We start from the raw sequence: 144179 nt of genomic DNA, 5'->3' as shown, positions 1-144179 counted from the left end.
AAACCAAGTTTGAAGATAACTGTGGGCCGCTTGAGGGCGAGAGCTGTGCCATAGTCCTCTCTCGTGCCCAGGGCCAGCCAGGGCCAGAAATGTTAGCTCAAGCCCACCTCTGCACAGGAAGGGGTGGAAGGCACCCCGCCTCCATCCAGCTGCAAGGGTGCCTCAGCCAGCCTCCCCACCCCCCACCACATCTGACGCCACCCTGACCCCTTTGTGGCCGTGGACTGCCCTAGCCACTTGAGCCTGAAAGGTTGGTTGCTGGCCACCCAGAAAAAGCTGTAGGGCTGGCTGCCCGCGTCATGACTGGCTACCATTAGTGACCTGCCTGACAGTGGGCAGGAGGGGGCAGGGGAGCCCGCATGGCTCCCAGCCACAAATACAGCCCAGTCATGACCTTGCCGGGCAGTGGGAGGACCCAGGCAAGCCTGGGCAAACACCCAGAGTGTTTGGGACCCGTAGTTTGTGCCAGTTCCCGCACAACTGAGCCTCAGTGCCCTTTTGTGTTTTGTCCGCAGCTCGGTCCGGGGGTGGGGGTGGGGGGCAGGTGGGCAGGCCTGTGTGCCACCTGGGGGGCCCCAGCCTGCCACCCCCACTCCAGCTGTAATTTGATCCCCTCCCTCCTCCCTCCTCCCTCCTCCCTCCTCCCTCCTCCCTCCTCCCTCCTCCTTCCTCCCTCCTCCAGATCTGTAAATAGAACAACCCAGGAGCCAGGGCCCAGCCAGGATTAGTCACTCACTCTCTTACCTTTGGGCCACATGGACAGGCAGCAGGGGCTGCGCTGGACCCCTGGGGCCTCTAGGCCTGCTGCCACCTGACCTCCCTTGGCTGGCCTTCACGCCAGCAGCAGACTTTGTGCTGGGCACCGGAAGGGCAGAGTGCTGAGAGGCGACCACGGCCCATGAAGCACCTCCGAGAACAGTCCATACACATGCCCACGTGCACACACACACACGCGAGCACACGCATCGGCCAGAAAAGCTGACTCCGAGGGGCACCTGGGTGGCTCAGTTGGTTAAGGGTTTGACTTCGCCTCAGGTCACGACCTCAGGGGTTCGGGCGTTCAAGTCCTGCCTCGGGGGTCTGTGCTGTCAGCAGCCCCTCTCTCTGCCCCTCCCTCTCTCTCAAAAATTAATAAACACTGTAAAGAAGAGGAGAAAAGAAAAGCTGGCTCCCAGCCCTCGCACGTATTAACTCATCTTCACAGCATCCCTTGGAGAAAAGTACAGTTAGCACCCCCATTTAAAGGAGGGGGCCTGAGGCCCAAAGGCACTCTGCTAGGAAATGATGCAGGGTCCTGATGTGACCCCAGCACCATCAGAACTGTAGAGGAAGGAGCTGTCCCGGGATGAGAGGCTTCACAAGGCGGGGTGACAACCCCGCATTTTCCTGTCCCTGGGGACTGAATCTTGGTGGCAAGAAGCACTCAGGGGTGCCGTGTTTGGTTTCTATTCGGCCTATGACTGAAAGCAGGCCCCTTAGGACATGAAGTCTGAGGCCTTTAATAGGCCAAGATGTAGGCTGCGGGGCTGGGCGCGGCAGCTCGGTTAGAGAAGCCAACCTGAGAGGCTCCGTGACGCTCCGATGTCCCACGGCCAGTTCCGGGCACATCTGGGACCACCCCGAGTCTCCCTGCCCGGGCTTCCCTCCTGCTGCTGCTGGCCTCCCGGAAAGGAAGCAAATACCAAGTCAGGTTCTGGGCTGTGAGCCTCGAGCGCCAGCCCCAAATAAGCCCTTCCCACCCGAGGATGCTAAATCTGGGGTTCAGTGTGGACAGGATTCAAAGACTAGGTGTCGCCGATTCTCCCCCGTTTGGGTTGGTTCCGTGTGCCGCGAGGCCGTAGAAACCATGTGGGGCTCCTCGGGGGCCAGCAGATGCCCTCCCTGGCTTCCATCTGGAAGTGGTGTCTGTTCCCGGGCTCCATCCGCTGGTCCTCTGTGTCCAGGCAGGCGTGGACACATCTCATGTGTCCCCTACCACACACATGCACACGCACACGATTGTAAACAGTCTGAGAGCGGGGGACCGCGTCTTTCTCATCGTTTCTTCTCTGAAGGGTGTTCAGCACCTGGTAGTTATTCCAGCGATGGGAGGGAGGCGGGGAAAGAGCAAAGGGGACTCTTCTGTCCAGGAAGGACCCACCTGGGACCCTCCAAATTGCTAGCAGATGATCTGGAGGCTTCAGAATGGTTACCCACCCCCTCCCCATAAGGGCCAACCCCCCCCCCCCCCCCCCCCCCGCCCCAGGGCTGGTGTCCCCAGGTGGCTGGTGCAGTGACTGGGGAAGGTCCCCGTGTATCTGACTGACACAGGGAACACGGGCGTCCCCGTGGAGCGGCTTACATTCACCTCCCCCATGCTGGCCCTGGAGCCTGAGCCGCCGGGTTGTCCCGATTCTCCCCCTTTGCCCAGGGCTGCAGAGGTGTTGGCAGGGTCTTCTCAATCCTTCCTTTGCCTCGCCCCTGCTGCTGGTGCAGTGCTGGCACTGGAATTTGCTTATGACTACTGACCGACACCCACCGAGTGCCAGCTGTTCTAAGTGCCTTATGTATATTGACTTACTTATTCCCACAACCTCCCCTTAAGGCAGGTGCTGTGATTCTCTCCCTTGTGCAGCTGGGGAGACCGAGGCACTCACAGGCCCAAGGCCACAGCTAGCGAGTGACAGAATTAGAACCAGGCAGAGTTGGGTGCCGAAGGTGGCCTTCAGCAGACATGCAACTCCGGGCCTGCTCTCCGGGGAGCATCAGGAGCCCCACTTGCATCTACAAAGGGTAGCACATCGCTGTTTGGAAAAATATCCTTGTTCCCAGAACCAGGCAGAAAACTCTCTCCGATTTTGCAGGGAGGGACCGTGCCCATCAGAGTGTGCAAATGAGTCCCACGTGAGCTGCAACGCATGTCCCCTTCGACCCCACCCCCTCTTCTCAGCCACAGCGTCCCAGCTCTGCCGCTCACTGGGGTAGCTCTGGGTGGGCCCTCTGTCTGGGCAGTAAGACTCTTGGGGAAGCTTAGCTGCAGAGGCCGACAGACCTGTGCTCCCTTCTACTTTCCCCGTTACCCTCTGTGCCGCCTGGAGCACGTTCCTCGACCTCTCTGAGCCTCAGTTCCCTCCTCTTCCAGTTGGGAATTCTAACCGCACCTACTTCCTGGGGTTCCGTGAGGCCTAGGTGACTGTCACCGTGGAAAGCCTTAGAGAAGTGTCCAGCACGTGGTAGGTACCCCATAAATAGGAGTTGCTGCCGCCGCCTTATCAAATGTCCTGGTCACAGTTTTCAAAGCCTTTTAAGATTGCATTATTTGCCATCTCAGAGCAGAGAGGGTGACCTGCATTTACAAAGGTCGAAGCTGGGGCCCAGAGAGGCACAAGGGCTTGTCCGAGGACACACAGCTAGTCCACGGTAGAGCCGAGGCACAGCCCCCTGGTCCCCCTGCCTCCCCCTTGCATGAGACCTTGAACCCACCATACACACACACACATGCCTCACCCAGGACACTGCTGTGGAAAATGGGAAGACGGGGTTAAAAGCCATCCCCACTGCTCCACTGGTTTGGCAGTGGCTCTTAGCCCTTGGCCCGAGGATTCGCATGGAACCACAGGCCGGCGAAGCCTCTGAACTTCTGCTTAGAATCATGCTCTTACATACACAAAATAACATAGGGTTACAAAGGAGACCAATTATAGTGAAACCCAGCTCCCAAAATATGTGTTTAAATGTGCAAAAGTACTATGCATGCTTCTTTATGAGTACACTAAATAACAACCTCTGGTGGCAGGTCTGATATTATGATGCTATTTTTTTCTCCCACCCCTATTGAGGTATGATGGACAAAACTGTATATATTCAAGGTGTACAATGTGATGTTTTGCTATCCATAGATGCTGATGTGATTACCACAGTCAAGGTCATTAACATAGCCACCATTTTATATAATTAGCATTGTTTTGTGTGCATTGGGAACACTGGAGGGCCCCCTCAGCAAATTTCAAGTATATAATACCGCATATATACAGTATATACGTATATACAGTTATAGGACTATGGTATATGATCACATACAGTATATACATATATACAGTTATACGACTATACGTTAGTCACCATGTTAGACATTAGATCCCTCAAATTTGTTCATTTGATAACTGAGAATGAATGCCGTTTGACCCACAACTCCCCACTTCCCCACCTCCCAGCCTTTGGTGACCATTCTACTTTCTGCTGCTAAGTTTGGCCTTTTTGGATTCTACATATAAATGAGATCTTGCAGCATTTGTCCTTCTGTGTTGACTTACTTCAGGTAGCGTTAATGCCCTCCAGGCTCATCCATGTTGACACAAATGTCAGGGTTTCCTTCTTTGTTGAGGTTGAATAATATTCCATTGTGTATCTATACCATATTTCCTTTATCCATTCATCATCAGTGGACTCTTAGGTTGTTTCCGTATCTTGTCTACTGTTAATAGTGATGCCATAAACATGGGGTGCAGATATCTCTTTGAGATAGTGATTCTGTTTCCTTTGGATAAATACCCAGAAGATGGATTGCTGGATCATATAGTATTTCTATTTCTAATATTTTGAGGAGCCTCTATGCTGTTGTCTATAATAACTGCACCAATTTACGTTCCCACCAACAGTGCACAAGGGTTCCCTTCTCTGCACATCCTCATAAACATTGATTATCTTTTGACTTTTTGATAAGAGTCATTGTAACAGGTTTGAGGAGATATGTCATTGTGGTTTAGATTTACATTCCCTGATGATTAGTGATGTTGAACATCTTTTCCTATAGTCAGCCATCTTTAGAAAAATGTCTATTCAGGTTCTTTGCCCATTTTTTAATTGAATTATTTGTCGGGGAGGTTGTCTTGTTTTGTTTACTATTTTTTTTAAATGATTATTTTTGAGAAAGAGAGAGAGAGTGCAAGCAGAGGAGGGACGAGAGGGGGAGACACAGAATCCCAAGCAGGCTTCGGGCTCTAAGCAGTCAGCACAGAGCCCAATGGGGGGCTCGAACCGTGAGGTCATGTCCTGAGCCGAAGTCAGATGCTTAACCAACTGGGGCACCCAGGAGCCCCTGTTTTGTTTACTACTGAGTCGTATGAGTTCTTACATATTTTGGAAATTACTCCTATGTTGGATAGATGGTTTAGAAATATTTTATCCTATTCCATAGGTTGCCTTTTCATTTTGTTTCCTTTGCTGTGCAAAGGCTTTTTAGTTTGATGTCATCCCACTTATTTGTCTTTTGTTGCCTGTGCCTTTGGTATTAAGTCAAAAACCAAAACAAAATAAAATCATTGCCAAGACATATGTCAAGGAGCCTTTTCCCCATGTTTCCTTCTAGAAGTTATACAGTTCAGGTTTTACATCCTTTTTGAGTAAGTCCTTAATCCATTTTAGGTTGGTTTCTGTGTATGGTGTGAGGTAAGGGTCTAGTTTCATTCTTTTGCATGCGTATATCCAGTTTTCCTAGCACCATTTATTGAAGAGACTGTCCTTTCCCCATTGAGTATTCTTGGCACCTCAGTTGAAGATTAGTTGACCTTATATGCATGGGTTTATTTCTGGACTCTATTTCATTCCATTGATCTATGTGTCTTTTTATGCCAGTATTACACTGTTTTGATTGCTATAGCTTTGTAATGTAATTTGAAGTCAAGAAGTGTGATGCCTCCAGCTTTGTCCTTCTTGCTCAAGATTGCTTTAGCTATTGGGGTCTTCTGCAGTTCCATACAAATCTTAGGATTGTTTTTCCTATATCTGTGAAAAATGCCATTGGAATTTTGATAGTGATTGCTTTAAGTCTATGGATCACTTTGGGTACTATGGACATTTTAACAACATTAATTCTTTCAATCCATGAACATAGGCTATCTTTCTGTTTATTTGTGTCTTGAATTTCTTTCGTCCTTGTTTCATAGTTTTCTATATACAGATCTTTCACCTTTTGATAAAATTTATTCCTAAGTATTTTATTCTTTTCGATGGTATTGTAAATGGAATTGTTTCCCTAATTTCTTTTTCAGCTAGCTCATTGTTAGCACTTAGAAACATAACTTGGGTGCCTGGTGGCTCAGTCGGTTAAGTGCCTGACTCAATTTCAGCCCAGGTCATGATCTCACCATTGGTGAGATCGAGCTGTGCTTCCAGCTTTGTGCTGACAGCATGGAGTCTGCTTAGGATTCTCTCTCCCTCTCTCTCTGGCCCTCCCCACTTGTCTCCCTCTCAAAATAAATAAATAAACTAATAAAAGAAACACAACTGATTTTTGTAAGTTGATTTTGTATCCAGCAGCTTTACAGATTTAGTTTCTTAGTTTTAACAGGATTTTTTTATGGAGTCTTTAGAGTTTTCTATATGTAGGATCATGTGATCTGCAAACAGAGACAAATTTTACTTCTTCCTTTCCAAAATGGATGCCTTTTCTGTCTTTTTCTTGCCTAACTTCTCTGGGTAAGATATCTCGTACTATGTTAAATAGAAGTGGCAAGAGGGGCATCCTTCCTGTTCCTGATCTTAGAGGAAAAGCCTTCAGCTTCTCACTATTGAGTATGATGTTGTGTATGGGGTTGTCATATATAATTTTTATTATGTGGAGGTATACTCCTTCAATACCAATATTTTTGAGAGTTTTTATCATAAAAGGATGTTTACTTTTGTCAAATGCTTTTTTTTCGCATCTATTGTTATGACCACATGATTTTTATCCTTCATTCTGTTAATGGGTATCACATTTTATTTATTGGTTTGTGCATGTTGAACCATCTTTGCATCCCAGGAATGAATCTCATTTGATGGTGCTATAGGATCATCTTTTTTTTTTTTTTTTTTTTAATGTTTATTTATTTTTGAGACAGAGAGAGACAGAGCATGAACGGGGGAGGATCAGAGAGAGGGAGACACAGAATCTGAAACAGGCTCCAGGCTCTGAGCCATCAGCACAGAGCCCGACGCGGGGCTCGAACTCACAGATCGCGAGATCATGACCTGAGCCGAAGTCGGACGCTTAACCGACGGAGCCACCCAGGCGTCCCAAGTATGGGATCATCTTAATGTGCTGTTAAATTTAGTTGGGTAGTAGTTTGTCGAGGATTTTTTCGTCTGTGTTCATCAAGGATATCAGCCTGTAATTTTCTTTTCTTATAGTGTGCTTACCTGGCTTTGGTACCAGGGTAACACAAGCCTCATAAAATGAACCTAGAATAGTTGGAGAAGGGTAAGCATTAAATCTTGAAATACTTGGTGGAATTCACCAGGGAAGCTAGCCAGTCCTGGGCTTTTCTTTATTGGGTGATTTTTTTGTTTTGTTTTGTTTTTTTTTTCCACTGATTCAGTCACCTTACTCATTATTGGCTTGTTCAGACTTTCTATTTCTTCATGATTCAGTCTTAGTGAATTGTAAGTTTTTAGGAATGTATTCATTTCCTTTGGGTTGTCCGATTTGTTGTCATATAATTGTTCATAATATGGTCTCTTATGATCTTTGGTATTTCTGTGGTATCAGTTGCAATGTACCTTTCATTTTTTTATTTGGAGTCTTCTTTTTTTTTTTTTTTCTTTTTCTTTATTTTTATTTTTATTTTTATTTTTTGAGAGAGAGACAGAGTGCAAGTGGGAGAGGGGCAGAGAGAGAAGGAGACACAGGATCCGAAGCAGGCTCCAGGCTCTGAGCCGTCAGCACAGAGCCCGACACGGGTCTCGAACTCGGGAACCTCAAGATCACCCATGACCTGAGCCGAAGTCGGACACTCACCCGACTGAGCCACCCAGGCGCCCCTCTTATTTTTTCTTAGTGTAGCTAAAATTTGGTCAATTTTGTTTGTCTTTTGAAAAAAAAAAAAAAACCAGGTCTTAGTTTTGTTGATCTTTTCTATTCTTTTTCTAGCCTCTATTTTATTTGTTTCTACTCTGAATTTTATTATTTATTTCTCCCTGCTAGAACTTTGGACTTTCTTACTCTTTTTCCAGTTCCTTGAGGTGTAAAGGTAGGTTGTTTGAGAACTTTCTTTTTTCATAAGGTGGCATCAAGCTACAAACATCCCTCTTAGAGCTGCTTTCGCTGCATCCCATAAGTTGGGTGTGCTGAGCTTCCATTTTAATTTGTTTCAAGATTTTTTGGATTTCCCTTTTGATTTCTTCTCATCGGTTGTTCAGGAGTGCATTGCTTCGTTTCCACTTTCTTGTGAATCTTCCAGTTTTCCAGTTACAGGCCATTGTGGGCAGAAAAGAAACAGGGGCGCCCAGGTGACTCCGTCGGTGGAGCGTCCGCCTTCGGCTCAGGTCACGATCTCACGGTTCACGGGTTCGAGCCCCGCGTCCAGCTCTGTGCTGACAGCTCGGAGCCTGGAGCCTGCTTGGGATTCCGTGTCTTTCTCTCTCTCTCTCTCTCTGCCCCTCCCTGCTCTCTCTCTCTCTCTCTCTCTCTCTCAAAAATAAGTAAACATTAAAAAAATACAGAAAAGATGCTTTATATGATTTAAATCTTCTTAAATTTGTAGGACTTGTTTTATGACTTAACATGATCCATCCTGGAGGATATTCTGTGGATATGTGAAGAAAACTTGTATTCTGTTGCTGTTGGATGGGACGCTCTGTGTGTGTGTGTTGGGTTTATTTGGTCTGAAGTATAGTTCAAGTCCAGTTTCTGTACTGATTTTCTGTCTGCATCCATTGATGAAAGCGGGATAGCGCAGTCCCCTATCGTTATTGTATTGCCGTCTATTTCTCCCTTCACATCTGTTAATATTTGCTTTATATGTTTAGGAGCTCATAGGTACTATGATTTTAAGTTAGTGAAAAGCTTAAATAGTATTTGAAGAACTCTTTCACAATTAAACTTGGGATATGACACCGGCCAGTACTGGTGACAACCTCACAGGTCCTGCTAATACTATTGTGTTTTGCTACGAACATTCATACTTGAGGGAAATTGCAAATTTCAGTTAGAAGTCGGTGACAGGGGAAGCTAGGTGGCCCAGTCAGGTAAGCATCCGACTCTTAATTTTGGCTCGGGTCACCATCTCACGGTTCTTGGGATCGAGCCCCGCGTTGGGCTCCACGCTGACACCACGGAGCCCGCTTGGAATTCTCTCTCCTGTCTCTCTCTCTGCCCCTCCCCTGCTCGCACACTCATGCTTTCTCTCACAATAAATAAACTTAAAAAAAAAAAAAGTTGGTGACAATGACAGCAGAATGTTCCCTTATCCAAGTTTACTAGAAAGCTTCTGGCCCAAGTCCGGGTTTTCCCCCATGTTCTCTCATATGTCAGGCTCAGTAAAGGAGATCTCAGGGCCCCACTCACTGTCATGTCTCACTCCCGTTCTACCCCCTGAGAGTAGGATTTCAGTGTTCACTCATTCATTCAGCAAACATTGAGCACCATCTCTGTACCAGGCCGTGTGACCAATGGGGAGACCCAAAGTCAAATAAGATGAGGTCCCCCTGCCTTCAAGCTGCTCATCCTCTCCTCAAGGAAGAGCACAGAGGTGCCTTCCCAGAATGCAAAATGTAAACAAGCGCAAGAACACATCGCCCTTCCTGGTAATCAGAGAACACCCAGCGGTGGTGAGATGGGGGTCCCTTCTGGGCGGTAATCGTCACACCCTCCTTTGAAAAGAAGGATGGCACTGTGTGGCACCCCTCATGGAAATTCTATACGCTTCTCTCGCAGCACGCTTGCAGATTTGTCCCAAGGAAACAGTTCAGGATGAAGGCCAAAGGGTGGAGGGCAGAGGTCTTCCCCTTTCTTCCTGAGTTTGGGCCCTCCCTGGGAAGGCGCTAGGTCTCACCCAGCTTGTCCCTCTGTGCTGGCACATGTTAACACTCCTGAAGGGCTGTTGGGGATTCTTTTCCCACCATGTGGTTACAGTGGACAAGAAAGAGGAAGGTGCTATGAAAGACGGTCATCGGAGCTCTCCGCTGATCAAGTTCTGTTTTTCTTTCCAGCCACCAAGATGTCAGGAGAGATGGACAAGCCGCTGATCAGCCGCCACCTGCTGGACAGTGATGGGAGCCTTGCTGAGGTCCCCAGTGAGGCCCCCAAGGTGGGGATCCTGGGCAGCGGAGACTTCGCCCGCTCCCTGGCCGCACGCCTGGTGAGCTCTGGCTTCAGTGTGGTGGTGGGAAGCCGCAACCCCAAACGCACGGCCGGGCTGTTCCCCTCGGCCGCACAAGTGACTTTCCAGGCGGATGCAGTGGAGTCCCCTGATGTCATCTTTGTGGCCATGTTCCGGGAGCACTACTCCTCACTGTGCGGTCTCAGTGACCAGCTGGCTGGCAAGATCCTCGTGGATGTGAGCAACCCCACAGAGCAGGAGCACCTTCGGCACCACGAGTCCAATGCTGAGTACCTGGCTTCCCTCTTCCCCACCTGCACGGTGGTGAAGGCCTTCAACGTTATCTCTGCCTGGACCCTGCAGTCCGGCCCGAGGGATGGGAACAGGCAGGTAGGTGCCAGGGGAATACCTACCATCATCACAGTAAATATAAGTGGCTAACATTTGTCGAGGGCCCTCGGTATGCCAGGCTCTTTACGCGCATTATCTCAGCCCGCCTCCCGTCGCTGCAAAGTTCCATTTTACAGAGCGGGAAACTGAGGCTCATGAATGTCAATTAACTTACTTACACCAAGTCCCACAGCTGGAGAGCTGGGTGTGAACCGAGTTCATATGGATCTGAAATCCATGTTCGTTCTTCTGTGACAATTTGATTTCCCAGTGGGCCAAGAGGAAGAGGTTGATGGCTTTCTTTTGACTACTTGGAGTCGAGGAGAGGAGAGACTTTGCTCTGAGAGTGGACTTAGGAAAGTAACACATTTATGTGCCAGGTTCTGAGGAAGCAGGCAAGTCCCAAACTTCAGCTCTTTGATTCCAAGAGCTTCCAAGAACTGAGTCGGTTTCTCAGAATTGTCAATAGTAGGTTTTGTCTAGAGGTGGAAAATGGCTCCAGGAAATGGCCAAAGCTGCATACAGTTCTTGGCAGGAGGGGCTTTTGTGAAGATGAGGTGGTTTTAAACGCCAAGAGGCCACCTCCATTTTCCTGGAGGAAGGATGTCTGGCTCTAGTGTGAGAACCTCTACCAATTTGTCCGGCTCAGATGCCTTCTCTGCCCAGCTCTGTGCCAGCCTGTGGGAGAGCCCACAGGTGTCTCTCTACCCCCGACTGAAGCACCCTACCTACAGCCTGCGTCATGGGACTCCCACGTGTGGCTAGGCAAGGGACAGCGGGTGAGGGCTGGGTGGCAGGGCCTGCAGGGAACAGAACTGGGGTAGACTTCAAGGTCAGCTTTGGCTCGGTCCCGCTTCATGTTGTCAGGTTCAGGGAGCAGGGAGGACATTCCAGGCTGAGGGGACAACCTGCAAAGGTACAGAGGTGAGAAATGATGCTTCTGGACCGTAGTTTCCTCATCTGAAAGATGGGGACGTGCTAACCTACAGGCTTGAGGGCTGCCTGTGTAAAGCCTGGCCCATAGTAGGGGCTGAGGCAGTGTTGGTGGACCAGACCGACCATAATAGTGTCAGCAAGGCCACGGTGTTCAGAGATCTGAGGACGCTCATTAGCGCACATTTGCCCACGGGGAGCTCATGGTGGGAAGCCGTGGGCGACGAGGCTGGGGCTGGCTCGTGGGCTGGCTGAGGGCCACAGGGGGCCGAGGGACACCATCGAAGGGGACACTGTGGACCGAGGGATGCAGCTGCAACCACAGCTGCATGCTCTGGGCCACATGCAAAGCCCAAGTAGTGGGCGACCCCCAGAGCAGACCACCGTTCTCAAAGCACCCGTTCCAGGGACCCCTGGAGGGCTGCCTAGGGGGGCACGGTGCTTGCAGTTGCTGATGGCAATGAACCGGACGAAATGCTCACTGTCAGGTGAGCCCTGGGTTCTCTCTTTACGTAGGGGGCGTGCTGGAGCGGGGGAGCTGGGAGGCTATAGGGGGCCGAGGAAAGACCCTGGCCCGGGAGTCAGAGACACCTTCTGTGGTTCCCTGGCCTCGGTTCCCTCAGCCGCTTAGTGAGGAGTTTGGCTGAGACGCTCTCGGAGGCCCCGGCCGCCCCCGGGGCCCGTGACCCGATCTGATCCCCCGCCCCCCGCCCCCGCCTCCCCACAGGTGCCCATGTGCAGCGACCAGCCGGAAGCCAAGCGTGCTGTCTCGGAGGTGGTACGGGCCATGGGCTTCATGCCCGTGGACATGGGGTCCCTGGCCTCGGCCCGGGAGGTGGAGGCCATGCCCCTGCGCCTCCTCCCGGGCTGGAAGGTGCCCGCCCTCCTGGCCCTGGGCCTCTTCACCTTCTTCTACGTCTACAACTTCATCCGCGACGTCCTGCAGCCCTACGTGCGGGATGGCAAGAGCAAGTTCTACAAGCTCCCCGTGTCCGTGGTCAACACGACGCTGCCATGCGTGGCCTACGTGCTGCTGTCGCTGGTGTACCTGCCCGGCGTGCTGGCGGCCGCCCTGCAGCTGCGCCGGGGCACCAAGTACCGCCGCTTCCCCGACTGGCTGGACCACTGGCTGCAGCACCGCAAGCAGCTGGGCCTCCTCAGCTTCCTCTGCGCCGCCCTGCACGCTCTCTACAGCTTCTGCCTGCCCCTGGGCCGCGTTAACCGCTACGAGGTGGTCAACCTCGCCATCAAACAGGTACGGCGCCCGCCAGCCGCCCTCGGCCGGTTCTGGCCCCGCTGCGCGATGCCGAGGGTCGGGGAGAGTCCCAAAGCCGGCGGCCACGGCGCCAGGCAGGGGAGGCTGAGGAGAAAAGCCGGGCAGGGAGTAGAGTGGAGCACAGCTTTAAAAAGGTGGGCAGGGGAGGCCTTGCCGAGAGGGGGGCGACAGGCGAGCAGAGACGAAAGGAGGGGGGAGTGGCCAGTGGCGGCCGGCCCAGGGGGTAGCGAGCACAGAGGCCCTCCCGTGGGCGAGCTTCCTGGCGCATTTGGGGAACCTGGGGGAAGCCCAGCGCAGCGGGGGGTGGGCCAGGCCTGAGATGTTGAAGCCAGACCAGGGAGGCCCCGAAGGCCAAGGAGGGGCTTTGGCCTTAGACTCTGGGTGAAACCGGGAGCCGACGAGGGGTTCTGGGTAGGGGAGGTGATCTGCCTGACGTTTTACCGGTCTCACTCACGGCCTGTTGTCCATGCGGCACGGAGAACAACTTTCATAGAGGGGGTCAAAGGCAGGTGCTGAGAGACCCGTCGGGAAGCTGCACGGGAACCCAGACGGGAGTCCGTAGGGGCTTGGAGTGGGGTGGGAGCAGCCGGGGGCACGAAAGTACTGAGAGCATATTTTGAAGCCAGAGTACACAGAGTTTGGAAGCCTGTCGGTTTCAGGGTATGTGGGGTGGTCAGGGATGACTCCGAGGTTTTAGCCGGAGCATCTGGACTGATGCAGTTGCCAGTCAGCGGAGGTGAGGAAGGCTGCAGGAGCAAGGTGTTTTGGGGGGAGGGAGGGGCGTGCTCAATTTCATTCATTTAGGAAACCCACGTGGTGCTTTTTTGCCAGAAGGATTCCCCTGGGAATGGAGGGGCCCTCAGGCCAAGCCGGGTAGCAACACAGGCAGGGTCAGCTGGCACCTGTACCCACAGAAAAGGGCCCCCTGCTGCTCCCTCCTGGTTTACAAGCTCACAGGGCCTGGTTCTGAGTTCCAAGCTCAGGTCTATAAAGCAATACCGCTTTTCTTTATTTTCCCCCATCTGCTTGATTCGACCTCCAGTCCCCCGCCCCCAGCCAGGGACACGGGTTCCTTCCCACCGTAGGCCACTCGTCACTCAACGGAGTTTGGCCCAAGTGCCGGGGAGATACTTTTCATCCACCTTTCCTTCAGCCCAGGTAGCCCCTGAAGTTTCTGTTGCTGCTTGGGATGCAGGGATCTTACCAGGGCCGGGCCCTTCCCTGCCATGCGGCCACCTCCCCAGAGCAGGAGCTGGAGGCAAGGCTGGGCCGCTTCCAGAGAACCACAGATCCCAGCTTTTATTCCTCTGGGGGCCCCTGCTTCCCTGCTGGCAGCTTCTCAGATGCCATGGTTCTTCCCCACCCACAGACACCTGGCATCATTGTGCCTGTGGGCTTAGGCTTTCCTAAGGGAAAGGAAGAACCCCAGATTTCAGGCAGAGAAGCAATACACCCACTAGAAATGAGAAAAAGGGAAAAAAACAATAGTCACAAACCCTTAAGAAGAGCGTGCTATGTTCCAGGTACCATTCTAAGCGCTTTACATACCGTGAATTCATTTAACCCTTATTCCTGTAAGGCAGGGGCTACATACTACCCTTATTTTATGGATGAGAAAAGTGAGGCACAGAGAGGTTATGTAGCTTGACAGAGTCACACAGCCTGGGATTCAGATCCGGCCATTCTGCGGACCCATGCTCATACCCTTCCTGCTTCCTGTGGGGAAAATAAATCCGAATTCACAGTTGAGCAAATGATTTCAGAACTCAGGTCATTCATTCATTCCCTGAGCACCAGCTCTACCAGGCCCTGGGGCCCCAGGAGGGAGTAAGACAGTCTGGTCCCTTGCCATAGCTGACATGGGGTGGCGTGGAGGCCTGAAGGCCAGAGTCCTAAACTCTTTGGCCCCCAGCATCACTCTTTAGCACAAAGACTTTGACCTTCAGCAAGTCACAGTCCCTCTTTTGTCCTCAAGGCCCTGATGTCGTGAGGCCCCTCCCAGTGCTAATGTTTTTGATGCTCTTTGATGAGATTTTCTTCTAAAATGAGCCAGCCTGCTCGGCAGGATGCTCTGCACGGCTCCTCGGGGACTGGCACCGTGTTTGCTGCCCGCAACGGGTGGCAGGTGCTTCAAGCAGTGGGTGGAGAAGAAGGTGATGCCTCCTCCCTCCTAGAGCCCCGGGTAAACCCCTGCGCCCGCTGTACCCCCGTCCACCCTCTGATTGCCACTCTAAATTCTCTGCCCCGCCAAGGCTCCGCTTGATATTACGTTAACCCAGTTTTGCCACCATGCAAATACCAGAGTGCAGAGGGGCACGTGCAAGGTAATTTTCCCGAGGTCCACAGCCCTGTAGGGCTGCAGGTCCCCGACAGAGGTTGCCAGGCAACCATCACTCCCATAGGACACGATCACTTGGAGACGGTGAAGGCCTGTCATGCAAAGGGGCTTTACATTGTCCTACAGAGTTCTGGAGGGCAAAGCCAGGGCTGGCAGAGTATGTTGGGGAGGGGGGGGGGGGTTAGATGGAGGTGAGGGGTTGACACAGAGCAGCCCGGAAGTGGTGGGTCTCCTGAACCTGGGGTTGTTGGAGTAGAGGCTGGATAGTCTGTGGGTCAGCCACGCCCCCCGGCTCTGAGATGGAGGGCTGAGGGCTGAGGCTGTTCTGCCTCTTGCCTGTTCTTGCCAGGCTCTTGCCTGATCTGTGGCTTTTCCAGCCTGTCCTCAGGGGCCATCCTCTCGGGGCCTCCAGGCAGGCAGGCGGTCACCACCTCGGCTGCCCTACTGGGCCTCTGGAGAAAGGGACCACATTAGCCGGGACACGGGAGACTCTGCAGGGGTCCCTTCCATCCCCGGAGTCTGCAGATTTGGAAGCAGAGCTACATCCCAGCTGTAGAGAAAGCCCCCGAGACCGTGTTTGTGGAAAGTAGTATCACCTAATAATTAATATTTGCATAGCGCTTTCTGATTTGCTTGTGTGGTTCCCTAGAAGTGCGTTTCAAGATCAAAATCGATATCAGAGGAAATGTTTAACCCACACAACTGTTTTCTTCTTCCCCTCGCCCCAAACCTAGTCCAGGCTGTTAGAGAGTCTAAAATTTGCGTCTTAGCCGTGTCCCTGCTGAAAAGCGCTCAATGGTCCTGCACTGTCCTCGGGATAATGATAGACTCCTCACAGCACAGCTGTGCTCTCTCCCCGCTGCTCCTGTGACACTCAGGTCCCATGTTGTCCTCCGAGTGGGCAGAGCTCATTCCTCCTAGCCCAGACTCCCCACCCTGGGACACCTCGACAGTCTGACGAACTTTTATTCCTTTATTTATTTATTTTTTTAATGTTTCTCTGTTTTTTGAGAGAGAGAGAGAGAGAGAGAGAGAGAGACAGAGCATGAGCTGGGGAGGGGCAGAGAGCGAGGGAGACACAGAATCCGAGGCAGGCTCCAGGCTCCAAGCTGTCAGTACAGAGCCCGACAAGGGGCTCAAACTCACAAACTGTGAGATCATCACCTGAGCCGAAGTCAGACAGACACTCAACCGACTGAGCCACCCAGGCGCTCCTTTTATTCTTCCTTTATTTTTTTTTAAATGTTTTTATTTATTTTTGAGAGAGAGAGAGAGACAGAGCATGAGCAGGGGAGGGACAGAGAGAGAGGGAGACACAGAATCCGAGGCAGGCTCCAGGCTCCAAGCTGTCAGTACAGAGCCCGACGCGGGCCTCGAACTCACAGACTGCGAGATCATGACCTGAGCTGAAGTCGGACACCCAACCGACTGAGCCACCCAGGCGCCCCCCTTTTATTCTTCCTTTAACACCCAACCTCTGTTAAGCTCCCCCTGCCTGCCTGTCTCACCCACACCCACCTTTGTAATCTGTTGTATTTCGTCCACACTTCTAGGGTTATTATCATGCACTCCTTTGTAATCACTCATTTACAGGTCTGTCTTCTGCCCCCACTCAGTTCCACGACTGGGTCTTCCACCCCTTGAGGTCCACGGTTCCTAACACAGATTCCCGGTGCATGTCTGTGCCACTATGAAGCCAATACTAGGCATCTCTTAGGAGGAGGACACATTGAGTGTAGGTAGGTCAAGAAGTAATGTAACTGCCTCGCTGCCATTAAAAGCAACAGCACAGCCATTTATTTTACTAATCACCTACTGTGCGTCAGTCACAGGCTACTCATTTCACAAACATCATCCTTTTTTCCCCTGCAATAAACAAAGTGAGAGACAGCGGTGTGATTAGCCAGGAAGAGACTGCCGAGGGTCTCATGACTGCCCCCTAGTGGCAGCATCGGCAGGAATGCCAGCCTTGAGATCGAAGCCATTCTCCCACTGCCAAAGGCTGCCTTTCACACCCTGCCTCCCCCTTCTCTGAGTTTGGCTGGTGGTCAGCACCACCCTCTTCCCACCCACCGCCCACCCTTGGGACGTGGAGAGGGACTTCAGCCACAGCCTCACTGGTCCTCCTGCCCCTGGGTCCTTCAGGATCTAGCCTTCAACGCGCAGGGAAAGGAATCCCCACGTGTGAACGCCACCATTCCATCCCTTGCTGGCAGGCACTACCTTGGTCATTCTCAAGGTGGCCAACTGGGTTAGCAGTAAACGTGGGAGAACTACCAGGGGAATGAGGAGCTGTCGAATCTATATTCCAGGCAGTCGTGTGTGACACTGGTCACTGGGGAGCCCACCAGATACAGCACAGTGGCCCAGGAGGTTGGTTAAGAATCCCACAGGCTAGGGGGCGCCCGGGTGGCTCAGTCGGTTAAGCGTCTGGCTTCGGCTCAGGTCGTGATCTCGTGGTTCGCAAGTTCGAGCCCCGCGTCGGGCTCTTCTGTGCTGACAGCTCAGAGGCTGGAGCTGGCTTCGGATTCTGTGTCTCCCCCTCTCTCTCTGCCCCTCCCCTGCTCGTGCTCTATCTCTCAAACATTAAAAAAATTAAAAAAAAAATCCCACAGGCTATAGAAGGCAGCCGGGATACAGGTCCTCATGCAGGTTCCTCGCCATCCATTGCTCCCCTGCCCACCTCACCCCTCCGCTTCGCAGAGTCACTGCAGAGTGGAAATATCAGAGGAAAAACACAAGACATTTTGCAAGCAAGTGTGGTATGTGTGTGTAATCATCCAGACTCTGACTTATGACATTAACTGCCTGATTTTACCGAAACGCAGAAAGGAATGACTAATGAGGTGTATCTGAAGAACAAACAACTTACAGGGAGATGACTTTACTCGGTGGCAGTTGTCAACACTGCGAAGGTGTGAGTAAGACTCGGAGCCCATGACGCGGGGGGACCTCTCCGCCCTCTGCAGGGTAGTAGCGGTCAGACCCTTCTGGCAAATGCTGACACGTGCTCAGTACACAAGCACAGTCGTGGGATTTCAGACGTGGCCTCTTCTAGCCCTCAGCGGAGAAACAGAGGCCCAGAGCTGGGACTGGCCAGTCACATACAACTAGTGGTCAGGACGAGAACCTGGGTCCCGGACTCCTGGTCCCTTAGTGGCTTAAAGACACCAGTGTGAGCCAACCGGCCCTAAAATAGAACAGAGGCAATCATGTTTCTCAACTGCAGGAAAAGCACCGGGGGAGGCAGGGGGGAGGATGGCATTTTCTAGGTTTCTTTAAACTTTGTCCTATCAGGTTTTCAGCCATTTTGCTCAGCTCACCAGATTTTTTTTATTTTATTTTTTTTAATGTTTATTCAGTTTTGAGAGACAGAGAGCAAGGAGGGGTGGGGCAGAGAGAGAGAGAGAGGGAGACACAGAATCCGATGCGGGCTCCGAGCTGTCAGCACAGAGCCCGATGCGGGGCTCAAACCCACGAACTGTGAGATCATGACCTGAGCTGAAGTCAGACGCTCAATCCGCTGAGCCACCCAGGCACCCCTCACCAGATTCATTTTTAATATTGTCTCTGGTAACTGGACTTGGGTCATTTTTTTCTTTCCTGCTGAAATAGTGTCTCAAAAACCTGTATGAGTCATTCTGTTTTGCACAGCAGAGACCTGCCGGCTGAGGCAGAGTCACATTTCCTGACAGAAAATACTGTTCCTCGGTCTGCAGCTGTAGCACGAAAGCAGTGGCATTTCGTGGTGCTTCTCAGAGAACACCTTGACTTCCAGGAACTCTGCTACCTGGTCTAGATGGAAAATGACGGTTCTGCTGCGAGGACCTTAATGGAAGCTTCCTCGTGTGTGCTATTCATGGCGTGGCAGGCACGCGGGCACTCCACGTGGGGAGTTGGGGGGGAGAAGTCTCTGGGCCCTGCAGGCCTCCCTGATGCGTGTGTCCTTTGAGCTCCGCGGGGGATCCCAGAGCTCCGTGAGGGCAGGTACCCTTGCTCCCGGCAGCCCAGGGCACAGCACACAGCAGGTGCTTCATACGTGCTCATTGCTTGGCGATGGATGTCCATCCCTGTTGCCTGGCACAATGGTTGAGCCAAAGCTGTATTCCTTGGGCAGAAATGGGGGACAGAGTGGAAGATGGTAGCTGGTGGCTTTGAGTCGGGAAGCGCTGAGGGCTTTAGTGTCTCTGCATGTCTTTGTGTGCGTGCCCTCAGCGGAAGCCAGTGGCCGGGGCAGCTTGGGGGAACAGGAAGGTAAAGGGTCGAGGGTAAGACAGTCTGGAAGGGGAGCCAGGCAGCGGAGGCATGAACCCATCTGGCTGAAGGGATTCCAAGCTAGCAGAGCTCTTCCTTCCTTTGGGGGATCTGGTTGCCGGAAAACCACGTGATATGGTCATGTTTGAAGGGTCTGTATGTCTTACTGACTTCTCGGACCCCTTGCTGTTAGCTCACGTGACTGTGCTGCTTCATGGGCCCCGGGAAGCTTTGTGAAAGCCGAGACCCAGACTGCCCGGGTCCTAATCCCAGCCCCGCCGTCCACTACCGTGTGTCACCTTGGCAAAGTTACGTGATCCTTGTGCCTCATTTTCCCTCATCTATAAAGTGGGGATCACAGCGACCCCTACCTTGTGGCGTTGTAAATTGGGGGAGCTGATGCCTAAGAAGCACTTCGAACAGGACCAGGCGCACGTTGAGTGTGGCGGGCACGTTAGCTAGCATGGTGTGTCTCCAGTCCTAAAACCCCAGCTCGCCCACGCCCCAGGCCACCGACCTCTGCCACTGTGCTCACGGTTTTTCTTCCATCTCCATTAGGTCTTGGCCAACAAGAGCCACCTGTGGATTGAGGAGGAAGTCTGGAGGATGGAGATATACCTCTCCCTGGGAGTGCTGGCCCTCGGCACACTGTCCCTGCTGGCCGTCACCTCACTGCCATCCATTGCAAACTCGCTTAACTGGAGGGAGTTCAGCTTCGTTCAGGTAAGGTAGTTCTGCCTGCGCTAGTGAGCCCTAGCTCACTTCCTCAGCTTACGTTGGCCCCGACCCTCGTGTGCAAGCACCTTCCCTTCTGGGAACCGCCTCGGCTTTCACAATGTGTGCAACAGGACAGTTCAGTCAGATGCCAGGGCCTCCCGGGGCCTTGAGGGCTCAGCCTAGTCTCTTGATAAAGGGGGTGCAGACGAAGCTCCGTCCTCATGACATCTGGGGAAGCCGGGTGTAGGCGCGTGACAAAATCAGACAACAGGGACGCCGGGGTGGCTCAGTCGGTTAAGGGTCTTGATTTCGGCTCAGCTCACGATCTCACAGTTGGTGAGATACAGCGCACAGTCTGCTTGGGAGTCTCTCTCCCTCTCTGTTTGCCCCTCCCCTGCCCCCCATCCCTCTCAAAAGTAAATAATTTTTTTTTTTTTTTAAAAAAGAAGAAAAATTTAGACGACAGAACACTGAACCCTGGGCTAAAACATTCTCAGTTTCCACAATCCTTGAGCGTCTCGCCCGTCTAGCTGGGATCAGTGAGCCAGTGAGTGAGCCTAGCCGGCCACCCAGCAACATCATCTCAACCTGGCCCTGCTGTCCCCTTTAGGCCCTTGATTCACACAGGGCAAAGAGGAGGTGAACATGAGGTTCACCAGGGTATAGGGGGTAAAACACAGCATTTCCCAAAGGACCACCGTTCCTCTGAAAACTCCAGAGGAAAGGAGGTCTCTTGTCAAATAAATTTGAGAAAAGATTTGCCTTCCCCTAAGAGCCTCACAGTGCACTTTGACCCAGCAGAGATTCCGGTAACGTCTACAAGACACCCACCTTGACTTATTTCACCATTAGCCCCTTCCCTCCCCCGTTTTTTGTTTTTTTCTTTTTCTTTTTTTGTTTTGTCTTGTTTTTTTGTTGTGATTTTTCAGATAACGGTTACTTACGCTGCAGCAAACACAGTTGAGGAGATGCCGCTGACGGCACAGGGTCTTTGCACCTGTATTAGTTCAGCAAATACTTATTGAGCGCCTACTGCATGCCAGGCGTCGTGTTAGGTCTGTGATGTGACAGGGAACAAGACAGGCATAGCCGCGTTGCAACTGAAAGGACAACTGAGACGGGGACATTTTTTTTTTTTATCTTTCTTTGGCATCTCCCACTGTTCTCTGCACAAAGTACGCGGTCAGCCCCCATGTGTTGGTGGATTAACTCATCCCCTCCGTGGATAGGTGCTGACTAATGCTGGGTTCTGCCATCGATACTGTATCAGGGCAGAGAACAGCTATCCTATCCACCCCCATTATCAACAAAAAATCTGTCACACATCCTGTCTGTGTGGCGAGGACATGGTACAGGATAAGCAGAGGGATCATAAGAGCAGTGCTCTTACGTAATCCAAATTAATTGTTCCTGACTGGGGACGCTTACATACCCTAGAACAAAACAAAGTTGTGGTGGTTTTGTTTTGTTTTGTTTTTTAAGTGGATGTTTCTGAATCTCCCTGGCTCTGCTCATCTCCAGAGGTCCCCAGAGGAGTACTCGGGGCTGACGCAGGCCAGCATCGGAGGGGGGAGAAAGGAATTTTATTTATCTGCCACTAATCCTCATGTGGCGCACACCCAAATCTAGGATTTTTCCGTTCCTGCCCGGAGTATCCTGGGGTGCGGGGTTCATCCACAATTAAAACAGATGGCGGGTTGCCCCCCTCACCAGCAAGTTGCTCCGTTAAGCAGCTGTAGATTACAGGCCCCGGCTCTGGCTGCCGGAGAAAGCCAGAGGATTTGATTTTGTTAGCAAAAGGTGCCCGGAACCTTGGCAGCCGCGCTCGACTTTACATATTTAAGAGTTGAAATCTAAATATGGAAGCCCCTCTGTCACTGCAAGAGCAGGGGGGTTGCGAGGCCAGGAGATGGGTAGGTAACAATGGCAGGGTTTTACTTGTGGAAGTCAAACGCCCGCGTTCCGTCCAGAAAATCAAACGCTCTGTCTCCCAAGAGTGCAAACCGTCAGCGCGCGGAGCCCGGGGTCTAGCTCTGCCTCCCCCTGTCCCAGCTCGAGCTGGGGGCCGATGACCCGCGCCCTCCCCCAAGCCTCGCTTTACACTCTTAGAAGATGGGGTTAATGCCTACAGAGGTGTCCTGAGCCACCGTGGGGGTGATATGTGGAAGAAAACAAAAAGCATTTTGCTATTATGCTTGGGGCGTGTGGCCACATCTCCACTCTCCCTGACGAAGCTACCAACCACCCATTTCTGAGTTCACGAGATGCCGAGACACTCCAGCCCTGGGGGTCCGAATGGTCCAGGGCAGTGTTGGCAAACTGGGGTCGATTCTCACCGGTGGGTCACGAAATCAATTTGGTGGATCGCAACCAGCTTTTTACAAACGAAATAGGATGTTACAGAATGTCAGAGTGCCTTGCATGTTCCCCGGATAGATATTTTTTCCAATAGTCATGTTTGCATACGTGGTTGTGTACTGAGCAGTAATGAAAAATGTGATGGTTCCCGTAAGCCTCCATCACAAAGTTTGGAGTCCCAGAACTCCCTTGGAGAAATAGATACCCAGACCACCCCTGACCTAGACTGTGGCTGCCCCGTGAGATAGTTTCTTAGCCTGTCAGAGCATCAGTGTCCCCATTTATGTCTGCCCCCCTCCTGTGGTCCTCGGGAAGGTGTGAGCTGAGGACACGTCAAATGCACGATACATGTATTTAGTAGCGGCTGAATGAGTTTTGAGATAAGTTGCAACCTTCCCCATAAGATTAGCACTCCCATCTCCTTCCGCTGCCACACATAACCACCGCAGGGTACTAAGGCTTAGAAACTGGCTGTTGGAGGGGCGCCTGGGTGGCTCGGCCAGTTGAGTGTCTGACTCAGGTCCGATCAGGTCATGATCTCACAGTTCGTGAGTTCGAGCCCCACATCGGGCTGGCTGCTGTCAGCACGGAGCCTGCTTCAGATCCTCTGTCCCTCCACTCTGCCCCTCCCCAGCTTGCATTGTCTCTCTCTCTCTCTCAAAAATAATAAATGTTAAAAAAAAAAAAGAAAGAAAGAAAAGAGAGAGAGAGGAAGGAAGGAAAGAAAGAAAGAAACTGACCATGGAGAGCCATGGTTCTCAATGGGCTTGGCCTGCCTCCTGGGTCTATGGTTTATTTAGCTAAGAGTCACCAAAACGGTGTGTTGACTCCAGAGCAGTGACCTGTGTTTATCCTTTTGGTCCTAGGACTGTTTTCAAAGTTTTGAATTTTGTTTGCTGTTGTTATTGCTTTGGTTTGGTCTCAGCTGTGCTAACTGCTCTTACTAAGCCAGGTAGACGTTAGGTGGCAAAATACCCGGATCAATGCAGCCCACCTGGACAGAGAAATCGGGGTTCTGCTCTTAGAAGCCCAGGTCGGCCCCAAAGGTAGGGGAGCTTCCTGTGACCTTGCCCACTCCGGCCACCAGCCTGAAATAATGACAGAGACCAGCTCTGACCCCGGCTTTGTGAGCAGTTGGCCAAAGCCCCTCTGTGCCACAGTAACTGAGCACCAGCAGAAACCACTGACAATCTGGCTGTTTCTTTTTTGCTAATGAGCTTACGTATAATATAAATGGCTTTAGCTTGGGGAATACAGGCGTTGTTGGGATAGGGGCAGTGTGTGGGATCTTCAGACTGTTCCCAAGGACAGAGAGTTTTAGGAGAACAGACTCGCTGGAATCATCCAGGCGTCCCATTGGGACTGGAAAGTCAAGAGGCCCTTTGTTACTGGCTGGTCTTTGACTTTCAGCCCTCCCTGTAAACCATTAGCCCGAGGCTGGGGCTTGCTGCCATCTGTCAGCATGGAATTTTGGATGGCAAAAGGATGAGGACGTATGAGCAGGAGCAGCATCTCTGGGCCCTCCCAGTGCATGTACACATGCCCAGCACAATCCATTACTCCAAACTAGGAGCTGGGGGTGGTGGCCCACGTGGGTAGGGAGCTTCGGGGCATGTCACTGAGGGAGACCTGAGGCCTCACTGGGGCTACAGGGGCTAGGTTCCTGGGCCTGGGTGGGTTCTCATTGCTGCAGCATCTGGGGCAACCCCACAGTGCAGAGTGGGGGCCCATCAAGGCCTCAGTGGATCTTTGTGGAAGGCAGGTGTAGGGCCAGGTTGACCCTAATCAAATAGCCTGGGCAGAGGGCACACAGGGACTTCTCGACCTGACGCTAGAAAGGCTTGGGTGATGAGAGTCTCCTAAATTAGTTGTTCTTAGTCCCCCCCGCACAGGAGCATCATCACTGAATTTCTAAAAGCTAAAGATGCCTCAGCCCCACCCCAAACCAATCTAGTCTGCATTTCCGGGCCAGGCGTGGGCATTCATATTATTCCCCAGCCCCCCAGGCGATCTTACCATGTAACCAGATCTGAAAACCACAGTCCCAGACTCAGGGGTAAAAGGCACTTCCCAGGCATCTGAGCAAAGCCCAGTAAATCCACCTGAGTTAGGCAAGCAACAGTTTGGGGCTGGGGAGCTGGTTGAGGGACCCCAGCATGGCGTCTGGCTTGTTCAAGATTTTTTCCTGATGGTCTGTGTTGGGGGCTTTTCCTTCCCCCTCAATTTTTTTTTTTTAAATTGTAGTGAAATAACACAAAATTTACTCTCTTAACCAGTTTTAAATGTTCAGTTCAGTGATATTAAGTACATCCACGCTGCGGTGCAACCCTCCCCACCATCCATCTCCACGGGTCTTTTCATCTTGCAACACTGACCCCATGTCCCCATTAATCACTAACTCCCCACTGCCCACACCCCCAGCCCCTGGCAATCACCACTCCACCGTCTCTGACTTTTACTGCCTCACAGAAGTGCCCTGATGTAGTATTTGTCTTTTTGTGACGGGCTCATTTCACTTAGCATCATGTCCTCGGGGTTCGTCCATGGCAGAGCAGGTGTCAAAACTACCTTCCTTTTCATTTTTAAAAAAAAAAAATTTTTTTTAACGTTTTATTTATTTTTGAGACAGGGAGAGACAGAGCATGAACAGGGGAGGGTCAGAGAGAGGGAGACACAGAATCTGAAACAGGCTTCAGGCTCCGAGCTGTCAGCGCAGAGCCCGATGCGGGGCTCAAACTCACAGACCGCGAGATCATGACCTGAGACAAAGTCGGCCGCTTAACCAACTGAGCCACCCAGGCGCCCCCCTTTTCACTTTTTTTAATGTTCATTTATTTATTTATTTTGAGAGAGAGAGAGCACAAACGGGGGAGAGAGAGGGAGAGAATCCCAAGCAGGCTCAGCGCTGGCAGCGAGGAGCCTGAAGCGGGAGCTCGATCTCACAGACCATGAGATTGTGACCTGAGCCGAAATCAAGAGTCAGGCGCTTGACCAACTTGAGCCACCCAGGTGCCCCAAAACTGCCTTCCTTTTTAAAGGCTGAATAATATTCCACTGTTTAGAGTGATGACACTTTGCCTATCGATTCATCTGTTGGTGGACGCTCGGGCTGCTCTTGCATTTTGGCTATCGGGCACAGTGCTGGTACCAGCATGGGGTATATACCAATCTCTTCAGGACCCTGCTCGTAGTCCTTTGGGGGTGTATACCAGAAGTGAGAGTGCTGGAGCCCATGGTAATTGTATTTTTAATTTATTGAGGAACCTCCCTCCTGTCTTCCATAGCAGCTGCAGCCTTTCATATTCCCACCCACGGTGCACGAGGTCTCACATTTCTCCATATACTTTCAACACTTGTTTTCTGGTTTTTTGATGGTAGCCATTCTAACAGGCACGAGGCAACATACTGTGGTTGGATTTGCATTTCTCTAATGATCAGTGATGCAGAACATCTCTTCCATTGCTTATTGCCCATTCAGAGATCTTCTTTGGAGAAACTTCTGTTCAAGTACTTTGCCTATTTTTGAATCGGGTTGTTTGGTTTTCTTTTTCTTTTTAAAGTTTATTTGAGCGTGAACGGGGTAAGGAGAGAGAGAGGGAATCCCAAGCAGGCTGTGCACCGTCAGCACAGAGCCTGACGCAGGGCTCGAACTCACGACCCGTAAGAGCATCACTTGAGCCGAAATCAAGAGTCGGACGCTTAATCAACTGAACCGCCCAGGTGCCCCTGTGTCATTTGGTATTCCGTTGTTGAGTTTAGGAGTTCTCTATGTATTGCGGATATGAATTCCAAATATTTTCTCAGTGCTGGAGACCTTTGTAACCCCAGTCTTCAATATCAGTAGATCAGAACTAAGAAAAAGTTGGTGTGGTTCAGAAGTTGCTAAGAGATTTGGCGTTCTTGATAGATACATCTGGAAGTGACGAGGATTTGGCTGTGACTCGCAGGCGGGGAGCCTTCCACTTTGGGGACTGACCATTTTAATTTGACCTGACTGTGGGGAGTAGCACAGATCCAACGATGGCTTTTCCCAACAGGCTGTGTTGAGCCAGGAAATTGTTAAAGATGGGATAAAGACATCCTTGAAGTGGTTAAAAGCTAAGGAAAACCAGAGATGCCTAGGAGGAGAGAAACTGGGGGTCTTCCGGCAACTAGTATTTTTCAGGGCTCAAGAATGCTGTGCTTGGGAACCTCTCTATGAACATATAGTGGCTGGTCATTAGAAAATGTTTGTTTCTTCAGAGAAGTACTGTAAGCAGTTCTCCCAAACAATGTTCTTTCGCATACTGAGGTGTCACATCTTTGGTGTCCGTACTGGAGTGGATATCAGCAAGGCGTCCCCCCGCGCTAGGGAGGAGCGAGAATGAGGCACGGTAGCAGAATTGGACCCACTTCGAGCTGTGCCTGAGGGGTGTGCGGACAAGACCGTCTCTCAACCAAACCCCTGGATCGATGCTGACAAGCTGGGCTGGAAGGAAATCCAGGAGGCCCAATTGTAGCTTCCCCGTGGAAAGCTCAAAAGCAACCCATAAAGAGTACCCTGAGGGACCGTCATACTGCCGCATTTCAATTAAACCCTTACAGGCTCTCCTTGGAGAAAATGCAAATGTGTGCACTGCTTGATAGGTCCCTGCTATTTTCATCCCTTATGCAATGAACACAGGGCTCTCCTGCCCCAAATCTCTCGGTGGTTCCTCAGTACCGCCCAGTGCCTCTCCCCCCCACCTGCCATGAAGCCCTAACCCTTGGTGCCCTGTGCTGTCCGTCACCCCGGCCTCATCTGGGGGGCTGCAGAACGCCGATCCATACAGCGCTTCCTCCACATCTCCAGCTCCAGCTTTGGGAAGCACGGACTTCCCACTGAGGCTGATTTAGTGGCTTGCCCGGGGTCACAGTGTCATGCGAGACTATACCACCAACAGTAGACTCTGGAACACCTCATTTGTCGTCCACAAGAACTTGACCTGCCACAGAGTCCGAGGCTAGAGCTACAGATCAGCACTTCCCAGCTATTTACGGGCCGCAGCTTCTGTTTAGGTTCGTGACAGTCTCCATCTCTGCGCATCCCCTTCCAGGCAGGAGAGTGCCCTAGTGGGGTTTCCCGCTGAGGTGTTCGTGAGTCGGGGCGTGGACTGGAGGGGAGGGACCGGTACCCATCAAGCCTAGGGCTTCACAAATAGCGTCAGGTGACCCGGCCCGCAGGCCTCTTGAGCCACTCTCACGACTGGTGCCAAAGCCACCTGCCAAGTACGCTTGTCACTTTGTGTTTAAATCAACCTAAAACCAGTTCACCTTTTTATCTCCCCTCATCTTAGGCCAATTATTATTTGTGAAACTATGGCTTTGGTATGCTGGGAGACACCTGGTACTCTAAGATACGTTGAAATATGAGCAAAACTAGTACAATGTTTTTAAACGTCTTTGAACTGCATTCCATCGAAGTCCTCTGGTGGCTGCCAGAATAACACAGTTTGGGGAAGAAACCGCCTCACTTTATCAGATGCTCATGATTCAGTCAGTCCCTACACACCTGCAGGCTGGAGGCATGATTGTCATTTTTCCGTTGGGGAAACTGAGGCTCAGAGAGTTCAGGGAGTAGTAGTAAGATCATGCAGAGAGGGGGTCATGGGGCTGGGACTGGAACCCAGAGTCTTGACTACCAAGGCAACCCCTGCCTTCCTTCCCCTCTGCCAGGCAAGCCAGTGAGCCTTTGTCTGTCTGTGTCTGTCATCCCCCTGGCCCTAACTCCATCCTTCCTTTCTTCCGCAGTCCACCCTGGGCTTCGTGGCCCTCGTGCTGAGCACCCTCCACACGCTCACCTACGGCTGGACCCGTGCCTTCGAAGACAGCCATTACAAGTTCTACCTGCCTCCCACCTTCACGCTCACGCTGCTGGTGCCCTGTGTCGTTATCCTGGCCAAAGCTCTGTTCCTGCTGCCCTGCTTCAGCCGCAGACTCTCCAGAATCCGGAGGGGCTGGGAGAAGGACGGTGCCGCCAAGTTTATGCTGCCGATGGACCACGCCCTGGCCCAGAAGACGAGCCACGTGTGAGGTGCCTGCCTCTGGCCCCAGAAACCAGACACAGGCAGGACAGTGCCCTGGGCCTGCCGGGGCTGCTTTTCTCGATCGAGCAGGATGGTGAAATGGTGCACACATTGGTGGTGTGAGGTCTGAATTCCTGGGACACCAGTGTAGGTGGCAACATTCAGAATGGCACACACACACGTGTGTGTGATATATATGTTCATGTATATTTCATATATATATATACACATATATATATATAACAGGATTTGCATTTATACTTAAAGAGTTGAGCCCCTGAGATTTCAACTTGTAGATTTAAAAGCAAGGGCCAGATGTTAGAACAGCAGCTCACAGTGTTGTGATCTCTGCAGAAATAGACACACACTCTTTGCACAGAAAAGGCAGTAAGAGGCTCGTACCTTGGTGGATTCCATCCATTTGTGTCCCACTCCCTTTTTGCTGCTTTCCCAAGGCTTTTGTCGAGTTGGAGCCCAAAGGGGGCAGATAAGAGCTCTGCCTGGAGCCTCATGGGATCACAGGGTGGAAGGGTCGCCAGCGAGCAGGGGGTGGGCTCCTCCCTCATTCACCTTCGGCGGCAGCAGGAGGTCAGGCGGTTGCTAGGACCCTGGGGGGTGAGCCTGGTGTCTGTGCCCTGGGAGCAAATTAAAGATGAGTCCTTTGCGGGGTCGGGGCCGAAGCTGTCCCCTCTAATCCTCCTTGAGCTGGGGAGATTTTTTTTTTTTTTTTCCTGAAAGTCAGAAGTCACCACAGCGGCTACACATTGATCCTCCTGCGGGAGTGTGAAGTCACCTCCGCGTAGGAGCCACTAATGAACCGTCTTGAGAACAAGGGTAATTTTTTTCCCCTCCTTTAAGTTGGTGATGACTGTTCTTCAAACCACTGTGCCTTCTCACCTTTCAGATCATTAGTTTGGATATCTCTTAGGAAGGCCCAGAGCAGGCCCTCTGGAAATCAGTTCGAGGGGGAGGGGGAAACATAGCAGACAGCCCTCAGCATCACAGCTGAGGCTTTTCTCAGACCTGCCCAGGGCACCGAAGGACTGTCCCCGCTGAACTGGTCCTGTGGAAAAACCTTGGGACCTCATCAGATGCCCTCTGCTGCTGCCAGGCAGAGAACCTGCCAGAAAACCTCACTGGCTCCAAGTTCCACACTGCTCCAGGGAAAACAGGGAGCACATGGGCGATGGTGACCCCAAGGATCACCAACCCCAGTCAGTTACACTCAGAATAGTTGGGAGGGTCTTTTCTACCAAAGCTGCAAACTCGTCAGACTGCTGCCCCAAAGCACAAGAGGCTGGACCCCAACCAGGGCTGCAGGACACGTGTCCTCGAAGCCCATGCCAACCCTTGCTGGTTCCTACTGAAACTGCTGTGATTTCCCCTGTGGATAAATAGCTGTTCTTGGCTGAGCCCCCCCGACCCCAGAACCAGGATGATCTGTCCTCTCCACCAAAAAAAAAAAAAAAAAAAAAAAAAAAGGACTTGTAGCCACAGAGGGGACAGGGTCCCAACGGAAGACATGAGTGAGACAAACACTGACCTCTGCTCCAAATGGGGAGTGTGGGTCTTCTGGGCCACAGGTATCTTAGGAGCACGGTCGAGCCAGCAAAGGCTGGCAAGACAGCGCTACGAGAAGAGGGTGCCCCTGCCTCCCCCAGAGAGGCTTCATGAGCTCATGTCTGCAGAACGCATTAGGGTCCTTTAGTGAAAAGGGGGTGGGAAAAAAAAAAAAAAGCCAAGTGCAAGAGTATCTCATTAGGCCGGTGACTGATGGAGGGAAGGTGGCGCAGGCGAAGTTGTCTGCTTCCTGCAGATGTTTTCCTTCTGCTCCTGCAAGGCTGAGCTGCAGAAGTTTGCCTTCCACATGGGCCCCCACGAAGCGGCGCCGTGATCCTCGGAGATGCTCGCTGAAAAGGAGGCAGGCGAAGCACAGATTCCAGCATTTGCTTAACACAATGAGGGCCCTTCAGTGTCCTGCTGATTGGAAGCAAGGAGAACATGGGCGACTGGGATCCACCAGGATCTCCAACCCCAGGCAGTACTGGTGGCCTTCCTTCTCTGACCCTCCTCCCTGGGCCCAGGGAATTTCCTTATACCAAAGATGCTGACACACGGCAAAATCCAGCATGCTCCCTCCCCTTCCCCGTCCACCTCCTGCTGCAGGTGCTCCTAAGAGAAGAAAATGGTTCCAAGGTGGGGGTGGCAGGAGGGAACAGGTGCAGCAGGGGACCTGGCCACCCACCAACTGGACAGTCGACTCATGAAAGGCGGGGGGGGCTGTGTGTTGGGCCTTGATCTGGTGTCTGCTGCTCTTCCCTACCTCACCAGGCAGCTGGCAACAGCACCCCCCATGAGAGTGGGTCATTCCCTTTCAGCCTGGTAAATTCTATGTGCCTCTGGGTACAAAAGTGCCTGAACCAATGTGCTCCAGAAGTCCTAAATGCCATGGTCTGAGGTTTAAAATCAATGCCATTGAAACAGTCTGTGTATTTTGTGTTTGAAACCTTGTAGGGCTTGTCTAAGAAGCAACAGAAATAAACCCCTAACCTTCTGTGAACTTCAGGCTTTCATTTCTGTCCCGCCGATCACCTGCCCACTCATTCGCTCATTGGCTCAGTGAGCCTTCTGACTGGTGCTTGCTCTGAGGCAATATGCAAGGTGAGTACAGAATGATCTGGGCTAGAGCTCACCTCTGAGGAAGGGTAGACATGAAGATCTTCAGCAACAGGCAAGGAAGGACATGGAGGAGATCCAGGTGACAACGTGGTGGCGGTGGCAGGATGCAGAGGAGGGGGGATGCGAAAGGGGCATCCGAAGCCCCTTCCTGGAAGGCTTCCTGGAGGGGGCGGCATCTGTGCTGCTGTCAGAAGGCTGCAGCCTTGAATGCAGGTGAGAGCTGCAGTGCTTCTCAAACTAGAATGTGCACAGGAGCGCATGTGGATCTTGTTCAAACGCAGCTCTGAGTCACGGATCTGGGATGAAGCCGAACCTGTGCATTTCTAATAAGCTCCCAGGTGCCCTGGATGGTGTTGATCCTCAGGGATCAGGGCTGAGATGGCTTCCTTTGGCCCCTTGTGCTGCGTCTCTGCCCTGTTACCAACTTCCCCAGGACGTTGGTCCCATGGCTGCCCTGGAGAGCTGTGCCCCTGCACACTGCAGATGTGGCTGCGACCCCTGTTCTCTGAAAGGCAGAAGGAGCAAACGCACAACCCACCAGAGCCACAGGCTTGCGCTCTGTGTGTTCCGTGTGGGATGTCCCCTGGGTGGTCCCACAAGTCGGTCCTGGGTCCATCAAGAAAACAAGAACTCTTCAGAGAACAGCCACTATCATGCAGTCAACCTTTTCTACTGAAGCAGAACTGGCTTACTGTATAGGGAAGAAAAAACCCATACGCACAAAGCAGTCTAGTGGCTAAAAACCATTTCCTGGGAACAATGACTGAAAGATGGCCTTGAGCCCCTGATAAGAGTTTTCCAAAGAAAGAACCATGGTCAGAAAACAACTTCACTACAATAGTTTTCAACAACAAAACAAATCACATGCTTAGAGTTTTGCTTTTCTGCTCTGTGTCCTTCCACACATCACGGTGAGAGAGTTAAGCTTTAAAAGTGATAGAATGTCCATTATTAAGTTCTTGTGTGGTTTCACACAAGAACTAAGGAACGACCAGAATAACTCATGTAAGTTTAAGAGAAGATCACTCAGCTACTTGATAAGCTGAATCTTTTCCGAAAGCAATGACGTGGGCCCTTGGAAGTACAGAAGCTTGCTTCTACTGGGTCACTGCCCTGGTGTCTTTACAAAGAGGAAGCTAGAACCATTAGAGCAGAAATTCTCAATCTTACCAGACCAGCACCAACTTGTTCTAATGAATACTTGAAAATCTATTTTTACTAACCTAAAATGAAATTCAGAAATAGAACCTACCTATGCATATATTTTTTAAATCAATATAATAAGTTCTTAATTAAAACGAAATAGAGAGGCACCTGGGTGCCTCAGTTGGTTAAGTGTCTGACTTCAGCTCATGTCATGATCTCACGGGTTGTGACTTCGAGCCCCGCGTCAGGCTCTGTGCTGATAGCTCAGAGTCTGGAGCTTGCTTTGGACTCTGTGTCTCCCTCTCTCTCTGCTCTCCCCAGCTTGCACTCTGTCTCTCTCTCTCAAAAATAAATAAAAAACGTTAAAAAAATTAAAAAATACATTTATATAAAATGAAAATAATTTACACTAATATATACAATACTGATAATAGTAATTATTATGAGTAATAATCATACAGTAATTGGTTTCAGGAGACATACAATAATACTCAACATTGTTGACCTTTATAACTGACATTTTATTTTTTTAAGTTTATTTATTATGAGAGAGCAAATCCCAAGCAGGCTCTGCAGTGTCAGTGCAGAACCCGACATGGGGCCTGAACCCACAAACCAGGAGATCATGACCCAAGCCGAAATCAAGAGTCCAATGCTCAACTGACTGAGCCAACCAAGTGTCCCTTTGACATTTTAAAGTAAGGGCTAAAGAGGGGCACCTGGCTGGCTCAGTTGCTTAAGTGTCCACTCTTGATATCAGCTCAGGTCGTGATCTTGGGGTCATGGGATCGAGCCCCATGTTAGGGTCTCCCTGACAGCATGGAGCCTGCTTGGGATGCCCTCTCTCCTCCCTCTGGCCCTTCCCTGCTTGCATCTCTCAAAATAAATAAAAGAAATAAGGGATAAAGGAAGTGTAAGTGTGTGCGTGTGTGTGTGTGCGTGCATGCACACGCGTGCACTGAGTGTCTGAAACAGTATTGAATGCTGTGGAGAAGCAACATGCAGAGCAGTAAGTGTCCACTGAATTTGAAAATAGGGAAACTTTACGGTGAGAATGTCGATGCGGTGTTGGAGGACTGGGGAGGAATGGAGACGCTAAGGAAATGGAGACTAGTTCTGGACAACTCATCCAAGAGTTGGTTATAAAGCGGGAGAGAGAGAGGATTGGTAACTGGGGAGAAATAGAAGGACAGAAAGAGAGCTCGTTTTTTTTTTTTTTTTCCCATGGTTTTAATCTGAACGTGTTTTGGGTGTTCCTGGAAAAGAACAAGATAAACCGGAGTGGCTGAAGACAAGAGAGACAGAGACAGAATGGGAATCCCAAGTCCTAGAGGATATGGAAAGAGCACAGGTGGCTTCAGTGAGAAGGAGGAGTGGCCTGTCTTTTAAAACTAGGTTACAAATAATTGTTGGATAAAGTGAAAAAGGAGCTGTCCAGGGAAGCTTAATAGGGGGTTAACCAAATGAAACGACTGGTTTATAACATTTTTTTGTCTAAGGTGAAAGATACTAATTTTGTTTCCTGGAAAGTGTGCCAAGTGGAGGTTTTGCCCAGTTAAATTCTGTTTTCCCCCACCACTTTCTGTAGTAACTCCAGGTCCTTTATCTGAGTTCAGGTTGACCTCTGATAGTTATGCAAAATTCTTTGGCTTCATGTTTGTGTCCTCTGTCGAGAAATGGGCAGTCACAAATGGAACCTTTGATACACTTCACAACCAAAAGCCTCAATGTCAATCCTCCCGTAAAGTGAATTATCAACCCCTTGTTTATTGAGTGTTGATTTCATTTACCAGACCAGAAGCCTAGCTTATTTCTATAATCTCTATCATAGGCAGAGCTTACTTTTAAAGGTCTAATCTAGGGGCACCCGGGTGGCTCAGTTGGTTGGGCGACCGACTTCAGCTCGGGTCATGATCTCACAGTCTGTGAGTTCGAGCCCCGTGTCGGGCTCTGTGCTGACAGCTCGGAGCCTGGAGCCTACTTCAGATTCTGTGTCTCCTACCCCTCCCCTGCTCACGCTCTGTGTCTGTCTCTCAATAATAAATAAACGCTAAAAAAAATTTTTGTTAAATGAAAATAAGAACAGTTTTAACTTACTAGAGAATTCATTAATGCTTTCACTTCGTGAGGAGTCTTCCTGCTACACAGCAACTAGTTCCTGAACAAAAGACATACTTTTTAAAAAATTTTTTTAATGTTTATTTATTTTTGACAGACAGAGCATGAGTGGGGGAGGGGCAGAGAGAGGGAGACACAGAATCCAAAGCAGGCTCCAGGCTCCAAGCTGTCAGCACAGAGCCCGACGCGGGGCTTGAACTCACAGACTGCGAGATCATGACCTGAACCGAAGTCGGACACTCAACCGACTGAGCCACCCAGGCGCCCCAAAAGACATACTTTTAAATGTACTGCTAAACTCTCAGGAGGTAAGAGAAACCACCATGGCAGAAAATAAATGAGAGCATGCATGCACATACAAATAAGACAATGCTGTCCTTGGCTCCTGGCAAAAGCAAATTTAAGTCCTTTCTGGAGAAGAGCAACCTCAGTTCAGACCAACCAATGAAAGCTCCATATCTAAGATCAACAAACCACAGGTGAGAATCAGCAGAGACACAACTCCCAAGGACTTCAAAGAATAGAACTATCAAATAGAGAATAATGATAAACTAAAGGATTAAAAAATAGAATCACAAAAATAAGTAAGAAATAAGGCACAATGAAAGGACTTGATAGGATGAAAAACGAAAATTCAGGAATGAAAGATTGTTGGAAACAAGCCTAATTTGATGGATTTAACTGCAGGTTGAAGAAAATTAGTGAATTCTAAATTGGAGCTGAAGAAATTACCCAGAATGAAAAAAAAAAGAGAGAGACAAATAGATAAAAAATACAAAAGAGAGGTTAAAATGAAAAAGTCTAACATACAAATAAATGGAGCCCCAGGATGAAAGAATGGTAGAGAGGCAAATTTTAAAGAGATAAGGGCTGAGGATTTTCCAAAAGCAATGAAAGACGGAAATCTAAAAAAAGCAGAAAGTGTAATGCATGCCATCGAGCAGGAAAACAAATTTGGAAAATGAAACCACACCCAGACACACTAAGAAGCTCAAAAAGCAGCTGGAGAAAAGTGACAGATTATTTGCAGTTATGAAATTATAACAAACTTAACCAATGGAAATCAGAAAATAGTGATCTAATATCTTGAAAGTACAGAGAAGAAATAACTGTCAACTTAGAGCAAAACTAATCTTTAAGAAAGAAGGCAAAATAAGGACATTTCAGATATAGAAAAATTAGAGAGTTTACCAATAGTTCTGATCTCAAGAACTACTAAAAAGTACACTTCAGATAGAAGGAAAACGATCCCAAACGGGGAACAAAAAAAACAAGGAATGATAAGCAAAGAAATAGTGACCATACAGGTACATCTAAACAAGCCATGTCTATATGAAATAATAATCATGTCCACTTACATGGGTGCTCTTTTAAAAGGCACACTAAAAGACTAGACAACAATGACATGTAAGGTGACTGAGTAAATGATTGAGTTAAAATGTTCTGAGACTCCTGTATCTGTTTGAGAGTGGGAGAAATCATGGACTAATTCAGATTTTGTTAACTAAGCTTGGAAAAATGCCAAAGATAACCACTAAAAACCTTAAAATATAACATCCAAATCCTTAGGGGAGGAAAAAATGAAATAAGAAAACAAACAAAAATTTCAATTCTTAAAAAAGCAAGAAAAGAAAAATAGCATAGAAAAAGCAGCAGATATCAAAAACAAAAAGCAGATGTTAGAAACAAATCCACCTATATCAATAATCACAATAAATACAAATGCATTAAACTCTTGAGTTAAAAGATAGAGACTGCTAGATCGGATTTTTCAATATAGTTATATGCTATCTACAAGTGGCATACCTAAAAACTAAAGATAAAGCTATAGTAAAAAATGTGTTAGGCAAAAACAAACCAAATGAAAGTTGAGGTGGCTAGATTATTATACAAAGTACACTTTATGTCAAAGAACATTATTAGGGATAGAGATAGTCACTGTATAATGATAAAGATTTAAATATTTTAGAATTGTATGTATTTAATAATGCAGCTTCAAAATACATAAAGAAAAAAAGGGAGGAAATATAGGGAAATTTATCATTACTGGGAGATTGCAACAAACAAAAAGTTGTCTGTGTGGGTTTAATTTTTTTTTTTAATCTCTCAGCAAAATAAGAATAGAAGGGAATTTCCTTAATCCGACAAAGGTAATCTATTAAAACTTTACAGCAAATATTATTCTTAATGGTGAAATTTAGCAGCAGTTCACTTACAATCAAGAACAAAAATGCTCACAGTCACCACTCCTACTTAAGATTGTACCAGAGGAAGGGCCGACTGGGTGGCTCAGTCGGTTGAGCATCCGACTTCAGCTCAGGTCATGATCTCATGGTTCGTGGGCTCAAGTCCCATGTTGGGCTCTGTGCTGACAGCTCAGAGCCTGGAGCCTGCTTAGGATTCTGTGTCTCCCTCTCTCTCTGCCCCTCCCCCACTTGTGCTCTGTCTCTCAAAAATAAATAAAACATTAAAAAAAAAAAAAAAAGGATTGTGCCAGAGGTACTAGCCAATGCGAAAGAAGAAAATAGTACATGAAACAAATGGTGTATACAGAATAAGAGAAAAAGACACAAAACTCATTATTTACAAGTAATAATAATTTCCTATACTGGAAACCCGAAAGAATCTACAAATCTTTATAGGTAATAAGAGTGTTTAGCTATTCTTCTTCTTCTTCTTCTTTTTTTTTTTTTTTTTTTTTTTTTTTTTGAGAGAGAAAGAGCAAGTGGGGGGGGGGGGGGCAGGGGCAGAGGGAGAGGGAGAATGTTAAGCAGGCTCCATGCCCAGCTTGGAGCTGACTGGGAGCAGGGAGAGGGTGGGGGAGGGCGCCTTGATTTTAGACCATGGTGAGATGATTTGAGCTGAAATCAAGAGTCAGATGCTTAACCGACTGAGCCACTCAGGTGCCCTGAGAGGTTAGCTATTCTTTTTATTTAAAGATTTTTTTTTTAATATTTTTTTTTACTGATTTTGAGAGAGATGGAGGGAAGGGCAGAGAGAGGGAGAGAGAGAATCCCAAGCAGGCTCCATGCTGTCAACACAGAGCCTGACACAAGGCTCGACCCCACAAACCTCGAGATCACGACCCAAGGTGAAATCAAGAGTCAGACACTTAACCAACTGAGCCACCCAGGTACCCTGAGCTATTCTTAAATACGTTTGAATAACTAAAGGAAATCATGTCTAAATAACTATGGGGAAGCATAAGAATGATCCCTCACCAAACAGTATCAACAAAGAGACAGGAACTGACCATGTTGGACCTTGAATCCTGGACTTTCCAGGGTCCAGAACTGTGAGGAAATTAATTTGTTGTTTATGCCACGAGTCTATGGTATTTGTTATGGAAGCCTGAGGGAGGCCAGAAGGCAGAAAGATAACATATTTAAACTGCTGAAAGACAAAGAGAGTCAACCAAGAATTCTAAATTCAGCAAAACTATACTTGCCATATGAGGGACAAGTAGATTCACTTCAACATGACAGTGTGAGGAGCTCCACTGACCACTCCCTAATGAAACTGGTGAAAATTAGTTTTTAAACCAAGCATTTAAGGCGTCTGGAAATGGTCTTTAGCAAATCACAAATGACAAAACATAGAAGAAAATCTACCCCCCAAAATTGGTAAGAAAGGCAAGAGTGTGTGGTGTCTGAACCAAGACCTCTCCCTCTCTCCCTCTTCCAGCTCGGTAAGGTGAAGACTCCAGAATGCTGCAGCCAAGAACCTCAGACCACCAGCTGAAGCAGGTAAAGAGCTCTCTTCCCAGGAGAAGCAGAACTTCAGGGCTTCCCATTGTATCCCCAGCTTCCTATTGCTGAGGCTAATTCCAAGCAAGTACTGTTGAGAGGTGCAGCCTCCTTTCTTCTGCTCAGCCCCCACTCGTAGAACAGAGGCCCCTACCTTGGGTGTGGCATGCTGAGAATACTGGGCCCCCAGTTACCCTTGTTCCAGCTCATGAGGTAGTGGCTCCATGCCAGGAGAGGCAAACCAAAGGGACTTCAGGCTGCTGCCACCACCCTACAGTCATCACTCAGCTCCTAGAGCTGGACTCAGAAGCTTGCCATTGTTCCCACCCATAGCTCTAGAGCCCTGGCTCAGCGATTTGTCTAAGCCAGAGAAGCAGGCTATAAAATGGGAGAGCTCCTAATCTTTTCCCAAAGGAACTGACTTCATTTTCAACAGAGCATGGAGAAGTTCAAACCCAAGGGCGCTGTCAAGAACACTGGAGGTTTTGAAAAAAGGCAACGGGGAGATTTCATGGATTTTTAAGAAAATACAGCCTAGCTGTCAGCTGGCTAGTTTACAAGAGAACCATGGAGAGAGATGGCGGGAAGGAACCCTCCTGGGGTCAGAACAAATATCAAACACAGAGCTTAGAAGCTACTCCTTCTAAGAAGCCACACTTTGATTGGATTAGTCTGTAGAACAATTTGTGCCCCAGGGCATTACTGGAAACAATAGAGCAATCATCTAGCAGTTAGTGGAGTTTAACAGCTAGACTGTGGTCTGTGAAAGAAGGAGAACCCTACCAACACCACTGTCATCCCAAGGGAACTGTGGGTATTTCCAAGTTGGAAATACACTGTACAGCAGGGAGGAAATAGATGTCATTAAAATAATCCACTCACTAAAAAACAAACAAGCAAATAAAAATAAAATAAAAAGAAAAAGAAAAAGCCCTGTGTGTGTGTGTGTGTGTGTGTGTGTGTGTGTGTGTGTGTGGTGGGGGAGGGGAGGAGTTATACACTACATTATCTAAAATGTCTAAATTTCCAACAGAAAATTAGGAGGCATGCAAGAAACAGGAAAATATAACCATACATTGTGAAAAAATAATTATAAGGCAACAAAAACTGCCTGTGAAAATGACCAGATACCAGATTTCACAGAAAAAAACTTCCAAATACCCATTAGAAATATGTTCAAATATGAAAGAGAAATGAACATATTCACAGGTAAACAAAAACTAATATTATTAGTATATATATAATTTATATAATAAATATAATTAAGATAATATAATATAATATAATATAATATAATATAATATAATAAGAGATAATTCATCACTAGCATATCTGCTATTACAAGACATACGAAAGGGAGTCCTTCAGGCCAAATTAATAGGACACTAGGTAATAATTCAAATCCACATGAAGAAATAAAGAACACTGGTAAAGGTAACTACAGAGATAAATACACAAATACACCTTTTTTATTTGTAACTCTTTCTCCCATCTTGTCACCGAGACCCCAAGACCTGGCCTGCGTACCTGCTTGTACCCACTGACCTTTGACCCACCTTTTTCCTCAAGCTCTTCTTTCTAGCTTATCTCTGAATTCAGGCAAAAGACCCTACAGGTGTAACATCCCAGTGATGGAAACCAAAACTATCCCTCAAGCAATAATGACTGATTTGCTGCAAATAAAGTTTCATTTTGTTCAACAATTCACCTGGTGTAGTTTCTGTGATTCACCAAGGAGTGAATACATATTAGTTTGTTTGCAATCTGAAAGACAACACAAAGCAATAATTACATATCTGTGTTGATGGGCACACGGTGTATAATGATGTAATTTGTAAAACAGCACAAAGGAGGGAGGACAGAATAAACAGGAGCAACGTTACTGAGATGAAGTTACTATTGAAACCAAGTTGGTTACAAGTTGGTTATTAGCCCAAACTAAATGGTTATCAGGCAATATATCAATTATAAGTCCCAACACAACCAATAAGAAAATAAGTTAAAATATATAGTAAAAGAAATGACAAGGGAATTGAAATTGCACACTAGAAAATGTCTATTTAACACAAGAGAAAGAAAGAATGGAGAAACCGAGGAATAAAAAAGAAGACAGAAAACAAATAGCAAGATGGCAGTCATTAATCCTACCTTATCAGTAATTACATTAAATGTAAAAAGATTTAAAATTCCAATTAAAAGGCAGAGATTGGCAGAACGAATTTGGTTTTATATGAGCCAACTATCTGTTGGCTGCAGAGGCACACAGTAGACTCAAAGTCACAAATACGTGGAAGTAAAAGGATGGAAAAAGATACACTGGGCAAACAGTACAAAAAAACAGAACTACATCATGAAAGACTATACAATAAAAGACTACTAGACTTTAAGACAACATTTGTTACTGGAGACAACACTTCATAGTAATAAGCGTCAACCTATCAAGAATTTATAACAGTTATAAGCATATATGCACCTAACAATAAAAATGCATGAAGTAAAAACTGTCAGAATTGAAGAGAGAAACAGACCACTCAACAATAATAGTTGGAGACTTCAAGAGCCCATTTTCAGTGACGGGTAGAAAATCTTGATAAAAGATCAATAAAGAAATCAAAGAATTGAACAATATTATAAACCAACAAAACTTAACACACATCTATAGAACACTCCATCCAACAACAGCAGAATATACGTTCTCAAGTACACATGGAACATTTTCCAGGACAGACTATGCAGTAGGTTATAAAACCAGTCTCAATACATTTTAAAAGACTGAAATACAAAGTATGTTTTCCAACCACAGTGGAATAAAACTGGAAAACAACAGAAAAACACTTTGGGAATTCACAAATATGTGGAAATTAAGCAACATACCAGCTGGGCAAAGAACAAATAACAAGTAGAAATTAGAAAATAATTTGAGATGAATGAAAACAAAACCACAATATACCAAAGCTTATAGGATACAGCTAAAGCAGTGCTTAGAGAAAAATTATAGGTATAAATACTTATATTTAAAAAGAAGAAATAGGGGTATCTGGGTGGCTCTGCCGGTTAAGTGTCCGATTCTTGATTTTGGTTCAGGTCATGATCACACAGTAATGAGATCAAGCCCCACATTGGGCTCTACACTGCCAACAGCACGAAGCCTGCTTGGGATACTCTCTCTCCCTGTCTCTCTGCCCTGCTCACTTTCTCTCTCACTCACACATTCTCTCTCAAATTAAACTTAAATACATACATACATACATACATACATACATACATACATACATCTCAAATCAGTAACCTAAGAAACTAAAAAAGCAAAAGCAAAGGAAACCCATAAAAAGTAGAAGAAAGGAAAATAAGACAAGAGAGTGGAAATAAGGAAAACAGAAAAGAGAAAACAATAGAGAAAAACAATTCACAAAACAAAAAATCGATTCTTTAAAAAGATCAGCAAAATGGACAAACCTAGACTGAGCAAGAAAAACAGAAAGAAACCTTAAATTACTAAAATCAGAAATGAAAGTGGATACATTACTACCAACCTTCCAGAAATAAAATAGATTATAAGAGAATACTATGAGAAATTGTCTCCCAACAAATTAGATAGATTTCTAGGACAAATTCCTAGTAAGTCACAAACTACTGACACCAAGTCAAGAAGAAAATTTGAACAACCTATATATAACAGGTAAAAAGATTGATGGGGCACCTGGGTGGCTCAGTCGGTTGAGCGTCCGACTTCGGCCCAGGTCATGATCTCGCGGTCCGTGGGTTCGAGCCCTGCATCGGGCTCTGTGCTGACAACTCGGAGCCCGGAGCCTGTTTCAGATTCTGTGTCTCCCTCTCTTTCTGACCCTCCCCTGTTCATGCTCTGTCTCTGTCTCAAAAATAAATAAACATTAAAAAAAAAAAATTAAAAAAAAAAAAGATTGAATTAGTGATCAAAAAAACTTCCTACAAAGAAAAGACCTAGAGAAGGAGGCTCCACCAGTAAATTCTAACTAATTTTAAAGAAAAATTAATCATAATCCTTCACAAATACTTTCAAGACATAGAAAGTATGAGACATTTCCTGTTACGGGTTGAACTGTGTTCCCCCCAAATTCACATGTTGAATTTCTAATCCCCAGTACCTCGGAATGTGACCTCATGTGAAGATGGGGTCTTTATGTTTTCTTTTTAATATTTACTTATTTTTAAGAGAGACCAAGTGCAAGCAGGGTAGGGACAGAAAGAGAGGGAGACAGAGAATCCGAAGCAGGCTCCAGGCTCTGAGCTGTCGGCACAGAGCCCGATGCGGGCCTCAAACTCACGAACCGCAAGATCATGACCTGAGCCAAAGTTGGAAGCTCAACCAACTGAGCAACCGAGGCACCGGAGATGGGATCTTTACAGAGGAAGTAAGTTAAAGTAAGGTCATTAGGGTGGGCCCTAATCTGACTTATGTCCTTATAAAAAGGGGAAATCTGGATAGATGTACACATAGAAGGAAGATGATATGAAGGCTCACAGGAAGAAGATGGCCATCGACAAGCCAAGGAGACAGGCCTGAATAGATCCTTCCCTGGCCATCTCAGAAGGATACAATCCTGCTGTCACCTTGATTTTAGATTTCTAGACCTAGGAGAACTATGAGACTATATGAGTCAAGAACTATAAGACAATGAATTTTTATTGGTTAAGCCGCCCAGGTTGTAGTACTTTGTTACTACAGCAGCCCATCTAATACACTAATACACTTACTTCCCAGCTCCATCTATGTAGCCATTATCACCCTGACAATGAAACCAGACAAAGGCATCACAAGAAAACTACAGATCAATACCCTTTATAGATACAGACACTCAAAACAAATCCTTAATAAAATACTAGAAAACTGAACCCAGTAACATATTAAAAAATGTTACAAATCATGGCCAAGTAGGAAAATCAATGCCATATGCCATATTAATGGAACTAAGAACAAAAATCACATAACCATCTCACTAGATGTGTAACAAAGCATGTGAAAAACCCAACACTTTTTCATGGTAAAGATACAGGATAAATTAAGGATAGAAGGAAACTTCTTCAGCCTGATAAAGGGCTTCTATGAAATATCCTTACCTAACATCATAATTGATGGCGAAAGACTGGATGCCTTTTTCCTAAGATGAAGAGGAAGACAAGGATGACCTTGGCTTGTCTTACAAGTCTCACCAAATTGTACTGGAGCCCTAGCCTGGACAACTGGGTAAGAAAAGACATAAAAGGCATCCAGATTGGAAAGGAAGAAGTAACTTATCTCTATTTACAGGTGACATGATCTGTATATAGAAAATTCTAAGGAATCTACTAAAAGATTAGAGCTAATAAATGAATTCAGCAAGGCTTCAGGATAGAAGATCAATACATAAAAATTAGTTGTGCTTCTTATCTGAGCAATGAACAATACAAAAATGCAATTAAGTAAACAATTCCAGTAATAATATCATCAAAAATACTAGAATACTTAAGAATAAATTTAACTCAAGAAATAAAAAAAATCTCAAATTAGCAATCTAACATTACACCTAGAGGAACTAGAAGAAGAACAAAGATAGCCCAAAATGATCAGAACAGAAGCAAAAGAAATACATAGAGGCCAAACAAACAAAAAATAGGAAAAAAAAAAGTGTAAAAAAAATCAGTGAAACCAGGAAACCAGGATTTGGTTATTTTAAAAGATAAATACAATTGATCAGTCCTTAGCTAGACTCATCAAGAAAAAAAAGAGAAAGGACCCAAATAAATAAAATCAGAAATGAAAGAGAAGTAACAATTAACATACAAGGGACTGTAAGAAAATACTACAAAAAAATTATCTGCTGACAAATGGGACAACCTAGAAGAAATGGATATATGCCTAGAAACATACAGTCTTTCAAACTGAATTAGGAAGAAACAAAATCTGATTCATTACTGATTACTGCTGATGAAATTAAATTGGTAATCAAAAGCTACCAAAAAATAAAGTCCAGGGCCATATGGACTCACAAGTGAATTCTACCAAACATTTAAAGAAGAATTAATACCTTTTCTCCTCAAACTATTCCCATAAAGAGGAAGGAAAGCTTTGAAATGCATTCTATGAGACCAGATTACCCTGATACCAAAACCAAACAAAGACACCACAAAAACAAAAAGAAAGCTACAGGCCAATATCCCTAGTGAACACAGATGCAAATGAGCCTCAACAAAATATTAGCAAGCTGCATTCAACAATACATTCATCACAATCAAGTGGGATTTATTCCAGCATGGCAAAGATGATTCAATATTTGCAGGTCAATCAATGTAATACATCACATCAACAAAATGAAGGATAAAAATCATACGATCATCCCAATAGATACAGAAAAAGCACTTGACAAAATCCAACATCCATTCCTGACAAAAACTCTAAACAAAGTGGGTTTAGAGGGACCATACCCCAACATAATAAAGGCCATATATGAGAAACTCACAGCTAACATCATATTAAAAAAAATATGATATTAAAAATGGTTAAAAAAGTGAGAGGTTTTCCTCTAAGGTCAGGAACAAGACCAGAATGCCCACTCTCACCACTTTTATTCAACTAGTACTAGGAGTCCTAGCCATGGCAATCAGACAAGAAAAAGGAATTAAAAGCATCAAAATTGGTAAGGAAGAAGTGAAACTGTCACTATTTGGAGATGGCATAACACTATAAATAGAAAATCCTAAAGACTCCACAAAAAAAAACTACCAGAAGTAACAAACGAGTTCAATAAGGTTGCAGGATACAAAATACCCAGAAATCAACAGTGCTTTAATATCCTAATAACAAAGTAGCAGAAACAGAAATTAAGAAAACAGTCCCATTTCCAATTGCACCAAAAATAATAAAATACCTAGGAATCAACTTAACCGACTAAGTTAAAGACTAAAACTATAAAATACTGATGAGAAACAATTGAAGACAACACAAATGGAAAGATATTTCATGCTCATGGATTAAAAGCATTAATATTGTTAAAATGCCCATACTACCCAAAGCAATCTACAGATTCCATGCGATCCCTATCAAAATACTAACGCATGATCTCGCAGTCTGTGGGTTCAAGCCCTGCATTGGACTCTGTGCTAACAGCTCAGAGCCTGGAGCCTGCTTCAGATTCTGTGTCTCCCTCTCTCTCTGCTCCCTCCTCCACTTGCGCTCTCAGTCTCTCTCTCTCTCTCTCAGAATAAAATAAACATTGGAAAAAAAAAAAAAAAAGAAATACAAACAAGTTATGCAAGTGGCCAAAACTGCAAGATTTTATAAGACATCTATGTCGACCATTTGCACAATATTAAAGAAGAGAAGAAATAAGGGGCCTAGATACAGCAAAAGGAGTCATGAGAATATCAAATCAATGGCCACGTGTTCTGGAAGACGTAGCAAAGTTGCTTCTGGTTTGGATAAAGGAGAAGCAACTAGGAAGTGATACTGTGACCGAGAACTTTACCTGCGAGAAGGCAAAGGCCTTGTGTGCTGACCTAGTAAATAAACTGCCAGGTGCATCAACAGAAAACAAAGAAGGCTTCAAGGCAAGCAGGGGATGGTTTGATAACTTTAAGAGAAGTGGCATCCGTAGTGTTGTGAGGCACCGAGAGGGTGCGAGTTTGGACGCTAAGGCAGCTGAGGCGTTCGCTATCAAGTTCCAGAAGCTCATGGTTTCTGAATGTTACCTGCAGAAGCAAGTTTTTAACTACGATTAGATGGGGCTTTTTTGGAAAAAGATGTCAAAGAGGACCTACATTACAGAAGAAGACAATGCAGTGCCCGGTCACAAGCCCGTGAAAGACCATCTCACCCTCCTGTTTGTGCTAAGGCAAGCAGGGATTTCAAAGTCAAGCCCCTGCTCCTGTATCATTCCAAGAATCCATGAGCCTTCAGGAAATGCAAGGTGCAGAAGAGCCAGTTAAACGGTCTGTGGAGGTCCAACAACAAGGCTTGGGTCACTTATATCTTGTTCGTTGAGTGGATCAACGAGGTCTTCGGCCCTGCAGTGAAGAAATACCTTTTAGAAAAGAATTTGCCATTCAAAGCCTTGCTGGTTATGGGTAATGCTCCTGTTCATCCTCCAGGCTCTTAAAGCGATTTACTGGAGGAATTTGAGTTCATTAGGGTCAAGTTCCTTCCTCCCAACACCACTCCAATCCTCTAGCCCATGGAACAGCAAGTCATTTAGAACTTTCAAAAGCTTTACACCAAAGTACTCTGTCAGTGATGCTTCGAGGTGACCAAAGGAACAAACCTCACCTTCCAAGAGTTTTGGAAAAATCATTTCCACATCACGAACTGCCTCAAGATCATCGATGAAGCCTGGGATGGGGTTACCAAGAAAGAGAATCCTCAATTCTGCTTGGAGAAAACTGTGGCCTGATTGTGTTCTTGCCTTCTTAGAGGGGCTTGTCATGAACACGAGCCACCTGTTGTCAATGAAATTGTGTCTTTGGGGAAGACCATGGGACTGGAGGTGAATGAGGACGACATTCAAGAGCTGGTGGAGGAAGATAGGCAGGAGCTGGCCACCGACAAACCAATGGAGATGTCGTCTGCAGAGGAGGAGGAGAAAAAGGTAGAGGAATCCCTCACTTCAAACGAGATCAGGGAGATGTGTGAAATGTGGGAAACAGCGCAAAATCTTGTAGAAAAGCACCACCCGTATAAGTCTGTAGCGGTGCGAGCAATGAATCTGTTTAACGACAATGCAATGTCACATTTCTGCGAAATCCTCAAAAGGAGGCCAAAGCAAGTGTCATTGGATAGGTTCCCTGGTAAGTTCTACAAAAAGAAAAAGTTGCACAAAAAAGAAAAAGATTCATAGAGAGCAGTGATTCCACTAGTGATAGTGAAAGCTGTCCTACACAATAACTCTCCTCTCTCGTCTCCCTCACACCAGCCACAAAGGTTTTCAAAGGCAAGTGCAGGTTAATTTATTTTTCTTACTATTTTCTATTTTCCTTATTTCTATATTACAGTATTGTAATCATTTTATATGAATATTTTTGGGTTGTGGAATGAATCATCTGAGTTTCCATTATTTCTTATTGGGAAATTCGCTTTGATAGACAAGTGCTTGGATTTCAAACATGTTTCCAGAATGAATTATGCTTGCAAACCAAGGTTTTACTGTATTTTTATTTATTATTATTTTTAAAGTAGGCTCCACGCCCACTGTGGGGCTTGAACTCACAACCCTGAGATCAAGAGTCAGTTGGGGCGCCTGGGTGGCTCAGTCGGTTAAGCGTCTGACTTCAGCTCAGGTCACGATCTCGCAGTCCGTGAGTTCGAGCCCTGTGTTGGGCTCTGGGCTGACAGCTCAGAGCCTGGAGCCTGCTTCCGATTCTGTGTCTCCCTCTCTCTCTGCCCCTCCCCTGTTCATGCTCTGTCTCTCTCTGTCTCAAAAATAAATAAAACATTTAAAAAAAAAAAGAGTCATTTGCTCTATTGACTGAGCCATCAGGCACCCTACTAGGTAAATTTTATGATACGTGAATTATATCCCAGCTAAAAGAAAGAAAATGATTCAGAAGTAAATGGGAAGAAATTTTAAGAATACCTTAACCAATTTAATTAACATTCTCCTTATATGGATTCAGAAGAGTGATTTATGATGAAACTGCTTTTCAAATAAACTGATAAGAGAGAATTATGTCATTTTTTAAAATCTAAAGTAATTTGCCTTTTATTGCTGCACCAAAATCATGTTACATCTTACATGGCTTCTTAGAGTCAGTGGAATATGGCATGACCAACGTGGCATTGCAGGTTACTGGGGAAAAGGAGGTAATGAAATAAATGGTTCTTGGCAAATTGATTACATATATGGAGAAAAAAATCCCACCTCACACCATTTACTAAAAACAATTCCAGATAAAGACTCAAGCTTCAAAGGTAAAACATTAACACTTAAAGGAGAAAGTACAGAACATCTTTATGACAAAGGGGCAGAGAAAGACTCCAACAAGACACAAAAGGCACTAAGCATAATAGAAAACAATATAGGCAACTACACTGTGAATTTTTTTAAGCCACTGAATTGTACGTGTTAAAATGGTGAACTTTATACTATAGGAAGTTTACCTCAGGAAAAATATTAAAAACTCTTGTTTATCAAAAGGCACCTTAAATAATATTAAATAATAACTACACTGGAATTAAAATAAAAACTTAACATTAATTAAAGTCTCATATTTAAAAAAAGAGAGAAAATATATTTTGCAAAAACTAAAATCAATTTTTGAAAAATGACACCCAAAAAAAAAAACCGGAGAAAAGACGTGAACAGGCAATTCATAGAAAAAGATATATGGGGGGGTGGGGTGGGAATAAACCTATGAAGAAGAAATGAAAATGAAGGAGAATGCCAATGAAGACCACAACAAAGAGCAAACTATTTCCACTGAGCAAAGGTGGAAAAGAAGTCTGACAAGTATTGGCACACATGTGGATCTGTGAAGACTTTTGTATTCTGCCAGTGACAGCATAAATTGATGCAACAATTTTAGAAAACAATTTAGCATTACCTTGTAATGTCAACTATTTGCCAACTAACAATCTGTGATTTTCCCCCCTTGCTATACTTAGAAACCTTCCTGTAGGTGTACAAGAGCAAACGTCTATACAAGAATTCATGGGCATTCTGGGAAGGCAGCAACATTGTGGTGTTGTAAATGTGTAATCTCTCCAAATTCCCCATAAAGACACAGGGCAGCCAGGATTGCAAAACTAAAATCCCCTGGGCAATAATTATGACAGACGATCACATAGATCTTGCAAACCTAAAACTAAACGGGTAGAAACACACCTACAAGCCCTGCATGGCGCAGCAGCTGAGTCAGAGGAAGCAACAGAGTATGTGTCAGACCTAAGAACTTCAAAACAAACCAACAGGCAACCATGGGAAAGCCAGTGGGCCAGTTAGAGAAGGACACCTGACATGGGCAGGGATCTGCATTCTCTGACAGCGGGTGAGTCCAAGGGGTGGAGTGTAAAGGGACCCGGGAAGACTGAGTCCAAAAAACACTCAGAACTGACCAGCCCAGGCTCCCCACCAGGACAAACCCCCAGGTGAGGCACAACGGCTAGGAACAGAATCCAAAGGGAGCAGGTCAGGAAAATAGAGAAAAGAAAAAGAAGAAGATCCAGATAAAAGTAGCAGAGGCAGAGTCACTCAAAAAGTGAGGTGCTGCTGTTCTTTACTACTTAACCTAAATGACAGAAGGTACTCTAAAGTTGTGAAATTAGAATAACTCTTTTTTTAAAGTTTATTTTTTTGAGACAGAGCATGTGTGTGTGCGCGCACGAGCAAAGTGGGGGAGGGGCAGAGAGAGGGAGAGAGAATCCCAGGCAGGCTCCCCACTGTCAGTGCAGAGCCAGATACGGGGCTCGAACTCATGAACCATGAGATCATGACCTGAGCCGAAGTCAGATGCTTAACCAACTGAGCCGCCCAGGCACCCCAGAATAACTCATATAGAACTCCTTTCTATAAGTTCAGGAAATCTAATATTATGTAAATGTAAGTCATAGTTAAAAAATCAAATCCCATACTGTTATTCAAGCAAAAAGGAGCAGAATCACATCCCTGTGGACAATGGAAGCAGTCCAGAGACACGCACAGATGGAAACTGTAGCCTAATATTTCCAAATGGCAAGAAGAAGGAGAGGAGATGGAAAGGGAGCCTACAGATTAAGGGAGATTAAAAAGACACTTTCAGGGGCACCTGGGCGGCTCAGGCAGTTAAGCATTGGACTTCGGCTCAGGTCATGATCTCACGGTTTGGGAGTTCAAGCCCCATGTTGGGCTCTGTGCTAACAGTTTAGAGCCTAGAGCCTGCTTTCAATTCTGTCTCTCTCTCTCTGCCTCTGCCCTGCTGGTGCTTTCTCTCTCAAAAATAAATAAGGATTAAGAAAAAAAATTTTCTTAATAAAAGACACTTTAAAAAGAAAAAAACAGGCAAAGCTAAATTGTAGAATTTAGGAATGGTTGATAATACAGCAAGAACAGAGGTAATCAGCACAAAAATCAGGCTGGAGGAGGGAGAGCACTGTGTTTGGAAAAGGGAGCGTGTCAAGCTGATGAGGTCAGAGTCAGTCTCCTTGCCACAGGGGTGTTTAAATGCATCCCCTTGTTAATTCATTAACTTTCATTTTGTTTTATGCTACATATACATGTATATGTGTGTGCTCATATAATGTTATTTTAACAAAACTTTTTTTTAAAAAAGAATGTTTACAGAAGTATTATTTATCATTGCTTCAAAATGGAAACAACCCAAATTCCATTGACAGGGGAATGCATGAATAAATTGTACTATTCACATGATGGCTGAATATTCAGCAATGAAAATAAAATATGCCTTGCTCTAGTGAAACTTAGAAACAATATATAGACTGAAAAACACAAATCGCAAAAAAGGAAACAAACAAAAAGCCATGGGATACCATTTTTAGAAACTTCAGAAACCAAGCAAAAGCTATACAATACATTGTTTAGAGTATACAGACATATATGATTTTAAAAACTCTTTTGCGGGGGGGTGGGGCGGGTGGTGCCTGGGTGGCTCAGTCAGTTAAGCGTCCGACTTCGGCTCAGGTCATGATCTTGCAGTTTGTGAGTTCGAGCCCCGCGTCAGGCTTTGTGCTGACCGCTCAGAGCTTGGAGCCTGCTTCTGATTCTGGGTCTCCCTCTCTCTCTGCCCCTCCCCTGCTCACGCTGTGTCTTTCTCTCAAAACTAAATCAACATGAAAAAAAATTTAAATAAAAATTCTTTTAGGGAAGCACGGGTGGTAAATACAAAATTTAGGAAAGAATACTCACATACAGTACTTTTTAAATTACATTCTAAAGGGAAGAGAATGAATGAGAAACCCAAAATTCAGTATGCTTTTTATTTCCAGGGAAGCAACGAGGATGAGATAACGTAGGCGCTCACGAACTTTCTTCTTAAGCTGTGTGGTGGGTTAGCAGTGCACCTCCCATTATGGTTTCATAATTTACAAATATGTTTTTTTTGTGAAGAGTTTATCATATCTGCACACAAAGAGGAAAAAAATGAAAATGTAATTCTCCCCTTTATCAACCATTTGCTCATTCACTCAGCCACTCAACAAATAGTTGTTGTGTGCCTACCGTATGCCAGGCACTGGACGAGGTTCAAGGGCAGGGCAGTAAACAGAAAAGACACCGCTGCTACCCTCTTGGGGAGCCCAACCTCCAAGGACTAGAGATGGTGCTGAGGGTGAAGTGGCTTTCCAACATCCGCAGAAGAGCCAGCAGCATCCACAGTCAGCAAATCAGTGTCAGGAGGAGTGGGAGATACCTTCCTGGTATCCCTTGACAGAGGTGGCTTTCAAATTAAGGCAATTAAACAGCCAACACGAAACAGCAGAAAGGTCAGACTGGCGCTCCAAGACAGCGGCTCCCAGACACTGCCGACTTGGTTCCAAGAGGAAATTTTAACTTTCTTAAAAATGGAATATACATGGGGCGCCTGGGTGGCTCCATTGGTTGAGTATCTGGCTGTTGATCTTGGCTCAGGTCATGATCTCACAGTTGGAGAGCTCCAGCCCCGAGTTGGGCTCTGTGCTGACAGTGTGGGGCCTGCCTGGGATTCTGTCTGTCTCTCCCTCTCTCTCTGCCCCTCTCTCACTTGCATGCTCTCTCAAAATAAATTAAAAAACTCAAAGAAAATAGAATACACACACACACACACACACACACACACAGATTATTCCAAGTTTATGTCCTCCCTCCATTTCTGGGTTAGGATCTCCTTTCATTTATCTATTGACAATGATGATGGACAGTTGCCAGGCTTTGTTATACTTTGGAGAAGTACCGTTTTAAAAAAATTTTTTTTTTAGTTTTCTTTATTTTTGAGAGGCAGAGAGAGATAGAGTGTGAGGGAGGGAGGGGCAGAGAGAGGGGGAGACACAGAATCCGAAGCAGGCTCCAGGCTCTGAGCTGTCAGCACAGAGCCTGACTCGGGGCTCGAACTCACGGACCGCAAGATCATGACCTGAGCCGAAGTCGGACGCCCAACCGACTGAGCCACCCAGGCGCCCCACCGTTTTGTTTTAAATGTGCCTTACTTGGTAGAATGAAGACCTGGCGATTCCAAATCAATCTCCAAGATTTAAAGTATTCATTATTTAAATCTCAGAGTCACAGAACTGTTGTCAGAGTCGTATTTGAACCCAACGCTTACTTTTCTGGAAGAGAATGTAGGGAAAGTGGGCTCACTCTGCAATAACAAGGAACCGACAGTGTCACGCGGTGGGAGAGAACTTGCCTGGGGTCAGGGGCAGCCGGGCTGACCTCCCAGCACGGCCGTCAGGGTGGACAAGTTCAGCAGCTTCTCCTCCTGGGCTTGGCGTCTTCATCCAGCAGTGGGAGGTGAAAGCCACCACACAGGCCGTTGTGACAAGTACAGAGAGAATACGTGGACGGTAAAGGAAAGACTGCCTATCACGAGAGCACTGCTTGGCTCCGTTCCTGGCACCTAAGAGCATCCGTGCGCGTACTTACACGTGGGTGTGTATATACGGGCATCGTGTATATGCTTGCGCATATCATTACAAATACAGCTAGTCCTGCCAGGCGTCTCCATTACAGAGCCAGCCTGCAAGGAGTTTTGTCTGAAGCTCCAGCGATCCTTTGGGTGGAGTGAGCGGTGTCCAAGGTCAGGTGCTTAATTGGCTGGGCCCTTCTTTATCCTGTCGGCCAGGGACCCAGCACCCGCACTCATTTTATGTAGCCCGCCTTCCCCATCTCTGCCATTCCAGACGGTGCAGGGGCCTTACCGCCTTTATATCAACGTTTTCTGCAAATCGACTCACTTTCTCCCTTGAATACATTAATTTTTAAAGTGCTCCTGTGGAGAAGCAGCATAGCACAGAGGTGAAGAACACAGAGTCTAGGGCCAAGCTGTCAGGGTTCTGACGCTGCCTCCACCGCTTTGGAGCCTTATTTAACCCCTTCGTGCCTCAGTTTCCCCATCTATAAAATGAGGGCAATCGTCGTTCTTATCTCAGAGGTTTATAATTAGGTTATGCGAATCACAGCACTCTCTCTTTAGAAGCCTTTAATTTTTTTTAATTTTTTTTTTAACGTTTTATTTATTTTTGAGACAGAGAGACAGAGCATGAATGGGGGAGGGGCAGAGAGAGAGGGAGACATAGAATCAGAAGCAGGCTCCGGGCTCCGAGCCGTCAGCCCAGAGCCCGACGCAGGGCTCGAACTCACGGACCGCGAGATCGTGACCTGAGTCGGAGTCAGACGCTTAACCGACTGAGCCACCCAGGTGCCCCTCTTTAGAAGCCTTTAAAATGAGACTTCCAGAGAGTAAGTGCCATATAAGTTGGCTACATAAGTACCCCTGGTGTCAGTGGGAAAACCAGCATCACTTGCCGTAAAGTCTTAAATACAATTTTAAAGATAAAAACGAAATGGTGTTATTAAATTCTAGTTAGATATTTACCTGCTAAAACACTTAGTGGAGTAGCCCTGGTCTTCTTAAAAATGTAAAACAGGGCACCCGGGTGGCTCAATCCATTAAGCATCCGACCTCAGCTCAGGTTGTGATCTCGAGGTTCCTGGGTTCGAGCCCCACATTGGGCTCTGTGCTGACAGCTGAGAGCCTGGAGCCTGCTCCAGATTCTGTGTCTCCCTCTCTCTCTGCCCCTCCCCTGCTCATGCTCTGTCTCTCTCTCTCTCTCTCTCTCTCTCTCTCTCAAGAATAAATAAAACATTAAAAGAAATTGTTTTTAATGTAAAACACAGAGGAGGCCATGAGGCTGAGGAAATCTTCAAGACGTGCCAGCAAACTGAGGCAGAAGACCTGGAGGAGAAGACAAGAATAACTTTCTCAATGTACTACCACCTGAAATCATCCCCTGCTGCACTACGAGTAGGCTCTACCTACTCTGGAAAGTTCTGGAAAGGCCAATCGGACGTAAAAAGTTGGGAAAGTGAGAGGCATGCCGAGGGAGCACATATAAATGGAGACAGGAAGCAGGAACCCCTGTGTTGATCCATTTATCATAACCTCTCCCCCACCCCGGTCCCAAGTTGAGAACGAAATACCTTATACTGATAGGCTGGCTCCCAGGCGGAGAATCTGTTTTCACTTTGAATTGAAGTTGTTGTACAAGGTGCTGCTGGGCGGGGGGGGTGGGGGGTGCCTAATGTCACCCACCCATCCTCCTCTCTGGGTGACTCACCACCTCCCTTCCCGGTAGGTAGGTGATTCCAGATGACATCTCATACGCAACTTGCCTCCTAGTTTCTTTCGTGGGCAGAGCCGGCTCAACTGTCATGTATTTATTCTTTTAACCACCAGTGTCACCTGAGAGGGCAGGCAAGAGCCGGGGACCCTGCCCAACCCCCAACCCGTTCTGTGCAGCGCGGTTACCAGCACCTGCAAAGCGTCAGTCCCCGCGGGGCCCTGATGGACGGGGTGAGTACCCCTGCCACAGTGCCCCCCACCCCAAGAGGATTAAGGGTGACGTTTAGGAAGCAGAGCTCCATCCCATCCCCGGAGGGAAGGTGCCACAGAGCCATCAACACACAGTTCTGCATAATCAGTTCAACACCAGAACAACGAAAATGGGAAGGGAAGATTAAAAAGTAATCCAAATTTCATAGCCCTGAGGGGTGTGATGGAATGGGAAATCCGGCGAAAGCATAAAGCCCAGAATCATAAAACCCTCTCATCTGAGTCTTTTAAAACCTCGAGGCAGAGGTAGGGAACAACATTCTTGCCCTTAGAAGAATTACCTTAAATCCTTCTGAAAGAGTGCCCACTTGTGATGTTCTCAGTGGAGAAACTGCAGGGGCTGGCCACTCTAGGCGCGTGTCGGGATAACTCCCTGGGCCAGCTCACAGTGGATCGAGAAGTTGAGACCCCCCTCCCAATCCCGGAGCTCTCTCCACAGGGTCCCTGGAAGATGCTGGCAACCATCTCCCTCCTGGCTTCAGGCAGGGTGCCAGCGGTGGTATCCAGGAGCAGCATGGGCAAGTGGGGGGTCGGGGGTGCACAGGGATTTCACACCTGGCCACCTGCCAGCCCTCCCGTGCCCTGTTTTCTGTAACATGTTCCACCAACCCCTGCCCTCTCCACCAGCACGCCTGGGTGCGAGCCCAGGGTTTATAACGGTGCTTTTTCCTCCCTCCATCCTTCGTGTGCACCTCCCTCCCACTCCTTTTTCTCCCCTTTCTCTTCTCCGTGCCCCGTTTCTATTTTAGTGCTTAAAGACTGAGACTGGAGGGTTTTCCCACTCTTGGGTACCATAATTGCCAAATCTGGAAAACAGAAATTGGGCTTTGACAATGGCACTGAATCTTGGAAACTGAAACTTCGCAGAAAATCCAGAATACAAGCTCCATGTGACTGCATGACGAAATGCTCACAGACATTGAGGAGCATGGCTGAGACAGAGTTGGCTAGCTGGTAGAATCCAGCTTTTGCATACTGTCACCATGATATGTCACCATGATATGACAACAGCTTCAGACATCGTGCTGATGCCTCCTCTGAGCCACACATCCTTTTCTCCCCCCAAACACTGGGGTTCCTAGAAGCCCCCCATGATGAAGCAGCACCCAATTTCAATTTCCCCATGCCCTCTCAATCTTCATGACCAGAAGAACTCATCTCGCTAATATCTTATGGCCTTTCCAGAACTTCCCAGAATATGTACAGCCCAGCCCTAGTGCATGTGCCAGGGGAGGATATCAGGTAAGGAGTGTGCATATCCAGCTACCTACCCATCACTGAGCCATACTGCGGGCAGGCCCCTGCCCAGCACCTGACAGACATCCTGTCATTTAATCTGGATGACACCCCAGGCAATGGGTGCTGTTGGCCTAATTTTACACATGAGGAAAATGGGGCTCAAAGTAAACTGTGCAGAGTCATAAAGACCCCCAGAGGCTCTGTTCTTTTTTTTTTTTAACGTTTATTTATTTTTGAGAAGAGAGAGACAGATCATGAGCGGGGGAGGAGAGAGAAAGAGGGAAACACAGAATCTGAAACAGGCTCCAGGCTCTGCGCTGAGCCACGACGCAGGGCTCGAACTCACGGACCACGAGATCACGACCTGAGCCGAAGTTGGACGCTTAACTGACTGAGCCACACAGGCGCCCCACCAGAGGTTCTGTTCTTAACTACCATGTCGCTGTGCCCATAGAATTCCCAAAGAGGGGCAGTCGGTTAAGCGTCCGACTCTAGATTTCTGCTCAGGTCGTGATCTCACTGCACTGACAGTGTGGAGCCTGCTTGGGATTCTCTCTCTCCCTCTCTTTCTGCCCCTCCTCCCTCAAAATAAATAAATAAATAAACTTTAAAAAAGAAAAAGAATTCCCAAAGAGAGTTCAACGAATCACTGGGTTTGTGTGATACTGATTTAGGTATATTGTCAAATTACCTCCACCCTGAAAGTACTGTTCTAGGTTTCCTCCTGCTGTAGTAACTAACAACTACATGGAAACACAGAGGTACATCAGCCTGTGTTCATTTTGTACACTATGCATCATTTTATTTTTTTGGTAATTTAATGGCTAAAATATTTCTCATGTTTAAAACTCAAATACACGTACACAGATAAAAAAATAAGTATACTTCAGGTATTTGCCAACAGGATCTTAGCAGTTAACAATTTTCTAAGGATCCATCCTTTAGATGGAATTTCACGTGAATGAATTTAGATTTGAGTACCTATAGGTAGTATAATGTGAAAGCCTCTAAAATTTCGAGCCTATGCTCTGTGACACCGGCCGTAGAGACCTTAGGCAGATTGGTATACGTGAGCCTCCGTCTTCCCATCTGTAAGGAGGGGATGCCATGTCTGTGTCCCAGGGTTGTGCACAACATCACATAAAGGCATTTGTACGCAAAAAGCCCACCGCAGCCCTCACGACACATCAGTACCTTGTCATTTCCTTCCCAGGTTTCCTTAAATAAGGGATACATGTTTGTTTGCACAGCCTTACTAAATTCTTAAAAATCAATAGTCATACCCAATTCACGTATATATACCTATATATAATAAAATTATCCGCTGTGCATAAAATCATGTGAAAAGAATGACACAGTAACTATCCACTGACATTTTATTTAACATGATAGAGTGCCACTGTCTTAGTACAAAGTGACCTTAACCGCTTTGAAAGTCCTTATTTTTCCTGCAACAAATCATACGGTGAAGGAAGACCTTCACCAGGGTCATGTAATTCGTAAGGGCTTCTTTGGGAATATGTACAGGCATCTTTGGGGACTTTGAAGGAAAGTCTCAGTAACTGGTTTTAATGAGGCCTTTTTCCCCGCACAGGACCTATCCTGTCTCCCTTTTTATGTGTCAGGCCCATAATGGCGGGGACCACATTTTCTCTTTTGTATCCCCTAGCCAAGCCAACTCAAATCAACAAAAACATTTTAAACAGATAGTGCATATCCAACACTATGTCAGGACACGGAGAGAATATAAAAGATGCAGAAAATTGTGGTCCTAGCTGCAAGGCACAGATAATCTCGTCAGGCAATTTTGGCACAGGCTGAGTTATCTGGATATTATTGCTGGTATGTGACTTCCTTAATGTAAGTTCCAGAAAGCCCAATAGCTTTTAGAAGATTATACGATGCAATAGGGAAAGTGAATCCATTCGTTCGTATGCAAATAAATAGACCTATACGTTTATTAAGTCCCGATATGTGCCAAGCAGGGGAGCTACAACAGTAAGATTTGAGCCCCAAACTTGGGGAGAGCCCCGTCTTGTGGGGAAGATCAACATATGGAAAAGCAAGGCAGCAGTGTGCTATAAGTGCTGTAGAAGACTGGCCAGGACATGGTGAGGACACAAAGGAGGGCAGAATTGAGTCTACTGACTGTGAAGGGATAGGACAGGGGGGTCAGAGAAGATCTTGGAGACAAGCGGTCCTTGACTGCCTCCCAAGATGAATGGCAGTCGGGTGGAGAGGGGGCGGAGCATTCCAGAAAGCAGTGTGAGAATCCTGAGGTAGGTGGAAGCATGCTGTGTCCAGAGAGAATAGGTGGTGGGGACAGAGGAGGGCTTTGGGACAGAGGAAGGGGTCGCCGAATTCACTAGCAAGAGAAAAGGCTGGAGATGTGCTTTGCGATTAATCCAAGAAGTCCCCAATGCCATGCTAGGGCATGCACTTTATCCTGAAGGAAATGGGGACCCATCAGGTGGTTTTTTAAACGGGGGAGGGGGTGGAGGGGAGAGGGCACCTGGGTGGCTCAGTTGGTTGAGGGTCTGACTTCGGCTCAGATCACAATCTCATGGTTGGTGGATTTGAGCCCAGCATCAGGGGGTCTCACTGCTGTCAGCTCAGAGCCCACTTCGGATCCTCTGTCCCTCTCTCTCTCTCTCTCTCTCTCTCTCTCTCTCTCTCTCAAAAATGAATAAACATTAAAAAATAAATAAACAGGGGGGGACACAGTCAGACTTGCATTTTTCTAAAACAGAGATCACTCTGGCAGCAAGTGTGAAGGATGGACCCGATGGATGAGAGTCTGTAGGGAAGGACACCAGACAGGAGAGTGTCTCAGTGGTCAAGATGAGAAATGATGAGGGCCCAAATCAGGACAGTAGCAGTAGAAAGAGAAGCGGAGGGCGTTCTTATGCAGTGTTAATTCCAGGAATTCTGAGCTGACTCATCCTGAGGAGGTATCAGAAAATAGTGAGAGGCAAAGAAGATACCACTCATGGTAGTTACAATGAGGAATTTTTTTCTAGCTCACCCGGTGAGTATAAGAAGCCTCCCTTTTACGCTTAGCGTCCCTCCTGCCTTCCTTACAAAGACAGTGCGGTAGTTGGCTCTGAGCAGGCTCTAAACGTCCCCTCCATCACTTACTAGCGGGGTAACTGAGTAAATCTATGTAAAGTGCTCTGGAGAGAACCCACACGGACTACACTCTCACTAAATACTAGCTATTAAGTACTAGCTGTGACTACATTAGCTTTTACTACACTACTGCATGGTCTCCCTTTTCATGGCTTGGCTTGGCTTGCAGAGGTTGCTGAACCTGGTTGTGGGAAAGATACTCAGACGTGGCATTTTCAAATACGGCTTCTGCCACTCACAAGAGGTCTACCTGAAGGGAGCAGCCACCAGCCAAAAGTCAAGCAACTAGCACACCCCAGTTCTTAACACATAGATGCCACAGGTTCCCTCTATGTACATGCCCCCCCGCCCAAGACCCACCCCTCACTGCACCCCTGTGCGCCTGAGTGCACACACTTCAGAAGGTACTGGAAGGATGGCTAATCATATATTTTTTTCATAAGAGCTGAGACACATGGTCAAAAACAAGGGAAATTTCATTTTTTGTTCAGAAGAACAAAGAAGATTATGACCTTGAAGATCTGTAAAGGGGACATGATGCTTGTTCAAAGACATTAAGGATCTTTTTGATTACTTGAAGCTTTTCTTTCTTTTTTTTTTTTTTTTAAGTTTATGTATTTATTCTCAGAGAGAGAGTGTGTGCACATGCACATGTCACTCCCAGGCAGGAGACTGGAAGTTTATTCTCTGGGCTTTGGGACCTGGAACATTCTGGAGGAACAAGTCTCACCCAAACACAGAGCACTTGTATGGAGCTTTTAAACACCTCAAGCTTAGGAGCACTGGGGTAGCTCAGTCAGCTAAGCATGCAACTTTGGTTCAGGTCACCATCTCACAGCCTGTGAGTTCGAGCCCCGCGTCCGGCTCTGTGCTGACAACTCGGAGCCTGGAGCCTGCTTCAGATTCTGGGTCTCCCTCTCTCTGCTCCTCTCCCATTTGTGCGTGTGCGCTCTCTCAAAAATAAATAAGTGTTTAAAAAAAATTAAAATAAATAAATAAATAAATAAACACCTCAAGGTTAAATATAAGTGGACATTTAGGGAATGCCTCTACGATGGAAGAAAGAACCCAAAGCCAACAACTGGGAAAAGGAATGCAGAGAAAACAGAGACACTATGAGGAGCAGAAAAAATATTTAAATAAAATAGCAATTATTAATATCTTTAGAAGAAAAGAGAAGATATCACACCCATAAAATAAAGAAAGGATACGATAGAAAAGAAATACAGAACGAGAAGGAAATTGAAAATATGATAGCAGAAATATTTAAAAAGAGAAAAATAAGGGGGTGGCAGAGTGGCTCAAGTTGGTTAAGCATCCAACTCTTGACTTCAGCTCAGGTCATGATCTCAAGGTTTATGAGTTCAAGACCCACATTGGGCTCTGTGCTGACAGTGTGGAGGCTGCATGGGACTCTCTCTCTCTCTCTCTCTCTCTCTTTTTTTCTCTCTCTCTCTCTGCCCCTCCCCTTCTCTCTCAAAAATAAATAAATAGGGGCACCTGGGTGGCTCAGTCGGTTAAGCGTCCAACTTCAGCTCACGTCATGATCTCATGGTCCATGAGTTCGAGCCCCGTGTCGGGCTTTGTGCTGACAGCTCAGAGCCTGGAGCCTGATTCAGATTCTGTGTCTCCCTATCTCTCTCTGACCCTCCCCCGTTCATGCTCTGTCTCTATCTCAAAAATAAATAAACGTTAAAAAAACTTTAAATAAATAAACTTTTTTTTTTTTTTTAAATAGTAAGATAAAACTGAGTAAACTTCCCAGGAAGGAAAACCAAAAGACAAAAGTTAAAAGTTTAGAGCAACAATCCTGGGAGTCTCATATCTGGCTAATGAAAATGCCAAAGAGAACAAACAAAACAGAGAAGAAAGAAATCACTAAAGAGCCTATACAAGAAAACTTCCCAAAACTCAAAGATATGAGTTTCCAAATTTAAAGTGTCTCCCAAATGCCCAGTCCCCCAAATCTAAAACACACCCTTCACCAAAGAGAGAAGAGTTAGGTCAGGAAACAGAGGTAAAAGTCTTTCAGTATGATTTTTTTTTAACTTGGTAAGAAGTTACACACATTTTCTAATTCTCAAAAAAGAGGGGTGGGTTCTTTTGATAATTTGGAAGTAGAGTTTCATTCTGTTCTCTATTTTTATTAAATTATCCTTTTGGCTGGTAACAGAAATTGAGTGGCTATATTATCTTTCCTTAAATATTAAACTGGGCCAACCCTAGCATGTTGTATATGAATTTGTGATAACAAACACGTGTATAAAAGACATCTTTCTCTTTTTCTTTCTTTCTTTCTTTCTTTCTTTCTTTCTTTCTTTCTTTCTTTCTCTTTTTCTTTCCTCCTTTCCTTTCCTTTCCTTTCTGTCCTTAGTTTTTATTTAAATTCCAGTTAGTTAACATAGAATGTAATATTAGTTTCAGGTATACATCCTATTTCTTCCTTTTTTAAGTCTGATTCCAGGTCCCCATCTGGCTTGAAATTCAATCTCAGCCATTAATTGACCTTTCTTATCCTCTACTGCAAGGTTATGCAAAGGTCCTGGGGCGAAGTATTCTAGGATTCTCTTTTAGTCATCAGTTCACAGTGGCTTTCCCAGAGGAAACTATTGTTGCTATCCATGTGGTCCCGAGAAGCTGAGCAACCGGGCATATCCTATGAGGAATGGAGGTCTGGAGTCTTGAGTACAGTGGGAGGGCTTGTCCAGTTGGGGGTAGCAATTTCCTCCCCAGAACACACAAAACGTCCAGTGGTAGAACTTGCCCTGTGGAATCATTCCAGCCTCCCGGCCTGCTCCTCCTTCCCCTCCATCTCAAGACTTACGGCAAAATCTGCCTCACCAGCTAAGGCTCCAGGAAAGACTGAAAGAATCTGCCTTCAAACTCTTCTGCTTTCAGTCTTAAAGCACCCCTGGGTGAAAACACCAAAGAGCCTGACCACCTTGGAATGACGGAAGAAAAGAATACAGAGAATTGCATACAAATTCCTATCTCAATAAACTACTCTGTCCCCTTGGTCTGGAGACTTGAGGAAGGCCAGTCAGCAGAACCTTTGCACACGGGTCTTAACATGTTTCTGTCACACATGGGAGACCTGAGACCAGGGACTGCTCATGAGGTCACGTGAGCCCCATTCTGCCAGGGGCTGTAACTGTTTGGAAAAGGAAGAGCTGGGAAGGAGTTGATGAGCTCCCGCCTGGTGCGGGCCTTCCTAGGACTGTCACATGTGACCAAGCCTCTCCTCAGCATCTTGGCCTGCAAGCGTCTACCAGCTACAGTGTGTGCATTAAAGAGCTAAGTGGCACTGACAGGACTGAGGACCACAGTTAGACCCCAAGAGAGTCCCCAGAGTTATACAGAGACCCTGCCATCTCGGGCCCTGCCCTCCGCCCTAGAGTTTTCTTCCATCGGCCAGACTCGAGCTGAATCATGAAAAGAACATGCAGAGGAAGTTCTGCACTGTGGCAGGCTGGTTCTTTATTCTGTTCGCTACCTTGCGGCTGTATTTCTTTAATAATCTAGAAATAAACAAGGCTTTTTGTAAACTATTCAAAGGGTTAATGGTATCGCCTCATCGCGTGTGAGCACTTCCAGCCTCCAGAAGGGACGAGATACTACCTCGTGCAAAACAACTGCCATGTCCCTGAGGCAGCAGTCACCCTGCTTCCGAACCTCTGGGCTCTGTTGCAAACTCATCTTGTCACCTGCAGAAGGATCGCTTCCAAGCCCCTCCGCCGAGCACAATGTCTTCTCTAACATCACTGGTTTGGAAAGGGATTTGTTTAAGCATCTAAGCTCAGCTAAACAAAGGGAGTTGCACACAATGCAGTATCCTTGGAAGCTTTAACAAAGGATCTATTAAAACTTGCTTGCCAATTTTCAATCTTTAGCTTTCAAAAGTAATGCTCGACAAATAAGCAGGGGAATTTTCCAAAGCATTAATGCGTTGTTGGTATTCACTTTAGAAATAAGTAAGATTATTGAGGTCTAACCGATTAAAGCTAGTATTGGTTTTGAAGCAATCAGGCACTGACTTTTGAAAGAAATCTGAATTTGAGGCAGTAGCCGTCCCATGATCACTTTCAAACAAGAGTACAACATTCCATACATACCATTTACAGGCTGAAGGCTTTGACTTTCAGCTAAAGGACTCCAAGGCTGATCTGACAGGTGGACAAACCTCCCCAGCAAAGCACAGTCACTGACAAATGTCCAGCCCTCTCGCCCTTGAGACTCCGAGGCCCAGGCAGACTCTGCTGACACCTGGTGGCAGACCGTGAGTTCAAAGCTGATTTCCCTCCACCTGACCTGCTGCCTGGATTTCTAGTCCGTGTAACGAACACCTGCTAAAACAGCAGGAAAGGTGTTTTGTGGAGGAAGAGCTGCTCTACAAGATCCAAAGATTAATAGCGGGGCATTAGCACCACTGAAGAAGTCTCGGCAGGTACCAAGAATATTCACACTGCAAAGCCTGCCTTTGCAAAATTGTTCTTCCCAAAGATATTTGTCTGAGCAACCTCTGAATCCACTTCTGCATCTGTTCATTCTACCACGCCTCCCCTGCTCCTGTTCTTTATGGCCAAAGAATACAGAAAGGAATGGCCTTATTCTTACAAAAAGGAAATGTAAATGTCTCTGCTGTTGTTAATGAACTCAACCCTAATTGGGAAAAACTCCAACCAGAAGAAAGAGGACAAGTACAGGAAACATTTGACTGGTAACATTTTGACAGGTAACATGCCGAGCGTTAGCTTCATCCAAGGGCAAGGCACCCAAGGAAAGGGAATGGGAGGGAAGGTTTTGTGGAAAATGAAAAGTTGAGTCCTTGCCTGGGTCCCAGGAGCAGTACTGGGCAGTATTATGGGAGATGACAGGTGCAGGTGGAAGGGAGAGAATTCACAAGCAGTGGAAAATACCTGACTTGTAGGAAAAGGCCTGGCTTTACTTCCCAATGTGCTTCTCTCTTTTGAGAGAGAGAGAGAGAGAGAGAGAGAGAGAGAGCGCACCCACACACTCAAGCAAGTGGGAGAGGGGCAAAGAAAGAAAATCTTAAGCAGGCTCCATGCCGAGGGCTAAGCCCTACGTGGGGCTCGATCTCACAAGCCTGAGATCATGACTTGAGCTGAAATCAAGAGTCTGATGCTTAATTGACTGAGCCACCCAGGCGCCCCACTTCCCAATGTTTGATGTGGGATAACCTTTCATTCTGTGCCTAAACATTCCCTCTGTGCAATGAATCTTCTTTGTGCAACAGCAACGTGACAGTTGTCCCCAAAATAGAGTATGTGTGTGCCAGGCACTGAGCCAGGTCATCTGACCAAAACCTCAGAGCCCTTCTGTGAAGTCAGTGCTATCATACCCCATTTAACGGGGAAAGAAACTGAGACGCAGACAGACTGGGTGGCTGGCCCGAGGTCACACCTCCCAACTAGTAACAACATATGCATTCTTCTAACCCAGGGCTGTCTGCCTTCAAAAACCCTCCTCTTTCCTCCTTCCTCACGCTTGCCAAAACCAAACACTGGGGGAGAAACAGTTCTGATCCATGCCAAAGTGCACCACTGTCCGTTTTGAATTTGTGTCATTTCAAAATGTCACCACAAGTTCACTTCTGGGTCACTTGTAAAACAAGCAACTTTGCTTTAAGGTAAGTGGGTGGCGGGGGGGCGGGGAGGGGGGAGATCCTGCTGTAATTTGTACAGTTGTAGGATCCACGGTTCAGTTCCAGCAGAAACCGAGTACAGCTTTCCAGGGACAGTTCAAACAGAAACAAATGACAGTCTAGGCCACCTATGTTGCCTCTTGTGAATAACCACCACAGCGCTTTTTCCAGCTCACGCGAGAACCCCGCTGCAGAAAACACCTGGCGGCAGAGGGAAGCCACAGGTGCCGCAGCACCCAGCTTCAGGCCAGTAAAAACCAACTAACTCTTGATGAGATGTTTCATCTCACGTTCAATTCCTCAATTCCATTCAAGACACATATGCGTGCAGGACTGCTGACCAATTACAGCCTACGTCCGTGTATAAATGTGGATGACCGTTCTTCAAGTGCAGAAGCTTCTCGAGTTTGTCCGATCGACACGGGTCTCCTTTGCTATGAAATGAGCTTCAAGAATCTATAAAGTTTTGCTTTCAGGCTCAAATACAATCTCAAGGTCATTCATTCATTCAAGAAATATTTATGCTGCCCCACTAAGTGCCACAGACTGTTCTATACACTGGGGGCATTCTAACAGCAGGAGTCAGAGCAGAAAAAGATTTTTTTTTTTTTTTTTTTAGAGCTAGAGGGGCAGGGAGCACTGCAGGGGGCAGGCTTTTGCTATTTTATATGGGGTGAGCGGGGAAGTCTTTAACAGCATTTATGCAGACACCTGACAGAAACGAGGGCAACTCACAAAAATAACGAGGAGAAAAGGCATTGTAGGCAAAAGGAAGAGTGAGTGCAAAGGCCCTGGGCTATGAATGTGTTTGGCATGCACCAGGAAGAGAAGCAAGGCCAAAGTGGCTATTCAGAGAGAGGAGAGATGCTGGTTGAAGTCACATAAGCTTAGGGGCTGATCACATAGGACCTCACAAATCTCAGCAAGAAATTGGCTTTTTTCCTCAGCAAAGCATGACAGGATTTAGGTTCTGGAACAATCACTCTGACTGCTGGGGGAGGGACACCGTAGCAGGGCAAGGATAGGAGCAGGGGGTCCCAGTTAGAAGGCTCTTGTAGTAATCCAGGGGAGAGATGGTGATGCCTTGGACCAATCAGTAGCAGGGAAAAAGGCGAGTCGAGGCTGGAGGCTGGATATACTTCGGAGGTGGAATTGACAGGGCTGGCTGATGGACTGGATGCGGGGTAGAAGAGGAAAAAGAAAAATGTCTCCAAAGTTTTGGGTCTACACAAACGGACGAGGGTTCTTTCCTTCGGTGGGGAAGACCGAGGGGTGACCAGGGGAGGGGAGAGAGCTCAGAAGCTTGTTCTCTGACATGTTAAAGTCTGAGATGTCTGTTAGCTCATTCGCCACCTTAATGGAGATGTAGAGTGGCCAGTTAGAGGTACGAGTGTGGGGCTCGGGGGAAGATCTGGGCTGTGGGGTAAAATGAGGAGTCCGCAGCATGTAGTTGGTGTTGAAAGCTGTGAGATGCCTGAGCTCATCACGGAGGTAGATGTAGTTAGAGAAGCCAGGGGGACTGGGCGTTCCAGTATTGGAGGAGATAAGGGCGGGCGGAGGAAATGAGGTTGAGTGGCCAGTGGAGCACGAGGAAGCCACAAGAAGCAGGGGTTTGCAAGAGGAAGGTGTCCGTTGCTTTTGTGTCAAATGTCCCTGACAGGTGGACTCAAACACGGAGAAGCATATTCCTCTGGCAACAGGGGAACCACTGGTGACCCTGCCCGGCGCCATGTCACTAGACCGAGGGGGACAGAAGCCCAACCAGAGAGAGTTCAAGAGAAGCTGAGAGGTGGAAAAAATGAGGGTGTGCAGAACTGTCAAGGGTTTGTGTTAACAGGAAGATGGGAGTCACCCCAGCATGTTTACATGCTGGTGGGAATGACCCGGAGGAGGGGCGAGGACAGCACTGTGGTGGTGCTTGGGGGCGGGGGCGGGGAGGATGCCCAGACGGAGGACAGACTTGGAAAGGGGCACTGCTGCTGGCTCACCACCGTTACAAGCAGGGGGACACGGTAGTGGGAGCAGGAGCAAGCCACCCGCCGATGGCCTGTTTTCTCAATGAAACAGGAAACAACAGGAGCAGCCCTCAAGAGGAGAGGAGGGGTCAGGTCGAGGGTCGAGGGTCAAGGAGAATGTCCACTGGAGGACGAAGGAACCAGGGACGTGCGGGGCTGCTGGGCAGCGTTAGGAACTTACTGGAGCCCGGCACTCATGAACCAAAGCTTTGTCAGTCCACATGCTTGTATCCAGCCGTGTGCAGGCATTCCAGGCACAGAGTGGGACTAAACCCAGGGGCATGGAGGATGAGGACCAGAGAATCTCTGGGGAGGGGAGGGGCAGTGAAAAGGTGGTAGGGGCCACGAACTCTAGGCCCGGCGAGGCTGAAGAACCGCTGAGGGGGTGGGCACTGGAGGGGGAGGGACGGAAGGGCAGGGGGCCACAGTTGGAAAATGAGAGGTGTAGTTATGAAGACCGTGTTGCCTACTGGGGTGTGGTTACTGATGATGACCATGGCTAAGGTGTGACTGCGGGAGCAGGAGGCCGAGACGGAGTACGGGATCAACACATCGCAGCCAGGATGGTCAGTGACCTGAGAGCCCCGCAGTACTGTGAGGCTTGTCTGTACTGAACCCTGACCAGAGCGGTACTGGAGAGGTGACGGTGAGCCAGGAGCTAATATGGTGAAGGAATGGGGGGCGGGCAGCCGGGGGCCTGCAGGCGTCTGCAACAGGGGGTGGGAGGTAGGCAGTGCATAGTCTGACAGCACTGGGAGGAAAGTTGGGGGTTACAGGGAGGAGGAAGGACAAGGATTAGGAAATTAAATGAGTTTTTTTGTTTGTTTGTTTTTCGCTAAACAGAATTTAACACTGAAAGGATAGGAGAGAGCTCGTGATCTTTCTGGCTCCTACCACGAACTCCCCTCCCACAAATGCTGGCGGGGCACAGAGAGAGGTGGAGGGTGGCAATGAGTTTGATAGTGTGGGTCCAACGTGCGCGATGGGGGCTGCCCGGGCCTCCAGAACCCAAGACCCACCGCCTTGACGGTGAAGTTCAAAATATTAACCTCCAACCAATTAAGGAACTATCCTGCCAGCTTCAGTTACTTATGCTAATCTAACGAATCAGAAGAGTTCTGAGGAAAGTAAGGGAAACTGCGAGCAACCAGTAATCAGAGCCCTGCCCCCAACACGCATGCACACACAACAAAGAAAAGATGACAAGGGTAGGTACCTCGAACACCGTCATCCTCAGACTTCTCTTCCCGCTACAGATGCGAGTCCACAGTCTCAGACACCCCCTCCTTGCCTCCATATGCAGCGGCAGTTGTCCAAAGGGGCCCAGGCAAAGCCGCCTCTCTGGGTGTCCCAACGAGGCAGGAACATCCTCACCTCCCCTGCCTGTGTGTGGAGGAGGCAGAAAGGAAAACAACTAAAACAGCTTTGCTGAGGGAAAGCTCCTCAAACTCACATACAGCGAGGCTTAGCTAAATGTGGGACTAAATGTGGGACTAGGGCCTGTAGGTTCCTGTGGCACAAGAACAATTGAAAAGGGCACAGAACCACGTAGAAGGGGTGCCAACCAATAACAATGGGACAGCGTCTCCTGGGCGACACCCTTGCTACCATGTTTCTCCAAGGGCCCAATATTGCTAAGTATGGCATTTGAAGCCAGGAGGAACCTGTTCTATGACTTCTCAGGTTTTAGGTCTTGGGCGAGTGTCTTCGTGTCTGAGAGCATCAAGGTTCTTGGTGCCAAAATAAAGTTGATGGCTGCTGCAGTGCTCATAATAAGCATAAGACACTGTGCACTTACCTTTGTGCTAGTCCTGCGTGCCCCGTAAGCAATGTCTTGCTCGATCCCCAAAACTCTGTGAGGTGGGCATTGGCTTCTCATTCCACAGATGGGGTTCTGCTCGGAGTTCTTTCCAACTTGAGGACTTATGAGATCATACTTACGACACCTGCAGTGTCTGGAACATAGTGATGATTCCAAAGGAAAAGGATACTCCCGAACCGTGTTTAAGAGAATGAGAATATTTTAAATATCAAATGATAGCGCTTTAGAACACACGTGTAAATAATGAGATATATGCAGAAAAGAGTATGGCATATCAGGGTATGCAAAGGAATGACCTTGGAAGAAGGGGATTTTTACTTACCTTAAAAGTTGGTTGTTTTTAACAAGCAGATGTTACCTGCTTGTTAACCAAAATTGGGGAGCCTGGGGGCTCAGTCGGTTAAGCGTCCGACTTCGGCTCAGGTCATGATCTCACAGTTCGTGGGTTTGAGCCCCGTGTCGGGCTCTGTGCTGACAGCTCAGAGCCTGGAGCCTGCTTTGGATTCTGTGCCTCCCTCTCTCTCTGCCCCTCCCTTGTTCATGCTCTGTCTCTGTCTCAAAAAAATAAAAATAAAATAATAATAAAATAAACAACAACAGAATAAAACACACCAAAATGATCAGAAACACTAAAAAACCTATATAGAAGAAATAACCCTAGATGGGATAACCAAAATGTTACTGGAGATTGCCTAACGGGTTTTTTCCTTGCTTAATTTTTTAAAATTAATTAATTTTTTTAAGCAGGCTTCATGCCCAGCATGGGGCCCGAACTCACAACCCTAAGATCAAGACCTGAGCTGGGATCAAGAGTCAGACGCCTAACTGACTGAGCCACCGAGACGCCCCTATTTCTTTTCATTTCTATACAGATATTAGTTATTAGTAATTCTTAACACAAATACATTCTCCTTAAAAACATTACAGGCTTTTACGATTTTAGGACTTTCAGACTTTACAATTTTAGGACCTCCCAATTGTGGTCCCCTCCCTAGAGGTAATCAGAGTTACCAATCTGGTGTATATTCTTTTTTGCATATGTACATATGTGTATACGATGTGTATATTCATATATATGTACATATATAGACACATTATAGGTATTATTTTGTGCCTTTAAACAAATGACATCACAGTTTGAGGCCCTCTGCAATTCCATCAAGATGTCCCGAAGACAGTCCCATGTCAGTAAATAATATATGTGCCCCTCATTGTTTCAAATTAAGTAGTTGAGAATCCAGATACACTGTACTTTGTTTACTCTGCTGACTTTAATTAGGTTGTTTACAGTGCTTTTCTATTGCAAATAACACTGCAGTAGATTCCCTTATAAATGCCTCCTTCTGCAGGCACGAGAGGGTTTCCCTGGGACAGATTCTGGGAAGTGGAACTTTTGGGTCAATGGAATCTGCACTTTTGGTTTTTTAATAGATACCACACCTAAGGGACTGCACACGAATTCCTACTCCCACTGACAGCATGGGTACACATCACTGCCAATATTTATTACCAAACCCTTTTATACTTTTTGCCAACTTGACGAATGAAAATGTATCCTTTTGTTTTGAATTTCCTTGAATAACACCATGTGCTCCTTTTCACATGTTTATAAGCCATACAGGTTTCCTTTTTCATGAACTCCTCCATAAAATGTGTCTGTTTTTTTGTGGCATGTGTGTCCATTTCTCATAGACTTATTATAATAACAGTTATTCACATATTCAGGAAACGAATCCTTTGTCTATGTAAAATTTTTTTTCATGTTTATTTGAGGGGGGAAGGGGCAGCGCGTGTGCACGCGCACATGAGTGAGAGAGAGAGAGAGAGAGAGAGAGAGAGAGAGAGAGAGAATGAATCCCAAGCAGGCTCCCCTCTATCAGTGCACAGCCTGACTCAGGGCTCGATCTCACTAACCCAACGGTAAGATCATGACCTGAGCCGGAATCAAGAGTCAGACGCTTAACCGACTGAGCCACCCAGGAGCCCCATTCTTTGTCTACTTTGTAAGTGCAAGTATGGGGCACCTGGGTGGCTCAGTCTGTTGAGTGTCCGACTTCAGCACAGGTCATGATCTCACGGTTCGTGGGTTCAAGTCCCACATTGGGCTTTGTGCTGACAGCTCGGAGCCTGAAGCTGCTTTGGATTCTATGTCTTTCTGTCTCTCTCTGCCCCTTCCCCACTCATGCTCGGTCTCTCTCTCTCAAAAATAATACATTAAAATTTTTTTTTTAAATAATTGCAAGTAGATTCTCCCATTCACTTGTCTTTCAACCTTTTTTTTTTTTTTTTTTTGAGGGAGGGAGTTTTTCATAGAGATACATAAAATTTAGCAAATTATAGTATTTGCATTTTGTGTTTTAAGGACTTCTCTATCCCATGGTCATATATATAATCCATTTTTTTCCTAATAAGCTCATCATCTTGTTTTTCATGCCCAGTTATTTAATCCATTTGAAATTTATGTGAATGGTAGCAAGTAGGACCCTAACTCACTCTTTTCACACCTAGCCAGCTGCTAAAAATATCCTTTTCTTTTTTAAATTTTATTTTTTTAAATTTACATCCAAATTAGCATATAATTATCCTTCTTTTCTTACAAATACATTTATTATATACTAAGTTTCCACATACATTAGTTTTACTTGCTATTCTCTTCCTTTTTTTGGGGGGGGGGTCTATTTCTGTATCACTCCCCAGTTGTTTTAATTACTACACCTTTAAAGCATATTTTGACACCTGGTGGGTAACCCCCCTTCCTTTTTGCTTTTTCAGTTGATCGTGGCTCTTTTCGCACATTTCCTTTTCCAAATAAAATCTCTAAGCCAGTTTGTCAAATGCCAATATAAATCCTTGGGGGTTTTGATGGAGGTTACACTAAGTTACAGGTTCGGTACAAACCTACGTCTTTACGACACCAGGGTTTCCATCTATGAACATGTGATCCCTCTTCGCTTAGGTCTCTTACATCCTCTAGGAACGTTGTGTGCACACGTCTCAGTAGGTTGGTCATCAGGTGCTCTGGAAGTCTCTCGTTACTTCTCCTAATGTGTCACTCGATATGCTTGGAATCCTGTTGTCTGCAAAGGGATGGTTTACCTCCTCTCCAGTATCTGTGCTCCTTATCACTTTTCTTATTGTATTGGCTACGACAAGACCCGCAGAACAATTCTGGATAGTCCCGGCAGCAGTGGTCACCTTGGTCCTGTATCTTCTCTGATAGGTCTGCCTAGAACACTTGTCCAGTAAGCGGGTTCTCTGTGGACAACTTTCGCTAAGCGAAGGGCACATCCTTTTCCTGCCTTTCACTTATGCCCGGGGTTGCAGATCATCAAATGCTTTTTTGGCAGCTACTGAGAGAAGCGTAATTTCTTTCTCCTGTAATCTACAGATTTTGTGAATTACTTTGATAGGTTTTCTGTAGTTTTGAACCAATCTTCCATTCCTGGTAAAAGCCCTCTTCAGTCATAAGACATTTCTAGTTTTGATTTCCACACCTGTGTTTATAACTATATGTAACTGTCTAATCAGGAAAATACACACCAAAACAAAGGACTTTGTATGCATCTTTTTGCATTATTTGTTAAAAAAGAAAATATACAGGTAAAAAAAAAAAAGGCTTCATTTTTCTTAGAAAAGAAAAACTCGGGGCGCCTGGGTGGCTCAGTCGGTTGAGCATCCGACTTCCACTCAGGTCATGATTTCACGGTTCATGGGTTTGAGCCCCACATCGGGCTCTGTGCTGACAGCTCAGAGCCTGGAGCCTGCTTCAGAGTCTGTGTCCCCCTCTCTCTCCGCCCCACCCCTGCTTGTGCTCTCTGTCTTTCAAAAACGAATAAACATAAAAAAAAAATTAAAAAAAAAAAAAAAAAGAAAAACTGTGTGTAAACTGAGTGTTTGCAAAACGAGCAAATGTAATGTGCTCTAACCTGTTCTTCTCCTCACCAAATCCCCTACGTGGGTCAACGCCCTCGCCATCAAGCCAGCCACTCGCTCCGGCAAGAATCACCAAGTCCCCACTCCTCCTTCTGCTACACCCTCCACACCCAGCCCTCACCAAGCCCCAGATTCCCCCAGTCCCTCCACCCCACACCTCTAACTGGAGGCCACAGGGCTGACAGGGCAAGGTCAGGACTTCAAGATACACCCAGGTCCAATCCCACTGTACACGACTGCATCACTTTGGGTGAACTACCTTACCTCTCTGGGCCCCAATTTCTTTATCCACAAATAGATATGATACTATCAAGACTGAAGAGCTGGGGTAAAAAGTGAATGAGATAATATATGTAAAGTACCCCACAAGATGCTTGCCATGTAACGCGTGACCAAATGTCAACACTATCTCGCGAGAAAGTCTCCCCTTCCCCTGTGCCGAACTCTGGAGGTCAGGCCATCCAGACTTTTACCTGGTCCATGACAACTGTCTTTCTGCCTTCTAGATGCTGCGGCCAAAGCTCCCTTTCTAAAATACGAATCTAGTCCTATAATTTATCTGTTTAAATCTTTCCATTGGCTCCCTACTACCTACTAGGTAAAGTTCCAACTCCTTAGCGTGATAGATAAAGCCTAGCTCAACCTCCCTTCTGGCCTTCTCTTCCTCCCCTCTGGTGCAAGGGCCTTCCACCCTAGTACATTGAAATCTGTAACTTCCTGCGGATAATCCCGAGTTCCTTAACAGCATTTTGCCTTTACACATGCTGGTCCCTCTTCCTAAAAGCTTTTCCCTTATTTTCTACTAAGTAAAAATTCCTATTCAATCTTTTAAGAAAAAGCTCAACGGATACTTCTTTTAAAATAAAAATTAACCCAGGGCACCTGGGTGGCTCAGTTGGTTAAGTGTTCAACTCTTACTTTTGGCTCAGGTCATGATTGCAGTTTGTGGGACAGAGCCCTATTTCGGGCTCCATATTCACAGCATGGAGCTTGCTTGGGATTCTCTCTCTACCCCTCCCCAGCTCTATTCTCTCTCAAAATAAACTTAAAAAAACAAATAAATAAAAATAAAAACTAAGCCTGCACAGAATATAGAATTAACTATCCCATCATCATTGTTCCCATGGCAGCTTCCACTATTACTATATTAAAATTACTTGCTTAAATATCTTTCCCCACTTGCTGAGGCAAAAACTGTGTCTTATTTAAGTGTTTATTCACTCCTCAGGAGCCTGGGTCATTGGTCCATTCAGCCCTTTTTTAATGAATGAAACCATGAATAAACTTTCTCTTTTAAGTAAGGCTCTACTATACTAAATCTTTCAACAAGCCCCAAAAAACCATATTTTGATTATGTTAATCAGACTTTCAAAGCTGATTTTTTTTTTTAAGTTGGCCTCTACCACAATGAAACCAATTCATCCTACTAGCAATTTTGAGGGTTCTTGGAATAATTCTAGGGCCGACTAACTTCGTAGGAGTTCTCATTAGATCCACATGCTGTCCGAGTGGCCCCTTTGAAATCAGGACTCTTTAGGAACTGGTAGTAGCCATTATAGGGAACCCAGAGTATTATATTATTTTGAAAAAAATGTACCTCCCATGACTTAGACTTGTTCTCAGTGAACAATTTTCTTCCAGAAGTGCAAACATCCTGCTACCTTTTCTCTCCAAAGAAATGAGTTTGTTTCTATTATAGTTTGCTCCTGAAGTAAGGAAACACAGCTCGGGGGGTGGGAAATCAGTCGTGTGACTTGTGTGGGCTGAAATATGAAAAGAAAAGAAACACTCTTACATCAGAAAACCTCTCCCTGTGGCCAAAAAGATGCCACTGGTGGTCATGAGACACTCATAATCTCTGCTAACCAAAGACGGTAACGGTCCACAGTGGCTCTAATGGAAACCATGGGAAGAACACAAAATGAACAGAATGACCTTAGTCTTACATTCTTTTTTTATTAAAAAAATTATTTTTGAAATTCATTATTTGAGAGACAGAGAGGGTGGACACATCCAAGAGAGCACGTGTAGGGGAGGGGCAGAGAGAGAGAGAGAGAGAGAGAGAGAGAGTGGCAGGGAGAGGGAGAATCTCAAGTTGGATGCTTAACTGACTGAGCCACCCAGGCGCCCCATCTTCCAATCTTTTTAAGGAACCCAACATGCAAGCCACCCAAATAACCCCTAATTTCAGAAAAATAAGTTATGACTAGAGAACCAATCGTCCGTGATGATTTTTGGATAACCATTTCTTTCACTTAAAAAAAAAATCGTCTGTTTTTTTCTCATAAATAAATACATTATTTTACAACAAGAAAAAAAGAAAAAGTACAGACCTGCAGGGACAGAAAACACCACAGACTTCAGCAAAAATCGCAGAGCCTGCGATTAATTTTTTAAGTTTATTTATCAATTTCAAAAAAAAAAACTCACTAGTGGGATAAAAAGCTTAAGACAGGTTTGCAAAAAGGGAGACCCCAAAGGGTTTTCACCAGGATGAAATGGGATTAGCTTTGTAGTTCTTATAATCTTCTTCACAGAAGAATGCAATTTCAGTTTCATGAGCTGAAAAAAAAAAAAAAAAAAAAAGACAATGGAAAAAAAATGTTAATGTAAAACTAGATTTTTAAGCAAGTATTGAAATCCATATTACTCTGATTCAGTGTTTCAGATGCCGAAAGTGAGAATGAGCTACTTGTTTGGTTTCACATTTCATCAAATCAACAAGAAGTATTGGTTGTTGTAAGAATTCTGAACTCGAATAATTTAAAATTAAAAAGAAAAATACACAAGAAAACAATTAAAAACAAGAATTCGTACAAGACTCTGGTGTCCAGGAAACCATAAAATTGCTCATGTTATAGACCTCTTAACAGTCCCAGAAAATTAACATTTATTTTTTTTTCCCCAAATTTGCTGTTCAGTTACTGAAGGCGGAGGAAGAATGCTCTTTTTTTCTCTCTCTGAAATTAGCCTGTAGGTATAATAATTTAATACTTAGAGGATCAGTAGAATACTTTACAGATCACTTTACATTCTCCCTCATGACCCATCAAAATATGTGTCTGAAGAAGTTAATTTTTTGCCTGCTTATGACTAATTCATGAGGCTTCAACAATATGCAAAGTGAAAGACACAAATTGGCTTCTACCGCAATACCTTCAAACACCTCTAATTATTCACAGGGGATATAGCACAGCTAAAGGACCCACAGAGGGGCAAAGCAGTCACATTCTTTCAACCCAGCAGGTCAAGGACTCCGTCTTCTAAAACAATAAGTCAGCAACATTATTAATTCAGACTGGAGACAAATCTGATGGAAAGCCTTCCAATTATTAAACATGCAATTCTTTAAGGTGTGCGCCAACAAGTTCCACATTCGTTTTTTAAATTAAACCAGAAGTTAATACAGTCTGCTTAGCTTTTACAGAAAGAGCAAAAGGGCCTTCAGAATCTCGACAAGAAAACAGACAAGATTATTTGTAATGAATACTGATCACTCAATTAACATATCCTCTAAAAACAGACAAGTAAAACTCTTCAAGCCAAATAAATAGGATAATAGGGAAAGATGCCAAGGATTACCACCCCCGGGTCTCTTAGTTTACCAAACTCATCTCATCGCTAGAATTTACCACAAAAGAATGAAATTAAGGAGCTTGGCACAGCACTTCAGTTAAAAAAAAAAAAAAAAAAATGCTGGTCTTAAGAATATCAAATTTATTGTTTCTCAATCATGAGTTGCCCGTGCTCATTACAGAAAACACAGAAATGTGGAAAGAAGAAAATAAAGACACCCATAGTCTCAGATCCTCATTCCAGTCTCACTGCATCTTCAAGATTAAGTGAAGATGAATCTTGATGAAAATCAGATTACAATCTCGGCACAATGAGCCTGGGGGTGGGGAGGAGGTGGGCAGAGAGAAACTGAGAATCGGTGAGGAGGGGCTGTAAACAAATGCAGCCCAGGCAAACCAGAAGCTCACGTACAGCTATATTTTACAAGAAAACAGCCTTTAAAAGAATGGCTAAGAGGCCCCGCACTTGGAATCAGTAAACTGTTGACAAGGGGGCTTCAGAAAATTCAGTATTCAAAGAGAAGATGTTTTGGGGTCTGTCCTTTCTATAAAAAGCTCCCGGGGTTTCCTTTTTTGAAGTGAAGCAAGCCCAAAGGTAGACCTATATCATTTACAAGCGATGCTAATCGTTCTTCAAATGGAGAATGGGCAAAAGGCACCCTGTTCTTAATAATCACAATGCAAAGTGTTATCTAGGATGTGCTATTTACATACAGAACTTTACACAGTGCTTTGCCCACACAGCACTTTGCTCAATACACACTAACTGTAATTACGGTTTTCACTTACTGCAGCTGACATTTATCTGTACCCCTTTTGAGAAAGGGATGCATCGTATGGTTCCTCAGTACCGCAGTAACAGGTTCAGAATAAGCGGATGTAAAGAAAACACTGACGAAGCGTTTTTGTTTTGACATGCAGGTTTGCTCGGGTTTAAATTAACTTACAGATCAATTCATTATTTATCTAAAGTATTTATGCCTTCTCCCATAATACAGGCTCAAAATGAGATCCTCCTAAGATCAAGATTTTATTTCCAGATGAATACTTTTCCTCAAAAAAAAAAAAAAAAAAAAAAAAAAAGACTGACAAATGGATTACACTCAAAAACTTCAGGCTGGTAAAACTGACACCCTTAAAAAACTGGAAAACAAGACACAAATTCAAAGCAGGTTACTCGGAACATTAAAAAGTAAGACTTAAGATGTATTGTAAACTTTAGTAATGTGGTCCTCAAACAAAATGGAATGTTTTTTAAAATCTATAAAATTCTGTTGAAAATGTTTGAGACAACGATTTCCTGTATTGATGATGCAAATTTACTTGTGAATTTAAAATGAAAACAAATTACAAAAGATTTTCAAGACCTCTCCATAATCACCCTTTCGCACCATCATCCCTTAAATTCTTGCTTCTCCAATTCTATTTAAAATGGCTCCAGAAGAACCCTCGGGAAGGCTACTGTGTGCCAGTCCCCCAGGGCACCTGATTTTAAATTAAATGTGCTGTAGGCGACAGGGCACTCGGGTGCAGAGCGCCTTGGCAAGTGGATCTGAAATGAATGTAAAATCTAAAATCCAATAAATACATTGCCAGTTCATCCTTTGTCTTACTATCAAATGATATCAAGTAAGAATCCTTCAAATACCACGCACCATTTTAATGCAGACTTTCAAGTTTACTGAAATGAACATAAGCCAGGACATTCAAACTTTGAAAATGAAATGAATAATTGTATACCATGTGTCTAAACAGGTCAGACACCATATACGTTCACCTTTAAAAGGAAAATAATAATGACTTTATATAAAAGGATGTAAGAAAAACCAATTTTAAATGTGAAATCTCAAGGAAAATTCAAGGCAATCTGCTTAAACTCCTTAACTAGCTTATTTCAAAAAACTCACCCATCGACAAGGATTTATTGCAGTTTCAAACTCCCTAGCCTGTACTAGTCAGCACCAATGTAGCATAAGGCACAGTAACTGTTGTCTGAGAAGAGAGACAGAGACCTGTGCGCTGACTCTGTGGGACAGATAATGATCAAGGCAGTCTGTAATGTGATAATAATTGCAGATTATGGACACACGTACACACACACACACACACACAATACGCGAAGAGCGAGGTTTGGTTTCTGTGGCAATTTGAGACCAAAAGGACAAAGTTCTGCCCTCTCTCCTGGCCCAGGAATACATCTTACCCTTGCAAGGTTCACAAAATCCCAATGTACAAATCATTCAAAACTGTGCTCACAGCTGAGTTATGTTTCTAACTTTGCACCAAAGGGATCAGGCAGAAAGTTCCCAAACACAGTGGTTTTTATTTTATGTTTGCTTCAAGCGTCTGGTGTTCCTGAGATCAGCTGGCAGAGAGGGTTTCAAGCTACAGTTTGAAGAAAACGAATAGTAAAAGAAATCTGACCTTTGACAGACTGGACACAGGCCTGTGATGTCCACAATGGTGAGGGGAAGGTAGAAAGGAAACAGTCCAGACCTCTTGCTCTGGAAGCCCAATTTCCTGGGTCTAGCACCTACTTCCCTGAGTACCAGACTATCACTGTGTTGATGTTTAAAGTACAGAACAGCCCCCTTCCCGCGCTGTCAAGGGAGGAGAGCACATCTGCCCGAAGATATTACTATCCAGAAGAGAATGGGAAAGGGACCCAAACCTTCAGGAAACACAAATCAAACACGAGCCTGATAAAGGAATGGAAGCCAAAGAATCCCACAATATCAGCTGTACGTGTGAGGTCATCAGAAGGTGCTGGGCACAGAGTCAGGGATCTGGTCATGGGCAGGCACCAAGAGGTGACACGCAGGAGGAAAACAGACCACAAGGGAGCTTTGGAAGGATCACAGGATCTGGTTTTATGCAAGCTCTTCCCTCAGATCAGCACTTCTGGTTTGGGACACTGTATCTTGTCTTAAAATATTTCCAGCAAAACACAACTGGTTGAAAAGAGTTACCCTGCCACCATTTCTTTCCTAAGGAAAGAAGACTCAAAAGATAATAGTGGCAGAGTGTTGCAAAAGGAAAGAGATACCCCCAAAATACTTACATGCAAATCTACCACTTAGGGGAATCAGTGCACAAAACCACAATCATTAATAACAAGGTAAAAATCTTTCAATTACAAATAACAGTTCTGAGCCAAGCTTTCTTCTTCCTTCCAAAAAGCAAATCTTTTTCCTTCTGTCTTTTAGCTCTGAGTCCGCAAGCGAAAATTTGCCCTGACGTCAGGCGCAGAATATACAATTGGGATCTGCGATGCAGATAAAAGGTCGGAGCAGGAACTGGAGAATTTCTCCGTGAGAAAAGAGATCTTCAAACAAGTTTGTTCCCCTCATTTCCCCTCCACACACACAGTCCTTCTTTCCCTTTCATGAATTCTGCAGAGAAGTCATAATGATAAATTTGTTACATTGGCATTATTCCCATGGCAACTGGCTGTGATGGCAGAGTGACAGCTCTACAGCAAGATCAAGTGGTACAAAGGGAGAGGGACGACGTCGAGTTTTTCCCTTAAACCTCTTAAAAACCGAACCAGACACAGCACTGAGGGAGGGGCAATTCCCCAGAAAAGTCGCACACTTCAAGGGTCGTTTTTACAACTCTACTCCCACTTAGAATTTTTGGTTGGTCTCCAGGGCCCGTCACCTCCTTCCCCAGGTGTTAAATGAAGCTTCTCCAGGGTACAGCTACACGGCCCCAGGCAACACGGAGGGACGTGTGGGACAGGAGAGCCACTCAGGCCGGGCCTAGCGTCACCCCTGAGCAGGGCTAGGGGCTTGCAAGGTTCTTGTACCACCCTGGGACTCGTGGAAAGGATCTGATTCTCGCCAAAGACCCATGGCTTTAAAACAGGAATGACAAAAAGATGGATTTGATGCTTACCTTCACAGGTGGTTCATTACATGAGCCTGAAAGTTTTTAATTTTTCTTAATGTTTATTTATTTACTTTTTGAGAGAGAGAGAGAGAGAGCGCGCATGCAAGCGAGCTTGTGCAGGGGAGGGGTAGACACAAAGGGAGACACAGAATCCAAAGCAGGCTCCAGGTTCTGAGCTGTCAGCACAGAGCCTAATGCAGGACTCGAACCAACAAACTGTGACATCATGATCTGAGCCGAAGTCAGATGCTTAACCGACTGAACTACCCAGGTGCCCATACATGAGTCTGAGATTAATGACAATTAAACCAACAATTCACATTTGCCAACTGCCTTCTCCAAAATGGTTTCCAAATAAGTATTTCTGAGGGTCTCTACGGACATCGTTCCAGATGCTTTCATATATTTTTTTCATTCAACTCTTAAGACAACAGTCTGACACAGGTCTAATTGGTTCTGTTTTGTGTTATAGAGATCAGAACATTCAAAAACACTAAATGGCTTCCCAAAGGTCACAAAATAAGTGAAATGCAGAGCCCTCACTCAAACCAATTTTCAGGAGTCTATTCTTTAAAATTGGTTCCTTAATTTACAAATTAAGTATATGTGAACTGTATAAAAATTTTCCACTACAAGAACAATTAGACAATATGGAGAGGAAAAAAAAATCAATTGTTTAAAGTGCCACCACCCGAAGAACCATTTCTAAAATTTTGTTACATGATCTTTTCTCCATATACACATACAGATGTGTAAACATATATTTTAAACAGTAATGGTATCACACAATATATTCTATTTCCATTCAATAAAGAAAGCTCTACACCAGTGATTTCACAAACAGGGAAGGGGAGAGAACCCCTGCCACCCCTCTGAAGGCACATCTCAACCTCCGGGGAGTCACAGAGCTTGAGGAAGCGTACTCCTGTTGGCCTGGTAACAGATACAAGACAAAGTTAAGGAGCGAGAAAGTCTCATTGGCCAAACTGACCTACAGGAAGTTAGAGGTAATATACATTCCCAAGAGTAGTACAAAAGAGTATCCACTTCCCAACATTCTCTTGGATACTACCACTTTTCTTCATGTCTGCTAGTCTTGAAACCACTACTTGTCAGGGCGCCTGGGCAGCTCAGTTGGTTAAGCGGCCGACTCTGGCTCGGGTCATGATTTCACGGTTCATGGGTTCGAGCCCCATGTCAGGCTGTATGCTGACAGCCTGGAGCCTGGAGCCAGCTTCGGATTCTGTGTCTCCCTCTCTCTCTGCCCCTCCCCTGCTCGTGCTCTATTTCTCAAAAATAAATATTTTTTTAAAATGTTTTTTAATGTTTAAAAGAAATAATAAATAACAAATTGGTACTTGTCCAAGGTCACCTAGCCAGTAAGTGGCAGAATGAGGTTGTAAACCCAAGCACTCTGGCTCCAGTCTCTAATTCTTAACCACTAGATTACTATTACTACATAAAATAGCATCTATCATCATGTATCTCTCTCTCTCAGGACTAATAAGGCTGAACTATTTTTCATATGTTAGCTATTTCTTCCACCAATAGGATTTCTTATCTTTTTCAAGCTAATTATAAGAGCTTTTATCAATTCAGGCTAATAACTTTTTTGTCATATACAAAGTATTTTTTTCATAGTTTGGTGCTTCTGCTTTAACTCTGTTTACAATTTTTAGTTTTTACGTGGTCAAATATATCATTTTGCCCCGATTTATGGCTCTGCCTTCAAAGTCATGCTTGGAGAGCTCTTCTCCCCATGATTATGAAATTACTAAGCTACATTTTATTTAAAAAAAAATTTTTTTTACATTGTGACATTTAATCAATCCACAACTTATTTTGGAATAAAGATTGAGCTAAGGATTTAAATTTTATTTTCCTGAATGCTTTGGCAATGGGCCTGACATCATTTTCTAGCTAATTCACTCTTTCCCCACTTATTTGAGATGTCAAAACTGTATCATATTGTGAACTCTGACTTCTTTTTTAGTTTGCTTCTGATCTTTTCCATGCAGCTTTCAATCCGTACATTAATACCACAGCAATCTGTTATAATAATTACAGCTTTATGCGTTAGTAACAAGCGGGGCTAACTTCTAGGTGCTGTATGCGTCAATAACACAGGTGCCACTTGCTGTAATAATATAATAGCATTTGAAGAAATAAATGCCAAAATAAAAACTGTGTTTTCAAACAATAGCAATCTTACCTATTTATAATATGAAAAGACACTAAATCCAGCTAATAGTGGAAACAAACAGGGAAAGTCAGTCTAAGATTTTGTAACGTGTTATTCAAAATCCTACTTAAATTAGAAGACATGTCAAGGGGGCGCCTGGGTGGCTCAGTCAGTTAAGCGTCCGACTTCAGCTCAGGTCACGATTTCGCGGTCCGCGAGTTCGAGCCCCGCGTCGGGCTCTGGGCTGATGGCTCAGAGCCTGGAGCCTGCTTCCGATTCTGTGTCTCCCTCTCTCTCTGCCCCTCCCCCGTTCATGCTGTGTCTCTCTCTCTGTCTCAAAAATAAATAAACGTTAAAAAAAAAAAAAAAAAAAGAAGACATGTCAGGAACTTACCTTAGCCACACGGACCCTTCGAAACCAAACTCCTGACATATGTCACTAAAATGACTCAAGAGAACACCTGCCAAAAAGATGGAAAGCCTCCTAATAGGGACCTCACTTAGAGTACCCCTTAACCAGTACATGTAAATAATTATGAAGGAAGTGTGATCTGTGCTGTTTCATTAGAGTCACTGACCGCAGAGGTACGTCAGAGGCATAGTGCCTTTAACTGCTCACACCTCTGAAAATCTTCACTGCTATCGCCAGATGATCTTTAGGTGTACATACACAGAATTAGAGTGACATCTAATGGTCACAAAACATGTCACATGGTATTTCTTTAAAACAGAACCACATGCAGGTTGAAGAGCTAGGTGGGGCCCCTTTTCAACCGCACACACTAGGCTCCTGCTTGAAATTCCACGGCTTGGCGGGCCCTGAGTGATCCAGAAGACTATTAGAAACTGCGCTGCACGTTATACAAACAACATCTTACTTCATTATTCCACGTTACTTCTACCAGGTCCGTTTCTCTCAAACCGTCAGTTCAAATGATGCTGATAAGAGTAAGTAGGTTATTAAGTGAGTAATAACCTGTCAATCACTTAAAATAACTCTCAGCAGAATTCTGAGCATACCTGCTGAAAAGAACTATTTGCATTCTGCACATTTGGAGAGCAGATATCTCCTGCCCTCAGTCAAATGATCTGAATGTACATCATTCTCGTCCTCCTCCTCTGAATAATTATCAGGGAGTGTAAAGAGCACCCAGGGTAGCATTTACTTTGCGGTGAGTTATCCAAACATCATCAGCCGGGCGTCAGCAGAGAGGCTGGGGGAGCGAGCGCCCCTCCAGCACCGCAGGGCCCCTCTCGCTCACCGATTCCAGAGGCTCGCAGCGTGCTGTCTTCCTTCAGCATGAGTCTGTCGTCATCCTCCAGACTCAACACAAGCTCATTCGTCTGGAAAGAAAAAAAACCTGCATCTTACCAGTACTTATAGGTGCTTTGTGTTTGGTAAGACTTCTCGAAGACACAGGATTGTTACCCTGGGTCACGGCAATAACCGGAGTCACATGCTGTTCCCACCACCGACAGAGCAGAAGCACACACATGTGAGCACCCATTATGTGTGCTCGCTCCGCAAGGGCTGGGGAGCACAGGGCTTTGGCACCAGGTCCAGATTAAAATTTGGTTTCCACCAATGCCCCGCTGTGTATTCTCAACAAATGACACAGCCTCTCCAAGACTTAGTGTCCTCCTTTGTAGAAAAGGGGAGAGGAAGGAATCTTCCCTTTTGCCCTGTGGTGAAGATGAAATGAGACGAAACCATCAATATGTTATCTGTCACAGAGCAAGGACTCTTCACGTTAGCTGCTGCTATTCTGTTGTTGCTGTCGTCATCATCGTCATCATCATCGTCATCATCTCATCCTCACAGTGTTCCAGGAGACCACCATCACCATCATCACCACCACCACTACCATTATCATCATCATCATCATCACCACAACCACCACCACCATCATCACCACCACCATCATCATCATCGTCACCACCACCACCATCATCATCGCCACAACGACTACCACCACCATCATCATTGCCACAACCACCATCACCACCACCACCATCATCATTGCCACAACCACTACCACCATCACCATCATCATCACCACCACCACCACCAACACCACCACCATCACCACCACCACCATCATTATCATCATCACCACCACCACCACCATCATCATTGCCACAACCACTACCACCATCATCATCATCACCACCACCACCACCATTATCATCACCACCACCATCATCATCGCCACAACCACTACCACCATCATCACTACCATCATCACCATCATCACCACCACCACCATCATCGCCACGACTACCACCATCATCATCATCACCACCACCACCACCACCACCACCATCATTATCATCACCACCACCATCATCATTATTATCATCGCCACAACCACTACCACCATCATCACTACCATCATCATCATCAACATCATCACCACCACCACCACCACCATCATTGCCACAACGACTACCACCATCATCATCACTACCACTGCCACCATCATCATCATCATCACCACCACCACCACCACCAACACCACCACCACCATCATTATCATCATCACCACCACCACCATCATTATCATCACCACCACCATCATCATTATCATCATCGCCACAACCACTACCACCATCATCACTACCATCATCATCATCACCATCATCACCACCACCACCATCACCATTGCCACGACTACCACCATCATCATCACCACTACCACCATCATCATTGCCACAACCACTGCCACCATCATCACCACCACCACCATCATTATCATCACCACCACCATCATCGTTATCATCATCGCCACAACCACTACCACCATCATCATCACTACCACCACCACCATCATCATCACCACCATCACCATCATTATCATCATTGCCACCACCACCACCATCATCGCCACAACTACCACCATCATCATAATCACTACCACCATCACCATCATCACCACCACCACCATTATCATCATCATCACCACCATCATCATCATCGCCGCCACCACCACCACCATGATCATTACTGCCACTACCATCACCATCATCATCATCTCATCCTCACAGTATTTCAAGAAACAGAGAGGTTACAAAACAGACCCAGAGTACATGGAACTGAAGCCTGAGCTCTGACCAGCTTGACTTCAGGGAAAAACAAGCTTACCTCCATGTATCTAAAAACCTTGCCCTATCGAGTAAACACATGATCCCATGTCATATTAACTTGATCCCATGTGATATTGACTGTAACCTTTCACGATGAGGTTTCAGGTGGTGGTGGATGAATCTGTCCTCCAATGATTTTTTTTTTTTACAAATCCAGTTAAATATTATAACTATAGGAGAAGACTTTGAGTTGATATCTGCCCCCAAAAAGCACACAGAGATGAACACACAATCCACTTGTCAACCAGAATGCAGCTGCTTAGCAACATAGTCTATTTCTAGAATATGGTTAAGAGGGAGAGTCAACAGAAAGGCCACTCCAGCAGCCAAAATAGAAGGCCCAGAAGCCATGCTCCACAGTTCACAACTTCACCTACTAGAGAGCACAGGGCTTGATCTCCAGAGCACAGAGATTAAACGGGCAGTGGCTGGGGGGGTGGGGCGGGGGGAGGGGGAATGTTATTTAAAACAAATCATTTTAGAATAGGTAACATACTCATAATACAAAATTCTCCAAGTACATATGGATGGAGTGTAAAGTACGTCTCCTTCCAATCCCTATCTACCAGGTGCCCAGTTCTCCTACAAATAACTTCTACTAATTCTGGTATATCCTTCCAGACACTGTGTCTGTATATGTTCATGCAGGCAGAAATGTGCATGTAAAATTTTTCAAACAAATAACAGCATATTGTACGCTATATTCTAACACTTTGCTTTTTTCTCTTAAAACATAGCTTAAAATCATACCAAATTGGTATACGAGATGCCTCATAATTTAGCAAGGCTGCAGGGTATTCCACTGAAGAGACATAAACACATATACACACACTCTGTCTTCACTGATGGCCATTAGATTGTTTCCATCTCTTGCCACCGTAAAGAACCCTGCAACAAATAACCTCTCATACGTGTGATATTTTGCATACATACAAGTTTTATGGCTAAGATAGATTTTGCACAAGTTTTATATGTAAGATAAATTCCCAGAAGTAGAATCGTTGGGTCAGAGAATACACACAATTTTTTTCTGGCAGATATTGCTAAATTATGCTTCACAGAAGTGGTACCACTTTACAGGAACGCTACCAATTGCTGAGAGTACCTGTTTCTCACAGCCCCCCTGACACGGTGTATTATCAACACCGTCTAATCTTTGGCAACCTAACAGATGAAGATTATGTGCAGTCTTAATTTGTATGTATTTTGAGTAAAGTCATAAATATTTTGTTTTTTAATGGGCTCAAAGGATAATTTTTTTTTAATTTTTTTTTAATGTTTTTATTTATTTTTGAGACAGAGAGAGACAGAGCATGAGCAGGGGAGGGGCAGAGAAAGAGGGAGACATAGAATCGGAAGCAGGCTCCAGGCTCTGAGCTGTCAGCACAGAGCCTGATGCGGGGCTCGAACTCACAGACTGTGAGATCATGACCTGAGCCGAGGTTGGACGCTCAACCGACTGAGCCACCCAGGTGCCCCAAGGACAATTTTTTTAAAAAGACTTTATTTTTAAGTAATCTCTATACCCAACATGGGACTTGAACTCATAACCCCGAGATCAAGAGTAACATGCTGTTCTGAGCCAGCCAGATGCCCCTCAAATGATAATTTTTTAAATAGAATTGTAATACACATACACACACACACACTAAGAAAATTAGGCCTTGTCTGTAATATAACTTAGAAAATTTTACTCCAAACAAAAGAGACTTATAAATATGGAGAACAAACTGAGGGTTGCTGGAGGGGTTGTGGGAGGGGGGGATGGGCTAAATGGGTAAGGGGCATTAAGGAATCTACTGAAATCATTGCTTCACTATATACTAACTAATTTGGATGTAAATTTTAAAAAATCAAAAATAAAGTTAAAAAAAAAGAAAAAAAAGAAAATTTTGCTCCAGTGTTCATTCCTTCCTTGATTTTTTTCTTATAATGTTTTTTTTTTCTAGTAAAAGTGCTGAATGCCTGTTGAATAAATACATGAAGTAAACTTAGCAATTTTTCTGACAGTTTCTGGGTTTTCTACATCTTACTTAGAACGGCCTTCATTCCAAAATTCCTTCTAAAATTTCACGTTTTCTTCAAACATGTTCATCAATTTCATTTTTTCTAAGCTTTTAATTATGGAGAATCTCAAACATACACTGTATACCGAGCAGCATACTGAACCCTCCACGTACCCATCACCTGGCGTGAACAAATGATCTACTCATGTTCAATCTGTTTCATCTACATTCTTACCTGTGGGCTCTACTGTCACACTTACGTCATTAACCCGATGGATATTTATTTTGGCATGAAGAAAAGAATACGGATTCAATTTAGCTGTTTTCTGGACGTCTCCCCAGTTGTCCCAGTAACACTTACAGAATCCTCCATATTTTCTCTACAGCTTTGAATTTACTATACACTAAATTCCCATATATATTTGGGTCTCTTTCTGTACTTTTAATTCTGTGCCATTCACCTAACAGTTCATGTGCCAGTTACTACACTGTTTTATTTACTTTAGTTTAATCATATGGCTAATACATGTCAGGGCTGGCCACTCTCCTTTCTCTTCTTTTTCCTGACTGTTCTTACTTTTTGCATATTAGTATTACAATCAGCTTCTTTAATTCATATGTATACACAACTGCTGCTGTATTTTATTGGGGTGACATTAAATTCGTAAGTTAACTAAGAGAAAACAGACATCTTCAAGCTGGTGCATCTTCCTATCCAAATACCCTAAGCATTTCCATTTAAGTCTTATGTTGGATCCTTTTGGTGTGTCTATTTTTTTTGTTGTTGTTGTTAAATTGAGGTAGAATTTCACATAAATAAAATGCAAAGATCTTAAGGGGAGTTCAGTTCAATGGACCTGGACAACTGAATAACCCTCACTAGCATTTTGAAGTTTTCTTCTTAAAGATCTTGCACATTTCTTAAAAAATTCCTTGCAGGGTATGACTTCTTCCTCTCAAAAACTTTTAACAAGAGTAGTTACCTGGTTTCCAAACTCACAATATAGGAGAAATTAGAGTTTTTATTTAAAAACAATTTTTTTTATGTTTATTTATTTTTGAATTTATTTGAGCACAAGTAGGGGAGGGACAGAGAGAGAGGGAGACACAGAATCCAAAGCAGACTCCAGGCTCTGAGCTGTCAGCACGGAGCCCAATGTGGGGCCCAAACCCAAGAACCTCGAGATCATAACCTGAGCCAAAGACGGACGCCCAACTGACTGAGCCACCCAGGCGCCCCTAGAGTTTTCATTTTAAAACTCTTTAATAGGAATTATTCTGACTTTACAAACAGCCCCATAATACACACACAGGTACATTTTCTTGATAACCATAAATCATATTACGGTAATTATTTACATTGTACTATTGATTGACTCATTCATTCAACAAAAACTGAGCTCAGGGGCACCTGGGTGGTTCAGTCGGTTGAGCATCTGACTTGAACTCAGATCATGATCTCGCAGTTCACGGGTTCAAGCCCTGTGTTGGGCTCTGTGCTGACAGCTCAGAGCCTGGAGCCTGCTTCAGATTCTGTGTCTCCCCCCGTCTCTCTCTCTGCCCCTCCCCTGCTCGTGCTCTGTCTCTCTCTCTCTCTCTCAAAAATAAATAAACATTGGGAAAAACAAAAAAACAAAAAACTGAGCTTATGAGCTCCAAACAGTAGGCTCTCACAGGAAGGTATCCAGATAGTTTCACTGTAATAGTGGGAAGAAATTTCTGTAGATACCTGGTAATTAAGAAGTCTCTAAAAGTAGAAAATTGAGGAAATGGGGAAAATGCCTTTGTGATCAAGGTCATTAAGACAGTTGGAAGTCTCTTCCTCTGGCTGAGGAAGGAGACTAAAACTACAGCTGGGTTGCTGGGTTGTTGGAAAACTGATGGGCTGGTCGCTGGTCCAGGGTTGCTTTACAAGCCCCACAGACGAGGAACAGAAAACGGAAAACAGGATGCAGATGGGGAAATGAGAAAAATGACTGGAAGCTGGATAAAGCACAAATGAGGGCTTTGGGGTAAAGTTTTTCTTAAGTTTTAAATCTGTATCTGTAAAAATATATTAACCCCTTTCCTTATAAAAAGCTGAAGAGGAAACGTGGAAGAATCATCCCTGGGGTGTATAGTCTGTATTTAACTAGAATGGTTATGGCTTAGATGAAAATTTATAAAGCCAGATTCCAGAAACATTCTAAAGCAACTTTATTTCTTTAAATAAAGACATTGTTCAACTGGAAAGATAAGCTCTAATTGTATAACTCTAACATGCCAGGTTGGAACATGTGTTTTAAATATAAGAAACGGGCTCCTGGGTGGCTTGGTTGGTTAAGCATCAGACTCTTGGTTTCGGCTCAGGTCATGATCTCACAGTTCATGAGTTCAAGTCCCATGTTGGGTTCTGCACTGGCAGCACGGAGCCTGCCTAGGATTCTCTCTCTCCCTCTCTCTCTCTGCCCCTGCTCCACTCTCTCTCTCAAAATAAATAAACTTAAAAAACCATTTTTAACATAAGAAACAATTCTAATAGATTTCCAACTACAAGAGGAAAATTTCCTGATTTTTTTTTTAAATGTCATGATATTGAGTATTTGAATATTATGAATCAGGTCTTTGTACCTCATCGTACGATCATATGGACAAGTCCAACAATGTAAAAATGCAACACTGAATGGAGAATGACATCACTCTATTTCACAACCTTTTCAAAGAGCATATTGTTTCCTTATAACTTTATTATATATATGTGTGTGTGTGCGTATGTATACATATGTATGTATACATGTACATATGTATACATACATACGTATGTATGTATACACACACACACACGCACATATACGTATACGTATATATTTTTCTCCCTCTATAACAAGCCCAAACTTCCTATTCTCCACATTTTAGAGACAAGGTTGTAAACCCTCCTGTCCCAGAAAAAGAATGAAGTCGGCGGCCATAGTGGAGGGACATTCTAGCACTCACACAAAGTGCAGATTCCACACCGCAGCCCGGACACATGTGGCACTGAATTTTAAAGCATCTGACAAGGGGTAACGTCAAATTGGTACGTATAATCCGTAGTATAAAAAAATTAAATTACTGGAAAGAACTAGTCCTACCAGCACCTTGATTTTAGCCCAGTGAAACTAATTTTGGACTTCTGGCCTCCAAAACTAGAAGAGAATAAATGTGTGCTATTTTAAGCTACAAGGAAAAAAAAATGTGTTTTGAAGTTACTAATTCACAGTTGATAGCCATACCCTGATGCCATCTTCTTTGTAATGTCTGGTATACATTTACTTGAAGGCTGACTGAGTTTATGGTAGGCATCTATGACTAGAGAAGACAATGAAATTAGGTGAATTCAAAAATAAATACTTAATTCAAAAATCGATGGTGTGCCTGGGTGGCTCAGTCGGTGAAGCAGCTGACTTCGGCTCAGGTCATGATCTTGTGGTCTGTGAGTTCGAGCCCCTCATCAGGCTCTGGGCTGACAGCTCAGAGCCTGGAGACTGCTTTGGATTCTGTGTCTCCCTCTTTCTCTGTCTCTCTCCAGTTTACCCTCTGTCTCACTCTCAAAAATAAATAAACATAACAAATTTTTTTAAATTGTTATAAAAACACTCTTATGAATGAGGCATTGTGCCAGATATTGGAGACACGAAGAACAGATTATGGTCCCTCATCCTTGACTAGTTTGTATAATAGACTAAGGTTACAGCTTTAATGAGGAGTCGATACAAAGTCATTGACATTCAAGAAAAAAGATCGCTTTAGTCTGTATGAGAAGCAAATTTTTTTTTTTAATTTTTTAACGTTTATTTATTTTTGAGAAAGAGAGAGACAGAGCATGAACGGGGGAGGGTCAGAGAGAGGGAGACACAGAATCCGAAACAGGCTCCAGGCTCTGAGCTGTCAGCACAGAGCCCGATGCTGGGCTCGAACCCACAGACCGCGAGATCATGACCCGAGCCAAAGTCGGCCGCTCAACCAACTGAGCCACCCAGGCGCCCCGAGAAGCAAATCTTTGATTGTGGCTTTATAAATACATTACTCTAAAAAAGTAAGAAAACAGACATGTAAACACATGATAAGTAAACAGCTTTGTCCAGAGCAGGTAAGATACCATTAAGACTGCAGGCCATGCCCTGTGTGCAACTTGAAGGCATGTTCCCAAGAGCCAGAGTCCTGGACCTTCTCTTACACACAGAAAGAGATAGGTCAGAAAAAGCAAATTATTTTTACCTGCTTTTGGCTCTTTTCTTCTGGTACACAATTAAGAAAATCAAAGATATTGAACTGCCAGATAACAAATGGTTTCCTTTTTTTTTTTTTTTTTTTTGTAACCTAAATTTACTTTACCAAGTTTTATGCTTATGTTTATTTTATTTTAAATATTTGCTTGATATAGAACATGTATTCTTTGGGATGCCTGGGTGGCTCAGTCAGGTAAGCATCTGACTCTTGATTTTGGCTCAGGTCGTGATCTCACAGTTCATGAGTTTGAGCCCTACTTGGGATTCTCTCCCTCTCCCTCTCTCTCTGCCCCTCCCCTGCTCATGCTGGCTCACGCGCTCGCTCTTTACATAAATAAATAAATATTAAAAAAAAAAATAACATGTATGCTTTTTTATAAATTTTTTTTTAACGTTTATTTATTTTTGAGACAGAGGGAGACAGAGCATGAACGGGGGAGGGCCAGAGAGAGGGAGACACAGAATCTGAAACAGGCTCCAGGCTCTGAGCTGTCAGCACAGAGCCCAACGCGGGGCTCAAACTCATGGACCGTAAGATCATGACCTGAGCCGAAGTTGGCCGCTTAACCGACTGAGCCACCCAGGCGCCCCAAAAATTAATACTTTTTAACAAGATCTACTACTCACAGGGATATGACTTGGTGAGGTTTTTTTTTTTTTCCTTAATGGAAAAGTAAGGCTGTAGGAAGGGTACTTATGAAATAAAAAAATGCTACTATAATGGAAAACATTTTAGGAGTGCACGCGTTTGTTCCCTTATTCACTGAGACAGCCGACGGCGATTACTTTCTACGTGCCAGATGCCGTACATATGAAACGTACCTTTGATTTATGTGCTTGATGAACAATCTTTAGTTTATCTGAAAGAAAGAAAGAAGTATTTTTACAAAGATTATTCTAAAACTTCATTTTAACAATTTGCAATGGAAAGATACAGCTACAGAACTGAGAAACTTACGTCCTTGCCTTACGACCAGTTCACTTAAAAATGTAGTGCAGTAGAAGAAAAAGTACTCCTATAGGCCATTAAAGATCACTGTGTTTAAAGATATCTGAAAGCCGTGGCCTTTGGCACACACAACTATATGCCGTAACCTGCAGTCACCTTGGCACACCTTCCCCTTAGAACAGAAGCCAGATGGATCATGTCACTCTGTCTTGTCCCTGGGGGGACTTGCAGAATGCTACAACGAGCAAATAATGTAAAAAAATTATCAGACATTAACATAAGCAGTTCAAAACAATCTACCCGGCTCTCAGAATGCATACAAGTGGCAGGAGGTCAAAGGATCACCCTGGTAATCTGGCCAAGGCTGCTAATGCCCACAGAGTACCAGTATTTGCCTCCTGGTTTTCAAATGATGCACAGGCTCACACCGTCTAATCTGCTTTATTCAATCCTCCTTCACTCTTTAATCTGTTTACCTTGAAGTCAGGCCACACTGTGCTTTTCCAAGAAGTAATTTCTCTGCATTGGGCAAATTCTGACTCTGTAACAATGACCTCTTAATTATAAATAGGCTCAGCATTCAACAGGCTTAAAGTCACAAAGTTTCCAATTCTTCACTTGGTTTTATTTCACCATTTAATTAGTGTACTGTGATTACATGTATTATTATATCTGGATAAACTCTTAAGCTTAAACTAAAATTTATTTCTATCAATCATGCCGTTTGATTCCATAAGGAATTCCAATAGTAAAACAAAAGGATCTACTTTAAAAAACAGGCCCTGAGGGGCACCTGGGTGGCTCAGTCGGTTAAGCGTCTGACTTCGGCTCAGGTCATGATCTCGCGGTCCATGAGTTCGAGCCCAGCATTGGGCTCTGTGCTGACAGCTCAGAGCCTGGAGCCTGTTTCAGATTCTGTGTCTCCCTCTCTCTGACCCTCCACCGTTCATGCTCTGTCTCTCTCTGTCTCAAAAATAAATAAACGTTAAAAAAAATTAAAAATTAAAAAAAAAAAAAAACAGGCCCTGATTTAACTCTGTTCTAATAACACAAAAGAATAGGGTAGCTATCCAGTTAAGAACTAGCACTCAGAGTTACCCATTATTTTAAAGTCAGCTTTCAATTATCAACTGCAATTTTTAATACAAGGTCAGCCTAATCCTAAAACTCTATGTATTGTTAAGAACTAAAACTAAATCTAATCTAAGTGAAAAATGAGTATTAGGAATGTAAATATACCACAATTGCTAAAAATAAGCTTATAAGGTACACAAGAAAATAAACAAATTGGCTTTTGGATTACCTATTATTCCAAGTTCCCTATTCTCTTTTTCTCACTATAGACAGATACTGGTTTATTATCAGAGACAAGTTAGAAAAGCCAGTAACAGTTTTTTAAGTAAAAGGATCCTGCTTAGGGTTCAGTTGGTTAAGCATCTGACTTCGGCTTAGGTCATGTTCTCATGGTTTGTGGGTTTGAGCCCCAGGTCAGGCTCTGTGCTTACAGCTTGGAGCCTGGGGCCTGCTTCGGATTCTTTCTCCCTCCCTCTCTCTGCCCCTCCCCCACTTATGTGCACACATGTGTGTTCTCTATCTCTCAAAAGTAAATAAATAAACATTAAAATTTAAAAAAAAAAGAATGAATCCCACTTAAAGCCTGTTACAATCAATATGCAAAACTGTAGTTTGGTCTTACCAAATATTAATTATGTTCTAGATATTTTGCTAATGAGCCTTTAAATTACAAATATCTTTGTTCTAATGGGTTCTGCAAACCCATAATAAGAGGGCTACATTTTTTTTTTAGCAGAAGAAGAAATAATGTGAACAGAAATTTATAGATTTTTCCCTCCAACAGAAACGGGTAAGATGTGATAAGAAACAACAAGTTAGCAAAATATATTATACTAATAATAATGTCCCTTTCTTGTTAAACAATCTTTTTTCACTTTTTCTTACTTCTTTTTTTTAAAAAAACTGCATTGGGGCGCCTGGGTGGCTCAGTCGGTTGAGCGTCTGACTTTGGCTCAGGTCACGATCTTACGGCCCGTGAATTCGAACCCCGCGTCGCGCTCTGTGCTGACAGCTCAGAGCCTGGAGCCTGCTTCAGATTCTATGTCTCCCTACTCTCTGCCCCTTCCCCACTCATGCTCTGTCTCTATCTCAAAAATAAACATTAAAAATTTTTTTTAAATTAAAAATTAAAAAAATTTTTTAAACCTGCATTATTTTTTTAAATTTTCTTAATGTTTATTTATTTTTGAGAGAGAGACAGAGACAGAGCCCAAGCAGGGGAGGGACAAAGAGAGAGGGAGACACAGAATCTGAAGCAGGCTCCAAGCTCTGAGCTGTCGGCACAGAGCCCGACGTGGGGCTCGAACTCACAAGCCACGAGATCATGACCTGAGCTGAAGTTGAATGCTTAAACGACTGAGCCACCCAGGCACCCCCAAAAATATCTGCATTATTAACAGAAACAACATCTATGGGTATTGCACCCTTAATGGAAATTCCTTGAGGAACATAACCTCATAAAAATAAAAATAAAAAACTTGTTAGGTATTTGACGTGTTCACACGAGCATTGTTTAATCTGACACAGCCTCATGAAACAAACAGTATTAGAAGCTCCATGCTGCACAGCCACCAATATTTATTACACACATGCACAGTGTCTAGGTGACAAGGTTTAAAAATAAGACAGCATCCGATGTGCTTTAGAACACACAGTCTGGTCAGGATAAATCAATAATAGATGTAGATGACAATTAAATGGGAGAAGAGCCCATGAGAAATCTCAGACTCTCAAGTCGAGTGAGCCAGCCCTTTGCCCAAGGGCACAAAGACCGCAACCAACAGAGTGGAAATCTGACTCTGCACCCTTTCCACTCCCCATCACCCAATGGATTCTATTCCCACAGAGTATGTAGCAATACCGAAGGACAATGACAGGTGAGAAAGTAATGTTTGGCTGTTCTGACTGAACACAAAGCAGCAGATTGTTACAAAGCCAAACCCAGACTGAGTTACTAAGTCCCTGGAAGTCTATTAAAACCCTAGTTCTCTAATTTCTAATTTCACAGATAAATGTATTCACTTCTTCTGCCAATTCACCTAAATAGTACACAAATCCTAGAACAAAGCAGTGTTAAAAAGGTGGAGAAATATAAAAGGCACATGATCTACCACCATGATGATTAATAGTCAGACATTCTAATGCCAGTATCTAAAACTTATTTTTCAAAATAACTTACATGGAACACAAGTTTGAGTATGTATGCATATGCATGTATACGCACACACACACACACAGAGGCACGCACGCACCATGCAAAAAAGGAAACGGCATTTGTAGGTTGATTCAAGTTTAAGGTTATATTGCAAGTGATTATACTCTGAAAGCCATGAAAGCCATGAAAGCCAGAATTGAGAAGTTTCATATTTACTTAACCATGCTTTTTTATTCCTTTCTCTTATTCAATATTTAGTATGTAAATTCTTTAAGCCCAATAAATCAAAGTACTTTCCACTCAGCGCCTTCAACTTCTGCTTGACTACCCCTTATGACCTCACAATTAGTCTCTGGATATTAAAATGCATACACACGGTGAAGATGGTGATTTCAAAGTATTTTAGGTCATAAGTTGCTCTACCAAATGGGAACAGAATTAAAAGCCACTCCAAAAAAAATGATCTAAGGTAATAAAAAATTTATACTTCAAAAAATGTCTGTACCAATTAACAGAAATATTTATTAGGTGCGTCATAATTTTCAAGTGAAGTCTCAGACTCAAAGTTTGATGAGTGTCATTCTGCTGAAGGTTAATAACCATGCCATCTTTTTACCAAATAATGAAACCCAACTTCCTGCCTCATTACTACATTTTTAAACAACACTGCAACATACAAAACTGCTATGTAATATGCTCAAGTTACTGGCATTTAAATTAATGTTTAATCTCTTCTTTTAATTCCCAGTCTTTAATCACTTTTCTTTTCTGGTTACCTTACAAAGAAATTCATTTAATTTAAAAAAATTTTTTTTTAATGTTTATTTATTTTTGAGAGACAGAGAGAACATGAGCGGAGGAGGGGCAGAGAGAGAGGGAGACACAGAATCCGAAGCAGGCTCCAGGCTCTGAGCTGTCAGCACACAGCCCGACGTGGGGCTCGAACTCACAAACCGCGAGATCACGACCTGAGCCGAAGCCAGATGCTTAACCGACTAAGCCACCCAGGCGCCCCAAGAAATTCATTTTAGACATGGTTTGCCAAATATGCTATTTATTCCTCATAAATAGGACACTTTCATACACAATTACAATTTAATGATACACCAGGATTTCGAGATTTCTAAATAAACTTCCATATTGGTTTTTATTTACAGATAGTAAACTAATTTTTAAAAACCAAATTCAAATTGCTAGCAACGTAAAACTAATGTGAAACTATATTAATATACACTTTTAAAGAATACGAAAAATTACCGTATTTATAATTTCTGAATGGTGGTGGCAGGCTGGTCCTCAAAGGAATATCTATAAAAGAAATATTATTTTTATTATATTCAAATAGACACTCATGGTATATGCATAGTCTTTTGCTCTGTTCTCCTAGACCTCCAGACTAAGCTACTTTGAAAAGGTCAATAGAACACAAAATGAAGCTAACATGCCACCAAAATCCAAAGGTCACCTAAAATAATGGAACCACTGAGAAGATGTTGAGCCGTTATTAGCTGAATTAAGGATTCAGCAACGTTCTTAAATGCACTGGCATTTTATTCAATACAACAGCATCTATGCACATTTGAAATATATAGCATTCATGTGTGAGGTAGTATTTTCTATACAGTTGATGTTAGTTTAGCATATGACCCCTTCAGGGTCTTTGGCCAATAGTGGAAACCAATGATCTAGAACAGTCATTACTCTTCCCAAAATTCAGACAACCTACAATATAACTACTCTACCTCAGCAAAGAATGCAAAAAAAAAACAAAAAAAAAAAACTAAATATTCTTTTTAAAGGAGTATTTCAAATACCAGTATTAGTTTTCATTAATAACATCTGATGCTACAATACCTACAGAGGGCAATCTGATATATATCAAAATTACATATGCATATACCCTTTGATCTAGCAATTCCACTTGGAGAATTGATCACAGAGATACACTTTGCACACTCTGCACACGTGTTCAATATGACACATATACCAGGATACTAACTGTAGCACTGGTTGCAATAGCAAATGCTTAGGAAAATCCAAAGAAATGTCCTCCGGTGGGGAGGCTTTGCAAATAAATTATAATATGCCCAAACAATGAGACATAGTTTTCAACTGTACAAAAAAAAAAAAAAAAAAAAGAGGCCAAGAAAGCACTCTACTAATATAAGATCTTCAAGATATGTTAAAGGTAAAGAAAGGCTGACCATTATTTTTCAAGTAAGCCACGTTTTGAGTAAAATGGGGGAAAAATAAGTATATGTTTGTAACAATCGTAAAATCTGTATGGAACCACAAAAGACCCCAACTAGCCAAAGTAATGTTGAAAAAGAAAACCAAAGCGGGAGGCATCACAATCCCAGACTTTAGCCTCTACTACAAAGCTGTAATCATCAAGACAGCATGGTACTGGCACAAAAACAGACACTCAGATCAATAGAATAGAATAGAGAACCCAGAAATGGACCCACACATGGACGGCCAACTAATCTTTGACAAAACAGGAAAGAGTATCCAATGGAAAAAAATCTCTTTAGCAAATGGTGCTGGGAGAACTGGACAGCAACATGCAGAAGAATGAAACTGAACCACTTTCTTACACCATACACAAAAATAAACTCAAAATGGATGAAAGACCTAAATGTGAGACAGGAAACCATCAAAACCCTAGAGGAGAAAACAGGCAACAACCTCTTTGACCTCAGCCACAGCAATTTCTTGCTCAACACGTCTCCAAAGGCAAGGGAATTAAAAGCAAAAATGAACTATTGGGACCTCATCAAAATAAAAACCTTCTGCACAGCAAAGGAAACAATCAACAAAACTAAAAGGCAACCGACGTAATGGGAAAAGGTATTTGCAAATGACATATTGGATAAAGGGTTAGTATCCAAAATCTATAAAGAACTTACCAAACTCAACACCCAAAAAACAAATAATCCAGTGAAGAAATGGACAAAATAGACACTTTTCCAAAGAAGACATCCAGATGGCCAACAGACACATGAAAAAATGCTCAACATCACTCATCATCAGGAAAATACAAATCAAAACCACAATGAAATACCACCTTACACCTATCAGAATGACTAACATGAACAACTCAGGCAACAACACATGTTGGCAAGGATGCGGAGAAAGAGGCTCTGTTTTACACTGCTGGTGGGAATGCAAACTAGTATAGCCACTGTGGAAAATCGTATGGAAATTCCTCAAAAAGTTAAAAATAGAACTACCCTAAGACTCAGCAATTGCACTAGTAGGTATTTATCCAAGGGATACAGGTATGCTGTTTCGAAGGGGCACATGCACCCCAATGTTTATAGCAGCACTATCAACAATAACCAAAGTATGGAAAGAACCCAAATGTCCATCAATGGATGAATGGATAAAGAAGATATGGTATATATATACAATGGAGTATTACTTAGCAATCGAAAAGAACGAAATCTTGCCATTTGCAACAACATGGATGGAACTAGAGGGTATTATGCTAAGTGAAGTAAGTCAGTCAGAGAAGGACAAATATCATATGACTTCACTCATATGAGGACTTTAAGATACGAGACAGATGAACATAAGGGAAGGGAAGCAAAAATAATATGAAAACAGGGAAGGGGACAAAACATAAGACTCTTAAATATGGAGAACCAAGGGTTGCTGGAGGGGCTGATGGGGTAAATGGTGAAGGGGCATCAAGGAAGACACCTGTTGGGATGAGCACTGGGTGTTATACATAGGAGATGAATCACTGGAATCTACTTCTGAAAACATTATTGCACTATGTTATATGCTAACTAACTTGGATGTAAATTATAAATGAATAAATAAATAAATTTTTAATCATGAAGAAAAAAGAATTAGCTTTGGATGCTATTTTCACTGTGGTTTTCTGTTTTCTACTGCAATCTTTATTTTTTTATTTTAGCTTACTTTGGTTTTAATTTTTCTTTTTCTAGTCTCTTAACATAGAAGCTGAAATCATTGATTTGAGATCTCTTCTCTAATTTAGGCACTTCTAGTCCTATAAACATTCCTCTAAGTACTGTTTTACCTGTTTCCCATAAATTTTGCAAAGTTGTGCATTCGTTTTTTTTTCAGTTCACAATACTGCGTCTTTTGACCTCTGCTTTTGCACGTAGGTTATTCAGAAGTATGCTATTTGGTTTCCAAATATTTTGGAATTTTCCAGAGATACTTGTTATTGATTTCTCATCTAATTCCACCGTAGTCAAAAAACCCTACGTTGTATGAATTTAATCCTTCTACATTCATCATGACTTTAGTTTTATGGCTTGCAATATGGTCTCTTGGTATATGTTCTGTGTACACCAGAGAGGAATGTGTATTCTGTTGTACGGTGGAGTGTTCTACAAACGTCAATGTAGCCAATTTAGTCCAATAAGTGTTGTTCAAGTTTTCTGTATCCTTACAGATTCTCTTTGTGCTCCATCAATTATTGAGGGAGCAGTGCTGAAATTTCTCACAATAATTGCAGAATCACCTATTTTTCTTTGCAGTTCTGTTAGCTTTGACCTCATACATATTTGAAGTTCTGTCATGTCAGGTGCATAAACATTTAGAATCCTTATGTCATCTTAATCGGTGTCTTACCATTATCAAATGAGAGTCTTTATCCCCAGCAATATTCTTAACTCTGAATTCTACTTTATCTGATATCAGTTTTCTTTTGATTAGTATCAGCATGGTATAACTTCTATGTCCTTTTACCTTTAACTGATTTTTATCTTTATATTTAAAGTGCATGCCCTGGGACACCTGGGTGGCTCAGTCAGTCGAACGTCCGACTTCAGCTCAGGTCATGATCTCACGGCTTGTGGGTTTGAGCCCCACGTCGGGCTGTGTGTTGACAGCTCAGCGCCTGGAGCCTGCTTCGGATTCTGTGTCTCCCTCTCTCTCTCTCTCTGCCCCTCTCCCACTCACTCTCTCTCTCTAAAAAATAAATAAAAACAGTAAAAAAAAAAAAAGTGCATGCCTTATTGGTAACACATAATTTAGGACTGCTTGTTATGTCTGTCTTTTAATTAGGGAGTTCAGACCATTTACATTTAATGTGATTACTGATATGATTGGATTGAAATCTACCACTTTGCTATTTGGGTTTGGTTTTGTCCATCTGTTATTTCCTCTTCTACATTCTTTTGACAAATGGCTCTCTGACAATTTTTTATGATTCCATTTTAACCCTTCTGTTCGCCTATTATCTATAACTCAGGTAATGTGTGTGTGTGCCTGAACATGTGGTTGCTCTAAGATTTGCAGTAAACATCTTTAACTTATCAGTCTACCTCCAAGCGACACTGTAACACTTTATAGAGAGTGAAAGAATCTTACGCTTCCAGGGGCACCTGGGTGGTTCAGCCTGTTGAGCAACTGACTTCGGCCCAGGTCATGAAGTCACAATTCATGAGTTCAAGCCCCGCATCTGGCTCTGTGCTGACAGCGCAGAGCCTACTTTGGATTCTGTTTCTCTCTCTCTCTCTGCCCACCCCCCACCCCCCGGCCTGTGTGCACTCTCTCTCTCTCAAAAATAAACATTTAAAAAAAAGAGGACCACCCAGGTGGCTCAGTTGGTTAAGCATCCAACTTCCGCTCAGGTCATGATCTCACGATTCATGGGTTCGAGCCCTGCATTGGGCTCTGTGCTGACAGCTCAGAGCCTGGAGCCTGCTTCACATTCTATGTCTCACCTCTCTCTCTGTCCCTCCTGCACTCACACTCTGTCTCTGTCTCTCTCTCTCTCAAAAATAAACATTGCAGAAATGTTTTAATAAAAAAATTTAAAATAAAAAGGATATGTTTCTATTTCTCCCCTCCTAGGTCTTGTACTAGTTCTGTCATATATTTTCCACAAACGCCACAACATGGTTAGTGTTTTTCTTTATGTGATGAAGCCTATTTTAAGAAAATTTTTTAAATAAGGGAAAAAAAGCCTTTCATATTGACCCATGTTTACCATCTCCAATAGTCTTCATTTCTTTGTGTGCCTCCAAATTTCCATCTGGTATCATTTTCCTTCTGTTGGAAGAAGGCCCTTTAACATTTCCCATAGTTGATGTTTCCTGGTGATGGTCTCTTTCAGCTTCTGTACGTCTAAAAAGTCTTTCTTATGCCTCCATTTCGGAAAGATGGGAATAGAATCCTAGATTGACTTTTTGTCTTTCAATACTTTAAAGATGTCGCTCCGCATCTTCTGACATGCACTCATTCTGATGAGAAGTCTGTGTCTTTCCTCTTTGTTCCTCCTTATATAATATGTTCTTTTTTTTGGCCGGGGGGGGGGGGCTGTTTTTAAACTTTCTCTTTATCACCAGCTATAAGCGACTTCATTATATATGCTTTGGTATAGCTTTCTTCATCCTTCTTTTGCTTGGGATTTGTTGAACTGCTTGAATATGTGGGTTTATAGTTTTCATCACATTTGTAAAATTTTCGACCATCATTTCTTCCAATACATCTTCTGTCCTCCCTGTCCCAGCTCCCCTCTTCATGGTCTCCAATTACACGTATATCTAGCTAATGGCAGCTGCCCCACCCCTCCCTACCGCTCTATTTATTTTTCTTTCGGGTTTTTTTCTATGCTTTATTTTAGACTGTTTTTGTTGCTTTGTTTTCAGTTTAAGAATCTTTTCTTCCGCATCTGATCTACATGTTAATCCTATTCGGTGAATATCCATCTCAAACGTTGTAGTTTTCATCTCTAGTTCAATTTGGGATTTTTTTCTTTTCACATCTTCCATTGCTAACATGTTCAACTGTCCGTCTACCTTCCTGAACATTTGCAGTATAGTTATAATAATTTTCAATTGTCCTTGTCTACTAATTCTGTCATCTGCAGCATTCCTGGGCTGGTTTTACTGGATTGATTTCTCTCCTAATTATGGGTCATATTTTCTCACTTCTTTGCACACCTGGTAAGTTCTGATTTGATTCAGGTCATTGTGAATTTTATCTTGTTGAGTGCTGGATATTTGTGTGTTTCTATAAACATCCTGAGCTTTGTTAAACTACTTGGAAACTTAGATCCTTTCGAGTCTTGCTTTCGAGCTTTGTCAGGTGAGAGCAGAGCGGAATTTACTCTAGGGCTCATTTTGCCTTACAATTTCAGCAATACCCCTTTAGGTACTCTGCCTGATAACCTGTGAATCACAAGCTCTTCCATTCTGGCTGGTGTGGAGGAAAAAAAAAAAAAACACAAAACTATTCTCAGGCCTGTCTGAGCTCTGAGCATGCTGCCTTCTGCTTCCTTCAGATTGTTCTTCACCTTGACTGCCGGTAGTTTCCTTATACCCTTGTGCTGACTGTATTCAACTGAAGACACACGCTCTGCAAATCTTCAGAGCATTCCCTTTGCACAGCCCTCTCCGTTCCAGGTCTCTGCCCTATGAAGTCTCCAGGCTCCCCTCCAGTGTGCCAGCTGTTGAGCTGAACTCAGGGAACTCGCCAAGTCCTACCTGCTCTGTAGCCTACAGACTCCCTCCAGGTGGTAAGGTGGCACAATCACAGGGGTCACCTTGTTTGCTTCCCCTATCCCAGGGACCACTGTCTTATGCTGCCTGATGTCCGGTATCTGAAAACCACTGTTGCATAAATTTTGCATAGTTTGGTTTTTTTCTTTTTTTTTTTTTTTTAGTTGTTCCAGGCAAGAGTGAGTTCAGTTCCTGTTGCTCACCTTAGCTGAAAGGAAAAGTCTGGGGCCTATCTATTACATTTTGAAAAGGATGTCCAACTTTACACAGAGTTTTTCTTTTATTTTATCTTTCCTCACCTTTGAACTTAACTTTGAGACCTAACGAACTTTTACAGGAGAATCTGGGATTACAGAATGAATTCTGCAAAAATTAATTTAATATTTCATTATTGGAAAGTTGATGAGAAGGTAACCACTAACTTTCCTCATTCACTTAGGTCTCCATGAAAGGCATCCATAGAAAAATTAATAAGCAAAATAAGGCAACTTAATAAATATACTGCTGGCAGTTAGGATGCCCCCCAAAGAAGTCTGAAGTGTTAAAACATACATTTCAATATAAAAATCAATAAAGTCTCAAAAATTATTAAAATATCAACAGGCAATAAAATAATTCTTTACCTCATAGTAAAGGCTATAAAAATAGAAGGAGTACAGTTTGTAACTTATTTTTAGACTTTTGGGAAAGCACAAACACCTAAGGGAAAAAAGTGACCAATTCAATGACTAATCAGTATAAGCAAGAACACCAAACACCCACCATTAATCAGAATAATGTCCAATATTATAACTTAACAAGGGGTCCTATCTATATAATAGTAAGATTCCAAGGTTCAGCTCTATCGAGATGCTATTCATTTTAATTATGAAATACTCTAAACATAAAAAGTGTGGAGAACAGAAAATTCCTTTAACCCACCAACCAAATTGAACATACTGTCATGACCGCTTCAGATCCTTTTCTACTTTTTATGAAATAAGACAATATAGATACAGCTGAAACCTGTCTTTCCCTAGTCCCCTTATCTCTCCTTTCCTAGAAGTAAGCACTAACTGCCCCTAACTTATCATATCCCCTATGTTTTTTATACTCTCATTCTATAAGTCACAGCCACAGAAAACAGAGTGTTATTTTGTGTTTTAAGTTTATAGAGTTCAGAATTTAAACTAAAGAATCTAGGGGCACCTGGGTGGCTCAGTCAGTTAAGATCCGACTTCAGCTCAGGTCATGATCTCGCAGTTCGTGGATTCGAGCTCCATGTGGGGCTCTGTACTGACAGCTCAGAGCCTGAAGCCTGCTTCAGATTCTGTGTCTCCCTCTCTCTCTGCTCCTCCCCTGCACGTGCTCTGTCTCTCTCTCTCTCAAAAAATGAATAAACATTAAAAAAAATTACACTAAAGGATCTACAGTATATTTTTTAGTACAAACTAGAAAGCATCACCTCAACATAGTGTTGAAGGATGAGTCTCTTTGTGACAAGGTGATAATGTGCTGTGACTATACTACTACAAAATTACCCTGTTCCTTTCTAAAAAAAAAGGGGGGGGGGGGGACCAGGGGACTGCTTCTTTACAGCAGCATGTGAAATAATAAATGTAGAAAGAATCACACAGTAAGAAAAATCCTGATTTCTAGCAATATCAGCGATTCAGATAAGGATCACTGGGAAATACCAAAACTGCTGGAAACAAGATATGTATATGGTCTCAATGTTTATCACTCCATACGCTACTTATTAATTAGAAAGATACTTTTACAACAGAGAAATCCAGCAGCCAGTGCCTTAACCAAATGACTGAAATCTGTATGACCAGTAACAGGACAAAGCAGCATCAAGCGCTTTCGGATATGATGCAAACAAGAATGAGTCACCTCCATCGGAGGTCAGCAAACTATTTATGTAAAGGCCAGCTTGTCAACATTTTAGCTTTTGTGAGCCACGCGGTCTCCGTCACAGCCATGGCTGTGTTCCAATAAACTTCGTTTACAGAAGCAGGTGGCAGCAGGTGGCAGGTCAGACTTAGCTTGTCGTAGCTTGTCCACCTGCAACCTAGGCGGTAATCCTGCCAAAAATGTTTAACCTGAATCTGATCATGAGAAAACAATCAAATAAATCGAGATTAAAAAAAATCAATATAGTGACAGATAAAAGGCAGGGGGGCTGCTCCAGATCAAAAGGAATTAAGAAGACATGGTGTGCCAAGAAAAGACACAATGGAACCTGAGATACATGCTTCTAAATGAAAGAAACCAGTCCGCCAAGACTATATATTGTGTAAGTCTAAGTACATGATATCCTGGAAAAAGCAAAACTAGAGGCATTAAAGGGATCAGTGGTTGCCTGTGGCTTGTGGGGGAGGATGAGCAGGCAAACCATGGGGGATTTTTATGGTGGTGAAACTATTCTGTAAACAATGTCACGGTGGCTGCACAACATTAGTCATCTGTTGAAGCCCACAGAACTTTAGAGCACAAAGAGTGAGCTTGAATGTGTGCAAAGTGAGAAACCACCATTTAGGAGGGCAGAAGATCCCAGGAAAGATCGCAGATAGTGACCAAAGAATCCAGCTGCATTGCAAATGTATGAAGCAACCTTCCTGAAGGCAGTGAAAGAAAGGCTGCTGATCTAATTAACCGTGGCAGTGAAGAGATTCTTGTAAGACTAAGGCAAAAGGAGCTGCACAAAAGCACTGTGCTCTAGTTAATATCAAGTTGCTTCCCAGAGGGTATAGATGAAAAACTCTGATACTGCTAGACATGTAAACTGGAATTAAAGAATTAAGTAAGTGGATGGCAGAGGATGGGAGCCAGAGTTCTCATTCTTGGAGTGGAAACACAAATCCGCCAGGGGAGGAAGCTAGAAGGAGACATGTTGGGATGGACTGGAAAACATCAGGAAGGACTCATGTTTACCACACAGATACAGATGGTGACATGAAAACACTTGGGGATGTGTGTATGCGCACAGGTTGCCCTTTCAGCTGAGAGAGCTTTATTTTTGTTTGTTTTTAATATTTATATATTTTTGGGAGAGACAGACCGTGAGTGAGGGAGAAGCAGAGAGACAGGGAGACACAGAATCCGAGGCAGGCTCCAGGCTCTAAGCTGTCAGCACAGAGCCCGACGTGGGGCTTGAATTCACAAACCATGAGATCATAACCTGAGCCGAAAGTCGGACGTTCAACCCACTGAGCCACCCAGGTCCCCCTCAGCTGAGAGAGCTTTAAAGAACAATACCCCAGGAGTAATGACCACACCCAGATCTGCGTTCAGGAACCAGGGATCCTTTGAGAAATGGCTGATTCTGGGACAGGGACAGGAAATCTACACAATGAGCCTGAAGCATCTTATAGTGCCATAAAGTAAGAAAGTACTCAAAACACACATACATACAGAGATGGTATATGAGGGATGAAGGAGTTCTGAACTGCAAGTCTGGACAAACCCTCCACAGCTTTTTTCTGTTTTGTGGGTGAAATGATTTTACATTTAGAAGGTCTCACATGTTACAAAATATTTAAATGCTTCCAAATCAAAGATTAATGACAAGGTCTTATATTAGCTAGATAGCTGGTTTGGGCACTATTCTGAATCTAGAAAGTCATCTATATAAGGTAGTATATACAGTACCTCTGTGATCAGAATATCTGAATAACATCCATCCCCCATATGTTAATAACAAGCTTATTTTATTTTATTTATATACTCATACATAAATATAATCTGTATTTATATACTTATTTATAAATAAATGAGCTTATATTTACTGCATTTATATAACTTTAGGTTTTAATAGCATGATGTTGTGGAACAGTGATTGTCAATGGAGAATGAATCCAATTTAACCAAAGTTCCTTGGCTGAGGGAGAAATACAGACAGACAAAGCAGGAGACTAGATGAAGGACGACAAAAAAGTGAAGAACAGTTAGAAAGGCAAGAAGTCATCTAAAATAACCCCAAAAGATCACGGCATGCCTGGGTGGCTCAGTCGGTTAAGCATCTGACTTCGGCTCAGGTCATGATCTCATGGCTAGTGAGTTCGAGCCCCGCATCAGGCTCTGTGCTGATGGCTCAGAGCCTGGAGCCTGCTTCGGATTCTGTGTCTCCCTCTTTCTTTGCCCCTCCCCGACTCTTACTCTCTCTCTCTAAAAATTGAATAAACATTTAAAAAAATGTTTTAAATAACCCCAAGAGATCATTCATCACAATGACCACTTTTGGCTGTGTGCAAAATTCACTGTGCCATGGTGGCAAACCTCTCTGCTCGCTGTCCGTGTTCAAAACGCTAGAGCAAGGTGAACTCCACGCAAAGACTCACTGACAGGGGGTCCATTTAGCTCAGAGATCCCACCTCAGCAAGTGAGGCAGGAGAACAGAAAGGAGGCAACTTAGCGCGGTGTTTAAGAGCACACGTTGTACAGTTAAACTGCCTGTGTCGAATTGCAGCTTTGGCTTTTACTAGCCACGTCACCGCAGGCAAGTGTGTTAACCTCTCTGTCCCTCAGCTGGTTCACCTGTAAGATGAGGACATAACCGATCCCACTTTAGAAGGATTCTGTGAGGATGAAATGAGATCACCTAGTTTAAGCTCCGAGCACAGGACCACATACAAAGTTGGTTATCATTATTACTTGAAAAATTCCCCAGAAATAAACTCTTTGGTCTTCGTCACATACAAAACTGTAAAAGGTAGACAGGTGGCCCACCGACCTTTCAGAGAGGTTCCACAGTGCTTCCAATCGGATAGGCTTGGGCACAGAGCCCACACCCCAAAAGTTCACCTTCTAGTGTCCCACCCGCACAACTAAAACAAGCAGCAGCCATGTTGTTACCAACACGGGTAAAAGATGTGGGAAGGCGCGGCCGAGCACCGAGCTGTGATCGGTACTGCTGCTCTAACGGAGAAGGCGTCCTAGGGTACCTAGAAGGAGAAGAGTACAGTGACCCCGGGGGGACTATGTCTCTTCCTGCCACTGCAGCAGCCTGAAGATCAAACCTTATTCTCCAGGACTTCAGGAAGAACCTATCCTGCACCGTACCAAGAACATCAGAGCACTTACAAGGTCAACACTAAGAAACGCTGTCAGCCATAACACACAGACAGGTTTTAAAGTAAGCAATGTAGGGGTTTATTTTTACTTCAAAACCCAAATATGCTTTTTGGTGTTATCTTTTCCAAAAGCAGGACACTATATAATTGGCAATATCTTAGTGCCAACTCTCAACTCCCCCCTAAGAATTAAGAACACAGCAACAACAACAACACATACTCTATACATCAGCCTGTAGTTACTTTCACGAACAATTATGTTCTCATGAAATCTTTCACAGTCACTACGAAGCCAACTGACTGGTCTGTCTTCTGTATATGTCGCCCACCTTGACCTATACAGGTAATACTGAGTAGTAAAACTACCAAAATTAGAGGTCGGGGGAAATGTGAGGGAGAAGAGTTGAGAAGATTTACAAAGTCAATCAGGAAGTACAATGTCAAGAATTCACCACATTTTGGATTTGGAGCATGCGCTCTAGGCTCAGACCCAGACTGATGGAAGAAGGCCCCCTGAGTGGAGACTGCTGCTCCCGAAGAGGCTGGTCTGCCAGATGCCTGGCCTTGCCCAGAGTCTGACCACATCTGGCATGTTCCGGGACAGGGCCAGCTGGGACTCCAACCCAGGCTGCGGGGGGAGGGGGGAGGGTATGGAAAAATGAATCAACCTGCACTGCAGTCCTGACTGGTGTCCTCATCTGTGTGAGACAACATGTGTGTTCAGAGCAGTGAGGGATAAATAAAATACTAATGATGGTGGGGGAAAAAAAAAGGAATTTACCACATTTTAGAAACTTAGCTATATACATTTCCACTGCATATATATAAACCAAGATACTGGTTTTGCAATATCATTCTCCAGTAACGGAATCAGAGCTCATCAGAGAGATAGCTGCTTCCAGGGCTGAAGCAGGGAAAGAACAGGACAAGTCTGGAACACCTTGTACCAAAAAAGTAAAGAAGTGCTCAGAAAATGATGGGGACGTGTTAGAAGGGCCTGGGGCCCGATGGAAGGGGCTGTCACCAGCCAAAATGGGGATACCTGGAGCATCAAAATAAATAATGAGGGGAGCGTGGGTGGCTCAGTTGGTTGGGCATCCGACTTCGGCTCAAGTCATGATCTCACGGTTTGTGAGTTCGAGCCCCATCTCGGGCTCTGTGCTGACAGCTCGGAGCCTGGAGCCTGCTTCAGATTCTGTATCTCCCCCCGTCTCTGTCCCTCCCCTGCTCATGCTCTGTCTCTCTCTCAATAATGAATAAGCGCTAAAAAAAATAAAAATAAAAAATAAATAAATTTTTAAAAATTTTAAAAAACCAACAAAATAAATAATGAGAGTAAAGAATTATAATCCTCTGACTAAAGTAAGAATCTGCGAGTCCACAGTGATATGATTGATGATTAAATAAATAAATGGGATGGCGGAGGTGCGGGCTGTTCCTTAGTGGAGAAAAACAACTACCATATGTAAGAGGAAGGACAGAATAGGAAAAATCACCATTTGCCAATTATCATAATCACTGATCCCGGCAAGAATCATCAAAGAATGCTAAACTGGTGGATCAAAGTTTGAGAAGTAACAGGATATTCACATGGCCTCAGAATATATCCCTACAAACTACTTTTCGATTACGATTAAAATTTGCAGTGGAGAAACCTGACAGACTCCACTCCAACCAACTGATCAGAGTTACCATTGCCAGTACTGGTGTTGATGGACAGTGGAGCCTCCTGGTGTGATGCACAGAGAAGCCTGCATCACGTCCGGGACTGCTCTGCCAAACATATAACCTAAACCCAACTGTGAGAAGACACCAGAAAAATGCAACCCAGATGCACCCTATAAAACAACTGGCCCGTGCTATTCAAAGCTGCCAACGTGGGACGCCTGGGTGGCTCAGTCGGTTAAGCGTCTGACTTTGGCTCAGGTCATGATCTCACGGTTTGTGAGTTCAAGCCCCGCGTCGGGCTCTGTGCTGACAGCTCAGAGCCTGGAGCCTGCTTCGGATTCTGTGCCTCCCTGTCTCTGTGCCCCTCCCCCGCTCATACACTTTCTCTAAAAAATAAACATTAAAAAAAAATTAAAAAAAAAAAGCTGCCAACGTGATGAAGACTGCAGACTAAAGGAATCACAATGTCAGGGGAGCCTGGGGGGCTCGGTCGGCTAAGCGTCCGACTTCGGCTCAGGTCATGATCTCATGGCTCGTGAGTTCAAGCCCCACGTCGGGCTCTGTGCTGATAGCTCGGAGCCTGGAGCCTGCTTCACATTCTGTCTGGGTCTCCCTCTCTCTCTGCTCCTTCCCTGCTCACACGCTGTCTCTCTCTCTCTCTCAAAAAGAAAAATAAACATTAAAAAAAAAAAGTCAGATTAAAGGAAGTGAATGTAGCATGTGCCCTTGAATTTTCTTTTGCTATATTTCAGTGTTAGGTTCCTGATTTTGATCATTGTACTGTAATTATGTACGAGAATTTCTTGCTTTTAGGAAATATACACTTAAATATTTAGAGATAAAGGAGAATCATGTCAGCAATATACTTCTAAATGGTTCAGAAAGAAAAAAATGAAGGGGTAAGTTCAGTAAGAGAGAAAAGGGAGAAAAGGAGACAAAGGTGGGAGGGAGGGGAGGCTAAGGTTAAAAAATAATGTAACAAACCGCTAACATTTCAGGAACCTCTGTGAGAGCATCTAGGAATTCTCTGTCCTATTTTTGAAACTTCTCTGTGTCTGAAATTATGTCAAAGTAAAAAAAAAAAATTAAGTTGGATATAAAGTGATACATTTGTCAAAACTCAGGGAACTGTATGTAATCTGTCCATTACATCATATATAAATTACATTTCGATTAAAATAATAAAAGCTTATTCTAGATGTTTTATCAAATGTTGATGATTGGAACACTTCAATAATTAAAAACAGGGGTTAGAAACCCATCGAGGTCCTACAAAAAGCCTTCACTGACTTCATGCCTATCGAACGTCAAGCTCAAAATGAAAAACGAACACCAGTTGGTCTGGCTGTCATTTCTGTGATCACACTGACCCACAGCACTCATGATTTTCCGGCTATAAAGACGGAGGCCTGCCACCTTCCGAGCATGCTCCCCATGAGGCCCTCTGTGTGCTCAGCCAGGTAACGCCATGAGCTACACCGCATTCCCTTGTTAACCAATCTCCAAATCCATAAGCCCACCACAAGCAAACGGAGATCTTAAGTTTTTTTAATTAAAAAAACGGGGGGGGGGAGGAAGTGGCACCTGGGTGGCTTGCTCGGTTAAGCATCCGACTCCTGGTTTCAGCTCAGGTCATGATTTCATGGTTTGTGAGTTCGAGCCCCACGTCAGGCTCTGCGCTAACAGTACATACACAGCCTGCTTGGGATTCTCTCTCTTTCTGTCTCCCTCTGTCTGCCCCTTCCCTGCAGAGGCTCTCTCTCCCTCTCTCAATTTAAATAAATACACTTTAAAAAAAAAAAAAAAAAGGCGGGAGGGGGAGGAAGAAGCCAAACATGAGGGTAATGATTCCCGAGGAAGGCACACGCAATGCCCAAAGAGCCTTGGGAAGATATTCTGGCTGATGCCAAAGCCCAGACCAGGAGCTGGCCTAGCACCTGGCTGAGAACCTAAATTAATATCTTTCGAAGTAGTTTTAAAAGATTACCATCAATATAGTAGTCAACTATTTTTCTCAAAATATTGATAAAATGAAATGATTAAGACATCTCGTACCTTGCTTTAGAAATACTATAAATTCCTTTGTAGTTTGGTCCAAATTAACTCCATGATACACTATAGGTTTGAAATTGCGATGCTCAAAAGAACGAATGAGGCGTACTGTAATGGTCACTTCTCTGGAAGCCATGCGGAGAAATTCCTGTGGCGAGGGACATGAGAACAGTCTGAATAACATCCATTCACAATTACCCAACAAGCGTGCATTTCCACCATCAGCTCCAGGGCGCCCGGCCATCGTTCCCACGCTGCATGGTTACTGACGGAGTCCCCAAACCCAGGCCAGATCCCAGGCACCCAAAAGGGTCCCAAGGTTACCCCCGTCTATCCACTGTGACCCTGGACAGCTCTGTCACAGTCACTGATGTCCTGATTGGCACAAAACGAACAGGGCCCAGACGAACACAAGTGACACAGGTGTGTGGGTGCGTGTACGGGAAGAAGTGGGGTTTCCAAATGGATGCATGGCATAGACATGACTGAATGGGATTTGCTGTGCCAGACGTCCCCTCGCTTGGTCCTGAGACTGAGTCAGCTAACAATACGTCACAGTTTAATCTCACAACTGCTGCCAGATTTCAGTGCTGATTTCATTTTCTGCTGTGGTATTTTCCCTCTTTCACACTATTGTTTAAGCATGTTTGCCTCATTCTAAAACTACATGCTCGTGCTATGTGCCAGCTGTTAATGTCATCTCCCCTAACTCTATCCTCAAACCATGAGGTATTACACTGATTTTAAAGATGACGAAACAGACTTGGAGAGACTGCACAAATTGCCCAAGGCCGTAAAGCAGGTAAATAATGGAGCCACGTTTAATTCCAAACTGATGCCTGAATCGTGGCTCCCTTGTTTACTTCTTCCAAAGTCCATGCTCTAATACACTATCAGAAAATCACACCAAATTATTTCCTCCTCAAAAATCTGCAAAGTTGCTTATGATCTAATGAGAGAATTATGGTCTATTTCTATCCAGTAATAAGTACTTCATGCTTTCAACTCTGCGTACAATTTGCAGCCGTAATATACAATTATATTTGGGAAAAAACATCTGTAATACTACACATTAGACATCTAACCTCCCTAGTAATCAGAGAAGTTCAAAATAATGAGATCACTTACTGAACTAACAGACTAAAAAATCTGATAATATCTAGTGTCGGCAAGGGTGTAGAGCAATGAGAATTTAATCAGGGAAGGTGGGCATCCCAAACAGGTATACTTTTGGAGACAATCTGGCAATATTTAGTAAAACTGAAGATATATGCTCCTTTCAATCCAGCAATTTCATTCACAGGTACCTGAGGGAACCTCCCAAATATGTGCAAAAGAACATTGTTAATTCTAAAAACTGGAAACAAAATGTCCATCAACAGAAGAGGTAAGTAAACTATGGCATTCGGTGAAACAGTATAGGCACTAAAAATAAATGGACTATACACACCAACATAAATGAATCTCAAAAATATTATGGCAAACGAGGGGCAGCTGGGTGGCTCAGTCGGTTAGGTGTCCAACTTCAGCTCAGGTCATGATCTCACGGTTCGTGGGTTCAAGCCCCGTATAGGGCTCTGTGCTGACAGCGCAGAGCCTGCTTAGGATTCTTTCTCCTTCTCTCCCCATCCGACCCCCCCTTGTGCTCTCTCTCTCAAAATAAATAAGTAAACTTTTAAAAATATATATTATGGCAAACAAAAAGAAAGCAAGTTGCTGAAGAGTCAGAGCACATTACCATTTAGGCAAAGTTCAAAAACATAGCTTGTTTCCTCAAAAAATTAAAAATAGACCTACCCTATGACCCAGCAGTAGCACTGCTAGGAATTTACCTAAGGGATACAGGAGTACTGATGCATAGGGGCACTTGTACCCCAGTGTTTACAGCAGCACTCTCAACAATAGCCAAATTATGGAAAGAGTCTAAATGTCCATCAACTGATGAATGGATAAAGAAACTGTGGTTTATATACACAATGGAGTACTACACGGCAATGGGAAAGAATGAAATATGGCCCTTTGTAGCAACATGGATGGAACTGGAGAGTGTTATGCTAAGTGAAATATGTCATACAGAGAAAGACAGATACCGTATGTTTTCACTCTTATGTGGATCCTGAGAAACTTAACAGAAACCCATGGGGGAGGGGAAGAAAAAAAAAAAAAAAAAGAGGTTAGAGTGGGAGAGAGCCAAAGCATAAGAGACTCTTAAAAACTGAGAACAAACTGAGGGTTGACAGGGGGTGGGAGGGTGGGGAGGGTGGGTAATGGGTATTGAGGAGGGCACCTTTTGGGATGAGCACTGGGTGTTGTATGGAAACCAATTTGACAATAAATTTCATATATTGAAAAAAAATTACTTAAATAAAAAAAATTAAAAAAAAAACATAGCTTGTATTACGTTTCAAAAATAGATAATTGTTATTTCTGAGCCAAAGGAAGGAGTATGCAATACGAAAGAAGTACACAGACCACTTATATTGGTAGAAGTTTATACCTTAGGCAAGGTGTTAGGTATATGGGTCATATGTTATTCTTTACACCTTTTAATGTGTTTGGACTCCTTCATAATATACACCACAAGCTACACTAATTTGGCCTAGAAAGTCTTTCTGCATCATAAGATGCTGATACAATATTTTACTAAGGTTGAGGGAATATATAGACCATTATATATGAAAAGTAAAGGTTCAAGCTGCTTTAATACATAATTTATAATTAATATTGCTTATATTTAAATGAATGGTTCTTAATGAACTGAAAATTATTTTCTCCCCCTAAAATAAAGTTAAGGATTCATCTTATAGTCTTGCATAGTGGTTAATGGCCTTAAATTAACAAATCTTTGGGGCACCTGGGTGGCTCAGTCAGTTAAAACGTCCCACTTCAGCTCGGGTCATGCTCTCACGGTTCGTGAGTTCGAGCCCCGTGTCGGGCTCTGTGCTGACAGCTCAGAGCCCAGAGCCTGCTTCGGATTCTGTGTCTCCCTCTCTCTCTGCCCCTCCCCCACTCAAGCTCGCTCTCTTTCTCAAAAATAAACATAAAAAAATTAACAAATCTTTTGATAATTCCAATATTAGCTATGACATTATTTCTTCTTATACTGGATTACAATGCCCCCCCCCCACAAATTCTGATCCAAGAATCTACCAAGTAATAGCACTTCAGCAGACATCCACAAAATTACAATTTAAAATATACTGAAGTACTTAATAAAGCAAACTCCTTAAAAAAAGGGATATTATAAAAGAGCCCTGTATTTTATTTTTTTTATGTTTGTTTATTTTTGAGAGAGACAGAGAGAGAGAGACAGAGAGTGAGTAGGGGAGGGGCAGGGAGAGAGGGAAACAAAGAATTCGAAGCAGGCTCCAGGCTCTGAGCTGTCAGCACAGAGCCTGATGTGGGGCCTGAACCCATGAACCGTGAGATCAAGACCTGAGCCGAAGGTGGATGCTCAATCAACTGAGTAAAATACATCTAAAATTTCTGTATTTTAGAAGCAGCGTTAGCAGCTTTGTTAAAAGACTACTTCTTCCTCCTGTCATCAAGCTCCCACAACACAGAAGCCCTCCAAACGACACCCACACACATGCAAGCCACACATGCCAGGAAGCCCTATAGAGTAGTCCAAGTGCCCGAAGAGTTTAGAGACAGACAGAACTAACTAAAAACCACCTCTACCTCTTTGCTGTAACACAAAGTTGGATCCCACACAGAATCTCAATGAATAGTGGTAGCTGCTTTTAGCAATAGTCAACTTGGGATAAAATAGGGTTGGACATAAAGGCAGCTCATTTAGACAGCAGAAGATCCTAGATTCCCAGGTGCCATAAATGAATCGTATAAATGGTCTAAAGAGGCTGGGCAGGCTGGCACATGCATGCCTTATGAAACTGTTTTATAATTACAGGTTTGTTTCTTTCCCTTAATACAAAGCTTCCCAAATGTCATACTTAAATAGCTGAAATTGCAAGTCTGCATTCATATCTAATTTGGTCCACAATGCATTGCCATCTTCATGGGAAATTTGTTGTTATTTGTATCAGTAACTAAAGAATAACAGCTACTGTCAGAAACCAGCCATTTCCGGATTTGTTTTAAGGACTGCGGGAATTACAGCTTGTTGGTTTAGGAATGCAGACATAGTGAAGAGCCAGTTTAGAAAGCTCATATTACAGATTATAAAACGTGACATTTTCCCAGAGGTTCAACCTACTTAAGAAAAAAATGAATCTCGTCAAATTTAAAAGACATTCCACTGAAGGGACAGAGAAACCAAAGCAATACACTTGGGAATAAATTAATAAAAAATACTCAAGGACAGACAAAAGATCTGAATAAATGAAATGACCATGTTCTTAACTATGAAGGCTCAAAGCTGTAAAAGAATTCTCCCCTAAATTATTCTATAGACTGAATAAAATCTCAATCAAAGTATAAAAGGTGCTCTAGGAACGTGTCACAGATATTTCTAAAATCTATCGGAAAGAATAAATTTGTGAGCTTGGTCATCAAAGTCATAAAAAATGAAAAAAGCACCAATTATTGAAACACATTATAAAGCAACAGGCATATAACAGTAATACATGAATAAGCTGGTATGATTCATATTCTTACAAAAGTCAAGAGTAAAAATTTTAAAGGACAACTTAAGTAATTTAATTAACTTGAGCCATTTAAGCTGTGATAATGAAGCAGGAAAACCTGGCAAATCAGTGGCACACAACAGAAAACTCAGAAACAGACTCTAGGTTAGAGAATTTGGTACAAGATAAAAGTGGTATTTTACATTACTGGGGAAAAGATAGTTTATTTAACAAATGGCATTAGGAGAATGGTCAGACATTTGGAGAAAAGTAAGGCTACATTCTTACCTCATTCCTTATACAAAAATAAATCATATAAGGAACAAATATTTACATTTAACTGTAAAATCATAGGCACAAGAAGAATGGGCACATATTTTTATAATCTTAAGGTAAGAAAGCCCTTCCTAACTGAATAAAAATCAGCAACCATCCAGAAAAAGGCTGATAGGTATAACAACAGAAATAGGTCAGAAAAGACCAATATCTTGGTAGAAACATGGGTAAAGGTACTTGGTTATCTTTACAAAGTCAATAATGTGAAAAGTTGATCAACCTGAAGGGAGCAGGTGTAGCTATAAGAGGGTAGCATAAGAGAGCCTTATGATAAAAATGCTCTGATTCTTGACTGCGGTGTTATCCACATTTATCAACATGTGTGATAAAATTGCATAGAACTAAATACATGTGCACGTAAAACTAGTGAAATCTGTATACCATCCATGGAATGTATCAATTCCCTGGTTGTGATGCTGGACTATATACTCAAGCAAGGTATTACCACTGGGAGAAACTGCATGAAGGGCATAAAGGAGCTCTCTGTATCATCTCCAACAGCTGCATGTGAATCTACAATTATCCCAAAATTAGTAGTTGCTAAAGATCATCATCTTGAAAATTCTATGAAATAATAAATGTAAGGAAAGATCATAAAGGGATGCCAAAATGACGAGGCACAAGATTGATGGGAAACTTTAGAACAGATACATCGGGGGTTGATGGCACCTGAACTTACTAACATCAACCCTCATGAATGATGCTAGTTTCCAGATCTGACTTCCCATTTATGGGCTATCACGACAGGTAGAAGAACACGTCAAATGACACCAGAAGGAGGCTATCAGTCAAGTTCAGACTGGAACATTCTACTCAATAAATGACTTGGTTTCTTCAACAAATAACATGATAAATAAAGAAGGGGTAGAAAATTATAAGTTAAAAGCGACTTAAAGAGATATCAACCAAAGCAACATTTAGATGGGTTGTGATTTGCATAATATTAGATCTTATTAGGAATTAATGTCAGTTCTGTTTACTTGATATTACGTTTGAGTCCTTATCTTACATTTTTTTTAATGTTTATTTTTAATGTTTGTTTATTTTTGAGAGACGGAGCATGAGCAGGGGAGGGGCAGAGGGACAGAGGGAGACACAGAATCTGAAGTAGGCTCCAGGCTCTGAGCTGTCAGCACAGAGCCTGACGCGGGGCTCAAACTCACAAACTGTGAGATCATGACCCGAGCCGAAATTGGACACTTAATCGACTGAGCCACCCAGGCGCCCCCTCTGAGTCTTCATCTTAAAAGAGTAAGGTATATGGTATCTTCATCTTAAAGGAGTAAGGCGCCTGGGTGGCTCAGTCGGTTGAGTGTCCGACTTCGGCTCAGGTCATGATCTCACGGCTCATGAGTTCGAGCCCCGCGTCGGGCTCTGTGCTGACAGCTCAGGGCCTGGAGCCTGCTTCCGATTCTGTGTCTCCCTCTCTCTCTGCCCCTAACCCACTTGCATTCTGTCTCTCTCTCTCAAAAATAAATAAACATTAAAATTAAAAAAAAAAAAGTGTAAGGTATACATAGGCAAAATGGTATGAATGATTTTCTTTCAAATACCCTGACAGAGGAAAAGTAAGTATGAGAGTGTAGATTTGGGGGAAAAAAGGAGGAGGAGGAGGAGGGGGAGGGGGAGGGGGAGGGAGGAGGGAGGAGGGGGAGGGGGAGGGAGGAGGAGGAGGAGGAGGAGGAGGAGGAGGAGGAGGAGAAGGAGAAGGAGAAGGAGAAGGAGACGGTTAAGCATCCAACTCGTGATCTTGGCTCAGGTCGAAGGAGAAGGAGACGGTTAAGCATCCAACTCGTGATCTTGGCTCAGGTCGAAGGAGAAGGAGAAGGAGACGGTTAAGCATCCAACTCGTGATCTGAGCTCAGGTCGAAGGAGAAGGAGACGGTTAAGCATCCAACTCGTGATCTTGGCTCAGGTCATGAGCTCACAATCTGTGAGTTGGCGGAGGAGGAGGGGGAGGGGGAGGGGGAGGGGGAGGGGGGGGAGGGGGGGGAGGGGGAGGGGGGGAGGGGGAGGGGGGGGAGGGGGGGGGGGGGAGGGGGAGGGGGAGGGGGAGGGGAGGAGGGGGAGGGGGAGGGGGAGGGGGAGGGGGAGGGGGAGGGGGAGGGGGAGGGGGAGGGGGAGGGGGAGGGGGGAGGGGGAGGGGGGGAGGAGGAGGAGGAGGAGGAGGAGGAGGAGGAGGAGGAGACGGTTAAGCATCCAACTCGTGATCTTGGCTCAGGTCATGAGCTCACAAACTGTGAGTTTGAACCCCACATCAGGCTCTGTGCTGATGACAAGGAGACTGCTTGGGATTCCGTCTCTCTCCTTCTCTCTGCCCCTCTCCAGCTTGTGCTGTCTCTGTCTCTCTCCTCTAATTTTGGGGGGAAAAAAAAACAAATGGTAGAACTAGAACATTGTCAACTGCTCAAGCTGGGTATACACGGGGCCTCGTCATACTATCCTATTTTTTTATGTTTAAAATTTCTCACAAGAAAAATATTTTAAGAAAAGATAAGTACATGTAGATGTACATTCAATGAAGCTGTTTTTCACTAGAGTGCTTCCAACAGTTCACAAAAATTAGAATCCATCTAGAGGCCCACTGGTGAAGAACTGGTTAAGTAAATTGTGTCACACAGTTGCCGTAAGATAAAATCCCCTGCAGCCACTAAGGGCGATATGGTTCCAGGGACACTAACTTTGAAAGCTGCCTATGGCATATTAGTGAATAAAAATAAACACAAGCGAGAAAACGGCAGGTACGTAGTATCTCCATAAGCACGGCAAGACGTCCAGATGCTGACAGTGGCTTTACCAAAATGCTGACAGTGGCTATCTCTGAATGGTAGACATACCAGAGACTGCTACCTGTTTTATATATTCTTAATATTGCTGGATGTTTTAATAACAATTATCTGTTTTTAAGTTTAGCTGTTTCCCTGTATGCTTACTTTCATGTGGTATGCACCAAGAAAAAGGTATTTTTAAAATGAAGCCATTTCCGTTTCTTTTAAGAAGAGATAACTGGACAAAAGCAAACAACCCAGGACTTATCAATACTGTAAAGGATAGACAAGGCTAGAGACTCAGTTAGGCAACCAATAATGCATTAAGGGTTACCAAATAAATCTGAAGCACACGCAGCCCAGGCACCAGAAGTAGGTCACATGCCCAGGATGAGTCTAACCTTGTCCAAGATGGCACAAAGGCCCTGGGTACCCAGCCCTTCCCTCGTCTCTGATGTTACCTGTCACCACCACAGTCCACCTTCCATGTATCACTCCAGCATCAGTGACAGCCCATAGTTTCCCACACATACCGCACTATTTCTAAGCCTCTGCCATACCTTTCCACCACCCCCCCCCGCCCCCGGCTTTCCCCCCAAACTCCCTCTGCCCCTCGCCTCTCTGCCTCACCGTGCAAGCAAGCATCCTTCAAAACTCAGTCCAGACCACCTGCTCCGGGACATCTCTGCTGCCAGTTCCGCCTCTGCCCCAGGCTGAGCCAACAGCCCCTCTGCTCGCCCACAGCACTGGGTCATGCCGCAGGGAAGACAACTGTTAAAGCGGGTTAGCGTACAAGCCCCTTGAGGGAAAGAAGGTTCCATGGCTTATTTTTGTAGACCCAGCAATACGTATGGCCTGAGGCACATCAGAGCCCCCCAACGATGTCAGGAGAAGTAATGTGCAGCTGAAGGGCTGAGGAAATGAGGAAAATCTGAAACCTTTCCTACGGACACCCTGCCATATCAGTCCTGTGCAGTCACGGTACCTAGGGTCTATGAGCTTTTCCACAGCCCGTGAAAGTGTTTGAGACCTTAAAAAAAAAACAAAAACAAAACCAAAAAACCTTATTATTCCAGAATATGAAAATGTTTTAAAAAATCAAAATTAACATTTAATCAAATACCTACAACATATAACCTTTCAACAGCAACTCGGCTCTGTTCATAATTATATGTCAGGTTTTATGTAGCATATGGGTACATTTTATATGATGTAAGGTGGGGATTTGAAATGTTATAGCACCGAGGGGTGAGGGGCATGAGAGAAGAAAGGAAGGAAGGAAGGAAGGAAGGAAGGCAGGCAGGCAGACAGGCAGACAGACAAAAGAAACATAACAGTGCCTGGGGCTTAGGAAGGTCATTAAACCTCCCTGCCTAAAAAAAACCTGTTCTGGTACTTCCCCAGCTGGTTTGGGATCATGAAGTAAAAGCCGTATCCAAAGCAAACTAAATTCTTGAAAGCACTAAGTGTTGAAACCAATTTGACAATAAATTTCATATTTAAAAAAAAAAAATTTTTTTTAAATAAATGTCCATCAACTGAAAAATAAATAAATAAATAAATAAATAAATAAATAAATAAATAAATTCTTGAAAGCAAAGAAGCAAACACAAAATGTGTGTAGGAACCCCCTCACCTGGAGCTCCCAGGTCCCTAACAGGTAACCAGCGCATCATTCAGAGCCAAGAATGGACGCAGCCCAGCAGCCTCCCTCCTGGACCAGAATTCCAGGGTCCTTACAGGATAGGTTGGAGCTGTTTTTTCCGACCCAGGCTCCAGAAGCACAACCAGCAAAGGTGGAAATTCAGCAGGGAATGGTCAGGGAAAGCCAAGCCAAGCTGCATGCCAGCTTCCCTGAAGGCCCAGCTGTTCTCCTTCCAACCCGGCTCCCCCTCCTCGTGGCAAAATTCCAAGCTGAAGCACTATAAGCCAGTTGGCACAGGGTCCTGAGGTGAAAAGCTCAGAGCCTAGCATTAGGACAAGCACAAAACATGCATATTTGCAGAATACTCCATTGTTAACTTTAAGTTATCTCTATCAGCTCTAACTAACTACAGCCGATTCCGGTTATTTGAAGTAGACAAGGTCTAGAAAGGGAATCAGTGAATATTGAACCACTTCCCCTAAGGACATACAGGGTTAGGTTCTCATGAGTCTCTGGGATGTCCGGTCACAACATTTTCATCAAGCAACCAAAATATAACCTTGCTTTATGTGTGTTGATGTTTAAAGATGCCTCTTTTATATTGTTGATTTATTATCAACATTCAGCTCACAGCCCACGGCACTGTAACTCGGGTCTGGGAAAAAAAAGTTGATCTTATACACGTATTTTTCTTCTTCGGGCATATCACAGCCTTCGTGCACTCAGAAACACCAGACTGCACTTCAGCACTACACGTAGCCATTTTGGAGAGTGGGTTCACCAACAAAAAGCACAACGATGTGAAAAGTATGGCACGAAACAGAACATAAACCAGCCACTTGTTTACAACCTGAGAGCTGAAACAAGAAGGTCCCCGTTTGACCTCAGCCGGGAGCGTGAACACTGGTGAACTCCTATTTTTCACTGTTCTGCCCATGTTATTTCCACCAAAAAACTACTCTGAGTATTGCTTTCAGGGTTACAAATAAATTGTAGTGAGTTGGCGAATTCATAAATAAAGAATACGCAAATAATGAAGACTTTCCTACCAAAAAAAAAAAAAAAAAGTACATGTGCCTTTAAAAGCATTTGAAGAAGGCATGCTCTTGACCTTTTTGTAAAAGAATGGAATCCAGAACGAGTTAACTATTAAAAGCTTTAAGAGTATGAAAGTAGTCAACATTGAAGCAGTCAACGAGGGGAAGATTCTATAACCACCAGACAGTAGAGGGCACTGGGTGACCTTCCTTCCTTCAACCAGCAGGTTTCCGAGAAGTGGTGTATTACGTCTTGAATTTTAACAGATTCCTAGGGTGCATCATTTTGAAAAACTAAACATCTTTGTAAAGTTATATCTACTTCCTAAATTTAAGTATTATAGAACCAAAGCTGCCATATATCAAGTTTGCTTTAAAGCTTGTAAATAATCCTATGCATTGCTAAATGTCATCCAAATGTGTCATTTCACTAAAGTCGGGGGGTGGGGGTGCCTAAGACCAGAAGGAGGGGGGAAAAATACCTTCATTATTTTTATTACTCTTAAAAGTACTGAGCACCTAGCATCCTGCTAAGATGGCGAATGATAAATGTTCACCTTTTAAACAGAACTTAACCTTGGCAAATTAATACCTTTATATAATATTTCAGTGTAACTAAAGTTCATAAGAATTATTTATGAAGTTCATAAATTAAATCACATCACATTGAAGACTATGACTAAAAGTGAAAGGCTCATTCCACTTTAATCTCTTCTGGCCTACTTCAAAAGCATATTTTGTTTTTTTAACCTCCAGAGGGAGAACCAACTTTTATTGTAAAAATAGATCTCAGTAACAATGAAATAGTAAAAGCTGGTCATTACAATAAAAAGAGAAAAACTGAACAGGAATTTGCTTTAAATTTTCTCGAAAGCATAATTTTTTAAAATATGAACTTAGGTATACATTTATAGACTAAGACCACATGAGGATTAAATAAACATTTGAAAACCCCTTGGCCTTTTTCTTCTAAGTATTTAGTGGTATAACTGAAATCAAAGCACTATTATAAAACTCAGTTTATTCACCTTTCATGGACATAAGACATTTGAGAAACATATTTTCAATGTATTAACTTATGAATGATTTTGAAGTTTTTAACCTCAACCGTTTATTTAATGTTTGTTTATTTTTGAGAGAGAGAGACAGAGACAGAGACAGAGACAGAGAGAGAGAGAGAGAGAGAGAGAGGGCGAGTAGGCGAGAGGCAGAGGGGGGGAGACACAGAATCTGAAGCAGACTCCAGGCTCTGAGCCGTCAACACAGAGCCCGATGCGGGGCTCAAACTCACGAACTGTGAGATCATGATCTGAGTCGAAGTTGGATTTCCAACCAACTGAGCCACCCAGGCACCCCAACCTCAACTATTTGTTAGGTGGGTTAAAAAAACAGTCTTCTTCTTTAGGGGTTTACATAACACCTTAAGTACAAAATAAATATCAGCTAAATCTGATGACTACAAAAATGCTTCTCAGTGTTGTAACTACTCTGTTACATAATGCCATTAGCACCTGCCCTTTCCTGAGGCAGAGTCATAAGCAATTCTAATAAATAAAATGTTGAATGTCGTGAGTATATCACCCCCTGAAAAATCAACACCTGTAATTCCACAGACCTGCCTTTGTGACCCTCAAGTTGGGGTAAATACACAAAATCACAATTTGGGTTCTCTGTTCAAGACAAGTAAGACTCTCTAAGAACTACTATCCTAGACAGTCGAGTTTCCCAAAGGGTTAGACACTTAACTATTTGGAAAGAATATTCCACACACTTTCCTTCTTAAACAAGGTATATTGAATATAAATTCTACTTTTTTTTTGATTCACAGCCCTCGGTGAGAACGTTAACCCTTGTACAATGCGTTGGGAGGCAATTCTCCAGGGATCTCTCACACTTTTGCACATCTTATGAGGAAACGGCTGCTTTCATTCTGGACTACCTATACACAGATGTGTGTCTGGTAAACAGCCTAGAAACACAGACATCCTCTCCCTCCAGAGGAGAGGGCAGAGTTGTTTACTGTCCAGTAGAACAAAAGGAGAGTCCCCTTCCAGGCTAAGGTTAGGCAGGTTTGTTTGTACCACTTAAAAAAAAAAAATCTGGATTACCTCAACTCAGGGTTCTACAGCCGCAGACGCATGGGGCAAGAGGAGGAAATACACAAACGTGAGACTCATGCTATTGGCTGTGCTGTACTACAGTCCTCTGTCTGTGACCCAGGAGTCTCATGCTCTCTGCCAGCACCTAGATTGGGATTTCCTAAACTCAGGGCTCTACAGCCATGACTCAAACCCACTGAGTGGGCAGCATCTTTCTGGACCACTCTGCATTGCCCCCATGGGATAAATGGGCCAAGAGGCGCTGACACAAACACGCAATTCATGCTGCTGACTGCGCCGTGTAGAGACAGTCCTTTGTCTCTGACCCCAGATTACCATGTCTTCTGCCGGCGTCCAGCAAACCGGGCTGACTGTCAGCTTTCAACTAGGATAAAATGTCAGGTTCTTCACAGTTCTTGGCAGTTGCTGCTGACGATGGATGCTAGCAGAGACATGGCTTTCTGGAACAGAAAAGACAAAGGTCTCATGGGCTTTGGGGATATAAGAAGATCCCCTGGGGTCTGGCAGCAAATGCTCTTGTCCAAGAGGTGGGTGTTGGGGAGTAAGGGCTGATTAACCTTTAGAGGATGAACAGCAAAGGGTAGGACTGACACAAGCTGTCCAGTGGTGCTTTGGCTGTGGCTCACCGTCCTTGGCAATGCTGCACGCCACCTCTCAGATGAGAGGCAATGTGGCTGTAGCTGTTGGATCAGCAAAGGAATCCCCAGAGCCTAAACAAAAGATGTCCGCAATGAGGATCTAGAGCTCTGGGTGACTGAAACGTTCATTAAGTTGGACGATGAACAGCCACCAGGCCACTCAGAACTAAAAATGTGCCTTGTTTCCTGGCAGAGAGCCCCTCTCCTGCTCTGCACCCCCAGTCCTTCCCCTCACCCTCTACCCTGAGATCTGCTTTAAGAAGAAGGACAATTCCCCGAAAAACAAATAATCCAGTGAAGAGATGGGCAAAAGACATGAAGAGACGCTTCTCCAAAGAAGACATCCAGACGGCCAACCGACACATGAAAAAATGCTCAACATCACTCGTCATCAGGGAAATACACATCAAAACCACAATGAGATACCACCTGACACCTGTCAGAATGGCTCACAATAACAACTCAGGCAATAACAGATGTTGGCGAGGACACGGAGAAAGAGGACCTCTTTTGCATTGCTGGTGGGAATGCAAGCTGGTGCAGCCACTCTGGAAAACGGTATGGAGGTTCCTCAAAAAATTAAAATAGAACTACCCAACGACCCAGCAATTGTACTACTAGGGAATTTATCCAAGGGATACAGGTATGCTGTTTTGCAGGGGCACATGCACCCCAATGTTTCTAGCAGCACTTTCAACAATAGCCAAAGTATGGAAAAAGCCCAAATGTCCATCGATGGATCAATGGATAAAGAAGATGTGGTATATATATACAACGGAGTATTACTTGGCAATCAAAAAGAATGAAATCTTGCCATTTGCAACGACATGGATGGAACTAGAGGGTATTCTGCTAAGCAAAATTAGTCAGTCAGAGAAAGACAAATATCGTATGACTTCACTCATATGAGGACTTTAAGACACAGAACAGATGAACATAAGGGAATGGAAGCAAAAATAATATAAAAACAGGGAGGGGGACAAAACAGAAGAGACTCTTAAGTATGGAGAACAAACAGAAGGTTACTGGAGGGGTTGTGGGAGGCAGGATGGGCTAAATGGGTAAGGGGCGTTAACGAATCGACACCTGAAATCATTGTTGCACTATATGCTAACTCATTTGGATGGAAATTTAAAAAATAAAATTTAAAAAAAAATTTTATTAAAAAAAAAAGGAGGAGGAGGACAATTATGGGTAGGCTGAGGGCTCCCTGTCCTTAAGAGAGACTAGAAAGCCTTATGCACCTAAGTATGCTGGGGGACTTCTCAGGAGGGAAGGACTCCAACTTTTATGGCTCTGTGGATACAGGTACCCAGTCACCACCCTACCTGGCCCTGTGTAAGGAGGTACTCAGATTCAGCCAATGGGGTTTGGATAAGATTCACAGTGGGGGAGAGAGACTAATGTGACCTAGTGGATGGGGCCCTTCAGGCCAATCCAAAGTACTATTGTTTTCTCACGTGAATGTATAAATGGTAGGTTGCACTTACTTCTACTTCCCTGTCCGTAGTGCCAGGGGGGATTCTCCCCCATCAGGAGGAGCTACAGGCAGAGAAACGCCACCACAAGTTCCCCTGCATCCCCTCCCCAGGAAGAACTGAAAATGGACATGACCCCTCTGCTCAGTGAGCAGAACTCAAGGCCGTTGCCATAGCTCTGGCTGATGTTCCCATGGATGAATCTGATGTTTGTACTGACCCCTGTGCTGTCGCCAAAGGCCTAGTGGTTTGATCTGCCACTTGGAAAACTGTCCGCTGGGCTGTGAACCGTGGCAACGATTCTCAGCTGCTGACCGAACCAGCGGGGCAACTCATCCAGATGCCCACAAATCTGGTGGAGCCGCACTCCAGCTACTGATGGCACCTACACCACCCGGGCTGCCCGCACGGCTGCCTTGGTCCATCCTCGCAGGCGGGCACAACAAAAAGAACTCCACCTCTGATACACGGCCACCGCCACGTGCCAGACTTGTGACTCCAGCCAGAGGCTGACGCGCTGGTCCGGTGGTGAGGGAGGCCACACCACACAGACTGTTGCCCCCACCGGCTTCTGGCAGACTGTTTACACTTGACCTTTGACCTCCTCTCAGGAAGCCACACTCCCAGGACATTTTTTTTTTCAGGTTATAGTCTTAATGTCCCAAATCACCTGAAACCACTGTGACCTTTGAAAAGAATCTGTGCCATGTGTTTGGTTTTCCACACTATTTGCAGTCTGACAATGGTGCATCTTTCATCACAAATGCTAAGGAACGAAGGGTTAACGGTCAAGGTATTCCATAGACTGTCTACTCCTCCCTACCATCCACAGCCATCTGGTATCATCTGAAAAAAGGCTCCTGAGAAATCAACTCAAAAAGATTTCTCACCCTACCTACCTAATCTCCTCCTGGAGCACATAACATACAAAGTACAATGGTCTGTTCCCTGAATGTGGCCGTCCCCATAAAAGGATCAGCCTCTCTCCGGAGCTTCCTGGGTAATGATCGGAACAAACAATATTGCAAGTGGGGGTGAGGGGGTTGACACAGACCAGTGTGAAATCCTGGGATTCCATACTGGCCATTCCTTTGTAAGATGCTTCTTTCTTTCCTCTGCAGAAACCCCCTTGCCAGCCTAATTGGTACATCCTCCACGTGACAAGTCGCCAAAAGGGCTTAGGGGATTTGAATTCTGGTTCAGCTGCCTGGATTCCCTTGTTGAATTGACCAAGTCCCAGATCACAAGAATAATGACCCACTCAAATGCACCGCAGTCCAAAGTAGGGGACATAATGCATCTCTGTGAGTTTTATAAAAATTCCCTTCAGGGGAAGTGCCTGGCTGGCTCAGTCAGTGGAGCGTGTGACTCTTGATCTCAGGGTGTGAGTTTGAGCCCCACATTGGGCGTAGGGATTACTTAAAAATAGAATATTTAAAAAGAAAAAAATTCTCTTCAGGGAGTAGGAGTTGATTAGAAGAAAGGTGAAGTGATAGATGCTGGAATGAAACACGCAGATTTCTGTACAGGTGGAGGGAGAGAGATAACCTCAGCATCTAGGGAGAGAACGATTTACAACCCAGGAAACGCAGGCAGGGAGCTCTTTAGAGATCTTTTGTCTTTCACAATTGCCTGCCCCTGCAATAGTCCTCATGAGGCAAAATACCCTGCTGAGTTTCCCCCAAACTACTGTAAGTACCTCCAATCTCCTGACACCTGAATCTGCCGACCCCTAAAAGATGGCTCTGACCACCATACGATCACTGTTACCAACAAGTCTATCTGACGCATACATCCCAGCTCCGATGCCTCCCATGGAAAATACTTGTCAACATTTCCAGATGTCTCCTCCGCCTGTTCCCATAGACAAATGCCACTCAGCTGGTAGCACGGACAGGACAGACAGGACTGACTGCCCTCAGGCAGCCCCACCAAAGGCAAGTTCCACATGCAATGATGTGTGCTCGAGTGAAAACCCTCCAGTCCACCAGCTGGCCGAAGGTTACACTGGAGGCCTTGACAACCTGTGCCCTCTGAGCCACAAGGCTCCCAGGGTAAACTGTAAAGAAATTTCTTTCCAAGGAAAGAAATTTGCATGTGCACCACCAGGCCTGTGATTTGTGTGTGTGTGTGTAAGTATTAACTTGCCTCCTTCTCAAAAGCGCTGTTATTTGCATCTTAAACCCGAGGGTGTTTCAAGAAAACACCACAAGCAAGCTCTCGGGTAACCAACACAGGTGATCACTCCAAAACTAATCTAGTTACTCAGCGGGAGCTTCCAGAAGATTAAATGGCTCATTGCTTTAGGTATGTCCTACGGGTAGTCTTCCCTACGACCAGTCTTCCAGTTAGAAAAGGTGGTATGAAATCTGTCCCCAGGTGTGTTTTTTCCATGTATTAGTTCTTTTATTTATTGAGGCATAAATGACATACAATGAGTTGCTTATATAATAATTACATAATAATTAATATTTACTATTAATATTAATTGATAATCATTTAATTTTAATAAAATTGTTTAATATTAATAATTAATATTACAAAATTATTTAAATTTTGACTTTCTGTATACACCTGTAAAAGCATTACAACATTCAAGATCATGAAAATATCCATTCCCCTGCCTCCCGACCAAAGTTTACTCATGCCCCTATATAATCACTGGTCCTCTCCCGAGGTAACCACTAATCTGCCGTCATGATAGATTAATTTGCATTTTCTAGAATTTTAAATAAATGGACTCAAATGGATTATACTTTCTTGTCTAGCTTCTTTCACTTGGCTTATTTTGAGAAATCTGTCCCCAGTTGTAGCTAAAGTGATTAGTAACACCACCTTGCACCGCAACACATTCAGATCAGGATCAACTCACCGGCCAGACTTGTTATGAATGACAGAATCATTCTAGACTACAAACCAACATGTCTTATGAATACAAACATAAACATCCTTAAATTATTAGCAAATGGAATTCAGGAATATATACAAGGAATTACATGCCATGACCGAGTGGGGTTTCTTCCAAGGAAACAAAGTTAGTTCAATATTTCAAAAGTAATCAGTGTAATCTACCACAGCAGAAGGCTAAAGAAGAAAAATCACATAATCATATCAGAGCTAAGGAGGGGTTAGGGCTGAAGGGAAGCAGTTGTGGCTATTACAGAATAATAGGAGGGCTTCTTGATGATGGAAATGTCCTGTACCTTAAGTATTTCAATTGTGGTATTATTGTTTTGCAAGATGTTACCATTGGGAGAAAACAGGTAAAGGGTACAAGGGATCTCTGCATTATTTAACGACTGCGCATGAACCTACAATTACCTCAAAATAAAAATTAGGGATTTTTTTTTAGTGCATTATGTCAAAATAAATATAAAGTATTTGTTTTTTTAAAATGGCATTGTTTCGGGGAGCCTATGTGGCTCAGTCGGTTATGCTTCCGACTCTAGATTTTGGTTCAGGCCATGATCTCCCAGTTTGTGGGAACCAGCTCCACATCAGGCTCTGCCCTGACAGTGCAGAGCCTGCTTGGGATTCTCTCTCTCCCTCCTCTCTCTCTGCAAGTGCGTGCATGGATGTTCTCTCTCTCTCAAAATAAATAATTTTTTTTAATCTCTAAAAAATTGGCATTGTCTCCAAAGGAATTATCAGTCAAAACACCTGTCATCATATTTTAATATTTCTAATTCCTATCCCTAGTCATAAATATAATACTTCTTTTTTTTTACTGTTTATTTATATTTGAGAAAGAGAGAGACAGCGTGTGAGCAGGGCAGGGGCAGAGAGAGACAGAGGCAGACTCTGATGCAGCCTCCAGGCTCTCAGAGGTCAGCACAGAGCCCAAGGCAGGGCTTGAACTCACGAGCCGTGAGATCATGATCTGAGCTGAAGTCGGACGCTTAACCAACTGAGCCACCCAGGCGCCCCAGTCATAAGTATTTCTAGACAGGATACAGGCAATATCTCAGCAGTGTTTATTTACGTTTAAATAAGTCTTAAGAAAGTCTTCCCTACTCCTAGACAACGTAGGACACTTCCTACCACAGACCCCTGATCGCAAGCCCTGGTCTCCTATCTCACCTCAGCCCAAAATACCACCCCACCATGTTAGCTGGACAGACACAGGACAAGGAGCGAATCATACACATACAGGTCTCACACACACACTCTTCTCTCACATCCAGCTCGCTACAATTCCTCTGAATATGAACACTCACAGGAACAAGAGAATGGCAAAGGGGAGGGACTGGCTAACACCTCCAGCTGCCTGACCACCAAAAACGAGTTATGCCATCAGAAGAGTACGAGAGACACAGGAAGAGAAAAGAATGGGGCAAAAAACCAGAGGGAACAGAGAGAAAAGCCACGCTGCATTCTTATCCCCCCATCTCAGCACTTACCTCCTTCCTCCACCTTCACAAAACAAACGCCCCCAACTCTGCCCACCTCCTACCCCAGAAGCATTTCCCAAGTGCTTCCTTCCCTTTAAAACACACTAATCTCCTCCCAGCTTTCCTTGAGCCATGCCTCAGGAATCGCATACCAAGAAATGAAAATAAATACTGGATGGAGATAATTCATCATTTGTGAGCACTCTAGCCTTTGCCTTCTAGCAAAGCTTTCCTGTAACTGTAGTTCATTTTTTTTAATAACTAGGTTCCTTTTAGAAATTAGAGGTTTAGTTTACATCAAGACACCTAATATAAAACTACGACTCACACCCACTGGGCAAGCACTACTTTCAACCTCTGTTAAGGCATCTTGCCCGGCTGCCTCTACGCTGAGACCCAGCAAGGGTAGCCTGTGAGTACTCAGGACTGGCACCCCAAAGATGTGAGGGCGGGCTGCGGCAATGACAAGAGCCTCTCCACTAAGTGGGAAGGCCGATTAGGCTGACTAGTTGGCTCATCAGGTTCCCCATCTTCTCTTAATATTTCAGGTGTTCTGTTTCCAGCTGACTGTGATACAAAGAGATTACATAGTCCTTTTACCAGAATTAATCTACTTTACCATAGCCTAGAGTTGCACATTCAGTTCTAATAGTTTCCAAGTTCACAGCTAATCAGAATGACTACATTTCCTAAAGAGCAAATGACTCTGTTCATTCACCTGCCATTTTGTTCAGGTGTCTAAGAAGTGCCAGGCACTTGGAGATACAGAACTGACCAATACAGGGTAATCCCTATTCTCCTTGGCTTATGTAGAGGAGGGAGATCAGACTGAAGAGTACATAAATAAAAATGACTATGGGGGTGCCTGCGTGGCTCAGTTGGTTAAGCGTCCGACTTCAGCTCAGGTCATGATCTCACAGTTTGTGCATTCGAGCCCCGCGCCGGGCTCTGTGCTGACAGCTCAGAGCCTAGAGCCTGCTTCGGATTCCGTGTCTCCCTCTCTCTCAGGCCCTCCCCCACCTGTGCTCTGGCTCTCTCTGGCTCTCAAAAATAAATAAATGTAGAAAAAAATTTTTTTTAATTTAAAAAATGACTGTAAATAAAATAATTACAAAGTGTGCTAGTTGCTAGCAAGGATATAAACAAAGCTGAGGAACTTGCACTTTCTGGGGATACGCAAAGCAATTTCCCTTCCAATGCTATCCAAATATAGAATTAAAAATTCATATGATTTAGGGGAGCCTGGGTGGCTCAGTTGGTTGAGCATCCGACCTCAGCTCAGGTCATGATCTCAAAGGTTTGCAAGTTCAAGCTCCACATCAGGCTCACTGCTGTCAGTGCACAGAGCCTGCTTCAGATCCTCTATCCCCTCTCTTTGCCACTCTCCGACTCATGCTTGCTCGCTCTCTCTCAAAAATACATAAAACATTTAAAAATTTCATATAATTTACTGACCCCCAAACATACTCTAAAATTTACTTTAAAAAACTAAATCGCAGATGCCAGCTTGCTATTATCTCTTTAGGTTAAAAGCTAAATGTCATTCCAACTGCATACACTAGAAGCAGTAAGTGGAGGCCTTAAGACACCATTTCCTTAGGTAGAAATTACCCAAAATGAGTCCCTGAGGAACCAGGGAAGGAAGCAGGAAGCAGGCTGGAGGGCATGCCTTCACCTATTTCAAAACCTGGCCTAGCGGGGGCTCCGCAACAAGAAAAAACCACTTAGCACCCTGCTCCCTGGGATCTGCAATCCTCACTAGTTCCATAGTTCAACTGCATTAAGCAACTTTTGTGGATTCACCTGGGCACAAAACCATCATGTGAAAAAGTGCTTTGTTTTAGGAATGTGGAGCATATTCCAAACAAGCAACCAACAAATCAACTCCACTTAAATTGGAGATTGCCCCCACAACTATATGGTCAACTGATCTTTGACAAAGCAGAGAAGAATACCCAATGGAAAAAGGACAGTCTCTTCAGCAAACGGTGTTGGAAAAACTGGACAGCAACATGCAGAAGAATGAAACTGGACCACTTTCTTACACCATACACAAAAATAAATTCAAAATGGATGAAAGACCTAAATGTGAGACAGGAAAGCATCAAAATTCTAGCGGGGAACACAGGCAGCAACCTTTTTGACCTTGGCCATAGCAACTTCTCACTTGACACGTCACCCGAGGCAAGGGAAACAAAGCAAAATGAACTATTGGTGCTTCAGCAAAATAAAAAGCTTCTCTTCTGCACAGCAAAGGAAATAATCAACAAAACTCAAAAGCAGCCTACACAACGGGAGGAGATTTGCAAATGACATATCAGATAAAGGGTTAGTATCCAAAATCGATAAAGAACTTACCAACCTCAACACCCAAAAAATAAAGAATCCAAGTAAGAAATGAGCAGAAGAGCGATATTTTTCCAAAGAAGACATCCAGATGGCAAACAGACACATGAAAAGATGGCTCAACATCATTCATCATCAGGGAAACACAAATCATCAGCACAATGAGGTACCACCTCACATCTGTCAGAATGGCTAAAATTAAGTAACACAGGGGCGCCTGGGTGGCTCAGTCGGTTAAGCATCCGACTTCGGCTCAGGTCATGAACTCACGGTTCATGGGTTCAAGCCCCACATCGGGCTCTGCGCTGACAGCTCGGAGCCTGGAGCCTGCTTCTGATTCTGTATCTCCCTCTCTCTCTCTGCCCTTCCCCTGCTCATGCTGTCTCTGTCTCTCAAAAATAAATAAATGCAAAAAAAAAATTTTTTTTAATTAAGTAACACAAGAAACAACAGGTGTTGACAACGATGAGGAGAAACGGGAACCCTCTTGCACTGCTGGTGGGAATGCAAATTGGTGCAGCCACTCTGGAGAACAGTATGGAGGTTCCTCAAAAAGTTAAAAATAGAACTACCCTATGACCCAGCAATTGCACTACTAGGTTATTTACCCAAAGGATACAAAAATACAGATTCAAAGAGGTACATGCACCCTGATGTTTACAGCAGCATTATCAATAATAGCCAAACTATGGAAAGTGCCCAAATGTCCATCAACTGATGAATGGGCAAAGACGATGTGGTATATATACACAATGGAATACTACTCAGCCATCAAAAAGAAGGAAATCTTGCCATTTGGAAGAACATGGATGGAGCTAGAGTGTATTATGCTAAAAGAAATAAGTCAGAAAAAGACAAACACCATATGATTTCACTCACATGTGTAATTTAAGAAACAAATGAACATACGGGGTGGGGAGAAGAGAGGGAAACAAACCACAAGAGATCTCTAAACGATAAAGAACAAAGGTGATGGAGGCAGGTGGGTGGGGGATGGGCTAGATGGGTATTAAGGAGAACACCTGTTATGATGAGCACTAGGTGTTGTATATTAAGTGATGAACCACTGAATTCTCTTAAAACCAATAATGCACTGTATGTTAACTAACCAGAATTTAAATAAAAATTTGAAGAAAAAAATGAGAAATTTTTGAAAATTAAAACAAACAAACAAACAAACAAACTGGAGGGGCATCTGGGTGGTTCAGTGGGTTGAACGTCTGACTTCAGCTCAGGTCATGATCTCGCGGTTCGGGAGTTCAAGCCCCGCATCAGGTTCTCTACTGTCAGCACAGAGCCCACTTCAGATCCTCTGTCCCCCTCTCTCTACCCCTTCCCCGCTTACGCTCTAGCAAAAATAAAATAAAAATAAAAGATAAAATAAACTGGAGACTACCATGTTAAAACACTAGCCCTGCTTTCTACAGCGTCCAGTCAAAACTCAATCACATCGGGGCGCCTGGGTGGCGCAGTCGGTTAAGCGGCCGACTTCAGCCAGGTCACGATCTCGCGGTCCGTGAGTTCGAGCCCCGCGTCAGGCTCTGGGCTGATGGCTCGGAGCCTGGAGCCTGTTTCCGATTCTGTCTCCCTCTCTCTCTGCCCCTCCCCTGTTCATGCTCTGTCTCTCTCTGTCCCAAAAATAAATAAAAAACGTTGAAAATTAAAAAAAAAACTCAATCACATCAACCAATCTCTGAGGAATATGAAGTTACACTGTCAGAGCTACCTAATCTTTTCAAATGTGCCAAACATAATAACCTAATGTTAAAACCTAGTGACTTTAAGATACATTTGACTAGAAATCTGACCCACACAGGCAATAATCTGAATTCCCATTAGCGCATCTGTAAGCACTACATGATGGAACAAAAATGAATCCAGGCTTCATCTGTGCCTCAGAAGGGGATTTAAAAAAAATAATAACAAAAACAAAAACAGCTCTGAATTGTCACTTTGGGAAAAAAACTATACTTCTCAAGATTCAAATGTAATCTCCCCCAGTGTAACTCCAAACTTTTTGTCAATTTGTTTGGCTTTGCTTTCTCTACCAAAATTACACAGAGACTAAAATAGAGCCTCCGGATTTGTTCTTTGCTACTGGCCTCCACTTCTCCCCAAACATTTTAAAAAGGCTGGCCTACACTAGTTAGGAAATTACCTCCGAAATCTTCCACCCCACCTTTTTTTCTAAACTCCTATGGCCATAAATTGGGGAGGGGGTGTGTGGATTTGTAGTCTAGTCCTCTTGACACAAATTAGGAATTGAAAAGGAATCATCTCCTTTCCTTTTTTTCAAGTTTATTTTTATTTATTTTGAGAGAGAGAAAGAGAATCCCAAGCAGGCTCCCCACTGTCAGCGCAGAGCCGGACATGGGGCTCAATCTCACAACGGTGAGAACATGATCTGGGCCAAAATCTAGAGTCGGATACTTCACCGAATGAGCCACCCAGGAGCCCCATCTTTTTTTAAATGATCTCCAGAGAATTTTCCATCAATTCCCTCCCTTCAGCCAGCTTTGTAACCACTACCAGAAAATTCTTATCATCCTCAAACTCTGCCATCCACCTGTGCTGCTCCTTTCTGTTCCCATGGAGAATATCACCCTAACTTTGTAAAGACCTGACCTCTCAGTCTCATCCTCTGCTTAAAAGCCTGACTTCCCATCTCAAAATAAAAGTCAAAACCCATATAGTACCTATAAAGGCCACGCTCTCCGTCACCTAGCCAGCCTGCCACCTCTTTCAACTCTCCAGTCTCCTCTCTTTCTTCTCTTTCCCTCCACTCCCTGGTCACACCTTTACACTTATTTTCTGCCTGGAAATTCTGTTGAGGGGCTTTCTCAAATGTTACCTTCCCTTGCCCTCCACCTCCCATGTAAAACTAAACTTCCAACCCCCTATCTCCCTAACAAACTTTCTACTTATTTTGTTAACTATCATCCCCAATGTTCCAGGAATGCAGGAATTTATCTGTTTCCTTCACTGCTGTATCATCAAGGTCTAAAAGAGCGCAAGTTAGGTAGCAGAGAGTTCAGTAAACATTTGTCAATGAAGAGTCATTCACTTGACAGGCACTTGCTGGGTACCTGGTCCGGGCCGGGTTTGTTAAGGCAAATAAGACACTGGCAAAGCTTTTAATGCACCCGATGGAGAAATGCAACACAAAACTGTGCACTGCAGGACCGCAAACTTAAAGCCACGGGCAGGTCACAGACACGCCCAAAGCTCAGAGGAAGAGGCCTCGGCTTTGCCTTTCTGGGGCCGGTCCAGCTTCCCACGGAGCAGTTCTCCACGGACGGATCCCGGAGGGTCTCCTCTAGACCCCCGAGAGGAGCGGAGCGCACTCGCCCTCCCCAGGCCTGAGAGGTTGCTAGTCCAGAGCCGCAACTTCCGGGCTCTTCACTCCAGATACACGATTTAATGAAACAAATTTAAAAGCCTCTGCTCTTCAGCCACCGCCCCTTCCTCTCTGCCCCGCGGTGCATTCCCCCACGGCGGCCCGGAGCTGAACCCCGCTCGGACCTGCCTGCACGGACCCACTAGCACGCCCGACTTCCGCGGCCCAGACCTGTTCCCGGCGTCCCGTTCGGCTCCACTCTGCGCCTGTGCGAGCAAACCCACGTGGGTTCGGGAGAGGTTGGCCGCGCGGCGGAGGCTGAACACGCCCCCCGCGTGAGGCTGGCTTCTGATTGGCTGCCTGTCGCTGGCCTGGCCCGGTTGGAGCCGCCTGCGGCTGCGCCTCTAAAGGCGCTGCCAGTCGAGTCTTGTGCTACTGCTTCCTGCTCTTGGCCGCCTCGCTCACTCCCTGGAATCCTTGCAACCCCGCCGGCATGTCTCAGGTATAGCTTGTGCCTAGCCTGGCTGCCAAGGTGCGGCGGGGCTAGAAACTGGGGGGGGGGGGGTACTATCCCGTAAGCAGAACTCCGCAGAGTCTTTCCCGTCCCGGCCCCGCTGTGCCTCCTGGACCCGTGCCCCGCTCTCTTTGCACAGAGCTTTGTGAGCGGAACTTTCCAGGTTTGGACTTAGGTACCCACCGGTAACTGCTGGAAAGTTGCCCGTGGGGTGGACTCCGCGGTGAGGCAGGAACAAGAGTTGGAGAAGAGGGTCCTAGGGAGAAAGATGGCAGGTAGAGGGTTGCATGGATTGAAGGAGCAAGGGGACCGAGTTCCCCATCCGGAAGGTCAGGGCAAGAGTAGGGAAGCCATGCAGAATGGGAAAGCAAGGAAGTGGTTGTTAACAGTTTAGAGGTCAGGGGACTCAGGGGCCGAGTGTCCAACGTACGAGAAGGGGAGAGGTGACCCAGAGGCCTTTCCCTCCTTGGAATGTAGCCTCTTTTCTGAGACCGAGCTGTGTGGAATGACCTCTGACTCATCACCTCTCTCCAATTGGAACACCAGAAGAGAGGTTGGCGCTGGACACCTGGTCCCCGGGGGGGAGGGGTCCAATGGCCTCTGGCCAGCCGCACTCAAAACTGTACCCATCTCAGCTGTTTCAAACACGCTGTGCTAGTCCTATCCACAAGTCCAGGCTTTACTGGGACCCCGGCCTGGCCCAGGGGTGGTCAGGCAGTTGGCCACGCTGCTTTTTCAATGAAGTGAATGCCTACTGCAGGCACTCCTAACTTTCCTCCTTCACCACTGTGTTTCTAGCACCTGATAGTGAGAGCATCCAGTACATAGTTGTCCATCGAATGAGTGAACCAATGTGCTTCCCTTCCTTGTTTTGCTGAATCTTTCTGGCTTCCCTCTTGGGGAGATGAGAAGACACACTGCTTTTCCTCAGGGGCATCTCAGGAGTGCTGCCTTTTCAACCTGTCTCTCCCCATTACTGAGCTCTATTTAGGCCTTTCCTTTCCCCCACGTTTAGGCTGAGTTTGACAAAGCTGCTGAGGATGTTAAGCACCTCAAGACCAAGCCAGCAGATGATGAGATGTTGTTCATCTACGGCCACTACAAACAAGCAACTGTGGGTGACATAAACACAGGTATGCTGAGATGAGCTTGGGAAGGCCCCGCATCAAAGCAGGCTCAGCAGCCTTGATGGGTGCTGGAGCTCTTCTAATCTGTGGGAACTGCACTCTCAAAACCGCCCGAAGCCCTACTCTTCACGTGGGACATGGTAATAGTTCATGGGGCTCCCCCCGCTCCTCACGAAGATCACGTTCCTGAATGGGACTCACAGACCCTGCACTGTTCTCAGTGGCTCAGGTCGCGGAATTCAAACCCGAGTTTGGGGAGGACTTTGCGGGGTATCACCAGCATTTTCCATCTACTTGGGAAGAAGCAAAGACCCCAGCTTGGAAGAGACTTGGTCTCAACTCAGTCGTAGCTTTGTTGAACCACACTGCTTCAGTAGCATGCCTCCCCAGACAGTCAGGACGGAAGTCAGAGCACTTGGCAGCCTGATATCGGGAGCAGAGAAGCAGCTGGCTTCCTGTGGCAGGTCAGAAGCCGTTTTGCTGACCACAGCCCTGATGACCATTTCTCGCCTATCAAAAAATCTTGGTACAGATTTTGAGGCCATAGTCTAGACTACCATAGTCTGAAGACAGCCTTTCCCCCCTTGGACGGTTTTTATTCTGCCCCTAAGTCCCTGAAACCCAGCTGTATACTGAGGCAACAGCACGATTCACTCTATGCAAGGGCTCAGAGGCGGTGGCCATGGCAGCCCAGAAGGAGGTCACCCCCTTGTCTGTTCAGGAGGGTGGCATGGCCCCAGTTCCACTGCAGTTGGGGTGGAGGGTGGAGCAAGTCGGTGGCTGCCAGCCATCTGGAAGCAGGAGATGGTGCCCAGAGCTAAGGATCATGAGCAGCACCAAATCAAAGTTCACAGGAAGGGCTTAGCTGAGAGAGGTCTAGGGGCAAAGATGAGTTTTATGCTAGGTTTATAAATTCTCTATCCTCCCAGGGAGGAGGGAGAGAGATGAAGTGGGGGTGGCCGGAGGGGCTGAGATGCTTTTCTGCCAGACAGGATTTTCACAGACACTGGCCTCTGCCCTTCTTTTGCAGGAGCATACAAAGACTGGCTTGAGTAACTCTCACTTCCTGACAGCGGAGGCTTCGGCGCCTTCTAGGGCGGCACCGTCCAGATACAGTCACCACTAGCCCCGTGTGGCCATCTAAATTGAAATTAGAAAGAGTTAAAAAAAAAAAATCCAAAGCTCAGTCCTCAGTCGCACAAGTCACCTATCAGGTGCCACAAGAGGCAGGTGGCCCTGAGTTAGTGCAAATGTATGTCTCCATCTGCACAGAAAGGGCTGTTGGAGTGCGCTTGCTCTCCTAGATGATGACTCTGCAGGTGCACCTCCTGGTACCCCTGGGAATACCTCCCTGAAAGCACCTGCGGAGACTTGATGTTTCTCAGACACAGTGGTCCCAGCGGTGGGCACTGCCACTGCTCCTTTTGCCTTTGCTCTTGGCATGGCAGTAAAATAGGTCAGCGGGGAGGTGGCGAGGGTGTTTCCCAGGTGCAGCTGAGGACAGGCCTGGGAGCATAAAATCATGGTATAACTTTAAGGATGCTTTGCCTTCGGGGGGAACAACTGCCCACAAATCATCAAGAATTAGACTAACAATTTGGTAGAAAAATGGGGCAAGGATATGAACAGACTGTTCACAGGAAAAGACTCCCAGAAAACTGATAGCAATAATAGCATGAAGGAGAAGAACTGGGTGGCTGAGAGCAGGGGTGGGAGGGAAACTTTATAGTAGCCCTCTTTATAGCATTATATAGCTTATATAGCAAGCCATATAAATGGATGTAGTACGTGTTTAAAAAAAAATGTTTTTAAGTATGCCTTTTAAAAGAAATCTTGGAGGGGCACCTGGGTGTCTCAGTCAGTTGGGTGTCCGACTTCAGCTCAGGTCATGATCTCACAGTTCGTGAGTTCGAGCCCTGCGTCGGGCTCTGTGCTGACAGCTCACAGCCTGGAGCCTGCTTCACATTCTGTGTCTCCCTCTCTCTCTGCCCCTTCCCTGCTCATGCTGTGTCTCTCTCTGTCTCAAAAATAAATAAACATTAAAAAAATTTTTTTTTTTTAAATAAAAAGAAAAAAGAAATCTTGGAGTTGTTTAACTTTTAAAACAAAGACCATCTAGTAATGAAAAGTTTTCTTACTATTTTCTTTAGATCATAAGTTTGGGTTTCTGTACATCTGGGTTTCTAAAGACAGAACCCACTATGCTAGACCCATTTAACTCCATAACAGAGCCTGGAAGGAACAGATGAAGTGAAAGATGGCTTTCAGGGCAAGAACATCGATAATGTTCTCCGTTAGAACTTGAAGCAGATCCGGGGCACCTGGGTGGCTCAGCCGGTTGAGGGTTGGACTTCGGTTCAGGTTGTGATCTCACGGTTCATGAGTTCAAGCCCCGCATCAGGTTGCCGTCTGCTCTCAGCACAGAGCCTGCTTTAGATCCTCTGCCCCCGCCCCTCTCTGCCCCTCCCCCACGCATGCACATGCACTCTTTCAAAAATAAAACATTTTTTTAAAAAAAGGCTTGAAGCGGATCTAATGTCCTTTCTTCCCTTGTTTCAGAACGGCCTGGACTGTTGGATCTCAAAGGCAAGGCCAAGTGGGATGCCTGGAATCAGCTGAAAGGTGATTGTTCTCATCAGTTTCCCCGGCTTGTGAAGCCCAGTAATGAAACACTCTTCATTATGAAGTGTTAGGGGTGAAGAGAGAAAACAAAGTGGATGAGGCCCATGCTAGAAACCGGCCTAACCTAGCCAGAATGGAAAAAAACTGGGCCACCTACTTTTTCTCCTAATACCATGTATGGCTCCTCCAAGAGCCCATCTCTGCGCAATGGCATCATCGGGAGAGGAGGGGCTGGGGCTTACTGAGAAAAGGCTGGGAGGTAATTAGTTGGCCTGGGTTTTCCGTATATTCCTGCACCTTCCTCTCCCCGACAAGGCCGGGTAGTGACCCCCTACCCAAGCAGCCTTCCCCAGCTCCCTTCCAGCCAGAAAGGCACATAAAAGAAAGGAATGAGCTAACGCATGGCAGGCTGCTGGCACATCGTAGGCCCCTGAATGGAGCTATTATATGCTAAGCAACGGCAGCCAAGAAGGAGCCCGGCTCCGACTTAATCACGTGCCACCTGCAGCAGCAGGACCCACAAGTTGGCAGTGAAGTGCCTGCCAGCTTTTGTGTTCTTGCTAGCTCGTTTCTGAATAAGCCCTCTGTCTTCCTGCAAATGGAAAACCCTTGAATTCAAAAAGGGCCAGAATACAATAAATACACTCCTAGGATTTGCAAGGAACTGGGACAGGAATGCCCGTCTGACTGCCCGTTGTCACTGGGCTTTTCTATCCCAGTGTCCGTGTACTCTCCAATGCTTCAGAAAGCACTCGGATTCCCGGCGTATCTCCCCTTCGCCGCAGAACCCAGGAAACTGGGTGTTACTACTAAGGGGTACGGTCAGTGCCCTTTGGACCGCAGCACGAAGGCAAAACTTTGCCTCCTTCCACTCCATGAGCCAGCTGCTTTCACTCAGAGTTCATGAAACTTTACTCACAGCTTCCCTCTGGGGAGAAGAGGGCATCTGGCTTTGCTTTTTCATGGCCACATCTGGCAGATAAGAGCCCGGCAGAGGGCTACTTGATAGGCCAAAGCCAACCATGAGAGGAAGCAGGACAACTAAAGTCACTACAGCTCCCCGTGTTAGTTAGGCTTTCCTGCCTGTCCGGAGTGTCCAGCCTCTCTCCCCAGGCTCAGGTTGACCGCTCATTCCAGCAGTGGGGGACTCACATGGCCGGCAGGCCAATGACAAGCCTCAGGACAGCTGTATACACGTTATGGGTTCAGGGCTCTGTGGAGCATTCACCGTGGGCCAGGCTCCTTAGGTATTTCAGGCCAAGCCTGTGAGGTGCAGGTAGTGGAATCCCCACTTTACAAGGGAAACTGAGCCTCAGAGCATTAAAACTGGGGGCTGTCTAGGGCTCCAGTCTGCTGCTTTTCTACCGTGCTGCCTCTCTGACCAATAACCCTGTTGACTCCTTCCAGGGACTTCCAAGGAAGATGCCATGAAAGCTTACATCAACAAAGTAGAAGAGCTAAAGAAAAAATATGGAATATAAGGAACTGGATTTGGCTGCCGGCAATGCATTTCATCTAAACTGATAACAATGCCTTGTTTTTCTAATGCTGTGGATGACGTGAAATGATGAAAATAGCCCATTAACCTAGATCCTGAAGACTACAGGATACGGCCCTAACAGAGTAGGGGCTGAAATGGTTACTGACATGCTCTGAGTAGTTTTTATCTGTAGATCAATTAAAAGTGCATTTGTTACTTTAAGTCTTTGGTAATCTGAGTTCTTGAAATCACTTCCTCCGTTCTAATGGCTCTTCCTCACTTCCTTTTTCTAAAGATTTTGTCTGGAAGCGTTGGAGCTCATCCTCCCCTCTGCTCGGGTGCGAGGTAGGGGACCCACCTAGTCTAAGCCTGAAGTGCACACACCTCTGATGGGGAGGAAAAGAATTAGAGAAATAGCTTTTCCTAACTCCTTGTTCCTCCCCATTCCAGCCACATCAGTTGCATGCGCTGGCTGAGACTTCAGGCCACAGGGACTGCCAGTCCTGTGCTGGGGACATTGCTGGCCTCAAGCTCTGAGGAAAGCAGGGTTGACAAATATTTAAGGTTCGTCTGAGGTCCATCCAGTCCGTGGTTCCAGAGCAAATGAACAAGGCCAGAGGCCCCTGTCAGGAATGAACTGTATACCTGCCACGGGGCATCCGCAGAGCCCCAGGCTCACAGGCAGCTGGGCAGGCATAACCGAGTCGGGTGGTGTGGGTGCTTAGCAGGGAAAAAAGGAGATCAGGACCCTGGAGGCCAGGGGTTAAGGTTACAGAGAAGAAAGGCTGGAGCTCGACCCTGGCAGGTGTAGGTTGCTGAAAAGAAAAAAAGAGACAGCTGGCAGGCCCTCCTCACCACATGTTCTACTCCACTCATTTCCACGGTCTTGCAAGGAAGGTTGGGGTTTTCCCATCATGCAGCTGTGGCTGCGGAGACTAAATTCAAGGAGAAGCTCCTTGAGGCCAAGCAGCTCTCCGTTCCCTCCAAAGCCTGTGCCCTGGTCTTAGACATGGTTCAGCCAGAAGAACAGGAGTTACAGTGACTTGCCCAAGGTCACTCCGCTGGTGAATAATCTGAGAGCCAGCATTCACGTGCACGTCTCCCTGGCTCAGGTGCCCGTACCACACAAGGTGGCCCCCCAGGTGTGACCTGTGCTGGAACGGCAGGGAGGGCAACTGTCTGATATGGCTGGAGTATGGCACACCTTCGATGGAAAATGGGACTAGAGAGTGAGAAGCCTTGATAATGAAGTTGAAAAGTACAAAATTTGACCGTCATCAAATGTGATAGGCAGCTGCTGGGAAGGAGATGTGGTCAGAGGTGTTCCGTGAACCTGACTACATCAGTGGGTTTTGAGAATGGTGACCGTCCGGTTCCAGCCCAGCCTGCGCATGGAAAACTAGGCCCAGAAGCTCAGGGGTAGGCAGGAACCTGCTCCCCATGGGGTCAAAGTCCCAAAGCCTAGCCGTGCAACTGGAGCGAAGTGACTTCCTGAGTAGCGATGCCATTTAGGTGGAAGTCTCCCCTGGGCGCTAATGTGACTGAGGGCATGTGGGGCAGGAGGCCCACAGATCTGTTCTCCTCCCACCTGGTTGCCCTGCACCAGCCTGGTGGTGCCAGCCACCAAGGCCGCAGAACTCCCAGGCTTCCATGATCCCTGAGGGAGGCGGTAGGGAGCCATAGCCACACTCCTATTATTATCTGGATTATCTGCTTTGATCAGTTTTTGGCTGCTTCTGGTGTAAACCAAAGGAAAAACCACCCTGAATGGAGCCCAGGGCGTGGTTCTTGTCCACACAGACCTGGCTCCGGGCTCAGGCCCAGCACGTCTACCGCGAGGGTGGGGGTCCGCGTGAGATGAAATTGTGTGAGAAACTCCTGCCACAGAG

At 44.7% G+C, this 144179-nt stretch overlaps 3 protein-coding genes across 10 annotated transcripts in view; 2 read left to right on the top strand and 1 right to left on the bottom strand.

Moving 5' to 3' along the window:
• The window catches only part of STEAP3 (STEAP3 metalloreductase), a 51953-nt gene extending 21025 nt beyond the window's left edge, over window positions 1-30928 (top strand). For all 3 annotated transcript variants that reach the window (XM_042954225.1, XM_042954227.1, XM_042954226.1), the window contains exons 2-5: window positions 9949-10448; window positions 12109-12636; window positions 19808-19972; window positions 28094-30928. In XM_042954225.1, the coding sequence (XP_042810159.1) occupies window positions 9957-10448; window positions 12109-12636; window positions 19808-19972; window positions 28094-28375 (1467 nt within the window). In that variant the 5' untranslated portion in view covers window positions 9949-9956 and the 3' untranslated portion in view covers window positions 28376-30928. The remainder of the gene's footprint in view (window positions 1-9948; window positions 10449-12108; window positions 12637-19807; window positions 19973-28093) is intronic.
• Window positions 30929-74766: 43838 nt separating this feature from the next.
• CC1H2orf76 (chromosome C1 C2orf76 homolog) lies at window positions 74767-136812 on the bottom strand. Of its 6 annotated transcripts, none has more exons than XM_042954219.1 (7): window positions 136779-136795; window positions 124673-124797; window positions 111869-112013; window positions 96862-96912; window positions 92249-92286; window positions 83292-83373; window positions 74767-74943 (listed from the first exon to the last, which is right to left on the bottom strand). In XM_042954219.1, the coding sequence occupies exons 2-7, from the start codon at window positions 124673-124675 to the stop codon at window positions 74867-74869; spliced, it is 396 nt and encodes a 131-aa protein (XP_042810153.1). In that variant the 5' UTR covers window positions 124676-124797; window positions 136779-136795; the 3' UTR covers window positions 74767-74866. The 6 variants fall into 6 exon arrangements, with proteins under 6 accessions (XP_042810153.1, XP_042810154.1, XP_042810152.1 ...); XM_042954220.1 differs by lacking the exon at window positions 136779-136795 and adding an exon at window positions 130874-130889; XM_042954218.1 differs by lacking the exon at window positions 136779-136795 and adding an exon at window positions 124915-125071.
• A 112-nt stretch (window positions 136813-136924) lies between these two features.
• DBI (diazepam binding inhibitor, acyl-CoA binding protein) lies at window positions 136925-142512 on the top strand. Its single transcript, XM_042952197.1, has 4 exons — window positions 136925-137049; window positions 138077-138194; window positions 140748-140810; window positions 142218-142512. The coding sequence occupies exons 1-4, from the start codon at window positions 137041-137043 to the stop codon at window positions 142289-142291; spliced, it is 264 nt and encodes an 87-aa protein (XP_042808131.1). The 5' UTR covers window positions 136925-137040; the 3' UTR covers window positions 142292-142512.
• Window positions 142513-144179: the final 1667 nt, after the last annotated feature.

This window comes from Panthera leo, chromosome C1 (assembly GCF_018350215.1).
Source record: "Panthera leo isolate Ple1 chromosome C1, P.leo_Ple1_pat1.1, whole genome shotgun sequence".
NCBI lineage: Eukaryota > Metazoa > Chordata > Mammalia > Carnivora > Felidae > Panthera > Panthera leo.
Note: the sequence above shows the minus strand (reverse complement) of the source record. Positions and strands in the feature narration are given on the sequence as shown.

Coding starts and splice junctions, on each gene's coding strand:
- CC1H2orf76 (XM_042954219.1), bottom strand. Junction 83,374..92,248: donor ATCAAGCACATAAATCAAAG/GTACGTTTCATA, acceptor TTTTCTTTCCAG/ACGAATGAGCTTGTGTTGAG. Junction 74,944..83,291: donor GCTGCGAGCCTCTGGAATCG/GTGAGCGAGAGG, acceptor TTTTTTTTTCAG/CTCATGAAACTGAAATTGCA.
- DBI (XM_042952197.1), top strand. Junction 138,195..140,747: donor TGTGGGTGACATAAACACAG/GTATGCTGAGAT, acceptor CCCTTGTTTCAG/AACGGCCTGGACTGTTGGAT. Junction 140,811..142,217: donor TGCCTGGAATCAGCTGAAAG/GTGATTGTTCTC, acceptor GACTCCTTCCAG/GGACTTCCAAGGAAGATGCC.